The sequence below is a fragment of the Mobula birostris genome, chromosome 7 (genome assembly GCF_030028105.1).
Source record: "Mobula birostris isolate sMobBir1 chromosome 7, sMobBir1.hap1, whole genome shotgun sequence".
NCBI classification, from domain to species: domain Eukaryota; kingdom Metazoa; phylum Chordata; class Chondrichthyes; order Myliobatiformes; family Myliobatidae; genus Mobula; species Mobula birostris.
The window spans coordinates 147,389,938-147,534,116 of NC_092376.1; positions in this window are offsets into that span (position 1 = coordinate 147,389,938).

Below are 144,179 nucleotides of genomic sequence, written 5' to 3' on the forward strand. Positions count from 1 at the left end.
TTTCCAGCTATCACCCATTAGCCTCTGCCTACATTCCCATTTTCCCTACCTCATCCGGTTTCACCTATTACTTACCGATGTCTATCTCACGCTTTCTCTCACTGGCTATTTACCCCGTACTTTCTCTGTTCTGATGCAGGGTCGCAGACCAAAATATCAACCAACCCTTTGGCTCGAACCACTGAGTTTGTTCAGTAATACATATTTTGCTGACAATATGTGAACAAAAAATTTATTGGAGTTATTGATGGTCTCCAGACTGTATGTCAAAGCCAATTACTTGTTTTGTAGTGAATTTACTAATTTGTTAAGCTGTTGATGTAAGGAATGAATGTTCTTTCGAAAAGCTCCTGTTCTTTAGAATAAATAAACCAAGTGATATTTTGTATTACATTAACAAGCTTTGGTCAAATGAACAACTAAATGGCCTTTATTTTTATAATTTGAAGAGATAAATGGACTTTGATCTAATGTAAGCCTAATCAGGTAAGTAGCTCTGCTTTCAATGGATGACATGCTGTGAGACACAATCTATTAGAATGGACTGATTAATGATACATTAATTTAACAGACTTATCAAAACATGAATACTCTAGGATTCATAGAGTAGGGTTTCATATTCAGTAGGATTTCGTTACCTACCTACAGGAAAGATGTCAATAAGATTGAAAGAGTGCAGAAAACATTTGCAAGGATGTTGCCAGGACTTGAGGACCTGAGCTACAGGGAAAGGTTAAATATGTTAGGACTCTATTCTCGAGCACCTAGAAGAATGAGGGGAGATTTGATACAGGTATAGAAAATCACGAAGGCTATTGATAGAGTAAATGCAAGCAGGCTTTTTCCACTGAAGTTGGGTGAAACTAGAACTAGAGGTCATTGGTTAAGGGTGAAAGGTGAAATGGTTAAGGGGATTATTGGGGGAATTTCTTCACTCAGAGGGTGGTGAGTGTGCAAGTGGTAGATGCAAGTTCAATTTTAAAAGTTCAGAAGAGTTTGGATGGTTACATGGATTGGAGGGGTATGGAGGACAATGCGGTGGGTACAGGTCGATGGGATTAGGCAGATCAATAATTCGACATGGATACGATGGGCTGAATGGCCTGTTTCTGTGCTGTACTATTTTATGACTCTATGACTCTGTGTTCTTTGTTATGCAACCTCGCTGGTAGAGGAAATACACAGCAGTTGACCTGTAACATTAGCTTGGTTTCTTTTCCTGCAGCTGCAGTATGAGTATTTTCATAATTTTCTGTTTTTATCTTAGATTTCCAGCATCAGCTTTTTTTATTATTTCCAAATGCAAAAGGAGTTAAGCATACTTCTGAATGGGACAGACATGTGGAAGAGTCAACGATGTTAATGAATTCACATTAGGCTGAAAATCCATGGGAAACTAAAAGTAACTTTATGGAAAATGGAAGGGATCTGTGGGAGTGGTGCTCAGTAAACTGAAGCTTTCACTATAATACTTAGTGGCAATAAATAAACGATTTTGAGTTGTATGTAAAAGAAAATATTGTCAAAATATAAGATAATTCTGATTCTTTCTAAAACGTCAGTTTTTCCCAGTGGAATACTACAAACAATTCCAGTTGCTACAATACACAAAAGGTGATTAAGAATAGCCGGGATGATTGAGGAGTCATGCAAAAGGGCAGAACATTCTGAATATATAGAACTAGCGTGTACACCCTGGTGAAACAAAAGACAGGAGTGTGGCTGATGACATGACTAAAAGACTCTTGCTGGCAGGTGGCACAATGCCTCATGTGGTGTTCTGCTAATGTCTTTAATAGTTTCCTGGGAAACAGAAGAAGTCCACCCTCTTATTCTTCAGTTTTTCCGAGTACCTGGCTCTGTTGGTGCCCTCTGGAACTTCTGTGTAGAATTGCAATTAAATAGAACAGTAAGGAATAACAAACAAACACAGAAGGTCGGGAGGCATCCTTGGAAACGTTTCAGGCCAAGACTCAACATCAGGACTGGAAAAGAAGGGGGCAGATGCCAGAAGAAGAAGGTGAAGGGAGGGTAAGGAAGACAAGCTAGAAGATATTAGGTGAAGCCAGGTAGGTGGCGGAGGGTGAATGAAGCACAATGCCAGATGGTGACTGGTGGAAAAAGTAAAGGGCTGGAGAAGAAGGAATCTGATAGGAGAAGAGAGTGAACCAGGGGAGAAAGGGAAGGAGGAGGGACACTGGGGGAAGTGATAGACAGGTGAGGAGAAGGAGGTAATAGGCCTGTTAAACTGGTAATCTGTTAAACACAAAAGGTTCTGAAGATGCTGAAAATCCAGCACAACACACACAAAATGGTGGAGGAACACAGCAGGTCAGGCAGCATCAATGAAAATGAATTAAACAGTCGATGTTTTGGGCTGAGACCCTTCATCAGGACTGGAAAGGAAGGAGTTAGGAAGAAGATGCCAAAATAAGAAGCTGGGGGGGAGGGGAAGGAAGACAAGCTGTAAGGTGAAGCCAGGTAGATAGTGAAGGGAGGGCGTAGTAAGAAGCTGGGAGGTGAAAGGTGGAAAAGGAAAAGGGCTGGAGAAGAACAAATCTGATAGGAGAGGAGAGTGCACAATGGGAGAAAGGGAAGGAGGAGGGGTACCGGGGTAGGTGATAGGCAGATGAGGAGTAGAGGTAAGAGGCCAAAATGTTGAATTAAAGAAAGGGGAAGGGGGAAGGGGAAAAATTACTAGAAATTGGAGGCTACCTAGACAGAATAGGAGGTGTTGCTCCTCCAACCTGAGTGGTCTGATCATGGCAGAAGAGGAGGCCATGGACAAACATATTGTAACATGAATAAGCAGAGGAATTAAAATGGTGGGCCACAGGGAAATACTGCTTTTTGTGGAGGAGTGGAGGTGCCCAACAAAGTGGTTCTCCATTCTTATTTTTTGTAATTTATTTTTTATTGAAGTTCATCATCAAACAAACATTTCCATAAAATGTATTTCAGATACTGTACATTTATATCATATAGCCATATTTGTCACAAATTTCCACATAATATTTATCTTGTTCTATGTTCAAACAAGAAGGCGGTCTGTTCTCTGTTTAGCACCTGGGCTATTAAAATATTGTCGAAAATTGTATGCTTCATGCAGAGTACCCCAAAAAAACTGTGAAGTGTCCCGACTTAAGATTTGGGGGAGTAGATTTACGACGAGATGAGGAGGAACTGCTTTTTGTAGAGAGAGGTGAATCTGTGGAATTTCTGGCCAGTGAAGCAGTGGAGGCTACCTCAGTAAATATATTTAAGACAAGCTTGGATAGATTCTTGCATAGCAGGGGAATTAAGGGTTATGGGGAAAAGGCAGGTTGGTAAAGATGAGTCCATGGTCAGATCAGCCATAATCTTATTGAATGGTGGAGCAGGCTCGATGGGCCAGATGGCCGACTCCTGCTCCTATTTCTTATGTTCTTATATTCTTATGACTGAATGGGTCTGTTTGATTGGAAGTGGTCCATCTGTGAAATGTGTTCCATTCAATGCATTGAGCAACTTGGAAAGAGAGGAAATATTCATCTTGAGTTCCTAAACTAACAACAAAGACCCAAAATTATCTTACAGACATTCATGGGAAAACATGTATGTAGATATTAAAATTTATTCACCATCCACAATCACCTGACTTATATATGGTGGGCTAAGTTCACTGGGGTCTCAGAATGAAGGAAAATATGAACACTTTATAGATAGGAGGGTACAATTCTTTTCCTTCTACTTTTGTGGATAGCTTCTCAAAGGAATTCAGAACAGGATAAGTACCAGGGTGCCTCCAGGCAACTCCTGTGGCAGCAGAACTCTCAATGGATACGATTAAATATTCTCGTTTCACCCTGATACAGCTGAAATCCTTCTGACTGCATAGTGACCAGGGGAGAATCACATAGGCCAATACCTATTAGGAAAAGTTTTTAAGTCTTTTATTTTTATTTTTAAGGGATTCAAATGTAGAGTGTACATATTTGCTCTAGGATGACTAATCCTGTCACTTGTGGTTTTGTACCAATATAGCCAACCATAGTCAACAGGACAATGAACCTCATACTGAAACTGAAATCACAGAGATACAGAATAGTTAGAGCATGGAAGGAGGATTTCGGTCTATCAAATCCAATAACGCAAGAACAACCCAGCTCATCCACTGCATTGCCTTATCCCCTTAACCCTACAGATTCTTACCTTTCATATATGTACCAAAATTTAATTTGAATGACAAAATTTTGTTTGCCAACACTAGAATTGTGGCAATGCATTCCATCCTTTAACAAAGTATATCTTCCTGCTGTCACCTTTGGTTCTTTTGCCAATCACATTTCCCTGGTTCTTGATCATTCCACCAGTTTCCTTACTTTGAATCTCTCTCTGCCACTCATGAGATTAAAGTCTGTATCAGAACCTTTTGCTTCCTCCTGATTTCCAAGTTCCCAGCTCCCTTAGCCTCTCCAGCTAAGGCAAGTCTGTGATTCCTGAAGTCATTTTAGTATATCTCCTCAGAACTCTCTCCCAAGCTTTTAACTAATTTCTAAATGTGATTCCCAGAACTGCTGTGGCTGAACCAGTGATTTATAAGAGTTTGCCATAACTTCCTTGTTCTTGCACTCTGCTTCAATTATAAAGCTCAGGAGCCCCTGTGTTTTTTTTCCAGATTTTTTCTTAATCTGCTTTACCACCTTCAAAGAAATATGTGCATGTATCACAGCTCTCCCTGTTGTTGTCCCCATTTAAGGATTGTGGCTGCTATTTATATTGTCTCATTTCATCCTTCCCTCCAAAATATAACACAATGTAATTACACGTATTGACATTAGATCTCCATTAAATCTACCCTTCCATTATCTCTCCTATCTACATATATCTCCCAAAAGCAGACATTCAGAGGCAGAAAACCAGTTCATCATCACTTTGCTCAATAAAGCATACATGAGAGTAGTCATTTATTAATCTCTTCCCACTGAATACACTGTCCCCTGACAATAACAATTTATAACAGAAGTGTGAACTGTTTCCAATATCCCGGGAGCTACCTATCAATGAAGGCAAGAACTGATGAAAATAACTCACCATCACATGGCAGCATTGATTCCTGTCTTATTGAAATAAGGACTAGCTACATCAGCAACACCGGTCACTGGAGAGAGACCATCAATCGCATCACCATAAAATTCACTGATAGGATAACAAAACCAGTATTAGCATCTCCCACTAGCATTGAAGCCCAAATCACATTCATTCAGCTCTATGTTGTTCCAATCACTCAAAACATGGAATACAAATATGCTGTTGAAGTAAATAAGGAACAAAATCAAATGAGTTGCCAATTCATTGTTGGTCAATATCATCCTCCATTATGATTGAGTTTCCCAGATTTCACCTTACCAATCTACATTAAACTATAGTATTACTTAGGACAAGGGCAGACAACTATCTTCTTGTTAATTTTTATGTAAAACAATCTGCTTTGTTTAAATCTGAACAGTCTTATTTGTTTTTAGAGATGCAGCCTGATGACAGGTCCTCTCAGGCCAATGAGGCCACACTGTTCGATAACTCCCATGTGACCAATTAACCTACTAACCCATGAGAATGATTGTTTGGAGTACGGGAGGAAACTGGAGCACCTGGTGGACACCCATGCGATGATAGGGAAAACGTACAAATTCCTAGCGACAGTGGCAGAATTGAATCCGGTCACTGGGGCTGCAAATGCACTATGCTAACTGCTACGCTTCCACGCAGACCCTTATGAATGGTAAGATTTTTCGGAGTATAGAACAATTTGTATCCTTTAATCCAATATTGTGTTCTTGAAATTAAAATGGAAGGTGTTTTCTGTTTGGTTACCAATACTGTAATCATTCTACTGTAAGAATGAGTATGGATTTTCTGCAGGTTTTGGTCTGTTTTGTCAAATATAGCATTGTTTTTGATGAGCTGTTTTCCATAGTAAAAGATCAACTACAGCAGACAGGTTTTTTGATGTTCATTTGCGGTGTACTGTATTGAAAAACCATTTAATGCATTAGCATAGACCAGAAACCGAAATATTTTACACTCAGTAAATGTAGAAGAATTTAAGTTGTATATTTAATCAGACAAATGGGAACACGTAAAGCAATGATTTAAACAGCCTGAAATATTAATAACCTGCCTCTCTAATACACTATGAATGTACTGAATGACTAAACAAGTGCATTTCCCTACTGTTTGTATTCCGTAGCTATCCATCACTGTAGAGTATAAGTGTTACACAGCAGTGAATTAAACTGCATTCAATTACCTTTATTGCTGTTTCTGAGACTGAACTGAATGTTGCAAAACGACATGACACAAAAGGAGCTGCACTTCCGTAGGAAATGCCGAACAGAAGTGTAGGGGACTAATACAAGCATGCTAGGAGAGTAATCACAATCATCATGAGGATACTGAAGCCTTCCTGTGGATTATCGTGTAACCTGTTATCAACGGGCAGTAAGAAAATTTCCCCTGAAATATGCAGTCTTTTAAAAATGTAGATTTGGCACAGATTAAATAACTTCAAACAGAAGTGTAAAAGGGGACTATGACTTCCCCACTGGCTCACCATAATGGGAACTGGAACCTGGATGGCAGGACAAAGCAAAGCCTCTCACCAGGCTCCTACCTCAGATCGTGAAACTATCAAGACACAGTTTTCTCAAGTGGAGAATGCTGCTCCTTTGATCTCAGTGTGCAGTGTCTAACTCCCTGTTATTACATTCCAAGATTTCTCTTATCCATTCTTTATAATATGAACAGCTTGTATCAGAGATCAAGTGACTAATTCATTTAAGCCCTGAGATAATTGGTGCCTCTGATTAGTTTGTTCTGATCTAAACACTTTGATAATTTGAGGTTCATTTCATCCCCGATAAGATCACTTAAATGGTTAGCGGCATAAATTGAATGATCTTTTGTCCCACCTTAAGTTTCAATGGATGAATCAAAATAACGTCTACATTTTCTGTTAACCTTTACAACTTGTTACCTCTTAGAGCACTGCAGAACAGCATCTGGCCCTTTGGCCCATTTAGTCTGTGCTGAACTATTATTCTGCCCTGTCCAATCGACTCTCACATGGATTATAGCCCTCTATACATCTCCCATCCATGTACTGTACTTACCCAAACTTTTCTTAAATGTTGCACTCAAGCCCACATCCACTCTTCTAGCAGCAGCTTGTTTCACACTAACATCACCCACTGTGTGAAGAAGCTCTCCATCAGGTTCCCCTTAAATATTTCAGCTTTTACACTTAACCCATGACCTCTAGTTCTAGTCTCCCCCAACCTCAGTAGAAAATGCATGCCTGCATTTACCCTATCTATATCCCTCATAATTTTGTAAACTTCTGTCAAATCTCCCCTTGTTCTCCTACAATCCTGGGAATTAAAGTCCTAACCTATGCAACCTATAACTCAGATCCTTTCATCCTGATAGCATCCTTGTAAACTTTCTCGATACTCTTTCAATCTTATTGATTCTTTCCTGTCATAGGTGACCAGAACTGCACAAAATTCTCCAAATTTGGCCTCACCAATCTCTTATGGAACTTTAATATAACATCCCAATTCCTGTACTCAGTACTCTGATTTATGAAGGCCAATGTGCCAAAAGCTCTCTGTACGAAACTCTTTACAAAACCACTCTTTAAGCGGCATGGTAGCATTGTTATTAGTGTAACAATTTTACAGCACCTGCAACCCTGGTTCAATTCTGGCACTGTTTGCAAGGAGTTTTTACTGTATTTTCTCTTTGTGACTGTGTGTTTCCTCCAGCTGCTCCAGTTTTCAGCCACATTCCAAAGATGTACAGGTTAGTAGGTTAATTGGTCAAATGGGTGTAATTGGGTAGCACAGGTGGTCTGAGTCGGAAAGGCCAGTTACCATCCTGTATCACTGAATAAAATAAAAATAAAATACAACCCTATCCACTTGTAACACCACTTTCAAGTAATTATGGATCTGCATTCCCAAATTCCTTTGGTCTACCGTACTCCTCGGTGCCATTCACTGTCTAAGTCCTCCCTTGGTTTATCCTCCCAAAGTGCAACTCTCACACTTGTCAGCATGTATTTCCATCTGTTATTTTTCAGCTGGTCAAGATCCAGCCTAAAGCTTTGATAGTTTTCCTTGCTGTCCACAATGCCCACAATCTTGGTGTCATCCACAAATTTGCTCATCCAGTTTAGCACATGATCATCCAAATCATTCATATAGATGACCAACAACAATGAACCCAGCACCACGAATCACAGGCCTGCAGTGGGGCAACCATCTACTACCACTCGCTGGTTTCTCCTGCTATACCAATGTTGAATCCAATTTACTACTTCATCCTGAATGCCAAGCAAATGAACCTTCTGGACCAGCCTCCCACACAGGACCTTGTCAAGGGCTTTGCTAAAATCATTGTAGGCAATGTCCACTGGCTTTCCTTCATCAGTTTTCCTGGTAACATCCTCGATAAGCTCTACAAGATTAGTTAGATATGACCTACCTCACACAATGCTATGTTTACTATTCATCATCACCTCCTGTCCATCCAAATACTTAGATATCCTTTTCCTTAGAGTACCTTCCAATAATTTACCCACTAGTGACATCAGTCTTGCCGGCCTGTAATTTCCTGACTAATTCTTAGAAGCTTTCTCGAACAATGAAACAATATTAGATATGCTCAAGTTCTCTGGCACCTCACACTTAGTTAAGGACATTTTAAATACATCTACCAGGGCTTAAATCAATGTTTCAGATGAGTTATGTACAGAATAGTGAAGCACTGAAACAATGGGATTGGTTTTAAAACAACTACTAGTTAGGGGCATCCTGTAAATGTAGAACAGCTTCTCAGCTGGTTTGCACATGCACCATGAATCTGCGATCTTCCGATGTTTGACACTGGTCAGTCTTGTCAGACTCTTTAAAATGAAAATTAAGGCATTGTAATCAAGCATTTTTCTATAATCCACATGATACCAGTCCCTGTGGTTAATGAAATAGGTTAGTTCTACTGTTTGAGATACTAATATAAAGGTACTTGACAAACAAAACAACTATTTCACTCATTAATGCCATTTCAGTTTTGCTGGCACTTAAGAGGCCCAGCAGTCTTAGCAGTTTGTAGAGTTGAAGCCACTTGGTTTGAGAGTCTCAACGTTACAAATTTTGTTGCAGCCTCTGCAAACTGACCTTAACAGGCAAAAATTAATTTTCACTTCATTGTAGAGCAAACGTTATCTAACAACTGTAGCCGTGTGCATAGGGCAAACATTTGCTGTTCGTCTAAGTAGCATTCTCGGAGCTTATTTTAAACAATTATCTATTTAAATATTTAAAGATGTTATGCAGCTAAATACACTATATACATTTTTTCTGAGAGTCATTTATGCATTCCTTGAGTAATATTCTGAGTTGAAATGAAATCAGATGTTACTGTTCAGCATTTCGCCAAAAAGTAAAGTAGTACACTCAATAGCTTGAAATGCTCTTTTCTAACCAGCTGTATATAATTTGCCATCAACATTGTAAGAGCTCAGACTCCATAAGGAGTACCCATCGTCTCAAAGTAATAGGCCAAGCTTCACTAACCTGCTTGAACTGTTTACCGCTAGCTGAACAAGTGGACTGTTCATCCAGTAGATATAATTAATTTGGACTTTTCAGAAGACATTAGACGCTCATAAGAATGGTCAAATCCTGCTAGAATAATGGCATGTTAGCTCACTGTAATGATAGCTGGACTGGCAATGCAAAGTGATGATGAGAAGCTAGGGAACATTGACTGGCAGAGTTTGTCATGACTGTTCATACTTTGAATAAACAAATATGCAGAATACTCATATAGTGATGTAACAATTCCCAAGTCCAAGAAATGGTTTCTGGTTTGGTGCTTATGACAAATTCTGCTTTAAATGCTCCACTGGGAAGAGTTGTAGCCCAGATTAATGGTGCGAAGGCAATGGTGTATTTCATTTTAGTGCTGCAAAGAGTAGTGGCAGGATGCTAAGCTCTGGGACTTCCTAGTTTTGCTTTGTAGTAGTTTAACTGTTCAGCTGCGCCATTACCCCATGTCCTGTACTCACTGAGGTTTGCCGCCATATTACACTAATTCCAAATTGTGGAGTGCTCTGAAATGGAACTCAGAAAATTGAATAATTACCTTACCTGTACACACACAGCAATGATAGAATATCATTGTCTGACAGTAAAGTTTATTTGCCCTTAAGCCAAAATAAGTTACTAAAAACAATTGAGATAGCTCTTATGCTAACAGCCACAGATGGTGACCTACAGACAAGTGATTGGTGTCAATGGCCTTTACTTGCTCTCCTTTGACGTAAGGCTGAGAAACCAGATGCACTTCACATCTGGACCCTGTCCTCATGTAGGTTCTCCACTGCTGGACTCATTAATAAGTTCAGTGATGGAAGTGTGGTCAATGCACCAATATTTTCCTTCCAGCTTGCCTAGTTCAACATTTGGCTAAACACGGTTGTGAGTCCAAGAATGGTTCGGTTGAGCCTTGGTTCGGAATCAGTGGCTGGAAGTCAGCTCTATTTGATCAAATAACCAAGCATTCGATTAGTCCTCATGCAATGAACTCCACTGACTTCAATAGCATTAAATTTCAGGATCAGAGTTCAAATATTACTACATTTGTTGTCAAGCACATAGAACATGAAATACCAAAACAGAAACAAATATTTACTGAAATTCACTATCTCAGACCACGTTAAATAAAAATGGTATATCTTTGAGTTACACATTTGTCATAAATGGAACTTCAGGAAATGAAAGCAACTTGCATTGACACCAGCTGATCTAAGTTCCCATGCTTGCATCATGAGGATTCAATGTAGGTCAATATAGTTTAACTAAATACAAACGTAGAAGGTTCTGGAAATTCCTCCCAGTCGGTAGCACTAAAGGCATTATATAGTTTTGAAAGCATATTGCACTCTGTCCCCAAAATTAAGTTAATGCGATGAATCTGAGATGTAACTTGATGGCATGTTTAGCACTACTGACAGGATATACTTCAAGGTTCAAAGTTCAAAGTAAATTTTATTATGAAAGTGCCTATATGTCACCACATACACCTCATACAATGAATCGCTGAGAATCATTTACATGTGGGCATTCTCAGCAAATCTATAGAATGTTAACTATAGCAGGATCAATGAAAGATCAACTAGAGTGCAGAAGGCAAACAAACTGGGCAAATGCAAATATAAATAAATAGCAATAAATAACAAAAACATGAAATAACAAGATAAAGAGTTTTTAAGGTGAGATCACTGGTTGTGGGCAATGTTCCCTCTAATTTGTAATGACTAGTGTTACATGCTCAAGGAGATCTGTTTTTTTTTGTGAGAATGATGTAATGGTCTTTTGGAGGTCACCTGATGTGACTTTCCCACCAATGTGAGGTCACGTGATGACATGTGCCCCGTGACTATATAAGGGTCGACCCAGGTGATGCAGTTAGTTTTTGAGTTTGTAGATTTCCAGATAGAACGTGTTGTGCCTCTGTTTGTGTCGCGTGTTGGTTTTTGTGATGCAGTTTCATTTTTAAAACAGAGGGTGCGTTCTCTTACAAGATATTATTGGACTGGAAATTTGTGGCTAGATGTGCCAATTTATTCAATTCCGACAGTTAAAGGGGGTGTGAAGAATTCATCGCAGGATCAAGAGGAGACGGCATCATTTGGCAGTTTAATAAAGGATCGACCTTATTGAGAGTTCGTTGGAAAAGTACCTGCATCGAGATAACTCTTGCAAAAGGGCATTGAGTTCTTGCAAAAAGGTGCTCTCTTTCTAAAGGAATTTAAGGTCAGTTGATTTAAACTGTTTATTTTTGGCATCGGGAATCCTGCGGACAGAACCAGCAGTAAAGGTGCGTCTGTGAAGAAATCTTTCTCCAGAGAAGTTTCTCCCAATTGAATGTGTAAAACTGTTGAACATTCGAAGTTATCGCTTTAAGAACTGTATCTGACTGTATCGCTTTAAGAACTGTTTTCGCATTTAACACTTTAAGAACCAGAGCTGAGTGGAGTTGATGAACGGCTGCGTACCTGTTAACCTCCGGTTAAAGTTTTCCTTTGTTTTTTTTCCTTATCGTTTATACGTGTTTAATAAATGTTTGGTTGTTTTTATATAACCCGTCTCGACTAATATTTATTGTTGCCAGTAACGTAACACCAGTGTGTGCAAAAATCTTGTGCTGTGCAAGTTTTAGCCCAGTGATAACAACATGTGTGCACTGAATTTTATGCACAGAGGTATTCATTTTAACAGCTAGCAAATCACTGTCAATAAGAACCTTGATTTGGTTGATTTCTCTGGGTTTGGTTGATCTCGCTCTCGTTTATCTGCACGCTCACAAAATATACATAGCAGGCTTGTAGTGGGTAATGAATGACTTTCTCGCTGGAGCTTTTGCACACTGTCCATATGTGATTTGCTTTCTAAATGATGCCTAAAAAAGTTAAGTTTCCAAATATCTCTATACTTCTTCCCACTTGCAAATTCTCCAGCAACTTTTGCTTCACGATAATACACACAGGTAACACCAATTTCTGTATTGTACATAAATATTTCTCATTGATGCATGTTCCTGACCTCATGAGCTTTTGGCATAGGAGTTTCTACTATTTCATTAAACCATTCTGCTTTAAATGAACTCGTAGTTCTTTTAATGAACTAAAGTTCTCACGCCCTTTGCTTCCTTGGAATTTGACATAATGAATGAATAATTTCTTCGATTAAAACAGCATAAATAAATCAGTTCTAAATTTTGCAGACAAATCATCGCAAACTCCAAGTTGTTAGCACCGACTGTATCAGAAACTGGAAAAGGAAATATGATTGCGTATGATTGTGAAATATACTTAACATGCCAGCAAGGTAGAGGGTGATAACCTTTTGTGTGCAGTTGAAATCCCTTTGTGTGCTAGTTGCACATGCACACACCTTAGAGACAACACTCCAATGGATGGGCAAGTGAGGGTAGATATCCCCCTTTGTTCAGGAGCCTGATAGTTGTATGGTAGTAACTGTTCTTGAACGTGGTAGTGCGAGTCCTGAGGCTCTTGTATCTTAAGCTGATGGCAGCAGTGAGAAAAGAGCATGGCCTGGTTGGTGAGAATCTCTGATGATGGATGCTGCTTTCCTACGGCAGTGTTTCATGTAGATGCTTTATGGTTGGGAGGGCTTTACCCAGGATGTACTGGGCTGAATCAACTATCTTTTGTAAGTTTTCCATTCAAAGGCATTGGTATGTCTATACCAGGCCATGATGCAGCCATTCAATACACTCTTCACTACAGAACTGTAGGAGTTTGTCAAAGTTTTAGATGTCATGCCAAATCTCTGCAGACTCCTAAGGAAGTAGAGGTGCTGCCATGCTTTCTTTGCAATTGCACTTACATGCTGAGTCCAGGAAAGTATAGTAACACACAGGATTTACCCTTTCCACCTCTGGAGAGGTTAACCTGGTATGCTAACTGAAATTAATTTCACTAAGCTCAAATGACTTAACAGTGATTTTTATGATTGATGATGATCAAGTCATCCTTGCATTGATATGAACAAAAAATTAGAATTGAATTTCAGTCAAAGTGATGAAGGGGAAGGTTTGGAATAATTTAGAAACAATGAGATGAAATAATGTGTGCAAGCGTAGGGTTGATCAATTTTTTTTATTTCAAAATATACTTTATTCAAAAATAAATATATACATTAAACCATTCAATAACTTTTCATCCTTTACATACGTTTCCATTATACTCAGTAAATATCCGTATTTATATCCACCCACGTGGCACTCCAGTAGTTCAGCTGAGCATATCATTGTTGAGGGATATACTCCCCGCCCACCGACCCCTCCCACTCCCACGGATGGAGAAACCTATACTGTGGTCCTTCCCCACCGGGCCCTTGCGGTGGCTGCACTGAGTTTCAGTGTGTCCCTCAGCACGTACTCCTGCAGCCGAGAATGTGCCAGTCGGCAGCATTCTCCCACAGACATCTCCATGTGCTGGTAGATCATCAAGTTTCGGGCTGACCAAAGAGCGTCTTTCACCGAGTTGATGATCTGCCAGCAGCACCGGATGTTGGTCTCCGTGTGCGTCCCCGGGAACAGCCCGTAGATCAGAGAGTCCTCTGTTACGCAGCTGCTGGGGATGAAACGTGACACTAGCCCGTCCATCCTCCTCCACACCCTCTTTGCGAACTGGCAGTGTGCGAAGAGGTGGGTCACAGACTCCTCCTCACTGCAGTCCTCCCGTGGGCAGTGGGGTGCGGAAACAACATTCCGGGTGTACAGGAGGGCTCTGACTGGGAGGGCCCCTCTCACCGCCAGCCAGGCGATGTCTTGGTGCCTGTTGGTGAGATCTGGCGATGAGGCATCTTGCCAGATGAACTGGACAGTCTGCTCAGGGAACCACCCCACTGTGTCCATCACGTCCTTCTCCTGCAATGCCTGCAGGACACTTGGTGCCGACCACTGCCTGATGGCCCTGTGGTCAAAGGCGTTCTCCTGGAAGAACTTTGCTACGTAGGACAGGTATGCCGGCAACGACCAGCTGACTGGGGCGTTGCACGGGAGTGGGGGCAGGCCCATCCTTCGTAGCCAGGGCGACAAGTAGAACCTGGGCACATAGTGGTACTTGGTGCCCACATACCTGGGCCCTACACACAACCTGATGTAGCCACATACGAAGCTGGCCATCAGGGTGAGGGCGGCATTGGGGACGTTCTTGCCCCTGTTGTCCAGGGACTTGTGCACCCGCTCCATCTTGGATCCCAGACGAATCAGAAGACAGCCCATTTAAATTGAGGGGGATGATCGACAGATAAGTGTGCTGGAACCATGTACTGCACGTATACAGAGGTGAACACACACTGAAGTTGTGGTAATTGTATGACTTTTAGTCAAGGAAGCAAAAGAAGTTCCACCTTTGCAGAGTTGGGAGAAGCAATGAGATTTGGAGCAGGACCTTTGAAAAAGCAACAAATCTCTGTGGTAGTTTCACCTTCGCAGGACTTCAATGGAGGCACACAGCAAATTGCTAATTAACAGCAGCCAATAAAAAGAAGGTAGGGTCAAGCAGGGCAATGATTTTGCAGTGGACATTGTTGGATCAAACAGTGGAAGTTTGAGGCTTTGGCTTGAGATGCTGAGACTGACTGAGTGACCTATGTCAGTGTGAAACTCTAAGGTTTCAGATAGAAAGCACAACTAAGCCTTTTGTTGTCTGTATATCATTACTCTTTTAATTTAATGGAGGTAGAATGGTAGTTAAAGCAGTGGAGTACTCCTCCTGTAAGATATGGGATTTCAAAGCCCCTTGCAGTCTCCCTGATGTGGGCAGTGCATCCAACTTCAGCTCCTGACTGACCAAGTCAAAATTTTCATCAAGAAGAAAAATCTAGAATCAAATAGAGCCCTTGAGTATTATAAATAAGCAAGAAAGGACTAAAGAATGGAGTTGAAAAAGCTGGGGGACTTGGAACAAGAAAAGTCTTTTGCAAGTACAATTAAAAAGAATCTCAAGACACTCTATACGTACATCAAGAGTAAGAGGATAACTAGGAAGAGGGCAGAACCACGCAAGGATAATGGGTGGGGCATTTGATGGGATGTGGAGGATGTGGGTGAAGTCCTTAATGAGTACTTTACATCAGTTTTTACCAAGGAGAAAGATAGAGAGATCAATGTCTAGTGTATTAATATGCTAGGGCATTTTGAGTAAAGGAGGATATAGTGTTGGGTTTCTTAGAGTGTTAAGGTGGAGGAGCCTTATGAGCCTGATGGGGTATGTCCCAAGTTATTGAGAGGGACAAAGGAACAGACTTCTGGGGCCTTATCCAATGACTTCATGTAATCTCTAGGCAGAGGTGAGGTCCCAGAACACTGGCATGACCCTAATTTGCTTCCATTATTCAAGAAGAGAAACAGGGATAATCCTGAAAACCATAGACTGATGAGTCTCATATCAATGGTAGGAAAGTTACTGGAGAAAATTCTTAGGAATAGGTTATATGAGCATTGGGAAAGCCATCACCCAATGAAGGAGAGCAACATGGCTTTTTGCTGGGCAAGTCGCATCTTTCTAAATTGATTGAGATTTTTGATGAGGTTACAAGGATGATTTGATGAAGGTAGACCTGTGGATGTTGTCTACATGATTTTAGTAAGGCATTTTACAAGGTCCCTCATGGGAGGCTTAATCCAGAAGATTAAGCTACATGGAATCCATGATAAATTGGCTGTTTGGATTCAGAACTGGCTTGCCTGCAGAAGACAGGGTAGTGGTTGAAGGAACTCATTCTAGATGGAGGTCTGTCACTAGTGGTGTTCCACAGAGATCTGTACTGAATTGAATTGACTTTATTACTTACATCCTTCATATACATGAGGAGTAAAAATTTTTATGTTACATCTCTGTCTAAATGTGCAATGTCTAACTTATAGTAATTTATATTAAATAGCATGTACAACAGGACAGTTAGTATAACATAGAAATACAATTGTATCAGCATGAACTAATCAATCCAATGGGCTAGTGGAAGAAGCCTGTTGGTCCTGGCTTTTGTGCTGTGGTACTGTTTCCTGGATAGCAGCAGCTGGAACAGTTTGTGGTTGAGGCGACTCGAGTCCTCAATGATCCCTCGTGCCCTTTTTACACACCTGTAAATGTCCTGAATAGTGGGAAGTTCACATCTACAGATGCACTGGACTGTCCGCACCACTCTCTTGAGGGAAGTACAGTTCCCATACCAGGCAATGAGGCAGCCTGTCAGGATGCTCTCATTTGTGCCCCTGCAGAAAGTTCTTGGGATTTGGGGGCCAGTACTAAACTTCTTCAACCGTCTGATGTGAAAGAGGTGCTCTCGTGCCTTTTTCACCACACAGCCGGTATGTACAGACCACCTGAAATTCTCGGTGATGTGTATGCCGATGAACGTAAAGCTGTTCACCCACTCAACCCCAGATCCACTGATGTCAATAGGAGTTAGCCTGTCTCCATTCCTCCTGCAGTCCACAACCAGCTCCTTTGTTTTTGTGACATTGAGAGAGAGGTTGTTCTCTTGACACCACTGTGTCAGAGTGATGATTTCTCTGTAGGCTGCCTCATTATTATTTGAAATTAGTTCAATCAGTGTAGTGTCATCAGCAAATTTAATTAGCAGATTGGAGCTGTGGGTGGCAACATAGTCATGAGTATACAGAGAGTAAAGGAGGGGGCTTAGTACACAGCCCTGAGGGGCTATTGTGTTGAGGATCAGAGGGGTGGAGGTGAGGGAGCCCACTCTTACCACCTGCCGGCGATCTGACAGGAAGTCCAGGATCCAGTTGCACAAGGCAGGGTGAAGGCTGAGGTCTCTGAGCTTCTTGTCAAGCTTGGAGGGGGTTATGGCATTGAATGCTGAACTGTAGTCCAAGGACAGCATTCTCAAATAAGCGTCCTTCTTCTCATAAATAGGTGTGGAGAGCTGTGGCTATTACGTCATCTGTCAGTCTGTTGTATTGGTAGGTGAAATGTAGGGGGTCCAGTGTGATATCTTCTCTTTGTGATGTATATAAATGACTTGGATGAAAATGTAGATAGGTAGGTTGGTAAGTTTGCAGTTGCTGTGGAGATTGGTGAGATTGTGGACAGCATAGAAGACTTCATAAAATAGGCCATTGTCAATAGGTTTCAACATTTAATGTCAGAGAAATGTATATAATATATATCCTGAAATTTTATTTCTTTGGAAGCATCCATAAAAACAGAGGTGCCCAAAAAATGAATGACAGTTAAACACTAAAACCCCAAAGCTCCCCTCAGCTCCCCGCCCCACACACAAACAGCAAGCAGCAGCAAGACAACAACCCCCTCCCCCACCAGCAAAAAAGCATTGCCACCCCCCCACTGAGCACTCAATAAAAACACAGACTTCCAGTACCCCAAAGACTATTCGCTCACCTGGTAATTCGACATAGCACAGGCTTTCTCTCTCCCTAATAAAGGAAAAAGAAGTTTCCCCATTTCACAGCGAGAGGAGAGACATAACAAACAACTCACTGATTTATAATGTTAAAAGTTTGTTGAGTCACTTTTTCCAAGCTCTACACCTTGAGAGTCGGCCCCAGAAAGGCTCAGGTCTCTGGACACACTGCCCACGGCAGCAAACCTGCTGCTCCCGATGTTTCACGGTCTCCCACAATGCATCAGTCAGGGGCACCAGCCTTGAATTAGCCCAACTCCAGAGCCAAGGAAATCCGGCACCCTGAAGGTGAGCTAGTCTTCCAGGCTGCATCCTTGGGATATCAATGAGTGGCCAGTCATGAAGCTCTGACAGCGAGTCTCATTCCCGCAAAGAACCGAAGTCGGAGTGTAACTCCAGGTCAGGGTCTTCAAAAGAACCTTGAAAAGGAAAAGAAGAAATATCGTAGATAGAAATGGAGCTGTTTCTGAAGTTGCAAGCAAAGGAGTTGCTGTTTAGCGCCATCATCACTACAGCATGGTGTCCTCAAGGGAAAATCTTGCCTGACAAATCTGTTGGAATTCTTTGAAGAAGTAACAAACAGGATAGACAAAGGGGAATTGGAGCTTGTTGTGTTCTTGGATGTTCAGAAACCCATTGACAAGTTGCCACACATGAGGCTGCCTAACAAACTATAAGCCCATGGTATTACAGGAAAGATTTTAGCATCGATAAAGCAGTGGCTGATTAACAGGAGGCAAAGAGTGGTAATAAAGGGAGCCTTTGCGGATGACTAATGGTGTTCCATAGTGTTCTGTGTTGCGACCACTTTTTGCATCATGTCATTGACTTCGATGATGGAACTGATGGCTTTGAGGGGCAGGCAGAAGTGAAGAAGTAGAGGCCACAGAAGGTCAGACAGATTCTGAGAATGGGCAAAGAAATGGCTGATGGAATGCTATATTGGGAAGTGTGTGGTCTTGCACTTTGGTAGAAGAAATGAAAGGGTGCAATATTTTCTAAATGAAGAGAAAAAACAAAAAAAAATCTGAGGTGCAAAGGGTCTTGTGAGTCCTTGTGCGGGATTCCCTGAAGGTTAATTTGCCGGTTGAGTCAGTGGTGAGGAAGGCAAATGGGGTGTTGGCATTCATTTCCAGAGGACCAGAATATAAAAGCAAGGATGCAATGTTGAGACTTGATAAAGCACTGACGAGGCCTCACTTGGAATACTATGAGCAGGCTTGGGCCCTTATCTTGGAAAGGATGTGCTGAAACTGGAGAATGTTCAACGGAGATTCACGAAAATGATGCCTGGATTGAATAGCTTGTCACAAACAGCATTTGATGGCTCCTGGTCTGTATTCACTAGAATTCAGGAGAATGAAAGTGACCTCTTTGAATCCTATCGAATGGTGAAGGCCTTTGATAGAGTGGGTGTGGAGAGGAGGTTTCCTATGGTGAGAGAGTCTGAAATCAGAAGACACAGCCTCAGAATAGAGGGGAGTCCTTTTCGAATGGAGATGAGAAGGAAGTTTTTTAGCCTGAGAGTGGTGAACCTGTGGAATTCATTGCTACAGGCAGCTGTGGAGGCCAAGTCTTTATGTACATTTAAGGCAGAGGTTAATAGATTCTTGATTAGTCATGGCATGATATGGGGAGAAGGCCGGAGATTAGAGCTGAGAGGAAAATTGGATCAACTGTGATGAAATGGTGGAGCAAATTTGATGGGCCAAATGGCATAATTCTGCTCCTGTGTCCTGGATTGTGCTACTCAGGGTGGCTGTAGAGGCAGATAAGTTAGGAATGATTAAAAGACATTTAGATAGGCACATGAACGTGAGGTTATGGGCATTGTGAATGAAGAAGGAAAGAGTTTAGTTGGCCATTTGATTACTAATTTAATTGATTTGGCACAATATCATGCTCCAAAGGTCCTGTTCTTGTGCACGTTCTATGTTCTAATTAGTTTGTTTGATAATGTAGTTGATATTGCAAAAGAAGAATCACAAAGGGTGAAAAATCAATCAAGACCAGCATAGGTATTCAGCAGTTACCTTTCTATTGAAGGTAAAGACCACAGGAATGCAATAGATTAACATTGTCATATTAGTATAGAATGAGTATATCCCATATCCAATAGCCAGTTTCAATGACCTTAAAGTATCAATGCATTTTGCACTGTTTGATAAAGCATTTTATAAATGTCAATAAAAGTGATTGGCCTTGTCATTTTCCAAAGCAAATCTCTCAAATGGCCTTTCACTGTAAACCTGCAGTTGCCCTCTTGAAGACTACATATCTCTCGGACTATGTAACTATGGGAAGGTTACATATAAACAGTTATTTTTCAAGACTGTTGAATTAACCAGCAGCTACCCCTATTCCATAAATTCTGAAGATGGTTACATTTCAGTATTGAATTTCCCTGTCTTGAAAAAATGTTTTAAAATTTTATGGGAGAATTTACATAAAGTTGAATTTCTGTAAGTCAGGGTTTCTGTTACTTAGGGAGCACCTGTACCACATTTAGCATTAGTGATATTTGCACACCTATTTTTGAAGTATGTTCAGTATTTTAATGTAGAATAACTGCCAACTAATCTGTTCCAAAGCAGGTCTCAGAGACAGCAATGTGATAATGACTTCATCATTTGCTTCAGTGTTATTAGCTACAGGAAAAATTATTGGCCAGGGCATTAAGGAGAATACATTCAGTGTTCAAGGAAATATCATTTTTTATATCTAACCATGAAGGTATAGACTTTGGATTTAGCATCATATCTGAAAGGCAATTAGGTTGAATGTTTTTTATCCTAGGTTGTTATTTTGAAGAGTTAGGAAGAAACTTTCTAAAATTTCACCAAGAAGATTACCTTGGTGAAATAGACTGTATTGATATAAATCATGTGAAAGAAATGGAATTTATCCCTGGTGAGTCTTTTCTTATCCCATGTTGTGTGCTATTTGATTGAGTTAGCTAAAATTGCTATTCACCCATGAAAGTGTCATTTTTCATTTGAATCAAAGTGCAAGCAATATTCTCACCAATGCCACCCTAGCCACCCCCATCTTCTGCAGATTCTTCCCTTACACATCACTTCAGTTCTCTTTTCTGCAGCGAAAGCATATGAATGCATATCATGGCCAAATCTGAATAACATGATTTAATATTGCAAAGCAGCAAGATCCCAGATCACTGAAAATTGAATTACAGAGGGTAATGTGTTTATAATATGTGGGAAAAAGATGTTTGTACAAGTACTATGCTAGATAATACAGAAATATATTGAAACAAATTGCAGTAAATAACTTGGAGTTACAATAGTGAGTGCAGAACGTGAGAGACAAAATACAAAAATACATGCTCGTCCCTTTGTAATAATCACATCAGATTCCCTGCAGATCAGAAGCTAACAGTTGTTAATAGCATTTCTTTGGTAGGCATCAATCAAAATGAGTACCATTAGGTGAGCTGTCATCACCTAAATACATCCTCTTGGACAAGTCTGCGACTAGCGTCAAAACAAGTAGACATCATCCTGTCCTCATCTGTACAGCACCATGGCAACAGTATTAGTATGATTACATACTCCCACCATGGCACAGTGAAGTTCACATGACTATGCAAAAAATAGAAAATATTGAAAATATTGTAGAAAGAATAATAGATAACTGACTCAAGTCCCAATGTGGAATTCAAAATGACATAATAAATTACAGAAGTGAGAGGTTAGCAGATTTATATATCCTAACTAGAAATTCCTGCCCACATTACTAAAAAAGCTGGCGCTGTACAGCCAAACCTGGAGTTAATCCAATATATGCCCATTTCTGAGCCTCTTAGCTCCCTTTGAGCAATTTAACTCTTCACTTCTGGTTGCATTTCCATCAGCGGTGGAAACACGGTTCTGGCATGACATCTCCCTCCATGCAATACACATTGATTGTACAGTAACCACAAGTCAGCTCCAGCATGATTTCCAACTTCCGTGAGAAAAAACCGTAATTCTTTATTACTCATAAGACAACCTGCTTATTCCAGCACTTTTCCCCCTGAAATCAGGCTGCTGAAATTGCATTGTCTAACAGGTTGCTCCACAGTTCGCAGCAGCCTCACTGTTTACTCCACACAGCACAAACACTTAAGGTTAGCCCGTCCTTTCAGCTTCAGTTACTTTTAGAGTATGAGACCACAAGACATAGGAGAAGAATTAGATCGTTTAGCCCATCGTGTCTGCACTGCCATTAGATCATGGCTGACCTATTTTCACTTTCAGCCCCATTTCTTCTGCCCTCTCCCCATGACCTTTGACTCCCTTACTAATCAAGAACCTATCAACTTCTGCTTTAAATATGCCCGATAACTCGACCTCCACAGCCATCTGTGGTAATAAATTCTAGATTTACCACCCCCTGGCTTAAGAAATTCCTCCTCATCTGTTTACAAGGGATATACCTCTATTCTGATGCTGTACCCTCTGGTCCGAGACTCTCCCACTTTTGAAATATCCTCTCCGTTCCACTCTATCCAGGCCTTTAAATTTTCAGTAGGTTTCAATGAAATTCTCCCCTCCCCACCCTCATTTTTCTAAACTCTAACAAGTACAGGCGCAAAGCCATCAAATGCACCTCATAAATTAACCCTTTCATTCTCAGCAACACACATCAAGTTAACCCGCCAGAGTGAGTCAAGAGCCGCTGTCTGTAGGTCCGGGGCAGAGACAAGAGCTTGCCGCTACTTGGAGCCACTTCGTGCCAAGATAAAGAACTGTCTATCGTTGTGTGGTTTTGTCTCTTTGTGTCCTTGCCTCCACAGGTTAGGTCCGCCTGTTTGCCACTACCCTGAGTTGGGAACTGCCTCTTCGTGTCCTCACCTTCTCTGGGTAGGTCTGGCTGTTTGCTGCTACCCAGAGTTGGGAACTGTCTCTTTGTGTCCTCGTTTCCGCTGGGTAGATCCAGCCATTTGCCGCTACCCTGAGTGGGGAACTGACTCTTCGTGTTCTGTGTTCTGTGTCCTGGATCCAAGAAGAGTCCCGGCTCTGTGTACTGCATCCAAGAAGAGTCCCGGCTCTGTGTGCTGCATTCAAGAAGAGTCCCGGCTCTGTGCCCTGTGTCCAAGAAGAGTCCCGGCTCTGTGTTCCGATGTTCAGAGTTCGGGTCCCGAGTTCCCAGGCCAAGCCCAAGTCCAAGTCCAGATCTCAAGTTCCCAGGCTGAGCCCAAGTCCAATTCCAGGTCCCGAGTTCCCAGGCCGAGCCCAGGCCCTAAATCCCAGTCTAAGTCCAGGGTCCCAGCCCAACTCCAGCCACGCATATTCCTACTTCCATTTCATTCATTCTTTGATGTCTCTCTGTAGAATCCTTGCTTCCCTGCTTTCCTAGTATCTATTAATAAACCCTACTTTTGTTAACGGCAGAAAACTTGTTTGTGTCCTGCATTTGGGTCCGCCCGTGCTCTGCACTTGTGACAAGCTCTGCAGTTCACAGATCTTCCATGTTACTTGTTTTAATTTCCCTCTTTTTGACTCCTCTCCTTGTCCTATCAACAAGATTGCTTCATCAATCTGGACAACTCTGGCCTCATCCGATTAGAGATGTTCCTTTTGTCTAATCCATTAGCGTCTCTTCAAATCAACCTGCCTTCTCAATTTCCCTGTTCTGATGAAGGACTTTTCACTGAAATGTTAACTGTGTTTCCCTTTCCATCAGTGCTACTCGCCTGCTGCTGGTTTCCAGCATTTTCTGTTTTTAACTCAGGTTTCCAGCATCAGCAATTCTTTTACCTTTCAAAACAAGTTATGTCTCTATTCCTTCAGCTATATCTATGTGTCGATCTTTTTTTCTCTGGTTTGTCGTTTCTATTTATTACCCATTCGTTCTGTCCCTTTCTTTGTATCTCAAATTCCCGTCATGACTGTCTACACCTCTGTTTTTGTCTGCCTATTGTAATCAGCATTTCTATCTTTCTCGTTTGGCAAGTTTCTTGTTGATTTCTCTCTTGCTCTCACTCATTCCTGTTTTTTACACAGGATATGTAAAAAAAATTATTCAAATTTTATTTTTCACAAATTGCAAGTTTGAAAATACATTTTTAAAAAATAAGGCATTCTCCCTTTTGGAGGTAGGCGCAGGCCCTGTTTGATGGAAAACAAGGAGAAGCCAGATGAATTAAAAAGCTCTTTTACATTCGTATCCGGTTTAAAATGATACAAGTCACATTCCATAAACAACCATAAAGAGGTGGGGATTCAGGAAGATAGCAAGTGGTACTGAGCAGATTGTTGTGGCTGTTTGCTGACAAATGTTCAGGTCCAGATGAAATTCATCCTTGGTTCTTAAAACAAGGTGGCTAGCTGGAGAGTTAATCCATTACTTTTAATTTTAAAAATTTCCTAGCTTTACCAAATGTTACTTATTCATTTAAAAGGAGTCTATAAGAGCATAAGACCATAAGAGATAGGAGCAGAAATAGGCCATTCAGCTTATCGGGTCTTCTTCACCATTCCTTTATGGCTGATGGAGTCGAAAAGCAAGAAACTACAGGTCAGTTAATTGAACATCTGACATTTAATGGGAATTGGAGCTGATTTATTATTGTCACATGTACTGACTTTCACTGTATGGGGTGTCAGGAGAGGGGCAGCATCTCTGGTGGACGGGTTTGTCATGTTCACTCCAGGGCAGCTCACTCACCTTTGGTCCCCACCGGACGCTCGGCTCTCACCTGTAGCTCTGAGTAGCTGTTTGCATGCGACAGGAGCCACACTCCAGTGCACTGCATCAACAGGCGGGCTAAACCAGGTGAGGGTAGCCAGCAGGCCTCATACCCTGGTGAAATGGCATGTCTGTCCTAGCTTGTGAAGTCAGCGCTGGTGTACTGGGCAGATGAGATCGACAGTGAGATCCAATGGCCAGAAAGTCAGTTCAGTAACACTACATCGAATGAAAAAGAATGGAATGGCACAGAAGGAGTCATGGTCATATATTGCAACCGAGGAAATCCCTAGTTTGTGACTTTTGCTTATACCATTGGACCCGGATGTTTGAGGTTGAGCAAGTGCAACAGTCCGATTGCAATGGCTTTTCCACTTCAAAAGCTCTTTTGCACATATCTCCTATTATTGTTAGATATGATGGACAATCAACATACTGAGGTACAGCAAAAATTTTGTCTTGCATACTGTTCATACCGGCCACTGTTCACACAGTGCACTGAAGTACAGCAAGGTAAAACAATAACAACGCAGGAATGAAATGCAACAGCTACAAAGAATATGCAGTTCATACAGACAATAAGATGCAGGATCATAACATAGTAGATTGTGAGGTCAAAAGTCCATCTAAGGAACCATTTGATAGTTTTACAACAACAGGTTAGAACTGTCTTTGAGCCTGCTGATACATACTTTCAGACTTTTGTATCTTCTGCTTGATAGGAGAGGAGAGAAAAGATAATGTCCACGATAAATGAGGTCCTTAATTATGCTGGCTGCTTTATTAAGGGAGTGAGAATATTGATACTCTGTAGAATGATGGCTAATTTTTATAATGTAGTTCCTTGTGTCCATGTGCAGGGTAGTTGCCATACCAAGCTATTATATATCTAGATAGGATGACTTATATGGTAAATCAATAAGAATTGATTGGGGTTGATGGGCTATGCCAAAGTTCATTAGCCTCCTGAGGAAGTAGAGGTAAGCTTTCTTGCTTGTAGTGACTACATGGTTGAACCAGAACAGTCTTTACTGATGTTGACTCCTGGGAACTCGATGCTCACAACCCACTTAATCTCAGCTCCTTTGATCAAGACAGGCGCATGTGTACCAGCCCCCTTCCTGAAGTCAACGACCAGCATTTTAGTTTTGTTGACATTGAAGGAAAGGATGTTGTCATGACACCATAAGGCCATAAGACCACAAGACGTAGGCTCAGAATTAAGCCATTTGGCCCATCGAGTCTGCGCCACCATTCAATCATGGCTGATCCTTTTCCTTTCTCCTCCTCAATCCTATTTCCCAGCCTTCTCCCCATAATCTTTGATGCAATGTCCAATCAAGAACTCTTCTGGCTTCAGTCTCGTTGACGTCTGTTCTGAAATTGTTAGGTTCTGCGAAGCGCAGTATCAACTATCGCTGTGATGATTGTACACTCTAGTATCAATTGTTTGGTGACAATGAAGCAGTAATAATAATAAGAAGAAGAAGACGAAGAAAACAATGAAATGCCGCGCTGCTGCCATCTGTTCCGGCACATCATGACAGCTTTTTTAAAAAGCTCCGGTTACCCCGTACACACTGCAACGGATATTAGGCGTTTTCAGATTTATTCACTCTGGAGACCGTTTCTGAAAACCTCCATTTTCGGGGGATGAAAATGCTGTTTTAGTGTGGACAGAGGGTCAAAACAAAGAGAAAAAGCTTTGTTTTCAAAATTATCCAGCGTAGAGTGGACATAGCCTTAGAGTAGAATCTGGTCATGCCATAATGAGTGGACAGGGTGTAGAGTGTGGGGAAGAGCATGCAACCTTGTGCAGCACTAATATTGAGAATAATTGTGGCAGAGTTGCTGCTCCCTATCCAGAATTTGTTTCAAATTATGATATTGAAGGAGGAGCTGTAATCAATAAACAATAGTCTGATGGAGCACTTGGACAGTAAAGGCAGTTACAGGGTCATGGAGATTGTGACCTGTTTTAATGATAGGCAAATTGCATTGCATCAAATTTGTCTTGGAGACCGTAGTTAACGTGTGCCATGAGAAGCCTCTCAAAGCATTTCATGATGGTGGATGTCAGAGCCACTGGGAATTGGTCGTTAAAGGGTGCAATCTGGAACACACTCCCTGAGAAGGTAGCTGAGGCAGACACTCTCTAAACATCTGGATGACCACTTAAATCATCAAGGCTATGAATACAGCATAGAATCAAGATGGTATTTGCGCACAAAGCTTCCTCAGTCAAGATCTTCCAGATAGTCCACAAAATTGTTTTTTCACTTCTTTTACATCTTAAATGTGTTTCTAGAACAATTAGAGCCTATGATTTACAGCTTAGACAGCGATTAAGTGATTGAGCACTTTGCTGTGTCCTAGAAGGTTCTGGGAAGCAAGCATGAGCTCGAGTGCCCTTGAGGTGAAGAAGCTTAGAGATGGGGTGCGAGCCAACCATCAACTCCATTTCGCTGATTAAAGTCTGCATTAAGCACTGATTAAAGTGTCAAGAAAGATTGAACACATCGAGGCGAATGTGGAAGGCGAGCGAGGGTTCAGTGCTGACTGACTGCCTTTTAATCGCTGATGAGAATGATCGGTTGCCAGAGGGGGAGTCTGTGCAGTGGCCTAGCACTGTGTGGCGGCTCAGTGTGGCTGAAGGGTAGGCCTTTGCATCCGAGTGGTGTCTCCTATTCTCTCGATGTGGTTGCAGGATGTGACCAAGATTCTGCAATTATGGATTGGACTGTAAATTATGGACTTTTTCAGTCTTATGGTTTTTTATATTCTATGTTTTTGCCTGTTCTTTCTTGTTGTTCTTTTGTGCAAGGGGAAGGGTTTGGGGGGTTGATGTTCTTGATGCAGTTTGTTCATTTTTTTCGTGCAAGGGTAGGGGATTTGGGGTGGCTGATGATCGTGCTAACATTCTTTTTTGAGCGAGGGGGGAAGGTTTGATGTTCCTTTTTGAACAACTTCCATGGTTTTCTTTGTTTTGTGGCTATCTGGAGAAGATGAACCTCAGTTTTACACTGCATGCATACTTTGATAATAAATGAACTTTTGAACCTTTGAACTTTTGAATCTTCAAACCAAATTTTGGTAAAAGGTCTTCATATTGGCAGATGCTTGATAGCAGAGACATGATTGGTAGGAAAGCTTGTTTCTGTGCTGTATGATACTAACTTAGATTTCCAGAGTATTCATTAACGTGCATTAAAGGTTATTGCAGTTCTATGTCTTTAAATACTTTTTTTACATTGGCCTGCTGATGTGTTAGTTCACTAATCCACAGACAGTCGACTTTATTCTGAGTCTCATTGCCACATGGTTCTGGTGCTCTGTTGCTTCATCAAATGCAAGGAGATTCTAAGCAGTCCTTTGGGTTACTGAATGCAGCCGAAGAAACCTGCTCCCAGCTGGATAAAGAAGTGCAGCAGTTCTGCATGCATATTCATGGATGTCTCTTCACCATTTGCCAATCACAGACCCTTGCTTTTCCTGATCCATGTAAGGAAGCAAGTGCCTCAGATGTTTTCCCCTTGAGTTTACCATGTAAGTGCCATATGGTGGAGTCTGATATATGTAATAAAAGTCAAAGATGAGCTTATTGTCATCTGCAAAAGTACATGTATGCACAGGTACAATGAAAAATTACTTGTAGCAGAATGATGGGCACATACTTTATGTGAGCAGCATTCACAGAAAAGCATAAATTAAACAAATTCTATGCAATTTTACGAGAAGAAATACAATTAAATAAAAAAAAACAAAATCCACTTTAGTATAAAGTGATCATACAGCCACTTAACTGTAGTTATTAGGATTTTGCAAGTTGGTTCAAGAACAGATCAGTATAGCAACGTAGCTGTTCTTGAATCCCATGGTGTGGGATTTCACGCTTCTGTACATCCTGCCCAATGGTAGCTGCAAAAAGGTAGAATAGCTCAAATGGTGGAGATCTTTGATGAATGTTGGGCACTCAAGGCAGAACCTTCTGTAGATACTTTGATGGTGGGGAGGTTTGTGTCCATTGGCAGGGTCCACATCTCTGCACATTCAAATTCACCATGATGTAAACAATTCAATTATTTTCAATCTTGCACCTGTCGAAAATTGTTAGGGTGTTCGGTGACAGGCAAACCACCTTAACCTCTTTATAAAGTTGTCAGCATGCTTTCCTTATGATTGCATTTGTTTTGGGCCCAGGACAGGTGAACTGATATGTAAACTACCAGAAATTTGCTGACTCTTTCCATCACCATTGTAGACTTGCATATGTTCACCCACCTTCCTCTTCATGAAGTCAACAATCAACCCTTGAGTTTTGCTGACCTTGAGCAAGAGTTGTTGTTGCAGCACTACTCAACCAGGTATCCTATCTTGTTCCAGTAAGCTGACTCATTGCCACATGTGATTCGTCCAAAAACAGTTGTGTCTTCGGTAGCATTGGAACTGTTATTAAAATATTATGCAGATGTTATTCATGTGTGATACACTGATTTACTGGATCCACTGACCATCACTGGGTTCCGGCAAACTAGCAACAGAGGAGCTGAAGGCAGTGTGGACAGGGCCAACAAACTTAACCTGCTCTTTAACAGATTTGACATTGTGACCCCTGCCCATCCCTCACATGAGCTATCTATTGTCGGCCCCCAGCCAACACATATTCCACTCTCCCCTCCTACCCCTCCTCACAGTTCCCCACCCTGCTCTCATGACTATACCCCTCCCCCACACAAAACCACCACGGTGGGCTTCACGACTGAACAGGTGAGAAAACAGCTGAAACGTCTCAACCCAAGCAAGGCTGTAGGACCGGATGGTGTCAGTACCAGGGTGCTCAAAGCCTGTGCCCCTCAGCTATGTGGAGTACTTCGCCATGTATTCAACATGAGCCTGAGGCTCCAGAGGGTTCCTGTACTGTGGAAGACATCCTGCCCTGTCCCTGTGCCGAAGATGCCGCGCCCCAGCGGCCTCAATGACTGTAGACTGGTGGCATTGACCTCCCACATCATGAAGACCTTGGAGAGACTTGTTCTGGAGCTGCTCCAGCCTATGGTCAGGCCACACTTAGATCCCCTCCAGTTCGCCTACCAGCCCCGACTAGGAGTTGAGGATGCCATCGTCTACCTGCTGAACCGTGTCTACACCCACCTGGACAAGACAGCGAGCACTGCGAGGGTCATGTTTTTTGACTTCTCCAGTGTGTTCAACACCATCCGCCCTGCTCTGCTGGGGGAGAAGCTGACAGCGATGCAGGTGGATGCTTCCCTGGTATCATGAATTCTTGATTACCTGACTGGCAGACCACAGTACGTGTGCTTGCAATACTGTGTGTCCAACAGAGTGATCAGCAGCACTGGGGCTCCACAGGGGACTGTCTTGTCTCCCTTTCTCTTCACCATTTACACCTCGGACTTCAACTACTGCACAGAGTCTTGTCATCTTCAGAAGTTTTCGGATGACTCTGCCATAGTTGGATGCATCAGCAAGGGAGATGAGGCTGAGTACAGGGCTACGGTAGGAAACTGTGTCACATGGTGTGAGCAGAATTATCTGCAGCTTAATGTGAAAAAGACTAAGGAACTGGTGGTAGACCTGAGGAGAGCTAGGGTACTGGTGATCCCTGTTTCCATCCAGGGGGTCAGTGTGGACATGGTGGAGGATTACAAATACCTGGGGACACGAATTAACAATAAACTGGACTGGTCTAAGAACACTGAGGCTGTCTACAAGAAGGGTCAGAGCCGTCTCTATTTCCTGAGGAGACTGAGGTCCTTTAACATCTGCCGGACGATGCTGAGGATGTTCTACGAGTCTGTGGTGGCCAGTGCTATTATGTTTGCTGTTGTGTGCTGGGGCAGCAGGCTGAGGGTAGCAGACACCAACAGAATCAACAAACTCATTTGTAAGGCCAGTGATGTTGTGGGGATGGAACTGGACTCTCTGACGGTGGTGTCTGAAAAGAGGATGCTGTCTAAGTTGCATGCCATCTTGGTCAATGTCTCCCATCCACTACATAATATACTGGGTGGGCACAGGAGTACATTCAGCCAGAGACTCATTCCAGCGAGATGCAGCACAGAGCGTCATAGGATGTCATTCCTGCCTGTGGCCATCAAACTTTACAACTCCTCCCTTGGAGGGTCAGACAGCCCGAGCCGATAGGCTGGTGCTGGATTTATTTCATAATTTACTGGCATAATTTACATATTACTATTTAACTATTTATGGTTCTATTACTAGTTATTATTTATGGTGCAACTGTAACGGAAACCAATTTCCCCTGGAATCAATAAAGTATGACTATGACTATGACTATGACTATGACTATTTATGTCACAGTATGTATCCAATGCCCTGTGTGCTTGTGTGTCACGTGAAAAGCAGAATCAAACGGAATTTAAAAATGTAGAAAAAGACCCATTTTTACCAATTGTGTTTCAGATAACTTTCTATTGTCTGATGCATAATATGTTGCACGAGAATAGAACTTATAGACAATTGAAATTTGCTAAATTAATTATAATGCCTTCAGAATCTATTTTACCTGTGACATTTGAAGTTCATCAATCATTTAAGTAGTTGAAATATGCTTTAAACAAAGACTGACTTAATTAAATTCATTTCATCAAAGAACAGTTAAGAACTAATTACAGCATCAGAGATTTGTAACAAAAGCTTTCATGATGAAATGTTTCATTTACAAATTGCAATGACAAATCAAGTGCAGCATCTAATGAAACTCCAGGCAAGCACTAAACAAATATAACAAATTAAGACTTGGGGATATATATTTTATGCATAAAGAAATTTGAAATGATAGAATACCAACGATAATGTACGAGAGAAAAAAAGTATTGAAAAGAATAATAATGATAAAATGAAAGGGAATGTTATACAAACGTTTGTAGTTTAAAATATGTATGAATATATATATATTCAAATAAAATAATTTGGCTTGTATAATACTCTTCTAATACAGTCAGTAGCATCTATATGTATTAAAAAAATAAATAACTTTTATTGCACCAGGATTCAATCACGGATCTTGTGTTTTGATGCCATTATTCAGTCTTCCTGCTGCTCATATGCATGATTGCATTAAACACTCTGGAATCTACTACTCTCTCTGGAGATGAGAGATTGGAAGTGCTACGTAAGTTACTTGCTCTTCTTCTGGTGCACTCGAAAGAGAAGTCCTAACAGTACGAGCTCTGCTCAATCCAATAGAAAAACTGAGCTCAATTAGTTGGATGTACAGTGTCTCCTGATTTGTCAAAAGAAATAGTAAGTAATTTACAACACATTTGGAAATACATGAGCTATCAGAGCAGGAGTAGGCCATCTGGCCCGTCGAGATTACTCCACCATTCAGTAAGATCATGGTTGATCTGGCCATGGACTCATCTCCACCTACCTGCCTTTTCTTCATAACCCTTAATTCCCCTACTATGCAAAAATCTATCCAACCTTGTCTTAAATATATTTACTGAGGTAATCTCCACTGCTTCATTGGGCAGAGAATTCCACAGATTCACTACTCGCTGGGAAAAGCAGTTCCTTCTCATCTCTGTCCTAAATCTACTCCCCCAAATCTTGAGACTATGTCCCTTGGTTCTAGTCTCACCTACCAGTGGAAACAACTTTCTTGCCTCTATCTTATCTATCCCTTTCATAATATTATATGTTTCTATAAGATCTCCTCTCATTCTTCTGAATCCCAGTGAGTACAGCCCAGATGACTCAATCTCTCCTCATAGTATAACCCGCTCATCTCTGGAGTCAATCTGGTGAACCTCCTCTACAGCGTCTGTACGCCAGCATATCCTTCCTCAAGTATGGAGACCAGAACTGAGTACTGAGCAGTGTAACCATAATCAAGTTCCTACTTACCTTTATATTCATTCCTCCACATTGTACTGCTGCGTCCATTGTGTCTTATTCCGAAGCAGAAACTATTCATTTCCAAACCCAAAAAACTAAGTTTCAGAAGGTATAGAGAGATCCAATTCTGCCATGTATAAAATAAATGCAACCATCCTTATGGCTTTTAATAGAACATTTGAGATATCTCATAATTTTTTTCATGACAATCAGCCTTAGTAGGAATTATGTCAAAACATTACCTGTACATTAAATCTCAACTTTATAAATTCTAATGTAAATTATTGGAGATAGGAAATGGCAACTTACCCTGAAGGTGCATGGACCAAATTGTGGAATGCTTTTGTTCGCCTAGTTCATTATATATGGACAATAAGGCTCAAATATCACCTGCCCACTGGAGATTTTCAATGGAACTGGCCATCAGCTTTTGACTATATACAGTATTACACAGGGAACTCATTTGGGAAAGAAAAAGAAAAATAGCTAGCTGACACAGTTAGTTATCTGAGTATATCTAATTTCAGTCAGAAACTTCAGTCTCAGTTAACACGAGTTGAGAAATCTTGAGCATTCAAATGTCTGCTTGTTTCATTTCCTCAACAATAACATAATGGTAATACTAATCCTTCCATGGAAGGTAATAGGCTCCCTGCTAGGAAGAAATATTACCTGATTTTGCAAAAAAAAGAAATAATTACTTGAGAGATAAACTACTCATGGTGATATGTTTAGTGTAATCCACAGTTTTTTTTTACATTGTATACTATTCTAATTGCACTCTTAACTTGCCATTCCACAGATTTGTCAGATTAATAACACCGCATTTTCATTAGTTCAATTAGGAAAAACTCAGCAGTAATTTTTTGACATAACCGGTGGGAAAAAATCTCAATCATCTGAATCTGTATTTTTTTTTACCTAAGGAAAGAAATGTAAGCTGCTTCCGTGGTAGTTCCTATACATAAATTAACCGCAGCCTGATGGTCAATATTTCTGAGTGGAAAAGTTGACCATCACCTCAGCACAACCTATCTCACCTCTAACCACCATCATTCCCACCACTGACACCACCCCCTCCCCACCATGATCATAATATCTGAGCATATGAGCCTTCAGTGAAAGGAAATGTAATCAATCCAACATAATAAGAGCCACATTGATGCTTCTGAGCAACATCCACAGGATACTTCAGGAACTCGGGTGGCATCTACGGAGGGGAATAAACAGTCAATGTCTCAGGCTGAGACAGTTCAGCATTCTACTTCATTCCCCCCTCTCCCACCCACCTTCCCCTCCACCTGGTCTTGCATATCGTATGCCAGTTTGTACTCCTTCCGCTCCTCTCCACCACCTTATTTTGGCTTCAGCCTCCTTCCTTTCCAGTCCTGATGAAGGGTCTCAGCACATAAGCTATTTATTTTCCTCCATAGATGCTGCCTGACTTGTTGAATTCCTTCAGCATTTTGTGTGCATTGGCTCAGGATTTCCGGCATCGGCAGAATCTTTGTGTTTATGACATGGATAACTCCCCTCTTCCACAGACATTTTCTTTCACCATTTTATGGCTGATTCCAAGGCTCTTCTTCTGAAGTTATAGAAGTTGAATAGGACACCTTCTATGTCTTTTCATTCCCTTAAATAGGTTAGTTTGGAAGCTACCGACACAATGAAGGAAGCCCTGAGCACTGCCAGAGATGGAAGACCTGCATTGCTACCCTAAATGCCAGCGGCGTAATAGCATTAAGTAGAATAAGAGATAGGTTAATTTAATCAGCTGCTCTACCTAGCCATTTTGTACTACAATGTGCATATTAACTGTAGAGTTATGAATGATTATAGTATAAACATAAGAAATTCTGCAGATGCTGGAAATCCAAAGCAATACACACAAAATGCTGGAGAACTAAGCAGGTCAGGTAGCATCTATGGAAATTAATAAATGGTCGACAAGCCAAAACCTTTCTTCAGTACTGAAAAGGAAAGGAGAAGATGGCAGAATAAAAGGTTGGGGGTATGGGAGGGAAGATAGCTAGAAGGTGATAGGTGAAGCCAGGTTTGTGGGAAAGACAAAGGGCTGGAGAAGAAGGGACACAGAGTGAGGTAATAGGCAGGTGAGAAGAGGTGAGAGGCTAGAGTGTGGAATAGAAGAAGAGGTGAGAGGGAGAGAAGTTTTTTATACTGGAAGGAGAAATCGATATTCATCCCATCAGGATGGAGGATACCCAGACAGAATATAAGGTGTTGCTCCTCCACCCTGAGGGTGGCCTCATCTTGGCACATGAGAAGTTCCACATTTGGCAGATGGAGTGGAAGTACTTGACGAAGCACTCCTCCAATGACTATATGATGCTTACTTCAGTCTAATAGATGTAAAATTACATCTATCACTGTGTTTCTTGTATTTACTATGAATGCCCATAAGAAAATAAATCTCGGGGTTCATTTCTGGTGACGTATGTGTACTTTGACAATACACTTACTTTGAGCTTTAATTAACTGTGATAATAAATCAGCAAGAAAAGAGCTTTATTTTACTTTTCTTAACATCTACAACATGTGTAACGACAAGATAGGAGCTGAGATTAACTGAGATACACATTGCAGCTACCTCCACAGCAATGTGTATATATAATCCTTAATGTTGTTCATGATTAAACCTATTATTACCGTAATCTCATAGGAATATGAAAATAAAATGTCTGAAAACTATTTAGAGGATAGTGTGCCTTGCTTCTGCATAAATACAAAGTTCAGAATGATAAAGTAATTAAATATCAGCTTGTAGTAATTTTCCATGTACAATTTAATACCGTGTTAATGAGCCTGGGTTTCAGGCTGGATATTTTTGCAGGTTCTACGGATAAATTTAAAAGGAGATGGAAGAAGCCTTCTGCACCACCTACAGGCAGAAGAAGACAGACATGATGAGGATAATTTTGAGTTAATATTCTTGCATTTAAAATTCAGTGACATATCTCACAAGTCTTTAGTAGTTATGTATTTCTGTGATTCACGCTTTGTAGTGCAACTGAGGACCATGTAATGTCTCCTATTGAATTTATTTTGTATTTTATGAATTATAAATTGGGGGAAGGGGAAAGGAATGAAGTTATTTTACTATTAGACTTTCGTATACCATGTTCTAAAGGATCTCACATAGATCAGCTAGGAGACTGCGCTATTAGCTTCAGTGCACCATAGGGCCCAGAACCTGGGCAGAGTCTCTGTGTTTCTGTCGGCCAGTGGGTCTGCGACTACAGACTGAGACAATGCTGAGATATGGCAACACACCTGGTCTGCTGAAGGCCAGGAGCCATTTTATGTCTTCTGGTCAACAAACTCAAGGCTCAGACTTATAGTCCTGAGTGCCCTGCTATTGGCAGGAAACCTTTTTCTCTACAGCCCTAAGTTGTATTTTGGAACTTTACTGTCTATCTTAGGTTCAAATTGAAACTTGCTGCTGGTAAGGAGTATGCAGTGCTGTCTAGGCATATGCACTGCTGTCTAGTTGATGTACAACCAAGGAAGATGTTACTTATCCACTACTTGTTTTACAAGTAAAAAATAAATTGACCTAGAGATCAAGCAATAGAAATTAAGGCAGCATATTAGTACCATTAGTTGAGCTGCTGCCTCTCTGTTCCTGACCTCTAGTACTGTATGTGTGAAGGTTGCACAGTCTCCCTGTTACCACAATGATTACCTCAGGATCCTTCAGTTTTCTCCCACATTTCCAAGATGTTCAGGTTGTATCTTGCCCCTAATGTGTAAGTGAGTGTTCAATTCGGGGGATATTGATAGGAACATTATGACAATAATGACTCTGATTAGGGTAGCTAAAAGTCAGACAGTCAGCATTGGGTTCTGTGGGCCCTAGAGCCTCTTTGCATTCCATAAAATGTTAGGAGAAATGTGTAAAGGTTGTAGCAATTGGCAGGCCTGTTTATCCACCTGCTGGTGACCCTGGGACAGGACTCAATGACTGTCAGGGCCAATAACATCTGTCACTTATTAGAAGTAACAGAACATTTCCAATGGAACATAACTAGTGAGCTTGGGCCTTTCTCATTGTGGGATCTGCCCATGGGTAGGATTTAGATAGCAGCAACTTGTAACCTGTCAACAGAAAAATTTTCACTCTGTAACTTCCACGAACTGTGCATAAATGATAGTGGTTGCACCTTGTACTCCAGTTCAAAACTTAGGTCCTACTGACTCCAATTAAGCTGAATATCAGATGTGGGACACAATATGTACTTGGTGCAAGCTGTCTCCTACCCTCATTCAACAAACTGAGAGATGGATAGCCAAAGAACATAGATTTAAGAACATTTGCTGTAAACGTAGAAGTGTCCTAATGAAAGCTCTTGACTTTCAAGAAATATTAAAATAATGGAATATGATCTCTGACAAAATCAGATTGATAAACTTGGGTTTCTTTTATAGAGCGATGTGTCAAGAAATGTGACTAATTAGAAGGACTTTCAGAGAGCAAATAAAGATGTAACAGACTGAATTGCCTCCTTGCATTCTGCATTAATCTATAGTTCTTTCAGCTTATCTCCAATTGCTCATTCAGAAAATGGAGGTCCATGTGGGAGTGAAGGGTTAGATTGATCTTGGAGTAGGTTAAAATGTTGGCATAAAAACGTAGGCTGAAGGGCCTGGTCCGTGTGCTACACTATCCTAATTTCTACCAAGTACTGATTGGGCATTGTGAATTTTACTGCTTCAGAAACCTATTCATATTGATCTTAGCAAAATGAAAGGAGCTGTGAAACGTGGATTATAAACAACAGAGTATAACATGCTGACCGTCCTTAAGAGCTGTTGCAGTTAACTGGAAATAAAAGTGCCATTTTACTAGCTTTCTTTGACTCAGCAGGATCACTGCCGATGCATCATACAAATTGTGTTACTCATAATGATAAAAAGGTTGAGTGGACTGCTCAGTCCTTTCGGTTAAAATATAAGACCCCTTCTGTAAAAGATGATTAATAATCCTTGCCTTAAGTGTCCATGTGACCATGTCAATAATTGTGCATTGATAATAGACAGCAAATTAAATTATATGTGCCCCATTTCACAGGACAATCCTTCTTTTGGCTTGCTAGACAAGCTCACACTGATCATTTTACATTCTAGCTTGAATGAAAATAAAAGGCATCCAGGGCAATTTTTAAAAAATGATATTTGAATATACGAACATTATTAAAAATAGATGCTTTCTGAAAGTGGGTAACTGTTTCCTATTTAAGTTTTAAGGTGTGATTCAAACATAGATCTGTTATGAAATGTTCATTTTTGATTTACAGTTGAATATTGGGAGGTGGTAATGAGAATGTATGAGAGTAGCCCACTTAATGTAGTTTATCTGGATGTTAATAGACTCATGGAAAAGTGGTGAGAGCCAAAACTAATCCTGACGAAGGGTCTCAGCCCGAAACGTTGACTGTACCTCTTCCTAGAGATGCTGCCTGGCCTGCTGCGTTCACCAGCAACTTTGATGTGTGTTGCTTGAATTTCCAGCATCTGTAGAATTCCTCATGTTTGTTTGCATTTTGAGATCCAAAACTGGATTGTTGCCAGCAAATAAAACTAAAGCAGGGGTAGGACAAAGCAACATATAAAATGAAAATCAGTGACAAGGGCTGTTTGCAGTGAAGTTGTGGAGCACTCAGTGTTAAGTACCATGTTTTCAGTGACGTACAGCAAAACTCCAATAATCTTGCCATCCTATTGTTTGGAAATCCTGGATCATTTGTCATCTGACTCATCGGGTGCTGTTTCTTGTGTTCCCTTTCAAAAGAAAGTTCTGATTCTAGTGGTCCCTTTGAACTCAGTCCATGACATGAATAATGTAGGTAATTTCCAAAGAATTTATTGGCATGAATATTTTACCAGGCATCTAAATTTGCAGTGACTTCAGTCTTTCATATTCAGTTGCAGGAAATTAAATCGCTTGAAATTCTCATTTACAAGCTATGAAATAAACACCAAAGAAAATGAAAGAGTTTATCCATTTTAGTTTAATTAAATGATATGATAAGTCTTAATTACTGCCAAGCAACATCTTTGGCACTGAAAGTAACTTTCATAGATGAATCTCATTGCTAGAATTTTCAATTATTGTCATAGATTTAATCATTTGTTAACGTTTTTCTTAATTTACTTATAGTTCTCTCCCTCAGTCCAACATCTCTTATCATTACACTTTCTATAATAGATTTAGTAGCCTCGTGGTCACTATTTTAATTACAATTCCCATTCTCACAATGATGCCTGTCCATGGCCTCCTTGACTGCCAAGTTGAGACCAAATGCAGATTAAAGGAATGGCACCTTGTATTCTGCTTTTGGAAATTCTCAACCCGATGGCATGAGCATCAATTTCTGAAACTACCAATAACTATTCTCCTCTGTCCCTTCCTTCTCCATCATCCCACCTTTTCCTCCATACCCTCTTGATCTGTCGATTTCCCCTCCCCACCTCCTTTCCTATATTACATGGTCCACTGTCCTTTCCTATCAGATTCCATCTTCTTCAGCCCTTTTTCACTTCCATTTCTCAACCCACAGATGCTTTTATCATTCCCACTTTCCTCCCTCCCTCACCTGTCACCTCCTTTTCACCTGGATCCACGTCACCTACAATTTGTTGCTCCATCCATCCCTTCACCTTTTTTATACTGGCCGTTTCCCATCCTACTTTGCAGAGCTGATGACCAGTCTGAACCGAAGACATCAATAGTCCATTTCCCTCCATATACTGTGTCTTGATTAACACTTTGTTCACATAACTGAGTAGTATAACCAAGGACTTTGATCAATGTAACTGAGAATTTTTATTTGTGAATCACATGCTCATTGCTTTTTCACAGTAGAACCCAAAAATAACAGGGAAAATGTAAGGCATAAAAAAACTAAAAATTCAAAAATTGAAGTACTGTATGACAACACCTTTCAGAGGTATTACAGCCAGCAGCCATTTTAGATAAGTCTCTATCTGATTTGCACAACATGATGGAACAAGATTTGTCCATTCCTCCTTGCAAATTTGCTCAAGCTGTGTCAGGTTATCTGGGGAGTGGCAGTGAAAACCAATCTTGAGGTCTTGTCAGAGATGTTTGATCAGGTTAAGGTCAGGACTCTGACTGGAGCACTCAAGGATATCCATTTTCTTCACTTGTATCCACTTCGTAGTTTTCCTAACAGTGTGCTGTGGGACGTTGACCTGCTGAAAGAAGAACTTTGTCCCCAGTTTAAGCTTTCAGACAGAGACTAACAGGTTTTCATCCGGGATCTCTCTGCATTTAGCAGCACTCATCCTCCTGTCAATCCTGACCAGATTTCCAGTCCTTGAAATGAAAAGCATCCCCATAGCATGATGCTACCTCCACCATACATTACAGTAGGAATGGTACTACCTGAGTGATGTGCAATATGAGATTTAGGTTATACGTACCATTTAGCATTGAGGCCAAAATGTTCCACTTTAGTCTCAAGACTTTCTTCCACATCTTTACAGTAAGTGATAATTTCCAAAGTCTTTATGAGCTAGGATATGCTTTTCTTATGCCAGGGCTTATTCCTTGCCACTCTTCCATAAATACCCTTTTGATGCGAGAATTGGTGATTGTGGAGCCATGAACTTCATCCCTAGCTGCAGCCATTGACTTTGCCAGCTCACTCAGAGTGACTGTTGTCTTCATATTAGGCTCTCTTACAAGTGTCATTCTACTCCGGTGACTAAGTTTAGAGGGGCTGCCTGACTTAGGCAGTGTGGTTGTGATTTCATATTTTTTCATGACTTACTGCAGGTATGTTCTGAGGTATGTTCAGTACTTTGTGCTGATCTTGTACTCTTCCCCCAGATTTGTGCTTCTCTATGATCATTTCCTTGACTTAACTTAAATGCTCTTTGGTCTTCATTTTGATTTGTTCTGTTACTGTTGGATCTTACAGAGAGACGGGGTATTTATTCTTATGAATTCATTGAAAACAGGTGATCCTCAAATTTTCTGCATCAATAAATTGTGTGAGTTAGTAAGGTATTATTTTATTACTGACAAAATGTAACTAGTAATTACAAGGGGACTAATAAATTGTTGACAGGTTTTGGAAGTTTTATTTTAATTGGACATGGTGCACAATATTTAATAGATTAGCTCATAAATCCTACTTCAATATATTTTAAGTTTAGAAAACGAGACAGTAAAATGTGAAAATGATTGTGGGGGCACTGTATGGTGCCTCAACCACTGAGTTTTTTCAGCTTCATCGTGTTGCTCCAAATTTCCAGCAACTAGAGTCCTTTGTATTTCCATTGAATATACAGCTGATGCTTTCAGGTTCAAGCTGAGCATTGCTCGGTACGAATATTCTATTTTGGTAAAAAGATATAGTTTATTCCCTAAAATTCCAGATGCTCTGTAGAAATCACGGCACTTTTCAGGTGGTAGATTGATCAAAATGTATGATGTAAATGTCTGTGTAACAGACATGTTGGCTTTCTTCCTATTAAGATTTAAAAAGTGATTAAACTCTTAGGGGGTTATCTTCAGTGTGAATGTTACATGTGATGTGGCAGCTGCATGTTTAGCCCTTCGCTGAAATCCGGCTCTACTGAATTCTCTGGAAGTTTGGAAGTGGTGTGTAAGGTGCAGTCACTGCTTAATCATATAAATTTATAACAAAAAGACCTATTATATTTGTACATCCATGTGTATTTAGAGCCATAGAGTTCTAGAGCCCAACAGCACAGAAGCAGGCTCTTTGGTCTATCTAGTCCATGCAGACCCATTTTCCTGCCCCAGCCTACCTAACTGCACCCAGACGATGGCCGTTCATACCCCTTTCATCCATGTACCTCTCCAAACTTCTTTTAAGTGTTGCTATTGAACCCGCACCCACCACTTCCACTGGCAGCTCATTCCACAGTCTTGTCACACTGTCAATGAAAATGATAGTCTTCAGATTTGCATTAAATATTTCACCTTACAATCTAAACCCACAGTATGATCACTAGTTATGGCCTCTCCTAACCTTGCGGGGTTGGGGGGATGGAGTGGAGGTGGGGAGGGGGGAGCCGACATTGATTTGCCATGTCTATGCTCCTCATAATGTTGTATACCTCAATAAGATCTCCTCTCATTCTCCTGTGCTCCAAGGGATAAAGTCCTAACCTTGTCAGGCCTGCTCCTGCTGACATCTCCCAGCCTGTGCATGCGGTCTCCTCCCAGTCTCCACCCAGCTAATAGGATTCACCTGCCACTCATTCCAGACTCATTACCTGCAGCCTGTTTAACCTATGTTCTCATCCATTTGTCTGCTAACAGGAGCACTTGATCCAGAAGCAGCAGAACACCATTGACCATCTGGCGATCATGCTCATCCAACCCTCTGACTTGGTGCAGTAACTCCCCACCAGCCAAACTCTTTCCTCCAAGCTCTGGATTCCCATGTCTGAATACTTTGACAGATCTCCATACTGATGCTGCAACTTCCTGTCCTAGTGCATCTTGCACTTGGAGCTCCCCATCCCTGCATCCTGTGGACTGAGCCAAGATTGCCTTCTCATCTCTCTCTTGATTGGATCAGCTCTGACTTGGGCCACTGCTAACTGGGACAATAAAGCCACCTTTTACAAAAAATACAAGGATGATGAAATATAAAATGCACCAGGTTGTTGGTCATCTGGTACATGGAAGGGTGGCGACTGATCTGATGCTTTGCTTGTGACAAGGCTCACACTCTGTGCTGGATTACACCCTGAAATTCCGGACCTTCGCAGTGAAGAGTGGCTGTAATGGAGAAGCATCGCTGGCCTATTACCATCATGGCCTCTTGAAATGCCTGAAAGACAAGCTATCTCCCCAGGAGGTGCCCACTGACCTTGAAATCCTCATCACTCTGACCCTCCGTATTGATATATGTCTTGTGGGATGACCCTGCAGATCATCAGCCAGACCCCCCAGAACCTTTCTGGGACGCAGGACCCTCATCATCAATGCCTCTGGAACCCGTGCAGTTAGGGCGAACTCTTTTAAACCCACTGCGCCCCCCTCCCCCACAAGCATGAGCAGCGGTGGAGAAAAAAACTTGTGTGACTACGACAGAGCAGCTGTCACCAATAAATCAACTGTCCACTGCATTCGGGAGATGGTGCCTCCAGGTAAAGATAAGGGGCATCCTATCTGGCAAGCTCTTCCCAGTCCCTTGTTCCAGCACCATTGCCTGTCTCACTCTGTCTGTCCGCCTCCACATCAGTCAGCTCTACACGCACGGAGTTCCTGGTGGGACAAGTGCAGCAGACAGCACTCTGGATCAGATTCTGTGTCTCCATACCAAATCTGTCTCTCAGCCCTTCAACATCGTGGCCACTGATGATCACGGCTCTGTGTACGTGAGCATTGGAGAGCCTTCTGGGTCCATCGAATTCCTTCAGTTTGACTCAACCAACACTCCTCCCATCCTGGGTTACCCCAGCCCTCCACTCACGGCCATCACTTCCCCTGGTCATCCGGTTCACTGCAGAGTTGGGGACCCACCTACCTGCTCATCTGCCTGTGACCTCGGCTGTCTTCACTCTATAAATCTCTGGAGATGGAGGGAACCCTTGACCTCACCAAACTCAGAGGAATATCACTTCTTAGCCACTGCCTTCAGTAGAAGGGAAGCTAACACCCTGCCACCTCATGGATCATACGACCATGCCATTGACTTCTTTGTCAAAAAGAGAGATGGGTGGTTTCGACCCTGCATTGACTATCGTGGACTCAAAAGTGTCACCATTAAGAACCATGACCTTCTCCCCTTGATGGATAGTGCATTCAAAACACTCTGCAGAGCCCAGATCTTCACCAAACTGAATCTATGGAGTGAGTACATCTGCCAAGGCGATGAGTGAAAGACAGTGTTCATAACACCCACTGGCCAGTACAAATAGTTGTTGATGCTTTTCAGCCTTTCTAACGGTCCACTGTTTCCCAAGCCTTCATGAATGAGATCCTCTGAGACATGCTACACGCTATGTGTTGGCCCGCTCGACAACATCCTCATCTTCTCCTCAAACACCCAAGACCACACCTGTCACATCCGTTCAGTCCTTCAGCATATCTTTGAAAACCAACTGTACTGCAAGTTACAAAAACGCCGGTTCCACACCCCAGTTACTTCCTTCCTGGAAGTACATCTATTCATGCCAAGGCATACCCATGGTGCCAGAGAAAGTGTGCATTATCATTGAATGGCCCAGACCATCCATCCTCAGACAGTTAGGTCTCACTGGGGTGGGTGCATCTAGATGGGCGCTGAGGTCATCCTCCCTGAGCAAGGCCTCGATGGGAAAATCTGAGATGCAAAGGGACTTGGAGTCCTTGTGCAGAACACCCTAAAAGTTAACTTGCAGGTTGAGTCAGTGGTGAGGAAGGCAAATGAAATGTTAGCATTCATTTCAAGACAACTAGAATACAAGAGCAGGGATGTGATGCTAAGGCTTTATAAGGCCTGGTGAGGCTGCAGCTTGAGTATTGTGAACAGTTTTGGACTTCTCTTCCAAAAAAAAGATGTGCTGGCATTGGAGAGGGGTTCAGAGGAGGTTCACAAGGTTGATTCCGGGAATGAAAGGGTTATCATACTGGGTCTGTACTTGCTAGAATTCAGAAGGATGATCTGGCTGGGTGTGGGGGGCAATCTCATCGTATGTTGGAAGGCCTAGACAGAGTAGACATGGAAAGGATGTTTCCCATGGTGGGGGAATGTAGGACAAGAGGGCACAGCCTCGGGATAGAGGGACACCCATTTAAAACAGAGATGCAGAGAAATTCTTTTAGCCAGAGGGTAGAGAATTTGTGGTATTTGTTACCACAGGAAGCTGTCGAAGCCAAGTCACTGGGTGTACTTAAGGCAGAGCCTGATAGGTTCTTGATTGGACACGACATCAAACAAAGGTTACAGGGAAAAGGGCAGGGAGTGGGGCGGAGGAGGGAAAAAAGTATCAGCCATGATAGAATGGTGGAGCAGACGATGGGCCAAATGGCCTAATTCTTCTCTGATGTCTTATAGTCCAAAGGATTCATGTGTAGCTTACTCCAGACTGATCACCTGTAGCCCATTTATCACCAGTTCTCATCCTGACAGACCTTTTCAACCTTTCCCTATAATTCAGGTCCTCAAGCCACAGCAACATTCTTGTAAGTTTTCTTTGTACTGTTTCAAAATCATTAATATCTTTCTTGTAGGTAATGACCAGAACCTCATATAATACTCTAAATTTGGTCTCACTAATGTCTCATAAAACTTTAACATAACATCCAATTTCTGTACTCAACATATTGATTTATGAAGGCCAATGTGCCAAAGGCTCCCTTTACAACCATATCTACCTGCGATGCCACTCTCAAGGAATTATGGACCTGCATTACCAGATCCCTTTGTTCTACTGCACATCTCAGTGCCTACTACTCACTGTATAAGACTTTGCCCTGGTTTGTTCTTCCAAAGTGCAGCACCTCACACTTGTCTGCATTAAATCCATCTGCCATTTTTCAAGCCATTTCTCCAGTTGGTCCAGATCTCACCAGAAGCTTTGATAGCCTTTTTCACTGTCCACTACACCCCCAGTTTTGGTGCAATCTGCGAATTTGCTGATCTAGTTTACCACATTATCACGTAATCATTAATCTAGGTGATAAACAACAGCAGACTCAGCTGATTGCTACGGTACACCACAATTCACCGGCTTCAAGTCATTGAGGCAACCATCTATTACTACTCTCTGGCTTCTCTTGCTAAACAAATGTTGAAAGCAATTTGCTACTTCATCCTGAATGTCAAGCGACTGATGCAGAACTTTGTCAAAGGCCTTGCTAAAGTCCATTTAGACAATGACTACTGCCTTTCCTTCATCAACTTTCCTTATAACCTCTTCAAAAATCTCCAAAGGATTGATTTGACATGACCTATCACGCACAAAGCCATTCTGAGCATGATTCTTATATTGTAGGAAATGAAATCACTCCATCAAATTGGAGTGTATGTGTACTATTGTAGCAGTGTTAGTAACTTTAATAGAACTTTTAACTGGTGAATATCTGGAGGGAGTTCCAGCAAAATCACATCAATTTAATGACAGACATAGATTGTGCCTGGTGCTTTGTAATATAGGATTTTGAAATAAATACTTCTCTAATTTTAAAATGTGATTCTACCTGTGTTAAATAACAAGAAAATTGTTGCAAGTTAGCCTCCTCATGAATGTTTGGTGGAGTTACACGTGTTGCTTAAGGCCTATAGGTGATTCCTTTATTCTCCAACGTGTGTGAATCTTTTTTCAATGCCTTGGTACAATTTGCTGTTGACTGCTAGTATTCAGCTGTGCCTGAGACACAAGTTCCCTTTGGTCATGTCACTCAGTGCACAGCTGCTCTTTGACCTATTTTATTTTAACTATATTTATCTCACATTCATCACACGCATCAACTTATCTGACATCTGATCTACTTCAATTGCAATACCAAGTTGCTTAGTGCCTCTGTTCTGACTTTCACTGAAGCAAATCCATCCCTACTTTAACAATATTTCAGAAAATTTGGAACTCTCCCTGATTTCCACAGTTCCTATAAGCTTGAGGAATATCATCTTATCTGTCAACCAGGAATGCAACAACATCTAGGCCTTTAGAATGAGTTCAATAATTTCAGTCAATGTTTTGACTATTCATATTGACACATTTCCCAAGGTTCATCTTTTGTTATTCCAGAGAGAAAGATCTAAGTATCAAGTGAAAATGAGACAGATTTGAATAAAAGCTTGCTTAGATTACAGTGAAAAAAATGGGTAAATAAATAAAATACATAGAATCCAGAAGGAGTTCAGAAGATCCTAACAGGTACAAATTCACCCAGGGAGTGAAAGCAATATAGATGGCGCTAAACGGCGACTCCTTTGTTTGCATCTTTGGAAACAGCTCAATTTCCATCTTTCATATCTCTATTTTTCCCTTCCAGGGTTCGTTTGAAGATCTTGACCTGGAGTTACAGGCTGACTTCGGTTCTTTGCGGGAATGGGACCCGCTCTTAGGGTTTCACGACTGGCTGTTATCTGACATGCCAAGGGCGCAGCCTAAGAGCTTGACTTGCCTTTGCAGGCCTAGGATCTCCGGGCTCTGGAGATGGGCGGATCAAAGGTTGGTGTTCTGACAGACTGGGGTGTGGTGGGAGCTGGAAGATCTTTGGCTGTGTGCCTAGAGACCTGAGATCTTTGGACATAGAGCTCAGAAAAAGCGATGCAATGGACTTTTAACATTGTAAACCAGCAAGTTGTTTGTTATACCTCCCCTCTCGCTGTGAAACGGAGACATCTCTTTCTCCCTTATTCAGGAGAGAGAGAATCTGTGGTGTATCAAATACTTTACTTTGTTTTACTTTACTTTACTGTCGCCAAACAATTGATACTAGAGTGTACAATCATCACAGTGATATTTGATTCTGTGCTTTGCACTCCCTGGAGTACAAATCGATAGTAAATATTAAAAATTTAAATTATAAATCATAATACAAAATAGAAAAGGGAAAGTAAGGTAGTGCAAAAAAGCAAGAAGCAGGTCCAGATATTTGGAGGGTACAGCCCAGATCCGGGTCAGGATCCATTCAGCAGTCTTATCACAGTTAGAAAGAAGCTGTTCCCAAATCCGGCCGTACGAGTCTTCAAGCTCCTGAGCCTTCCCCCAGAGGGAAGAGGGACAAAAAGTGTATTGGCTGGGTGGATCGTGTCCTTGATTATCCTGGCAGCACAGCTCCGACAGCATGCGGTGTAAAGTGAGTCCAAGGACAGAAGGTTGGTTTGTGTTATGTGCTGCACTGTGTTCACGATCTTCTGCAGCTTCTTTTGGTCTTGGGCAGGACAACTTCCATACCAGGTTGTGATGCGCCCTAGAAGAATGCTTTCTACGGTGCATCTATAAAAATACCGGGTGAATGCGTAATCTTTAGAGTTCTGCAAGTCTGTGTCTTTGTTGTTGCCTTTGCAAAATGCTTGAGTGCTCGATGGCAAGGTGCCGATGCTTTTTTTTTGCCGGTGGGGGCAGGAGGGATCGTTGCTTGCTGCCGCTTGTACGAGGGAGGAAAGGGAGCTGGGGGACTCTGGGGTTCTTACGTTTAGCTGTCTTCATTCATTCTTTGGGGCACTCCTCTGTTTTTGTGGATGGTTGCAAAGAAAAAAGCATTTTGGGATGTATATTGTATACATTTCTTTGACATTAAATGTACCTTTGAAACCTTAAGTGGGAAGACTGAATAATGGCAGAAGCTAAAAGTATTAAATCGAGGCTGAATGATAGAGTAGAAGACAGGAGTAGAAATAAATATAAACTCATTAAATGTAATAGGTTATAATGGATATAATGTCGTGAACTGAGATCAAAATTTAATTGTATAAGCTTTTTGGAGCTTCTCTTGGGAACAGAAGCAGATTTTCTGTTTGAGCTTTTAGACGTTACATAAAAGAAATCTAACATACCCATAACATCTTGTATTAGGAGTAGTCACAGCATGGCCTGTGTGCCTTCACTAAAGGTCATCATTCACTGGATAAACAGATAGTACCAGGTTTGTTGAAGATCACCAGTGGATGGACATGAGAAGAAGTTCATTACTTTTTCTTCTCTGCAACAACACATGGAATCATTGACAAACTGAAGCATGAGGATCTTTAAAAGAGGGTTTCTCAAAATAATAATTGAAGTAGGAAGCATCACCTTTTGGTGTATGTAACATGCCACAATTAAAACACTTGATAGGAATTAGTCAAATAACATATTAGTCAAGACATACTTTGCTAAAAATTCATTTAGAGCCCTTAACACCAAGTACTAAAACGTCTAAAACCCTACTTTTGTGGTAGTTTTGTTTCCATTTTCCTTTATTCCATCCCAAATCCCTCACTACCTTCATGCCATACCTCCAGTGGGCTGAGACATCACCAAAATAATTGTTAGTCATGTTTAAAGCCTTGACAAAGAAATTAGGGTTTGGAAGAGGATAGAATTGACATCGTAACCGAGCTGAACACAATTGAATTTCTAACAGAGATTGTTGGATAGTGATTAGGTCTGGGAGAATTATTCATTTTTCCTCTTGTTGGCCCTGCAGCACAGAGACTAATCACAGCCTCCCTGCTGTCACCAATATGAGACAAATTAACTCAGTACAGTTTGGGAATTGAACCCAAGGTCTACCTAATATATGTGGTAAAGCTACTTACTGCATAAACTCATTGAGCCATCATTGCAGCTCTGTCAGTTACATCTAATTACATTAGCTATGTAGCACTGGCATTAATCAATGTAGCAGACTATTATACCAATTCTCTAAGTACTTGCAACAAGAACATCTTATGGACTTTTATAATAACACTGGTGCCCTCAGGAACCTGAGAGTGAGTGACAACATAAATCAAGCTATCTCTGCCTGAGCAACTTCTCGGAATCAGATGTTTCACTTCAAATTTAGAATTAATTTGTGACATAACATCAGAGAAAGAAGAGTCCATCAGAGGTGGTGTGTGGTAAACTGCTCCCATTCTCTCCTGTCAAGGCAAAGTAAAAGAAGTTAGCCGCAGAACCATTTTTTTCAGATCATAGAAATTAAACACTGAACAAATCTCTAAATTTAAATTTAAAGCTTCAGCAAGAGAAATCCAACCAAAAAAGTTATCACAAAGATCCATTGGCATGCTGAAATAGGTTAAATGCCTACATTACTCCTGAGAAAGTTGTAATTTCTGAAAGGGATACAAATAAATTGACTGGCCTTACTGAGCAAAGAGCTCATCAATCGTAGCCATGGTCGCAGCTTTCAGTATACACTCTATGGTTACTTTATTAGCTACCTCCTGTACATAATAAAGTGGCTACTGAAGGAATGTCTGCAGTCTTCTGCTGCTGTAGCACATTCACTTCAAGTGGTGCCCCGCTGCACATCATTATTGTAATGTATGGTTACTTGAATTACTGTAGCCTACCTGTCAGCTTGAACCAGTCTGGCTATTCCCCACAGACCTGTTATTACCAAGGCATTTTTACCCACAGAACTGCGCTCACTGGAAGTTTCTTTTTGTTTTTCACGCCATTCTCTGCAAGTTCTAGAGACTGTTGTGCATGAAGATTACTTAAGATTAGCAGTTTCTGAGATACTCAAACCATCCCTGTCTGGCACCAACAATCATTGCATGGTCAAAGTCAGTCACATTGATCACATTTCTTCCCAATCTTATACTTGGGTCTGAACAAAACCGAACTCCTTGGCCATGTCTGCATGCTTTGAATTGTTGCCACGTGATTGGCTGATTCAATACTTGCATTAATGAGCATGCATGCAGGTATTCCTAATAGTGTAGCCACTGAGTGTACTTCCAAAGCAAGATTCAAGTTTACTTTGGTTATTTATCATATGTAGATGAAGAATTTTCTAGGAATGTTTGCTCAAACATTGCCAAGAATAGATCATGAAAGATGTGATTACCGGAAAGTTATCAGGTATCAATTTGACTGTGCAATGGGGTAAAACTAGTGACATAACATCGGAGAAACAAGAGTCCATCAGAGGTGGTGTGTGGTAAACTGCTCCCATTGCTTTTTTAAATAAATAAATTTCCAGCAACATACATATTGCTGGAGGAACTCACTGGGTCAGATAGTATCTGTGTTGGTAGGTGGATAGTCAATGTTTCAGGTCAAGATCCTGGATCGTGACTGAGTGTGTAGATGAGCGGTACCAGTATAAAGACCTGATGGGTGGGGTGGTAAGAGCTGGCTGGCGATGGGTCAGAATAAGTGGGGAGATGCTGATGTGGAGATGGAGCCAGGTGGAGGGAGGAGAGTAGGAGGGAGAAACAGAGGCTGGAAAGTGATAAATGGAGATAGCAGAAGTTGCAGATTCTGGAATCTAGTAAGTTTGGAACTTGATAAGTAGAACCACATAAGGGAGGGGATGGTGGGTAGATGGAACTAGTTGGAGGAGGGGTTAGGGGATCCTGTGAGTTAAGACTGTGGGTGATCAGCAGATGGAACCAGGGAAAGAAACTGGATAAAAGTGAGTATGAATGGGGGGAGAGGGGGTAGGAAGTGGTTGAGAGAACTTGGGTGGATCAGAAGTAGAGCTAAGGGGACACAGAGTGTGGGTTAACTGAAATTGGAAAATTCGTATTTGTAGGCAATAGAGGCAAAACATGAGGTACTGTTGTCTGAGTTTGTATTTGGCTTCATCATGGCAGTAGAGACAGTTGAGGACAGACAGTTGATGTAGAGGAGGCTGCATTCTGAGCACCAAATGTAATAGACAAGATGACAGAGTGCATACCTGACTCTCTTCCTCGTCGAGAGGACTGTCTAAGGTCTCTGTGACATGGTGAGGCAGGAGGTGAAAGTTGATTAGTACTGGCTGGAGATAAAATATGAGCAGCAGTACTTGGAAATTTACAGAGTGTATGTGATCAGCCAACAGAGTATTGGAATGTAATGGTTGAATTTAGAGAATAAAAATGCATAGATGTACCAGCAACAGATGGGCTGAATTGGGGTCAGAAGTAAGTATGTAGGTGGAAGTAGAGGGTCTTAGTTATTAAATGATTGATAGTCAGCTCCAGTCTGGGTAAGACTTAAATGATATAAGTGTTTTGACTTAAGTTGAACCAGTGACAGTGGAATTGGCAGGTTTGTGCCATGATCTACAGCCAACGATCTTGACTTTTTTATTTTGACTGCAGGAAGTTCCAGCTCATTCAAGGCTGGATGCAGGAGAAGCCAGCTACTAATGCAATGGCAGGAGAGGCATGGCAAAGCAAGTTGGTCCATGGATGATGTCAGTTGTCTATCCAGGCCACAGGATAGATTTTTCATTTCTCAGCTTCTATTTTTACCTAAGTATTGCTGCATCAAAAAGGTAAAGGTGGCAACCCCCATACAGCATTTTAGTTGCTCAATATCAAAGGGACTAATATTCATTTATGGTTCTAGTATCAACATAGCCTTAAAATGGGGTTGTTGCTGGTACCATATTGAAAAGGGGCTGCAGTGGGTAGCTTTCACCACATTTCAGTGCTGCACAGATTCGTCGCTTTGTTCCTGTCTCTACATTAGTGGGCTGGATCATGTAGACAGCCAGTAGGTTCATGGCAAAGTGAGGACTGCACCTCTGAACCAGGTGATGGTTCTGTGAGGCACTGGTTGGAGGGGCCCAGCTTTACACCAGCATACAGAATGGTTCCACATTGCCCAACTTTCATTAAAAAAGGTAAGTGAAATGAGTTGAATTTTTTAAAAGTTTAATCAATATTAAACTGACTGTCATTTTCATCTATTTATTAGGTCTTGTCTTTATAATATTTTTAATTTAACAAAAAAAAGATAGTTTTCAACTGTCTCTATATGTCTGATCATCAGAGATATGTAGAACATAAACTATCAGACACCATCAGAACTGTCTGTGGGAGAAGCCTGGGTTTCCATTGTTTGCAACCTAGTTGACACTCACAGCACATTTCTCAGAGGTAGGGTAGGGAGAATGGGCTGATGTGATTGCCTAGTTTAAGAACCAGCAGAAGGCAACTATAAAAGCTATAAGGAGAACAAAGTTAAAATATGAAGGTAAGCTAGGCAATAATATAAAAGAGAATATGAAATGTTTTTTGAGATATATAAAGAGTAAAAGAGGGGCAAGAATGGATATTGAACCACAGGAAAATGAAGCTGGAGAGGTAGTAATGAGTCAAACAAATGGTGGACAAGATTAAGAAGTATGTTGTGCCAGTCTTCACTGTGGAAGACACTAGCAAGATGCCAGAAATATGAGAGTGTCAGGGGGCAGAAGTGAGTGTCTTTGCTATTACTAAGGAGAAGGTGCTTGGGAAGTTGAAAGGTCTGAAGGTAGATAAGTAACCTGGATCAAATGGACTACACCACAGGGTTCTGAAAGAGGTTGCTGAAGAGATTGTGGAAGCATTAATAATGATTTTTCAAGAATCACTAGGTTCCATAATGGTTTTTGGTGGATTGGAAAATTACAAATATCACTCCACTCTTTAAGAATAGATGAAGGCAGAAGTAAGGAAATTATAGGCCAGTTAGCTTGTCTTTAATGATTGTGAAGGTGTTGGAGTCCATTATTAAAAATGAGGTTCTGGGCTACCTGGAGGCACATGATTGAGCAAACCATAGTCAGGATGGTTTCCTTAAGGTGAAATCCTGCTTGACAAACCTGTTGGAATTCTTTGAGGAACTAAGGGGCAGGACAGACAAAAGAGAATCAATGGATGCTATTTACTTGGATTTTCAGAAGGCCTTTGACAGGGGGCCACACATGAGGCCACCTAACAAGATAAGAGCCCATGGAATTATAAGAATGGATAGAAGATCAACTGACAGGCAGGAGGCAAAGAGTCAGAATAAAGGGGGCCTATTCTGGTTGGCTGCTGGTGACTAGTGATGTTCCACAGGGGTTGCTGTTGGGAACGTTTCTTCACTTTATATGTTAATGATTTGAATGACAGAACTGATGGTTTTGTGCCCAGGTTTGCAGACGACATGAAGATCAGTGGGGGAGCAGATAATGTTGAGGAAGCAGGGAGTCTCAAGAGACTTGGCAGATTGGGAGAATGGACAAAGAAGTGGCAGACGGAATATAGTTGAGGGATGTATATAGTCATACACTTTGGTAAAAGGAGTAAAGGGCATAGATTATTTTCTAAAAGGGGAAAAAATTTAAAAATCAGAGGTGCAAAGGGACTTTGCAGTCCTCATGCAGGATTCCCTAAAGGATAAATTGTGGTAAAGAACGCACATGCGATGTTAGCATTCCTTTCGAGAGAACGAGAATATAAAAGCAAGGATATAATATGGAGGCTTTATAAGGCATTGTTCAGACTGCACTTGGAATATTGTAAACAGTTTTGGGTCCCTTATCTAAGAAAGATGTGCTGGCATTGGAGAGGATCCAGAGGAAGTTTCCAAGAATGATTAAAGTTTAAAGTAAATTTTATTATCGGAGTACATAATATGTCACCACATACAACCCTGAGATTTATTTTCCTGCAGGCATACTTAGCAAATCTATAGAATAGTAACTACAACAGGAATGAAAGGGTTAACATATGAGGAGCATTTGATGGTTCAGGTCTGTACTCACTGGAGTTTAGAAGAATGATGCAGAATCTCACTGTAACCTAACAAATATTGAAAGGCATAGATTGTGTGAATATGGAGAGGATGTTTCCAATAGTGGGGGGAAGTCTAGGATCAGAGGGCACAGCTTCAGAAGAGGGATATCCATGTAAACATAGATGAGAAGGAATTTCTTACCAGGATAGTGAATATGTGGAATTCATATCCATAGACACTGGGAGGCCAAATCATTGGGTGTACTTAAAGTGGAGGTTGACAGGTTCCTGATTAGTAAAGGTGTCAAAGATTATAGGGAGAAGACAGGAGAATGGAGTTGAGAAGGACGATAAATCAGCCATGATAGAATGGTAAAGCAGACTCGATGGGCTGAATGACTTAATTCTGCTCCTATGTGTTATATTCTTGTGCGTTCAGTGTTTAGATCCCTACACTCTCTAATTCTGAGGTACACATGACTCACTGGTATAACATCCACATATAAAGATCTGCATGATACGGAAACCATGCTATTGTAGAGAAACATCAATGTCCATAAATGGAAAAGTCTACAAAAGGTGGTGGATACAGCCTAGTCCATCACAGGCAAAGCCCTCCCCTTCATTGAGAACATCTACAAGGAGACTTAACAGAAGAAAGTAGCATCCGTCATCAAGGACCCCCATCATCGAGGCCATGCTCTTTTCTTGCTACTACCATCAGGTTCAGCAACAATTATTACCCTACAACCATCAGGTTTAGGAACAATTATTACCCCACAACCATCAGGTTTCTGAACCAGTGTGGATAACTTCAATCACCTCATAAATTCTATATTATTTCTTTATTTTCCAAACCTTCCTTCCTAGTGTGTTGCATCAGACAGTCAGCCATTCTTGTCTGGCGCGTAGTGTCAGGATTGGTCTCTATTTGGATTAACCAGGTCACGATAAGAACGTTCCTGACTCAACCCTTGTTTTTTATGAGGCCGAGTGGCTAGCTCGATGCTCAACCAGGCACGGATGGAAAGCATACTTGGGGCTAACCCGACTTGGATTCGAACTCGGGAGCTTTCACTCCAAAATCCAGCGCTGATGCCACTGTGCCACCAGCCGGCACCTATTTTCCAATAAATGCCCTACCAGAAAATCAATCTCAGGTTTTTTTTAGATTAGATTAGATTATGAGGACACACAGTCCTCTTTTATTGTCATTTAGTAATGCATGCATTAAGAAATGATACAATATTCCTCCAGTGTGATATCACAGAAACACAGGACAGACCAAGACTGAAAAACTAACAAAAACAACATAATTTTAACATATCGTTACAACAGTGCAACAATACCATAACTTGATGAAGAACAGGCCATGGGCACAGTAAAAAAGTTCAAAGTCTCTCGAAAGTCCCACATCTCACGCAGACGGGAGAAGGTAGAAAACTCTCCCTGTCATGCCCGACCACAGTCCGACTCTGAGTCGTCCGAAAACTTTGAGCTCCGATCAGCCCTCTGACACCGGGTACCGAGCACCATCTCTGCCAAACGCTTCAACCCCAGCCTCGGTTGCCAGCAGCAGGCAAAGCCGGGGATTTTGGGGCCTTCCCTCTGGAGATTCTCGATCACACAGTAGCAGTGGCAGCAGACCGGGCATTTCAGAAGTTTCTCCAGATGTTCCTCTGTACTTCTCACGTCTGTCTCCATCAATTCAGAATTGCGTACAGCATCCTACTTACAAATACGATATCATTTCACCAGAGAGCTGCGTGCACTGCGTCGCGCCGCCATCTTCTCCTCCCGCCGAAGGAAGTTAGTATTTAGTAACATATATGTACTTTGATAATACATTTGACAATAAATATACAACATACAATAATATATTTACTTTGACTTACTTTGACTTTAACTGCAAACAATAATTAATTTTTAAAAAGTGATCTGTATACAGTATTTATTTAATCACCTCACCTAGTCGGTTTTAATTCTGATTTCTTCATATTGTGATTTTTTTTTAACTGCATGGCTTTTAAGCCATTCTTATTTACTTAAGATTTCAATTGAATAACCTCAAAATTATGAGTCTCTCTGGGAGACACTCATAAGATTAAGGTTATCTAACAAAAAAAATTGTAAGTAATGATTGCTTAAAAACCATGCACAGCAGAGTAGTGATTTGGCACAGTTAAAAATACTGCATACATATGCCTGGAAAAGGAAGTTTAATTGTATTTCATCCCTCCTCCAATACATTCTCTCGGTTCCAACCAGAACCTACTGCAGACATCACAGCTGGGATTTGGAGCCTGGTATACAGCAGTCGTGAGTTTGTGGACTTTGCTCAAATGCTTAACCAAAAGAGAAATGTCGCAATAGTCATGGGAGATTTCAATATGCAGTGAGATTGGGAAAAGTATGTTGGTGCTGGATCCCAAGAGGGAGAATTTCTGCCATCAAGATAACTTTTTAGAGCAGCTTGTGATTGAATTCAGTAACATATCAGCTATTTTGGATTGGGTGTTGTGCAGTGGACCAGAACTGATTAGAGAGCTTAAGGTAAAGGACCCTTAGCATAATATGAGCAGTTATCTAATATGACAGAATTCACCCTGCAATTTGAGATGGAGAAGCTAAAGTCAGACGTATAAGGGAATTACAGAGGCATGGGAGAGGAGCTGGCCAAAATTGATTGGAAAAGAACACTGGCAGAGATGATGGCAGAGTAGCAAGGGCTGGAATTTCTGGAGGCAATTTAAAAGGTGTAGAATATATACATCCCGAAGAGGAAGAAGTATTCTAAAGGCAAGATGACATAACCGTGGCTGACAAGTCAAAGCAAACATAAAAGCCGAAGAGAGGGCAGACCATAGAGCAAAAATTAGTGGGAAATTAATGGGATGTTAGAGGATTGGGAAGCTTTGAAAAACCAACAGAAGACAGCTAAAAAAGTAATTAAGAAGGAAAAGATGGATTACGAAGGTAAGCAAGCAATAATATTAAAGAGGACACCGAGATTTTCAGATACATAAAGTGTAAAAGAGCGGCGAGAGTAGATATTGGAACACTGGACCACTAGAAAATGATGCTGGAGAGGTAGTAATGAGGACAAGGAAATAGCGGACGAGCTAAGTAAGTATTCATATCAGTCTTCACTGTGGAAGACAGCAGCGGTATGCTGAAAGTTGGAGACTGTCAGGGGGCAGAAGTGTGTGAATTTGCCATTATTAGGGAGAAGGTGTTTGGGAAACTGAAAGGTCTGAAGGTAGTTAAGTCATTTGGTCCAGATGGTATACACCCTAAGGTTCTTAAACAGGTGGCTGAAGAGACTGTGGAGGCATTAGTAATGATCTTTCAAAAACAATTGATTCTGACATGATTCCATAGGAATGGAAAATTGCAAATGTCACTTCACTCTTCAAGAAGGGTGAGAGGCAAAAGAAAGGAAATTATAGGCTAGTTAGTCTGACCTCAGTGGTTGGGAAGATGTTGGAGTCGAATGTTAATAATGTGGTTTTGGGGTACTTAGAGGCACATGACAAAATAGACCATAATCTGCATAGTTTACTTAAGGGAAAATCTTGCCTGACAACCTGTTAGAATGCTTTGAAGAAATAACAAGCAGGATAGACAAAGGAGAATCTATGGATGTTGGATTTTGAGGCCTTTGACAAAGTGCCACACATGAGGCTGCTTAACAAGCTAAGAGCCCATTGTGATACAGGAAAGATACTGGCATGGATAAAGCATTGGCTGACTGGCAGGGAGCCTTTTCTGGTTGGCTGCCAGTGACTTGTGGTTTTCGACGGGGTCTGTGTTGGGACCACTTCTTTTTACGCTATACGTCAATGATTTGGATGATGGAATTTATGGCTTTGTGGTCAAGTATGCGACAATACAAAGACAGGCGGACGGGCAGGTTGCTTTGAGGAAGTAGAGAGGCTACAGAAGGACAGATTTGGAGAATGGACAAAGAAGTGGCAAATGGAATACAATGTTAGGAAGTGTATGGTCACACAATTTGATAGAAGGGATAAAAGCACAGACTATTTCTAAAAGAGGAGAACATTCAAAAATCCATGGTGCATAAGGACTTGCGAGTTCTCATGCAGGATCCCCTTAAGGTTAACTTGCAGGTTCATTTGGTAGTGAGGAAGGTAAATGCATTGTTAGCATGCATTTTGAGAGGACTAGAATATAAAAGCAAGGATGTAATGTTGAATCTTTAGAAAGCATTGTTAAGGCCTCACTTGGAGTATTGTGAGCAGTTTTGAGCCCTTTATCTAAGAAAGGATGTGCTGACATTGGAGAGGGTTCAAAGGAGGTTCATGAAAAGGATTGAAAGGCTTGTCATATGAAGAGTGTTTGATAGCTCTGGGCCCCTGCTCACTGGAATTCAGAAGAATGAGAGGTGACAACATTAAAACCTATTGAATGTTGAAAGGTCTTGATAGATGTTGTTTCCTATGGTGAAGGAGTCTAAGACCAGAGGATGCAACCTCAGAATAAGTGGGGTGTCCATTTAGAATGGAGTTGAGAGTAATTTCTTTAGCTAGAGAACAGTGAATCTGTACAATTCATTGTCACAGGTGGCTGTGAAGATCAAGACATTTGGGTATATTTAAGGCAGAGGTTGATAGATTCTTGGTTAGTCAGGGCAAGAGGGATTCCAGGAGAAGGCAGGAGATTGGGGCCAAGAGGGAAAATGAATCAATCAGGATGAAATGACGGAGTAGATGTGATGGGCCAAATGGCCTAATTCTGCTCCTATATCTTATGGTCTTTTGCTTTTAAATAATGCATTCTAGACTGTCCTGCATAATTGTATGGTGTAAATCTGAACATTTGATTGAATAATCATTTCAAATTGTGGAAGTATTTTTCAGTGTTAACTTGAGGATTCCAGGGATAACATTTTTAATTTTAAACACACACTTTCTTTCAAAGTTAAATTATACTGAGAAAGATCAATATGGGAGTTATTGAATTTCAGTCACATGTTATTGAAAGACAAGGTTCCTGCTAATGGCATTGCCGAATCTTATTAAATGCCTGGCATGTCATTTATGCGAACTTGAAATTGTTTACATCAAGCAGTTATTTGTTTCAAATATTGATGCAGTGGTTCAACAGGCGTCAGGACTCAGGTCAACAGCCACGATAAATGAAATCTATATATATGTTTCAATACTTTGATTTGTGTTTCAAGAGTTTTTGCAGAATATGTTTATTTTCAAGAGCAAGACCATCATGCATAAAGTAAGTGCAAAGGTTCAAGTGTTCATTTATTATCAAAGTGTGTATCCATATACAGCTCTGAGATGTGTCTTCTACAGATAGCCGCGAAACAAAGAAAGAACAAGAAAGTCGTTCAGAGAGAAACATCAAACCAACCCCCTGAAAATCAACCCACAAACTACCCTCCACCACACAAAATGGAACAATAACATCGACTCCAAAACCCCTCTACCCCACACAAAAAAAGCTAACGGAACACAACAAGAATATAAACCCCTAAACCCCTCCCTGTGCATAATAAAATGAAGGAACACACAAAAAACACAGAATATAAAAGCCATTGGTCTGAAGAAGTCCACACTCCATAAATGCAACAGTTCAATCCATAACCTAGAACCATGGTAACATCTTCCTTCATCATCAGAAGAGAGAGACTCCACACAAGCACAGAGGCCTAGCTGCCTGCCACAGTGAGCCACACAGTGATAGGCCTCTCTCAGAATCCTTATATGGCAGTGATCAAAAGGAAGGCAATCAACGCTAAACTTTTGCTTGTTATCCACTTTCACCTCAACGTCTCAATCTTCCTCGATGCTTCAATTGGCGAAATGGAGTTGAACATTGGCTTGTGCCCCATCTCCAAGTTTCTTTGCATCAAGGCTGTCCAACCGAGTATGCACTTGCTTCTTGGAATTCTCTCAGAGACAATGAAGCACTGGATCACTCCTTTGATCTCCAGACTGTAAATTATAGGCACTAATAGTTCCAGAAACACATTTAAGATGAAAAACAGACATGAAAGAGGCAAAATAGACACTTTCATGGGCTACCTGGAAGATGTCGATTGGGGACCGTTCTACACTGGTGCACCTTGAGCGGAAATTTGACCTACACTTTCTGCTTTAACATACTTAGACTAACAATATATTCCTATAAGGCATAACCTGTGTTCATTTATAACTCAATGGCGAAATGCAGCCAAAATTAGGAAAAATTGGAAATATTCTGTTGTTTAGATGCAAACACTTACAAACATATCTGAAAGAAACTAACCTAATAACCTAACCACTCTAAATGATTGATAAGGCCTGTAAAAATATAGCCAATTGTCTCTAAATCCCTTTCATCCCAGCAGCTGAAGCATGAGCTCCTGTTGAGAACTGCTACTTTAAGATCCTTGCCATGTATTTTCAGTGGAATCAAGACATGTTGTCCCAAATTTCCCAATCACCCAACAACTTCCTTTAACAAAAGCTAGATGCCTGCACTTCATGGTTGAGGTTCCTATGTAGAATGTTTAACTTTACAGACTGCCACAGTGGCAAACAGCCAACAGATTAAATTTTGTAAGGCTTATGGAAAGTTTGTTTTAAAAATGATTAATAGTGCATTGCTTATCCAGTCTAATAATTTAACACTTTGAATTATGTAAAGTAAACAGTACCTGAAACATAATTAGTTCCTTGTGGTGGATGTTAAATGTCTGAGCCTTAATGAGTTCAAATCTTTCTCCAAATAAATACTGCAATAAATTATGTATATTTTGTAAAACTTCAGGCAATCTATTTGGAATATAATGGATTACTAAAGGTGTCTGATACTGTTTCATTCTTTCATGCACACACAAGTTGTTTTTAATAAGGTTTTGGATAAATATATAGGACCTTTTAATTAATTACTGGCAATTTTGGCACTATTAGTTACAGATCCCTAGAAATTGGATGCAATTATCCATGTTTATTATGCTCCATTTGCACATTAATGCTGTTTTGAGCATGTTAGATAACATTAGGGATCAGGTCCAGGCTGATTAGCAACTAATGGAAACTGGCCAAGACCCTTCCAGGTACGACTCATGTGAGTGTGTCTGAGATTTTTCCAGTGTCAGATAAACATCTAGTGACATCATCCAGTGGACAATATCCATTTTTGTGTTCACCAACAGAAATTAACTGTTAAACAGTGACTTAAACCTGACATTTTCTCTTTCAAATAATTATGCAAGCACTTCTGCAAATCAGCAAAGAATGTCAAATTTAGCATTTTACAGTGCTTTGAAAAAGTATCCAGCCTCCACAGCTATTTTCACATTGTACTGTCTCATTTTCTGAATTTAAAATACAAACTTTGGATATTGAAGCAGGATTTTTTCAGCTAATCTACAAAACATTGTGCACCATATCAAATTAAAAGAAGAATCCAAAACTTGTCAACAATTTACTAAAAATTAAAAACCAAAATTATGAGGCTGAAAAAATATTCGTCCACTTTGAAATTACTATGCTGTTTTTTCTCAGGTGTAATACTGTATATTATTTTACCAATGCATCCAATTCATTGTGTAGAAAATTGGAGGATTACCTGAATAAATACCCCCTCTCTGTGTAAGGTCCAACTGTATTGTAATTTTTCAACAGAACAAAGTAATATGAAGACAAAAGAGCATTCAAGGGAAGTCAGGGGAATGATAATAGAGAAGCCCAAATTTGGGGAAGTCAGTAGTCTTTTTGGATAAGATTATTAGCTTTGCGCAACATGATGGAGCAAGATTTGCCCATTTCTCCTTGTGCCAGGTTTGTTGGGGTGCATTGGTGGACAGCAGACTTGAGGTCTTCCCAGAGATGTTTGATCAGGTTAAGATCAGGTCTCTGACTGGGCCACTTAAGGATATCAATTTTCTTCACTACATGGTTACTCTGGCAGTGTGGGGTGGGTCATTGCCCTAATGAATGATGAACTTCCTCTCCAGATAAAGTTTTCTGGAATAGGTTAGCTGGTTTTTACCCAGGATTGCTCTGTATTTAGTAGCATTTATCTTTCCATCAATCCTGACCAGATTTCCAGCCCATGCTGCTGAAAAGCATCCTCATATGGTGGTGCTACCTCCACCACATATTACAGTAGGGATGGTATTACCTGGCAAATACACACAGCATTAGATTTACATCATATGTACCACTTAGTGTTGAGGCCAAAAATTTCCACTTCACTCTCATCTGATCACAGGACTTTGTTCTACATCTTTACAGTATCTTCAAAGTGATGGTTTGCAAAGTTTTTATGGGCAAGGATATGGGTTTTTCTTGCCAGGGCTTCTTCCTTACCACTCTTCCATAAATACACTTTTTATGCAAGGCCTAAGTGTTAGTACCTCCTCTGTCTTTTTGTGTGTTTTCCCCCTAGCTGTCAGTCTGTTGTTTTGTATTGCCATGTGCTCCTGTCCCTGCTCCTGCTCTACTCTGGCCCTAGTATTACTGTGTACTCTGTCTCTCATCTGTTTCTCATTATTACTTGTATTGCTGCCACCTGTGTCTCATCGTGCTCCACCTATCATCTGCCTCTCTGTTTATTGCTCAGTGTATTTCAGTCCTCTGTTTTTACCTGTTTGTGCTAGTGAGTTTTCCTAAGCCTTTCTAGCATTTGTATCTGTACTCTGTCTGAATATTGACTCTGCCTGTTTCCTGATTCTGGTTTTTGGATTTCTATGGATGTTTTGATCTCTGCCTGAACTTTGATGCTGACTTTGTTTGCACCTTGGGATTTGATACTTGGTTAATATCACTGTGTGCTCACTATTGGGTCTGCAATTGGATCTCTGCTCCAGGGTTCTAGCACTTAGAGACTGAGCAGCCATACACTTCAGCTCTGGTTACAGCTGCTGACTTTCTGCAGCTCACTCTCTGTGACTGCTGATGTCACAGCAGCCTCTTACAAGTGCCATTCTTCTCCAGTAACTAAGTTCAGAGGGCTGCCTGAACTAGCAGTATGTCATATATTTTCCACCTTTTCACAATGCACCATGCTGAGCTCCAAGGCATGTTTATTATCTTTGAGATGGTCTTGTATCCTTCCAGATTTGTGTTTCTCTATTATCATTTCCTTGACTTGGCTTAAAGGCTATTTTGACTTCATTTTATTTGGTCTGCTGATAATCTACCATGGAGTTGGACCTTATAGAGAAAGGGCTATTTATTCTTATGAATTCATTGGAAACAGCTTATCTTCCAAATTTCTACATCAACAAATTAGGTGAGCTGGTAAAGTAATATACAGTATTACATCTGAGGAAATTTAGTATAGTAATTACAAAGGGGGTATAGACTTTTTCAACCACTAATTGGTTTTTAAGATTTAGTAAATTGTTGGCAGGTTTTGGAATTTTTCTTTTGATTTGACCTGATGTACAATGATTTGTACATTAGCTCAAATCCTATTGCAATATATTTTAAATTTAGAAAATGTGACAGTGTAACATGAAAATGGTTGTGGAGACTGTGCTTTTTCAAGGCAATTCAATTAATGTGGCACCAGAATGAATTAGAGTGAAAGTTTGCGGAGTCATGCTCCAATGTTGTGAAGTTCTGCCAGATGTCTGCTTGACTATTATCAGGGGAGATACAGGTTATTTAGTCCTGGAAGCCTGCCATTCATGACCCATTGTATATTTGCTCATCTTCCATATCTTTCAATTTAGCTGTTTGGAATTCAGAGACCTAGTATCATTTGCCATTTGCAGAAGACTGCTCCAATCTTGCATATTTTTCTATATGTGGAAAAGTTTCCTAACTTTATTTCAAGGATGTCTAGTTCTGATTTTTAAATGATGCTCCCACATATTAGAGTCCTTGGATACCGGGGGGGGGGGGGGGGATAAGTTTTTGCCTATATAGCCAACCAATTTCCTTAATACCTTGAAGCTTTAGTCAAATTACAAACCTCTAAATTCTGGATAATTTAACTCTGATTTCTGTAAACTTGCCTCACAGCTTGATCCTTGGAGTTCAGATATAATTTTGTCAAATTAGTTGATCCCTTTCTCTGAAGTCACACTTTCCTAAAGCAGGCAGCGCAGGGTAGGTCAGATATGTATCTAGCTTTTATGAATTGTTGCACAATATTTATCCTGTTGCATGTCAGCCCTTAACTGTAAGAGGCTGAGAAATTGTGTTAGACTTTATAATTAATGTCTGTACTTATCCATGACATCTGTATGATTCAAATCCATAAACCCCAGATCTTTATCAGCATGCTGATTCTATTCTATCCTTTTTAGACTAAAAATGGATTTCCACAGAAGTTGAGCTCATCTGTTTATTAGCATCTTTGTAATCTAATGTCTCCATCTCCACAGCGCACATTACTGCCTTTTTTGCCATTATTAAGCTTGGATATTTGCTTTTCCACGTGATCATCTGAGTCATTTATGAACATTTATGTGAATCTTTGTTCACCAGTACAGCTCCCCACCTGTTATATCTTACCAGTCTGGTCATCTGTCCATTGTCCCTGGCTGCGCTCTCCTGATGCTCATTTGCTTTTCTAGTCTGGCCAATGAGATTTAATTTTATATAATATTTCCTTTATGGGAGACTTCATTAAAAGTCTTTTGGAAATCTGTGTAGTTAACATTATCAGATGTTTTTCTGTTGCTGAGTTAGGTTGTCAGAACACAAGTATTTAATGATGGGAAGCAATAGAAAGGAAATGTATGAAGCCAGGCTTTAGTTAGGAGAGAACAATATAATGATACAAGATGAAAGAAAACGGTTCTCCTCTGACAAATAGAATAGTGAATAGTGGTACAATACGTGGGGAACATGCTGTTATTTATCCAACCCTCCACAAATGTTGATGATATCACCCTTGAAATGTAGACCATTTTACCCAAGTTGGTTGCATTCTCTCCTCAAAAGCAGACATCAGCTCAGAGGTCAACCGCTGCCGCTGTAGTGCTGGTGGAGTTGATGAAATATTAAGGAAAAATAGTCTTTGGTGCCTTCAGTCTACAGGTCCAAATGAAACTTCTGGTCCAGAGAGCAGTTGTCCTTCCTACATTACTGTACAGAGATGAATCATGGACCACCTACACTGGGCAACTGAAAGCCCTAGAACAATACCACCAAAGATTGTTACTAAAACTGTTGAGGATCATCTGGAAGGACAGATGCACTAACACCAGCATATGGGAGGAGGCCAACATGAGCAGCAATTCCACCATGATAAAGAAATACCAACTTGCATGAATAGGCATATCATTTTTTTTTTTTTGGCCTAACTCATATTTCCCCAAACAGATCATTTACTCACAGTAGAAGGAAGGCCAACAACTCCCTGGGGGTGCAAAGGAACCCCCTGGTGCTTCAAAGATAACATCAAAATAAGCCTGACAAAATTCACCATTATATCTGAAAACTGGGAAAATATTGTACTCAATAGACACACCTGGAGGAAAATTGTTCAAGGTGGTGCTGTGCTCCATGAGTAACCTTTGAAGTGTTGCAGAACAAGTGACAGCTATGAGAGGTGACACTGAACGACCAAAAGACCCAACCACTAACCATAGCCACCATGTACTCTTGACCACACTGCACCAAAATGTGGATCACAGACTGGCCTGCACAGCCACTTGTAGACCCACTGATAGATCTCCCCAAGGAAAGCATCACACTCCACTTGAATGATTTCTGCTCTGTAAACTTATTCTCACAGGCAGGTTTGTTAGAGCTGTTGGAGAGGGTTTAAACTAATTTGGTGGGGGGTGGGAACCGGAGTGAAGGGACTCAAGGATAGGACGATGGTTTTAAAAAAAAAAACAAAGATAGCATGCAGTCAGACAATCAGGAAGGGCAGGCAGGTGATGGGACATAGTTGCAGCCAACAGGCTGAGTATCAAAACATTAGGGATGCAGAATCAGAAAGGATAGCAAATACAGAACTCAAGGTGTTGTATCTAAATGTGTGTAGTATAAGAAATAAGGTGGATAATCTTGTTGCAAATATTACAGATTGTCAGGTATGATGTAGCCATCACTGAATCATGGCTGAAGGATGGTTGTAGTTGGGAGCTGAATGTCCAAGGTTACATGTTATATTGGAGGGATAGCATCAAATCAGTGGAAAGATCTGACATAGGATTGGAAGATGTTGAATCCTTGTGGGTTGAGTTAAGAAACTACAAGGGTAAAAGGACATTGATGGCAGTTATATACAAGCCTCCCAACAATGGCTAGGAGGTGGACCACAGATTACAACAGGAAATAGAAAAGATGTGTCAAAAGAGCAATGTTATGGTAGTCATGGGACATTTTAACATGCACGATGATTGGGGAAAATCGGTTTGGTAATGGATCTCGCGACTGAGTTTGTTGAATGCCTAAGAGATAGCTTTTTAGAGCAGTTTATCATTGAGCCTACTAGGGGATCAGCTATACTTGATCGGGTGTTAAGTAATGAACCAGAGATGATTAGGGAGCTTAAGGTGAAAGAACCCTTAGGAGCTAGTGATCACAATATGATTGAGTTCAACTTGAAATTTGATGGGGAGAAAGTAAAATCTGATATAGCAGTACTTTAGTGGAGTAAGGGAAATTACAGTGGTGTGAGAGAGGAGTTGGCCAAAGTAAATTGGAAGGAACTGCTGGCAGGGATGTCAGCAGAGAGCAATGGTGTGTGTTTCTGGGAAAAATGAGAAAGATGCCGAACATATGTCTTCCAAAAATGAAGAAATACTCAAAGTAGTACAACCGTGGCTGACAAAGCAACTCAAAGCTATTATAAAAGCAAAAACAGGCATACAACAAAGCAAAAATTAATGGGAAGACAGAGGATTGGGAAGTTTTTAAAAACCTACAGGGAGCAACTAAAAACATCATTAGAAGGGAAAAGATGAAATATGAAAGCAAGCTTCCAAATAATATCAGTGGATAGTGAAAGCTTTTTCAAGTATGTTAAAAATAAGAGAAATAAGTGGATATAGGACTGCTAGAAAATGAGGCAGGGGAAATAATAGCAGGGGACAAGGAGATGGTTGATGAACTATGAGTATTTTGCATCAGTCTTCACTGTGGAAGACACTAGCAGTGTGCCTGATGTTGTAATGTGTGAAAGAGGAGAAGTGGGTGCAGTTACTATTACAAGAGAGAAGGAGCTCAAAAAGCTGAAAGTACACAAGTCACCCGGACCAGATGAACTGCACTCTAGGGTTCTGAAAGAGGTAGCATTAGAGATTATGGTGGCATTAGAAATGATCTTTCAAAAATCATTGGACTTTGGCATGGTGCCAGAGGACTGGACAATTGCAAATATCACTCCACTCTTTAAGAAAGGAGGAAGGCAACAGAAAGGAAATTATAGACCAGTTAGCCTGACCTCAGTCGATGGGAAGATGTTAGAATCAAATGTTAAGGATGAGGTGAAGGAGTACTTGGTGATATAGGACAAGATAGGACAAAGTCAGTATGGTTTCCTTCAGGGAAAATCCTGCCTGACGAACCTGTTGGAATTCTTTGAGGCAATTACAAGTAGGATAGATAAAGTGGATGCAGTGGATGTTGTATATTTGGGCTTTCAGAAGGTCTTTGACAAGGTGCCACACATGAGGCTGCTTACCAAGTTAAGAGCCTATGGTATTACAGGAAAGTTACTAACATGGTTAGTGTATTATCTGATTGGTAGGAGGCAGCAAGTGGGAAGAAGAGGATCTTTGTCTGGTTGGCTGCCAGTGACTAGTGGTGTTCGACAGGGGTCGGTGTTGGGACCACTTCTTTTTATGTTGTATATTAATGATTTAGATAATGGAACAGATGGCTTTGTTGCCGAGTTTGCAGATGATACAAAGATTGGTGGAGAGGCAGGTAGTGTTCAGGAAACAGGTAGGATGCAGAAGGACTTGGGAAGATTAGGAGAATGGGTAGGAAAGTGGCAAATGAAATACAATGTTGGAAAATGCATGGTCATGTACCTTGGTTGTAGAAATAAGTGTGCAGACTATTTTCTAAATGGGGAGAAAATTCAAAAATCTGAGATGCAAAGGGACTTGGGAGTCCTTGTGCAGAACACCCTAAAGGTTATCTTGCAGGTCAAGTCGGTGGTGAGGAAGGGAAATGCCATGTTAACATTCATTTCAAGAGGTCTAGAACATAAGAGAAAGGATATGATGCTGAGGCTTTATAAAGCATTGGTGAGACCTTATCTTGAGTACTGTGAACAGATTGGGGCCCCTCATCTTAGAAAAGATGTGCTAGGATTAGAGAAGGTCCAGAAAAGGTTCACAGGGATAATTCTAGGAATGAAAGGGTTATCATATGAAGAATGTTTGATGGCTCTGCATTTGTACTCACTGGAAAACAGAAGGATGAGAGGGAGCTCATCGGAACCTTTTCAATGTTGAAAGGCATAGACAAAGTAGATGTGGAAAGGATGTTTCCCATGGGGGGAAGAGTCTAGGACAGGAGGGCACAACCTCAGGATCAAGGGGTCCTCTTTGAAAATAGAGATGCAGAGAAATTTCTTGCCAAAGGGTGGTGAATTTATGGAATTTGTTGCCACATGCAGCTATGGAGGCCAAACTGTTGAATTATTTAAGGCAGCGATTCATAGGTTCTTGATTGGACATGGCATCAAAGGTTACAGGGAGAAAGCCGGGAACTGGGGTTGAGGAGGAGATTTTAAAAAAAAGGATCAGCCATTATTGAATGGTGGAGCAGACTCGATGGGCCGGTTGGCCTAATTCTGCTCCTATGTCTTATGGTCTTATTTCTAAATATCTATTGCATATCCCAAGCTCCCAGACTAATTGATTTAGGATAACTAAGAAGAAAAATATATATTTGATCAATGGAAGAGGTAAGTTTATTTTATCCTCTCAATCTATATACTTGTTTACATGATCTTTCAATCTGTAGTTAATTATTGCTGATTAAGTTATATTTTTGAAGCACAGGATTCTGAAACATTGCTGTTAAGTTCTATATTCTCTTGAATACTTCTGCTAGCAAATATCATGATATGTATTGTACACTTATTTACCTTTAAATGTTTGAAAATATGTGTAAGATGTACCATATGATATCACCAAAAGAAATTATTTTTAACATGCAAAAGTCTGGGACATATGCCAGTGTGAAGCTAGAGAATGTGAAAACGTTGAATGGTTGAACTTGCTGATTAAATCTGACCAACTTATAAATGGCTCTCCCCAGCTCTTCCTCTGCTACATTAACGACTGCATTGGTGCTGCTTCATGCACCCACGCTGAGTTTATCAATTTCATCAACTTCCTCTCCAACTTCCACCCTGTCATTAAATTTACTTGCTCCATTTCCGACAACACCCTCCCCTTCTGTTAATCACGCTGTCGCCATCTCTGGATCAAACCGTTGACTGACATTTTTGATAAATCTACTGATTCCCATGATTATCTTGACTGTGCCTCTTCCCACACTGTCTCATTTGAAAATGTCATTCCCTTTTCTCAGGTCCTTCATCTCTGCCACACCTGTACCCAGCATTAGGCTTTCCTTTCCAGGAAATCAGATGTCCTCCTTCATGGAACGAGGGTACCCTTCCTCCACCATTGATGTTACCCTCACCTGCATCTCCATTTCCCAGACATCCACGCTCACACCATCTTCCCACTGCCTTAACAGTGATAAAGTTCCTCGTCTTTACCTGCCACCCTATTAGCCTTCGTATCTGACATATTATTCTGCAGCTTCAGCCATTTCCAAAGGGATCCTACCACCAAACATATATTTACCTTCCCTCCCCCCCACACCTCTCTGCTTCCCACAAGGATTGCTCCCTCCATGATTCCTTTGTCCATTTGTCCCTCCCCACTAATCTACAATGTGAGATTTATCTCTACAAGCAGCCAAAGTTCTTCACCTGCCTGTTCATCCCCTTCCTCACCTCCATGCAGGGTCCAAAGCAGTCTTTCCAGGTGAGGCAACACTTCACCTGCGAAACTGCTGTGGTTGTCTGTTGTATCTGGTGCTCCTGATGAAGCCTCCTTTATATTGGTGTGGCTCGTCGTAAATTGGAGGACCTCTTCATCGAGTTCTTCCACTCCATCTGCCTAAAGCAGAAATTCCTGGTGGCCAAACATTTTGGATCTAATTTCCGTTCCCATTCTAACATGTCAGTCCATGACTACCTCCTGTGCCATGATGACGCCCCTCTCAGGGTGGAGGAGCAGCCCTTGTATTCCAGCTGGGAGTTTCCAGCCCAATGGCATGAATATTGATTTTTCCTTCTGATATAATATTCTCTCCCCTCCCCTCTTCTTTGATTTCCCCACTCTGGCCTCATACCCTTTCTTACCTGCCTATCTCTTCCCCCCTCATGCCCCTCCTCCTTTCCTTTCTATTATGGTGCATTCTCCTATCAACGTTCCTTCCTCTCTTGCCCTTTACCTTTCCCACCTGCCTAGCTTCACCTATCACCATCTAGCTTACCCTCCTTATCATCCTCTCAACTTTTTATTCTGGCATATTTCCCCTTCCTCTCCAGTCCTGAAGAAGAGCCTTGGCCTGAAACGTTGACTGTTTATTCATTTCCTGACCTGCTGTGCACTTTCAGCATTTAGTAGGTAGATAAATAGATACTTTATGGATCTCAAAGGCGATTACAGTGTCATAGTAACAATACAAGTGCACAAATATACAAATATTAGAGGAGAAGGAAGGAAGAATAAAAACTCAGTTACCTCAAGCAGTCAAACAACAGGGAGTCATCATTTCCCCAGCTATAGGTTGACTCGTTATAGAGCCTAATGGCCGAGGGTAAGAATGACCTCATACAGCGCTCTTTGGAGCAGCACAATTGTCTCAGTCTATTACTGAAAGTGCTCCTCTGTTCAACCAAGATGGCGTGCAGAAGGTGAGAAACATTGTCCACAATTGCCAGGATTTTCTGTAGGGTCCTTTATTCTACTACAACCTCCAGTGTGTCCAGTTTGACTCCTATAACAGGGTCAGCCATTCTAATCAATTTATTGAGCCTGTTGGCATCATTCATGTTGATGCCACTGCTCCAGCACACCACCACATAGAAGATTGTACTGGCAACAACAGACAGGAGAACATGTGAAGGAGAGGCCTGCATACTCCTTAGGAAGGAGCCTCTGTGTTGATGCTCCACTCAAATCTGTCATACAGGTGCACCCCCCAGCTACTTGACTGGAACTGAATTCTCTATTACTTACATCCTTTGTATAGTATACAGTATAGAAATACAATTGTATCAGTGTGAATTAATCAGTCTGATGACCTGGTGGAAGAAGATGTCACGCAGACTGTTGGTCCTGCCTATGATGCTGCAATACCGTTTCACAGATTGTAGCAGCTGCAGAGTTTATGGTTGGGGTGACTCAGGTCCCCAATGATCCTTCGGATCCTTTTTACACACCTGTCTTTGTAAATGTCCTGAATAGTGGGAAATTCACATTATTGATGTGCTGGGCTGTCCACACCACTCTCTGCAGAGACCTGCAAATGAGGGAAGTACAGTTCCTATACCAGGCAGTGATGCAGCCAATCAAGATGCTCTCAATTGTACCTCTGTAGAAAGTTCTTTGGATATGGGGGCTCATACCAAACTTATTCAACTGTCTGAGGTGAAAGAGGCGCTGTTGTTTTTTTTTCACCACACAGCCGGTATGTACAGACCACCTGAAATCCTCGGTGATGTGTATGCCGATGAACATAAAGCTGTTCACCCTCTCAACCCCAGATCCACTGATGTCAATAGGAGTTAGCCTGTCTCCATTCCTCCTGCAGTCCACAACCAGCTCCATTGTTTTTGTGACATTGAGGGAGAGGTTGTTTTCTTGACACCACTGTGTCAGGGTGATGACTTCTCTGTAGGCTGCCTCATTATTATTTGAGATTTGGCCAATCAATGTAGTATTGTCTGCAAATTTAATTAGCAGATTGTGGCTGTGGGTGGTGACACAGTCATGAGTGTACAGAGAGTAAAGGAGGGGGCATTGGACACAGCCCTGAGGGGCACCTGGGTTGAGGGCCAGAAGAGCAGAGGTGAGGGAGCTCGCTCTTCCTACCTACCAGCGATCTGACCAGAAGTCCAGATCCAGCTACACAGGGCAGGGTGAAGGCTGAGGTCTCTGAGATTCTTGTCGAATCTGGAGGGAGTTATGGTGTTGAATACCGAACTGTAGTCCAAGAACAACATTCTCACATAAGCATCCTTCTCCAGATGTGTAAGGACGGTGTGTAGAGCTGTGGCTATTGCGTCATCTGTCAATCAGTTGTGTTGGTAGGCGAAACGTAGGGGTCCAGTGAGGGTGGCAGCATGCTGCAGATATAGTCCTTGACCAGCCTCTCAAAGCATTTGCTTATTATTGAGGTGAGTGCGACAGGATGCACTCACCTCAATCACGTAGGTCCTCACCTCATTCACGTCCTCGCGATCAATAGCAAAAGGGAGCTGTCTAGACTTAGTCTTCCTAAAGGCCATCACCATCTCTTTTGTCTTACTAATGTTGAGCTGCAGATGATTCAGCTTGCACCATTTGAGAAAGTCCTTCACCCAGGCCCTGAATTCATCCTCTCATCTTCTCTTCATACGCCCAACTATTGCTGAGCCCTCAAAGAATTTCTGCAGATGACATGACTCAATGTTGTATCTTATGTTGGTGGTATACAGGGTAAACAGGAAAGGAGCAAATACAGTCCCTTGTGAGGCCCCAGTGCTTCTTATAGCCATGAGTGATACACGGCTCTGAAGCCGCACAAATTGTGGGCCGCCAGTCAGGTAGTCCATTATCCAGGATCCAATGGAAGTGACAACCTGCACTGAATGGAGCTTTCCCCCCAGCAATAAGGGCTGTGTGGTATTGAAGACACTTGAGAAATCAAAAAACATGATCCTCGGAGTGCTGCCCTGCTTATCCAAATGGGAGTAAGCTCTGGTCAGTAGGTAAATGATGACATCATTGACTCCAATGTGCTCCTGGTAGGCAAAGTGCAAAGGATCAAGTGCTGATCTGAACAGGGGCTGATGGTGATCCAGAACCAGCTTCCTGAGGGTCTTCATGATGTGTGAGGTCAGGGCCACTGGACAGTAGTCATTCCAGACTTACAGTCGGCCCAGTTTGGCTACTGGGACCACTCATGGTGTTTTCTACACAGTTGTATGCATTTGTTTTTGGATTTCCAGCAACTGCAGAATTTCTTGAGTTTATAGATGGCTAATATTATGTTTTGTATCTCCAAAAAATAAAAAAAACATATCAAATTTAAAATGAAGTCTGGAATGATGTACCTAACTTCATGTTTACATTAAGCAAAGCGTGCACAACGTTGCGTGATGATGTATGGCATTCATGTAATTTGTACATATAGTCATAGAAAAGTACAGCACAGAAACAGGCCCTACAGTCCATCTAGTCTGTGCCAAGCCATTCAAGAAGCCTATTCCAAATGATCTGCACCTGGACCACAGCCCACTATAAGGTGGGAACTGTACAGATTGGATGGGTTGCACCTGAACTCGATGGGGAGCAATATCCTTGCAGGTAGGTTTGCTAGCATGGTTCGGGAGGATTTAAACTAATTTGCAAGGGAGATGGGACCCACAGCGATAGAGCAGTGAAAGAAGTGCATGGAGTAAAGCCAGATCTAACATATAGAGAGGCTTTGAGGAAAGAGAAGCAGAATAAATGGTGTAAAGACAGTAAGGTAGAAGGGCTGAAATGTGTGTACTTCAATGCAAGAAGCATCAGGAACAAAGGTGATGAAGTGACAGCTTGGATACATACATGGAATTATGATGTGGTGGCCATTACAGAGACTTGGCTGGCACCAGGGCAGGAATAGATTCTCAATATTCCTGGATTTCAGTGCTTTAAAAGGGATAGAAAGAGCGGAAAAAGGGGAGGAGGGGTGGCATTACTGGTCAGGGATATCATTACAGCTACAGAAAGGGTGGGTAATGTAGCAGGATCATCTTTTGAGTCAGTATGGGTGGAAGTCAGGAACAGAAAGGGAGCAGTTACTCTACTGGGAGTATTCTATAGGCCCCCTGGTAGCAGCAGAGATACAGGGGAGCAGATTGGGAGGCAGATTTTGGAAAAGTACAAAAATAACAGGGTTGTTATCACGGGTGACTTTAACTTCCCTAATATTGATTGGCACCTGATTAGTTCCAAGGGTTTAGATGGGGCAGAGTTTGTTAAGTGTGTCCAGGACGGATTCCTGTCACAGTATGTGGACAGGCCGACTAGGGGGAATGCCATACCTAGATCTAGTACAAGGTAATGAACTGGGTCAGGTCACAGATCTCTCAGTGGGTGAGCATCTGGGGGACAGTGACCACCGCTCCCTGGCCTTTAGCATTATCATGGAAAAGGATTGAATCAGAGAGGACAGGAAAATGTTTAATTAGGCAAGGGCAAATTATGAGGCTATAAGGCTAGAACTTGTGGGTGTGAATTGGGATGATGTTTTTGCAGGGGAATGTACTATGGACATGTGGTCGATGTTTAGAGATCTCTTGCAGGATGTTAAGGATAAATTTGTCCCGGTGAGGAAGATAAAGAATGATAGGGTGAAGGAACCATGGGTGACAAGTGAGGTGGAAAATCTAGTCATGTTGAAGAAGGCAGCATACATGAGGTTTAGGAAGCAAGGATCACATGGGTCTATTGAGGAATATAGAGAAGCAAGAAAGGAGCTTAAGAAGGGGCTGAGAAGAGCAAGAAGGGGGCATAAGAAGGCCTTGGTGAGTAGGGTAAAGGAAAACCCCAAGGCATTTTTCAATTATGTGAAGAACAAAAGGATGACAGGAGTGAAGTTAAGACCGATTAGAGATAAAGGTGGGAAGATGTGCCTGGAGGCTGTGGAAGTGATCGAGATCCTCAATGAATACTTCTCTTCAGTATTCACCAATGAGAGGGAACTTGATGATGGTGAAGACAATATGAGTGAGGTTGATGTTCTGGAGCATGTTGATATTAAGGGACAGGAGGTGTTGGAGTTGTTAAAATACATTAGGACGGATAAGTCCCGGGGGCCTGATGGAGTATTCCCCAGGCTACTCCACAAGATGAGGGAAGAGATTGCTGAGCCTCTGGCTAGGATCTTTATGTCCTCGTTGTCAATGGGAATGGTACCGGAGGTTTGGAGGGAGGCGAATGTTGTCCCCTTGTTCAAAAAATGTAGTAGGGATAGTCCAGGTAATTATAGACCAGTGAGCCTTATGTCTGTGGTGGAAAAGCTGTTGGAAAAGATTCTTAGAGATAGGATCTATGGGCATTTAGAGAATCATGGTCTGATCAGGGACAGTCAGCATGCCTTTGTGAAGGGCAGATCGTGTCTAACAAGCCTGATAGAGTTCTTTGAGGAGGTGACCAGGCATATAGATGAAGGTAGTGCAGTGGATGTGATCTATATGGATTTTAGTAAGGCATTTGACAAGGTTCCACACAGTAAGCTTATTCAGAAAGTCAGAAGGCATGGGATCCAGGGAAGTTTGGCCAAGTGGATTCAGATTTGGCTTACCTGCAGAAGGCAGAGGGTCGTGGTGGAGGGAGTACATTCAGATTGGAGGATTGTGACTAGTGGTGTCCCACAAGGATCTGTTCTGGGACCTCTATTTTTCGTGATTTTTATTAACAACCTAGATGTGGGGATAGAAGTGTAGGTTGGCAAGTTTGCAGATGACACAAAAGTTGGTGGTGTTGTAGATAGTGTAGAGGATTGTCAAAGATTGCAGAGAGACATTGATAGGATGCAGAAGTGGGCTGAGAAGTGGCAGATGGAGTTCAACCCGGAGAAGTGTGAGGTGGTACACTTTGGAAGGACAAACTCCAAGGCAGAGTACAAAGTAAATGGCAGGATACTTGGTAGTGTGGAGGAACAGAGGGATCTGGGGGTACACGTCCACAGATCCCTAAAAGTTGCCTCACAGGTGGATAGGGTAGTTAAGAAAGCTTATGGGGTATTAACTTTCATAAGTCGAGGGATAGAGTTTAAGAGTCGCGAGGTAGTGATGCAGCTCTATAAAACTGGTTAGGCCACATTTGGAGTATTGTGTCCAGTTCTGGTCGCCTCTCTATAGGAAGGATGTGGAAGTATTGGAAAGGGTACAGAAGAGATTCACCAGGATGCTGCCTGGTTTAGAGAGTATGGATTATGATCAGAGATTAAGGGAGCTAGGGCTTTACTCTTTGGAGAGAAGGAGGATGAGAGGAGACATGATAGAGGTGTTTTTAAACGCAAACAACAGGAATTCTGCAGATGCTGGAAATTCAAGCAACACACATCAAAGTTGCTGGTGAACGCAGCAGGCCAGGCAGCATCTGTAGGAAGAGGTGCAGTCGACGTTTCAGGCCGAGACCCTTCGTCACGATAGAGGTGTACAAGATAATAACAGGAATAGATAGAGTGGATAGCCAGTGCCCCTTCCCCAGGGCACCACTGCTGAATACAAGAGGACATGGCTTTAAGGTAAGGGGTCGGAAGTTCAAGGGGAATATTAGAGGAAGGTTTTTTACTCAGAGAGTGGTTGGTGCGTGGAATGCACTGCCTGAGTCAGTGGTGGAGGCAGATACACTAGTGAAGTTTAAGAGACTACTGGACAGGTATATGGAGAAATTTAAATTGGGGGCTTATATGGGAGGCAGGGTTTGAGGGTTGGCACAACATTGTGGGCTGAAGGGCCTGTACTGTGCTGTACTATTCTATGTTCTATAACCCTACCATCTATCTACCTATCCAAACTTCTCTTAAATGTTGAAATCAAGCTCATGCACCACCTGCACTGGCAGCTCGTTCAACACTCTCATGGCCCTCTAAGCGAAGAGGGTTCCCCTCATGTTCCCCTTAAGTTTTTTCACCTATCACCCTTAACCCATGACCTCCAGTTGTAGTCCCAGCCAACCTGAGTGGAATACGTCTGCTTGAAGTCACCCTATCTATACTCCTCATAATTTTGTGTTCCTCTAGCAAGTCCTAACCTATATTCTTTAACTTCCTTTATAACTCAGGTCCTCTAGTCCTGGCAACATCCATGTAAATTTACTTTGTACTCTTTCAACCTTATTTATATCTTTCCTGTAGATAGGTGATCAAAACTGTATACAATACTCCAAATTAGGCCTCACCAACATCTTATAGAACTTCAACATAACATCCCATTTCCTGTACTCATTACTTTGATTTATGAAGGCCAATGTGCCAAAAGCTTTCTTTACAATCCTATCTGTCACTTTCAATGAATTATGGACCTGTATTTCCAAATCCTTTTGTTCAACCAAAATGAATATTTAAGCAAAAAATACTTAGTCAAATGATACATTTACAATATTAACCAAATATTACTGAAATATGAAATATGAAATACCCTGCTTAGCTATAAACTATAACTCAATATAGAATGTATCTCAACTTGTATACATATATATACTGTGTAAACCATGCAATATAATAAAACTACTATATAGACATCCACAGTAGAGAAAATTTTATATTGTCCCTTTCAGGCCTAAAGTTTTAAACACTGGAGGCTTTCTTACTCTTGTGGGATCACATCTTTCCTGATAAGGGAGGTCATCCTGCTTAGTTGGTGAGACTTGTGACTATGGAACAATCTCAGCTTCTGGGGCGCCTTCCATTGTACCTATAGGAATTGACTCTAATATTGCAGAAAGTGGTTCTGAAAGCTCTGGAAGCTTTTCTTCTCCTTTCTCGGGTATTCTCTCTGGGTGTACTTTGATCCTTGATTCTCTCCCTGTTATGCCTTTTTCTCTCCTTATCCCACTCTTGACTCCTTTCTTGATTGTGCTCCCTTTCTTTAACTTTGGTTCTTACATAATCCCTTTCATGGTCTTGTTCACAGTCTCGATCCTGATGATAGTCTCATTCCCACTCTCTTTTAAGCCATTCTATTTCTTGCCTACCTTTTTCTTCTAGTTTCCTGTGATTATCTCTGAATTTGCTAATTTATTGAGAAATTAGGTCTTGTTTATCCTCTTCCATATCCATTGCACTTCTGTCATCCTCCTCCTTCTCTTCCTTTTTTATTCCTTGTAGGATGTGCATCTTGATCTTGAGAAGATCCATTGAGTTTGCTGGAGTGACTGAATACTCACTTTCAGTTGAGTGTATTACAGGGGATGTGGCATGGATGGATCTCTAATCAAGTTGTAGTTTTCTCTCCAATTATGCCCTCACAATGCTGGTCCTTCTGTTTTTACCAAATGCAAATTCAATGTCACTTGTTGGTTCTGTGTTTCATTGTTACTAAAGTCACTCGCACAGAAATAATCTTTTCTCCTGTATAAGTTCTTAGGTGGATACCTGCGGGCTTCAGTTTAGTTCCTTTGAAATGCCGTTTAAACTCATTTTGTGGAATGACTGTAACAGCCAAACCAGTATCCAATTCCATTTTAATTTACCATTCACTTCTGGAGTAAGCCATTTTGCTTGTCTATTGTTAGTATCCATGTCGTAAATCTCAAGGCTACTCAGTACTGAGTCATTCTCATCACCATCAGATTTTTCATCAACAATATGCAGACTAGTGCTGTTTATAAAACTGCAACTTGAATTTCTTTTACCTTTTTCACTTCCCTGTGCTGTCCATTTATTTTTGTCTGCCCAACATGCTCTTTGTAAGTGTGCTATTTGTTGCATTTTCTGCAAGTTTTGCCTTCAAATCTGCATTGTTCTGGTGTATGTGAACAATGGTAACACAATTTGGTCATCCAGGCCAGGTTCTGTTTAGGTGCTGCAATCTTGTTTACACTCACGTGCATTCCTGACTATAACTCAGTTGTGTCTCTGCCTGCTGTTTCCATAGATAGTGATTTCAACTGCTCTTTTAAATGCAAGTTATGTTTCAATTAGTTGCCATTTTTGAATGCCTTCTTGTAAGATCCCACAGACTAAGTGATCTCTCATTGCATCATTAAACCCATTACTAAACTAACAATGCCCAGACAATCTCTTTAATTCAGCAACCTACTGTATGCTGCAGTGGACTCCCCTCCCCTTTGATTCCAGTTATGAAACCTAAAGTATTCTGCAATCAACAATGGTTTCAATTCTAAATGTTCCTGTATTACTTTTATCGTATCAGCAAAGTTCATTTTGCCTGGTTTGTTTGAAGCAGTTACATTTCTAAGCAAACTGTATGCCTTTAAATTCAATACACTTGTCAAAACTGACATTTGTTTCTCACTGGATATTTGCTTTTTTTAAAAATCATATGTCTTGCTGCGTTATAACAGGTAGGTAGTTGTCTCAAGTTCATTGTAAAAATATCCCATCACCATTCTAACTCCAAAACATAAAAAACTTATTGAAGTAAAAATTAGGGAGTCCAGAATAATCTATCTCACTTCATATTTACTTTAAGCGAGGTACACAGTATCATGTCATGGTGTTTTGATGTATGCCCTTCATGTACTTTGTATATATAACCACAAGGAATTATTTAAACAATAGATTGCTTAATCAAATGATATGTTTTCAATATTACTGAAATATTAAATACACAACAGCTACACCTTGCAAATGATCTATGAGTCCTAAGTTTATTCCAGCTATATAAGGAAGCACTCAGCCTGATATGAAAACACCAAATGCCCAATAACACGAAAGTTGTAGATACAGCCCAGTCCATCTCAGGAAAGAGTCCTCCCCACCATTGAGCACAACTACAAGGAGTGCTGCCGCAAGAAATCAGCAGCCATCATCACAGGACCCTGCCACTCGGGCCATGCTCCCTTTTTGCTGCTGCCATCAGGAAGGAGGTCCAGGAGCCTTAGGTCCCATATCACCAGGTTCAGAAACAGTTATTACCCTTCAACCATCAGCCTCTGAACCAGTGTGGATAACTTCACTCAGCTCAACACTGAACACAACCTACAGACTCATTTTCACAATCTCTACATCTTATGTTCTCAGCATTATTTATTTACTTATTTGTATTATTATTTGTTTTATTTTGCACTTGCAGTTTGTCTTTGTATGTAGCTTTTCACTGTATTGTACTTCTTTGTTCAACTGTGAATACCTGCAAGAAAATGTATCTCAGGGTAGCATATGGTGACATTATCTGAATTTTGATAATAAATTTACTTTGAACTATACATCAGGACTCAGATATTTCAATCTTCTCATTCCAGATTGATTTCAAATAATTTACAAGATATTCTTTGTGAAAAACAAATCAAAAGTGTGCTGTAGGTAATTTTTATTTTTATTACCATGACTGAAGGAGCTGGGTAGAGGTTCTCCTCTCAGCTGAAGTTCTTCACTGCTCCCAGCAAAATTAATTTTTACTGAATTCTGAATTCAGTTACCACTGGAAACAAGATTATACCACAAAGTTAACTTCCCATTTCATTTTCTCTCTTGTATAAAAGTGAGAAGCATATGGATAGAAATGAAAATTCTACAGAACTGCAGCAGAAGATGTCATTTGAAGATTGGGAGTTGATATGAATTGACTGATGTTCATGGAGATTTGAAAAAGGGCAGACAACAATTGTTCAAACTAAGCCTGCAGAGAACTCATTGAGTTGGATTGTGCCAACAGCTATCTGACTGTTTTGAAGAGAACTGCGGGCCAGACACATTACGCTTGGAATTCTAGTCATCTGCACCACAGCTCGCAGCTACGGAAGATGCTGGAGCATCCATGATGCCATATCATATATTCTGCACTGAGTTCAGGGAAAGGCACAGATAATGTTTCCAGCTGTGTCCTTGGATCCTGTGCAGATCATCTGGTGAAGTATTTGTAGACATTTTTAATCCCTTCCTACTTCGATCCAAGGTTCCATCTGCTTTAAGAAGGGCACTTTTAGCCTGGTACCTAACAAAAATGAGGTAAGGTACTTTAATGACTACTGCCCAGTGGCTCTCGGCTCCACCATCATGAAGTGCTTTGGAAGACTGACTATGTGCATTAATTCCAACCTTCCAGAAACCTTGACCCACTGCAATTCTACTGCTGAAATAAGTCTATAGCAGATGCCACCTTCCTGGCCCTACACACATCTCTGGAGCATCTAACCAATAAAGCCACCTAGGTCAGACCATCGTTTATTAACTACAGCTTCACCTTCAGTTTTATAATTTTAAGAAAACTCATCATTCTGGGTGTCAAAGCCTCTCTTTACATCTGGATCCCTGACTTCCTGTCCAACAGACTGCAGTCAGCAAGGATAGGCAGCAACACCTCTGCCATGACTATTCAAAACACTGGTGCTCCAGAAGGTTGTGCTTTAAGCCTCCTACTTTTCTCCCTGTACACTCATGACTGCGTGAACAGATTCTGCTCATTTGCAGATGATACCACCACAGTGAGCTGTATCAATGAGTCAAAGTATAGGAAGGAGACAAAGAGAATAGGAAACGTGTCATGACAATGATTTTTCCTTCAATGTACATGATTTTGTTTACGTCATTTGTGCTGAGGTCAAGTGGGTTGAGAATTTTAAGTTCCTAGGAGTGAACATTGCCAATAGTCTGTACAGATGCAAGCATGTTGATGCCACGGCCAAAAAAACTCACCAGCACCTCTACTGCTTCAGGAGACTAAACTATTTTGGCATGTCTCCTTTGACTCTCACCTATTTTTATCATTGCACCATTAAAAACATCCTGTATGGATTCATCGCGGCTCAGCATGGCAACTGCCCTGTTCATGACACAAGAAACTGCAAAGAGTTGTGGACACAGCTCAGCACAACACAGAGTCCAGCCTCTCTTCTATGGACTCTGTCTATAAACCTCATTACCTCAGTAAAGCAGCCAGCATAATCAAAGACCCCAACTCCCTGGATATTCTCTCTTATTCCCTCTTTCACTGAGCAAAAGATACAAAAGCTGAAAAAACTTTTTACGAGGATCAAGGACAGTGAATACCACACTAGGTTCCTTAGTATGATAAAATGAACTCCTGACCTCACAATCTACCTCGTTATGAAATTGTATCTTATTGTTTACCTGCACTTCACTGTCTCTGTAATTGTCACACATTTTATAGTCTTCATTGTTGTTGTTTTACCTTGTTCTGCGAACAGTATGCAAAACATGATTTTCACAGTATCTCAGCACATGTGACAATAATAAACCAATTCCAATTCCTAAAGGAAGGAGAAGATGGCAGTGTGACGCAGCTCGCAGCGGCCACTCCAGTGGTGTTGTCTGTTATTTGTCAAGCAGGGCGCCGTGCACAATCCTAATTTGATGGAGACAGACATGAGAGCATGGAGGAACACGTGGTGAAACTTCTGAAATGCCTGCTTCGCTGCTGCTGCTATTGTGTGTGTAGAATCTCTGGAGGGGAAGGCCCTGAGTCCTCGACTTTGTTTGTTGCTCGGTGGCCGGGGCGGGGTCGAAGTGCTTGGCAGCGGATGGTGCTCAGAGAGGCTATGTCGGAGGGGCTGGTCGGAGACTCGCAGTTTTCGGACGGACTCAGAGTCCGCTGCGGTCGGGTGCTTCCAATGGTGCTGCATCGGTCAGTTGGCGGCGCTTGGAGGTTCACGGCAGGGAGAGTTTCTCCCTTCTGCCGCCTTCATGAGATGATGAGTCTATCGGGATTTTGAGACTTTTTTTTACCATGCCCATGGTCTGCTCTTTATCAAATTATGGTATTGCTTTGCACTGTTGTAACTATATGTTATAATTATGTGGTTTTGTCAGTTTTAATCTTGGTTTGTCCTGTGTTTTCTTGTGATATCATTCTGGAGGAACGTTCTATCATTTTTTAATGCATGCATTTCTAAATGACAACAAACGAGGACTGAGTGTCCTCATAATCTAATCTAATCTAATGTATTGTGGGCCTCAAGTATATATCGTACCACCTCAGCTTTATATCAGCCAAAAATAGGACATCCATTGGGGCTTATTTATTTGCATTAGGTTGCTATGCTTCAGAAAAGGTTATCTCCTCCACCTTCCTAAGGTGCACCAAGATGGAGTTTTGTATCTACCAGTAAGGATATTTTGATTGACTGGTGAGACAGACAATTCAAAGGTTTCAGAGGTACATTTAATGTCAGAGAAATGTATACAATATTGTGGTAAACCATGTATATATGTTGTAACTCGGTTACCTGTCTGGACACATCCCTCTGCTGACTGCCCCTGTGGCTCCTCCCACAGAGTCCTGTATAAAGGTGTTCGCCTTGCCCCTCCCCCTCAGTCCGGGGGCAGACACTCACTGTGGAGGTCGTATTGTACAGCGAATAAAAGCCTTTCAGTATTTTACCAAACCTCAGTCTTTTGGAGTAATTGAAGGTGCTTCAAATATATATCCTGAAATGAAGTTGTATCATATAGTGAATACTAGAAAGTTTACAAAATCTGTCTTTAAAGGATGTCATAGCAACGATTAGCTGAACAGACAGTTTCAGTCAGGTAAATGCATTCATCAATGTAAGATAGTAGAACAAAAAGGCAATCCTGTAGAATGAGCAGTTCAGATGAAAACCCTACAGAAGGAATTGCTTAGAAAGAAGTTTCAGGCTATCATACTAATCAATGCCCAGTTGGTGAAAATATACAGCTGCAAAGACAACATGTGACTGGTCATAAAACAATGTTTGTTAAGAATCTATAACACAAAAGGATTTTTGCTGATGTCAGGAAAAGTATTCCATGGCCTAGAATCTATTGCTCTTCCGTTTATTAAAATGCTGCAACATCAGCTGTAGAACAGAGCCAAGGTATGAAGAGTAGGGTTGGTTTATGGTTAACTATGAGATGGACAGTATGTTCAAAATGATAAACAGTAAATACTGCAAGATTAGTATGCATTTGTTGTAGTTTAAAATGTTAAGTTCTCTCATAGTTATAACCTTTAGTAGAGACACAATGAATAATGATGAAGTACAGGAAAAAAATATTGGAAGCATGCTGACGCAAGGGTGTCAAAAAGGAACATGGCTGCCCAGTCCAAACTGTGTGCTAAGATATAACATCACACCAAGAGTGTTGAGGGGGAGCATGAAGTTCGAGGCCCTATCAGGAGTGTTCTAACTAGCTGCATCACCATCTGGTATGGGAATTGCAATGTATCAGATCACAAGACCCTGTAACAGATAGTGAGGACTGCTCAAAAACATTATCGAGGTCTCTCTCCACCACCCTCCCATTCAGGACAAATATGAACTGCATCGCAGAGCCTCCAGCATAGTCTAAGACCCCTCCCATTCTTCCCACAATCGCTTTGGCCTCCTCCTGTCAGGAGAAGAACCAGAACTGTTAGACTGGGTAACAGATTCTTCTCCCTTACTGTTAGAATTCTTAATACCCTGCTGCCACCCAGCATTCACGTGCACCCTGTCAGCATAGCTTGCCAATCTGCCCCCCACCCAGTACTCTCCAAATCACAGACACACTCTCATCCGACATTTGACACTTTTCACCTTCCATTGCTCCTGTTTCACATACTTGTGCTACTGCTCGTTTTATTACAAGAGTACCAATGACATTACACTGTCTTACATCAACATGCACCTTGTACTTTTATGTCAGCCTGGCAACCTTCAGGCTCTGCCACTCAGAGACCAGGCTAACATTATTTTGTGACTGTATGTGCTGGATCGTACTGTATGTAAAGTGTTTTGCAGCTTACAATCCGTAATGAATTATTTAAACAAAGAATGCTTATTCAAACAATATTGCTCAAATATTACTGAAATATTAAACACACAACACTCCTCCCTACTTAAATACAGTATACTATATAATAGAACTACTATATAGACATACACAGTATAGTAGATTTTAAATTGTCCCATTCAGGCCTGAAGATTTAATCACTGTGAAGGCTTTTTTCATTCTTATGGGATAACATCTTTCCTGACTAGGGGGATCACTCTGCTTGGCAGGTGAGGCTTGTGGGTTGTAAAACAATCCCAGGTTCTGGTGCCTTCTCCATGTTGCTTATAGGAGTTCACTCTGGGACTGCAGGAAGTGGTTCTGACAGCTCAGTACATCTTTCTTTTCTAACAATTGATTCTGCACCCCTCAGCTGATCAATGCTTCATCTCCAGATGACGAATTGAAAGAAAAACATATGGGGCCAGGAGATGCATGTATTTAGTTTTATTTTACTTATGACGTGATAGTGTAATGATGTATGTTATTCATGTGCTTTTATATATACCCCGTAATGAATTATTTAAATAAAAAAGAATGCTTAATCAAAAAATATATTTACAATATTTCTCAAATATTAGTGAAATATTAAATACACAAATTCAAGCGTGCTATAGATTCCTAATATGGATAGAGTTATTGTTGTTGTTGTTCCTTTCTGCGCCTTGTGGCACATCAATTGGTAACCTTGCCATTTCTTAAGTACTTCTGTCTGTTTTTTACGAGACCAAATTACTAGCTCATACCGGCGTGAATGGAAGGTGTGCGAGGAGCCAGCTGGATTCAAACCCAGGACCAGTACCTCAAAGTCCAATGCGGATGCCACTACACCGCTGGCTGGCTAATATGGATAAACTAGTGAAAGCAAGATGAGAATCAGAATCAGGTTTATTATCACCGACATGTGACGTGAAATTTGTTAGCTTAGCAGCAGCAGTTCAATGCAGTACATAATGCAGAATAATAATAATAATAATTAATAAGTCAATTACAGCATACATACACCAAGCAGATCAAAAAACATGCTAAAAAACAGAAATACTATACATTAAAAAAGGGAAGTAGTGTCCAAGGGCTCAATGCCCATCCAGGAATCGGATGGCAGAAAGGAAGAAGCAGCCCCCAAATCGCCGAGTGTGTGCCCCCAGGCCCTTGCACCTCCCACCCGATGGCAACAGTAATGGAGCACAAAAACTGAAGGAAACTTGGACAAGAACAAGAACCTAATATTTTAGGTCAAAAGTCAAGAAGTTGATGGGAGCCACAAAACAGGGACAAAGCTAGTCCAAGATGAAAACAGATTCTAGGGAAGGAAGAGGTGCTGAAGAACTTTGGGAAGATGCCTGCATCCTGAAGCAAGATGTGAAAGAACTGTATAACTAATGTATTGTACACTGTTGCCTTGTTTGCTAACAGCTGTCTTCCTACATTCTGGTATTAGCCCTGTGTGGTCTGAGTGATAATAATTGCAGCAACATTAAAGCAACTCTTACCATAGCTCATATGTAGGGTATGCACTATGTCATCATTATCTAATTTCTGCATTTAGAAACCTATCCGAAACAACTCATGTTGAATATAATACTGCCTCAAGCGATGTGATATGATAAAACAAGCATGAAGTAGGAATGCTAATTTCAGAAATGTTTTGACACTATCCAAACTAATTTCATTTTCCTTGGCTCCTCAATCTGCCCTCTAATCATGCACATTTCAGAACAGCTTATCAGAGCTGCTCATTGGTTAACTTTCAAGGGCGAATTGATGATGCCCAGTCAGCTCCCTAATTACGCAAAGAATTCACACTTATCATATTCTGAAACTATTAGATAGTTTTTGCTCAGAATTTAGATTAGTAAAATGAATTTGATTCCACCTATATTCACAACTCATGCAAAATGTACCTTGAACATGAAATGGATTGCTGCACCACCATCTACTGGGAACTTTGACCAGGCACTTCCCGTGACAATTCACCTTAATGCATGTAGTTATCTTGCTGTCTGATTTCAAGAACATGATTATATGTGTATGGCACCTAACAGTTGTCTTATAGTCAGAAATGAATCAAAAGTGCACAACCCATGACCTTTGATTATAATTTTTAATTAAAGGAGGCACAGAGGTACAGTAAGTTCCTTCAAACCACGTTTGACCCCAACAACCGCTGCAATTTGCATGCTCTGCTTTCATGCTTTTTGCTGGATGCTTCAGTTGCCTCTCGCATCTCAAAGCCATTTTGTTCAGTGTAAACCACTGTAAACGACCTCAGTACAGGGTAGGAGAAACAGTTAGGGAATTGATTGACATATGAAAGAGAATAGGTTACAAGTAAGTAAATGGGAGAATGCAGTTGACGAGATTGCCCTGACATTATGATTTATGATTTATAATTGTGATTTATAATTTAAATTTTTAATATTTACTAATTTTAACTATTTTTATCATTTATAATATTTAATATTTGTAATCCAGGGAGTGTGAAGCGCAGAATCAAATATCACTGTGATGATTGTATGTTCTAGTACCAATTGTTTGGCGACAATAAAGTATAAAGTATAAGTATAAGAGTCATCTTAGACTTTTGGGTCAAATAGCCTCCTTCCCTGGAGTGAGAAAATATGAGAATATGGAAGAAAAATAAGCACATCATGCTGAAGGTAGTGGAGAGAGAGAGACATGGTTTTAAATCCACTGCCAGTTCATCATTTTTATACCTTACTTGTCTCACAGCCGTTTTAGTTTTTAAGAATATCTCACTTACCACATCTCTAAGCAGAGATGAAGGAATCCATGTAATGATAGCTTCAGTTTTCAGGTGCCTCAATCCAGTTTTTAATACTGTCACTGTTTCTGGGGCCGACTACAATAGGGCGACTACAATGGTCAACCTGCACCTTGTGTCAATTTGGTGTGGAGACCCATGCCTTCTTCCAACCCACCAGTTGATGTGATTTCCCTCTTCTCCCTATATTCTGCAGATTTCCTAAAGGAGGAAACTGCCTCAATGATTTCTTAAAGAAAACATTCTCAGCTTCAGGATCCCTCTTGGTGATTCCCCTTATGTTCTTAGACTGAAACAGTGCCTTTCTAATGCTATTGAAAGTAAGTGAAACCCAAATACTAGACATCTGTTCTTTCAGTGTTTCCTGCTCCCTCCCAAAATCACTGAGAAAAATATTGTGCAAATTGTGGAAAAAAAGAAAAAAAGTAGTAAAGCTGGATATTAAATAATAGTACTATCCAATAATCCAGTATTATCAATTCCCAAAGGAGCTCATTTATCAGTATTTTATTATACCTGTATTGTTTCAACAAGTTCATATATTGTACACATTTTACATTAATTTTAAGATCTGTACAGAAATTATCTGTACATAGCAGTTTTCCCATGTGTTTCTAGAAGCCATATTGAATAAATTTACTCTCTTCAACTGTGATGGATATTCACTCTCCAGGGCCTGAGAGGCTTATTGCCAACCTCAGCTTTCTAGAAGCAGCACAGTCTTTCCAAATGGTCAGAGATGTTTTTGACAAGATTAACCTTCTGACTAATATTCATTGCTCAGCTTCTTGTTGTAAAAAAGTAAACAGTGATGTCTTGAGGACCCATGTTTAATCAATGTAAAATAATGGAGTTATGTTAATTGGTCTGCATCATTCCAGACAGCACCAGCTAAATTATTGCATCATCGTGACTGAGTTCAAGGAAGCTTGTCGACCAGACTGATTCTGTCACTTGGCACTTCAGACATAGTCACCTGTATAGTTGATCAATCAATAGTTAGAATTAGTGTATACTCAGAGAGTCATCCCTTACAACATTAATTTTGGGTGTCTAGCATCAAACAAATGCATTACAATTGACATTATAGAACTATGGAAGGCTCCTCCAGACGATAGATACCACCTTCAGTTTTACAGTTATCTTCTTCCCAATTGCTCATTCTGAATTACTTGTTTATAAGGTGGCGGTGAGCCAATTTCTTAAACTGCTGCAGTCCTTTGTTGAAGGTGTTCCTACAGTGTTGCAGCTAAGAGGTTTCAGGATTTCAAGGCACTTGTATATTTTCCAAATAGAATGGTGCAGAATCAGGAGAGGAGCCTGCAGATGGTGGAACACTCTTTCATCTGCTGTCCTTCTTCTGTTTGTTGTTGGGGGAGGGGGTGGGCACAGCATTGGGAAGCACTGCTGGTGCTAGCCAGTACAAACACTCATGTCAGGATGCTGTTCGTCGACTATCTCAGCATTTAATACCAGTATTTCCACAATCCTGATTTGGAAGTTACAGAACCTGGGCTTCTGTAGCTCCCTCTGCAATTGGATCCTTGACTTCCTAACCAGAAGACCACTGTCTGTGTGGATTGGTGATAATATCTCCTCCTCACTGATGAAGCTTAGCCCACTGCTGTTCTTCCTCTATACCCATGATTGTGTGTCGAGGTATAGCTCAAATATCATCTATAAATTTGCCAATGATACATCAACCGCTGGTAGAATCTCAGATGGAGATGAGGTTCTACAGGTGTGAGATATACGTACCAGCTAGTTGAGTGGTGTTGCAGCAGCAATCTTGCACTCAATGTCAATAAAATGAAAGAGCTGATTGTGGACTTCCGGAGGGGTAAAATGAGGGAACATGAACCCATCCTCATAGAGGGATCAGAAGTGGAGAGAGTGAGCAGTTTCAAGTTCCTGGGTGCCAAAATCTCTGAAGATCTAACCTCGTCCCAACATATTGGTGCAGCTATAAAGAAGGCAAGATAGCAGCTACATTTCATTTGGGGTGGAAGAGATTTGGTTTGTCAACTAAAAAACTTGAAAACTTCTATCAATGTACCATGGAGATCATTCTGACAGGTTGTGTCACTGTCTGGTATGGAGGGGCTACTGCACAGCACAGAAAGAAGCTACAGAAAGTTGTAAAATTAGTCAGCTCCATCTTGGGTACTAGCCTCCATAGTACCCAAGGCATCTTCAAGGAGCAGTGCCTCAGGAAGGTGATGTCCATTATTAAGGACCTCCATCACCCAGGGCATGCCCTCTTCTCATTGTTACCGTCAGAAAGGAGGTACAAAAGCCTGATAGCACACATTCTCTAATTCAGGAACAGCTTCTTCCCCTCTGCCATCTGATTCCTAAATGGACATTGAACCCATGAACACTACCTCACTTTTTTTTAATAAATTAAAGTTAGCAAATTTCATGACTCATACCAATGTTAATAAACATGATTCTGATTCTGGTGTTTAATGAGAATAATAGGTAGTGACCAGTACTGTATCAGATAATAACACTGATAAAAAATAAGAGATCTATGGATTTTCAAAGTTCAAAGTAGATTTATTATCAAACTATATATATGTCAGCACTTACAACCCTGAGTTCCATTTTCTTGTGGACATACTCAATAAATCAATTGAACAACAAACATAACAGGAAATTAAGGAAATTTGTCCCTTTTGGTTCAAGAGCCTAATGGCTGAATGGTAGTAACTGTTCCTGAACCTGGTGGAGTGTGTTCTGAGGCCCCTGTACCTTCTTCCTGATGACAGCAGCAACAAGAGGGCATACCCTGGGTAGTGGAGGTCTCTGATGATGGATGCTGTTTTCCTGTGATACATTTCATATAGATGTGCTCAGTGGTTGAGAGGGCTTTACCTGTGTTGGATTGGGCTGTACCCATTACTCTTTGTAGGAATTTCCATTCTATAGAAAGGAGTATAATTGATGTTTCAGGCCGAGGCCCTTCATCTAGACTGATTACAGTCTCTTCCCCAATGTTGGGAAGTCTGAAAGTCAAGCACATAGATTTAAGGGGAAAGAAAAATATTTAAATGGGAATACATACAAAATGCTGGATGAATTCAGCAGGTCAGGCAGCATCTATGAAGAGGAATAAACAGTTGACCCTCCTGAGGAAGGACCTTGGCCCAAATCATCAACTGTTTATTTCTCTCCAAAGATGCTGCCTGATATGTTGAGTTCCTCCAGGATTTCCAGCATCTGCAGAATCTCTTGTGTTTTAGGATGAAAGGGGACTCAAGGGACAATTTTTCACAGAGAGTAGCGGGTATGTGGAACGATCTGCTAGAGAAATGGTAGATGCAGATAAAATTATAATGTTTAGATGGATAGGTACATGGATAGAGTAAAGTAGACAGTCAGAATCTTCTCCTCAAGGTTGAAATATCAAACACCATAGAACATGTTTTCAAGATTAGAGAGGGAAGTTTAAAGGCAATGTGAGGTTTATGTTTTTAGGCAGAGCGGTAAGTGCCTGGATCAAGTTACTGGGGTAGTAGTGGTATCAGGCATTTCGATGGGGCTTAAGAGACCTTTAAATGAATATAAAAGGAATGGAGGGATTTGGATGATGCACAGGAGAAAGACATTTTGTATAAATTTGCATCAAGATCTGCACAACATCATGGGCCAAATGGTCTGTCCAGTGCTTACAGTTCCACGTTCTCTATTCTACATAAAAGCGCAAAAGAAATATGGGTCAAACAGGACTAGCTCAGGTAGGCAATTTGGTCAGAGTGGGCTAAACAGCTTATCACCATGCAGTATAATTCAATGTGTTTATGCATGAAAAATATTCTTTGTTAACAGGAAACTAATAAATATCTTGCTGCCTATTTAGTTATAAGAACCAATATCCATTAGGTATTTAATTAGATATTCTGCAATGCCATCGTACCAATCAATGCCAAGTTTAACAACTTCTGTTCACACTAAAAATGAAAACACTGTAAATACCCTACATAGATTTTAAAAACAATATTTGGTTTTGGTAAGAGCTAAGAAATTATCTGCCACAGCATCAACAGCTAACAGAAGGTACAATGAAGAGTAGAATAATTCCTACAAAGTGTGGAGGTATCAGGAAGAATTCATGGAACAGAGGTTAATATGTTTTGCACAAGAAAATGGGAAATACACAGTTTTTCAAAACATTTATAATTCAATTCTTCTGAAGTGATTTTAGCAGTAAGTGGGCCTCTGGAATTCTGGTGGAGACCACAATATTGGGCATATTTAAAGTGATGATAGATAGGAATTTGAAGGTCAAGGCTTTGATGGTTATGGGGAACTAGCACAGAAGAGAAATCGTTGGCCTACATAGATCAGTCGTGTTTATATTGAATGGTGGGGCTGGCTCAATGGGTCTGAGAGCCCACTTTTGTTCTTACTTTCTTGTGTTCTCACATTGTGCATGGCCAAAGCAGCAGATTATCTCTTCTTGGGAATTATTTAACTCATTTCTATCAGGTGTGGAAGGTTGTTTTTTTTTTAATAATCACTTTAATAATGTTTGTGTACTATAAAATGGAATTAAAGATAATCTGATAAACTGAAGAGCACACTGAAATGCACTTTAACACAATTTCATGGTTCAATATACACAAGTTTATCACTGGCATGCAATCATATGTGGTTCTATATCTGAAGGAAAATGATTTTGTGAAATAAATTCTAAAAATATTCTATATCACATTGGCTGAATCAATTTACTCTAATCTTTGTGAAGTGAAGCAAAACAAAAATCTGACTTTGGACTGTGCCAGCTTGGGACATGCTTCACTTGATCGAGTTCTCGCTGAAAAAGAAATCATTGGTAGAATGAGACACAACATCATTGCTTTCATTATATTTGTGTGCTGGAAACAAATAAAAATGATAAGAATAAACCTACACAGTTTTGTACAAGTTATGTGTTGATAACCAATTTACAATCACAATTTATGTAGAGGCTTTGTTCAATTTATTTCTTGTGCCTCTTTTGTGAGGAACATTTAGTCTGGGCAAAACCAAATTACCAACAAATCCAGTGAAATATCTCTCTACCTAGCAGCTTTGAGAGAACAGAAAATACATCAGTAGAAAATGAGCAGTTACCTCAATGTAATCTGTTGATCAAAATTTGCCTTGAATGGATGTCTGGAAGATATGTATGCCTCAGATACCCTGATAGTTGTCCTCCTTTTACAGCATTGAAACTGGCCTGGTGTCATGAGCATCATCTCTGCCATTCCACTTCACCATGCAAGCCCAGTGACCTCCACACATGCTATGGGCAGGAAGACTTCCAAGTAATTGATAAGGTACATTGTATACCCAATAACAATAAAAATGTTGATAATTCCTAGTACATCACTTTCAAGAATATATTAAGATGAGACAGAACCGATCACTATTTAGGAAGAGGGGGCAAGTGAATGAGACATGTCTAATTGCTATTGACCACATTGAATTAATCAATAAGGATTAGATTTGGTTTATGTTTATAGATTTGTAATTACTGTTTGTAATTTGTAACTACTGTTTTGTAATATTATTAATTATATTCACTCTCATCTCAAGTTTACACTATTAACTAGGAACGGAATGAACTCTATATAAGGGTAATTTATTAGTGAGTATTGTTAAATAACTGAGTTATAATAATAAGATAATACTTTTATTCATGCAAGTTTCATTTTATAGATGGGAATTGCAAAAGAGAATGATTTTTATTACAACCAAACATGGGACATCCATTCAAAGAAAACATTGACACAATCTTTCATACATGTGAGTGGGCAATCTATTTCATGTTCATGTATTCCTTTAAATGTTGGAGTCGAGTTATAAGTAGAGTTCCTTAAAGTGAAAGCTATCAGTTTCTGGGAAAGTGTTTTCTTTAACAAAAGTTTGAGTAACTGAATCAAATGAAAATGGTCGGTGAAGATGCAAAGCACTCTGGGTAGTTTTCAGTAGAATCAATGATGAATCAATACCCTGTGTTCAGTCTGGGTTCTGTGGATAAAATTACAGGCTCTTCGAATGAAACTAAAAGGATTTAATTTACACAGCCTGCAAGATGACATTTTTGAGAAAATGAACGAAGATTCTGTCACCACCCTTTCAATGCTAGTCCTTCATTATTTTGTGTTTCTAAAGTGCTTAAGTAGTGTCACTACTTAGGAAATAATTGCTGCTATTTAACAAGAAAAAATCACTGTGACTAGTCTATCACCAAGAGTGAACAATACAACAATGTGAAGTTGTGAATAACTACTTCTTTCTAAATAGCTCCTGAACTATATCAATAAATTCTTCAATTTCTGCTTTTCAGCAGCTTCATTGAGGAGCAGAAACGTGAACAAAAATTGTCAGAAAAATGAATTAAGATGTCAAAATGAGATGTATTTCCTAGACCTGATTTGAGTCTACATTTCCACACAAAGTACTACACACCTATTAAATATAATCCACTTTGAATTTTCAATAGTATTTAAACTATTGGCACAATGGACACTTTCATGAATCGATTAAATTAACAAAGCAATAAGGGGCTGAATGTTATGTGGACCCCTCCTACATGATTAAACAAGGAATAGCAAATAAATAATCTGGAAGAGAAATTTTTTAGCTAGAGAGTAGTGAATCTGTGGAATGCTCTGCAGTGGAGGCCAAGCCCGTGGGTATATTTAAGGCAGAAGTTGATCATTTCCTGATCAGTCAGGGTATCAAAGGATATGGTGAGAAGGCAGGTGTATGGGGTTGAGTGGGATCCGGGACCAGCCATGATGGAATGGCGGAGCAGACTCGATGGGCTGAATGGCCTAATTCTGCTCCTATGTCTTACAGTCTTATGATCTTACGGACTTAGGAGTCCTCGTGCAAGACTCTCAGCAGGTTAATTTACAGGTTAAGTCTATAGTAAAGAAGACAAATGCAATGTTGGCATTTATTTCAAGTGGACTAGGATATAAAAGCAAGGAGATAATGCTGAGACTTTATAAGACACCGGGCAGGCCGCACTTGGAGTATTGCCAACAGTTTTGGGCCCCTTATCTCGGAAAGGATGTGTTGTCATTGGAGAGAATCGAGAGGAGGTTCATGAAGATGATTCTGGGAATGAAGGAGTTAACATATGAGGAGCATTTGGCAGCTCTGGGCCTGTACTTACTAGAACTTAGAAGAATGCGGAGTGGAGGGTGGTGGTTGGGATCTCATTGAAACCTACTGAATGTTGAAAGGACTAGATAGGGTGGATGTGGAGAGAATGTTTCCTCTGGTGGAGTATCCAGAACTTAAGGGCACAGCCTCAAAACTGAAGAGCGGCCTTTTAGAACAGAAGTAAAGAGGATTTTTTTTTTAGCCAGGGTGTAGTGAATCTGTGGAATGTTCTGCCAAAGACTGTGCTGGAGGGTAAGTCCATGAGTATATTAAAGGCTGAAGTTGTTAGTTTCCTGATCGGTCAGGACACCAAAGGATATGTCGAGAATGTAGATGTATGGGGTTGAGTGGGATCCGGGATCAGCCATGATGGAATGGTGGAGCAGACTCAATGAGCTGAATGGCCTAACTCAGCTCCCATATCTTATGGTCTTATGGACTAATGGTCTCCACGTAATCCTCCATAACATTGTTGAGGACATACCATTTCATATTACAGTTAGGAAAATGTTTGATAGTTTTTTTTATATCTCCTAAGCACATTACTGGGAGACCACAGACAGTATAGATCATTGATAATACCTTCTTACTAACTATCAACGCTGGTGCACCTCAAGGATGTGTACTTAGTCCACTGCTCTGTTATCTTTACATTCATGAGTGTGTGGCTAAAGACAGCACAAAAACCATCGCTAACTTTGCCAATGATAATGTTGCTGTTGGCAAAAACTCAGAATGGAACGAGGAGGTGTACGTACTAGAGTGAGAAAGAGCTGTCGGTTAAGTGATGTCACAACAGCAATCTCACAATCAACGTCAGCAGGACCAAGGAATATATTACGGACTTCAGGAGGGGGAAGTTGAGAGAACACGCATCAATCCTCATTCAGGGGTCAGCAGTGGAAAGGATGAGCAGCTTGAAGTTCCTGAGTGTCAATATCGTGGAGGTTTTTTCAAGACCCAGCACATTGATACAATCACAAAGAAGGCAGGCTGGACTTCTATTTTGTTTGGATCTTGAGCAGATTTGATATGTCACCAAATATTATTGCAAACTTTTTCGTATTCTGCAGAGCAATCCGACTGATTACATCACATGTTGGTGTGGAAGCTCCAAAGCACAGGATCGCAAGAGACTGTAGAATGTTGTAGACTCGGCCAGTTCCATCACAGGCACAACCCTTCCACCATCGAGGATATCTTCAAGAGGCAGTCCCTTAAGAAGGTGACATGATGTCTCCATGAGTGTATGAAGACACTCACTCTCCAGAACATGCCGTTCTTATACTGTTGCCTTTGGGGAGAAGATACAGGAGCCTGAAGATGCACGATGTTTTAAAAACAACTGCTTCTCAGCCTCCATCAGATCTCTGAATGGTCTAGGAACCCATGAATATGGCCTTACTATTCCTATTTCTCGCACGATTTACTTATTTTATAATTTATAGTAATTTTATGTCTTTGCACTGTGCTGCTGTCATAAAACAACAAATTTCATGTTATATAAGACAGTAATAATAAACCTAATTCTGATTCTTGTTCTGAAATTGTTCAAAGATTTATTTGACTCATGCTTTCATCCTGATGCTGTGATAAAAGGAACGACAGTGTCATGACCCTGTGCTTTTACTTTGTCAGAAGCTAACACATTCTGACAGAATCAAATAGAGGCTTGTCATGTCTCTGTTGCCTCTTTAGTTAGGAGAGGAATGTCACGGTGTTGGGGATTTTAAAGCCTACTTCAAATACTTAGTCAAAAATGGTCATTGGATTATTTTGTAAATTTTTTATTGAACACGTTGCTAGAATCTGAAAGTTAAGAAATGTTTGCTTTCTGGTAAAATGCTATACAGGAATTGAAATCAATTTGAAAGCTTAGAAGCACAATAGGTATATAACATCAATGAGACTATCAGACCATTGAGTTAGAACATGCTCAGTTTGGCCTGTGTCTCGACATCACTTTCCACTTTATCACTGTTATTTTACAGCTCCTTGGGACAAATCAACTTCCAGGCCTCACTGACTTTTCCATCCTCTAAAGTGGATCAGTCTGCCACTGGCGAATACTGAGGCCTTGACCCAAGCTGAAAAATGGCTTTCAGAGAACTTGTGATATAAAAGGACTTCCCGATTGTTTCCAAACATTTTTATTTGTGAGAAATGAAACAGACATGCCATAAATACTTATAAAGATTTTAAATTGAATCAGAATCAGAATTAGGTTTATTATCAGCGGCATATGTCGTGAAATTTGTTAACAGCAGCAGCAGTTCAATACAATACATAACATAGAAGAATAAATAAATAAATAAATAAATAAATAACTGTGTGTGTGTGTGTGTCTGTGTGTGTGTATATATATATATATAGAATAGATTTAAAATGGTGCAAAAAACCCAGAAATAATATATATTAAAAAAGTGAGGTAGTGTTCAAAGGTTCAATGTCCAATTAGGAATTGGATGGCAGAGGGGAAGAAGCTGTTCCTGAATCGCTGAGTGTGTGCCTTCAGGCTTCCGTACCTCCTGCCTGATGGTGACAGTGAGAAAAGGGCATGCCCTGGGTGCTGGAGGTCCTTAATAACGGACACTGCCTTTCTGAGACACTGCTCATTGAAGATGTCCTGGGTACTTTGTCGGCTAGGACCCAAGATGGATCTGACTAGATTTACAACCTTCTGCATCTTCTTTCGGTCCTGTGCGTTAGCTCCCCCATACCAGACAGTGATGCAGCCTGTCAGAATGCTCACCATGCTACATCTATAGAAGTTTTTGAGTGTATTTGTTGACATGCCAAATCTCTTCAAACTCCTAATAAAGTATAGCTGCTGTTTTACCTTCCTTGTAGCTTCATCCATATGTTGGGACAAGGTCAGGTCCTCAGAGATCTTGAAATTGCTCACTGTCTCTACTTCTGATCCCTCTACGAGGATTGGTATGTGTTCCTTCGTCTTACCCTTCCTGAAGTTCGCAATCAGTTCTTTCATCTTACTGACGTTGAGTGCCAAGTTGTTGCTGCGACACCACTCCACTAGTTGGCATTTCTCGCTCCTGTACACCCTCTTGTCACCATCTGAGGTTGTATCATCAGCAAAATTATAGATGGTATTTGAGCCACGTCTAGCCACACAGTCAGGGGTATAGAGAGAGTAGAGCAGTGAGCTAAACACACACCCCTGAGATGCACCAGTGTCGATCGGCAGCTAATAGGAGATATTATCACCAATCTGCACAGATTGTGGTCTTAAAAATCTTATTTGAAAATAAACTTGACTAATTTAATATAAATTGAATTAAAATATGAATATTAATTAAAATAAAAACAAGAACAACTCACTTATATGCACAGAATACTTCCGTCATAGTTAGTATCCTCAGTTAAGTGAATCAGGTCACAGTACAACTGTAGACACCTCTGGCAAAATACTGAGGCTCAAATAAGCACATTCCTGGCTTCTGCGTTCAATTGCACAGCCACTGGTCAGGAAAATGCTGAGTCACCTTCTGCTGTCAGTGGGTGCTTCCCTCCAGAACCACTGGTGAACTGAATCAAGCTGGAGGCCATATTGTTGACGATGTCTCTACGCATACAAACTAAAAATATCTGGAACAGACAGATTCTAATATTGATCAGTATGCATTGTTATTTTAAGGCAGTGCCTCTGTTTTGGAGCTGAACAGCAGAAAGGACCTCACCTAAAGATACTATTTAACATTACCTTTATTTACAGGCTTTCTACAGTTGTATCAAGTTGAAAATATCTTTGGGATGTTGTAGAAGCAGAAGGTAACTTTGCAGACTTCAAGGCTCTGCAGAAACCAGACGATCCCAGGTGCATACTTTAGAGAACAGTACAGCTCATAAGTAGACGAAGAAGAGGCTTTCAGTTAAAGTTTATATCTACCCAGGGTGGACCTGTGCTCCTCCTGTTCCCTTCTGTTGTATTTGCTTGTACACGAAATTCTTTTGCAAGGGAGAGTAAAATGATTGAGTAAGCATTCCACAATATGTTTGCCTAATGTTGTTGATATGGTTGAACAGCTGATAATATATGCAGACTGTAAGATGTTGGTGAGAAGGCTGCATCTGTGTCTGTAGATTAATTGGAACAAATGAATGTTAGGTGTGTTTAGTAAGTGAAGAAAATATAGTTTCTGGGGATAGTGATGCAGTTTAAGGAAATTTGATCGGAAGGTATATTCATTGATCTTGTCCAATTGTGTAGGATTATTGAATACTTACTTTTTATTTAGAGACACAACTCAGTAACAGACACTTCCAGCTCCAGGAGCACGGCCACCTAATTACACCCATGTAACCAATTAACCTACTAATCTGTATGTCTTTACAATGCAGGAGGAAACTGGAGCACCTGGTGGAAACTCACTCGGTCACAGGGAATAAATACAAAGAGAGACAGAATTGAACCTGGAATACTGGCACTGTAATAGTGTAATGCTAATGTCTGTACTACTGTTATGGTTCTGTAATCATGACATTAGGTCTTGGCATCAGCATCTAGGGCCATCTGCAACTCCTGCCATTGAAGCTGAGTAGAGAACCTGCTGAAATTCCCAAATAGAGGACATCACTCGTACATTCCAATTCTTCCAGGCATCCAGTGCAGGTTCTGTAAACTGTGAAGCCGTCTTCTCCCTTCTCAGAAGCTTCATCCCAAGGTTCACTTGCCAGCACTTGCAGCTCCAAGCTCAGGCAGGGCTTAACCGGAGCAATCCACTCATCATATTGGCTCACAAAAGGACAACAAGGCTGCACAGCAAGATTTCACAATGTAGCACTCCAGGGCTGATCCCACTTCCAGTGCTGTCTATGTGGAGTTTGCACACTCACCCTGAGGCCAATTGGATTTCTCCAACAGCCTAAAGAAGAGTTTCTAGGTTAATTAGCTATAGAAATTACATTTTAGTGTGACCAGTGGACAAAAATATATGACCCTGTGATCTCTGTCTCAGAGGCCGATGTCAGAATATTTTTCCAGAAGGTTCGTCCTTAAAAGGTGCCAGGCCTTGATGGTGCACCTGGCAGAATACTAAAAACCTGTGCCAACTAACTAGAAATATTGCTATTGATCAGTGTGGATTGGTCATAACATCTCCTCTTCACTGATAATCTGCACTTGTGCATCTCAAGGCTGTGTGGTTCAAGGACATCTTCAACCTCACACACTGCAGACAAAAGTTTCCAGCTGCTTCAAAAGGACATCAATCATGTCAAAATCCAAGAACAGGGTAAGCTGCCTCAATGATTATCTCAAAGTAGCACTCACAGCTACTGTGATGAAGTGCTCTGAGAGACCGGTCATGGCCAGAATTAACTTCTGCCTGAGCAAGGACCTGGACCCGCAACAATTTGCCTACCACTACAACAGATCTACAGTGGACATATTTGTACTGGTTGGCACCACGGCTTGGAGCACAAGGACAACATCAAAACAAACGTCAGGCTGTTGTTTGTCGATTACAGCTCAGCGTTGAACACCATTATCCCTCACAACTAACTCACAAAACCTGGGCCTCTATACCTCCCTCTACAACTCAGCCCTTGACTTCCTCATTAGGAAACCACAATCAGTGTGGATGGGTTATAACATCTCCTCCTCAATGATAATCAACACCTCAAGGATGCATGCTTAGCCCACTGCTCGATTCTCTACACTTATGACTGTGTGGCTGAGCACGACTCAAACACCATCTATAAATTTGCCAATGACACCAGCCACGGATTAATCTTTCACCATTTTTTACTGCTATTGGAATTTAGCCTTATTACATGTCCACATTGTCACATTCAGAGGATTTTCTTTGTCAATCTCTTCTGATTACAATTTGTAAGAGCTGACATTCAAAAAGCAGTTTATTTGGAGTGAATGCTGAGATCAAGGGGCAACAAATGCTTTAATGATGTGAAAACTTATTTATCATCCCTCTAAGTGCGTTTGAAGCTTTGTGGTGTAATTGATATCAGTTAAGTTAGGCAGCTGTCTTTTCCTTTCAGCATACCTGCTTTCTCTTCAGTGATATACTTCTCTAGCAACGTAAAATAAAATGTGCAGTAGATGAAAAAGACTACTTTCAAAGCATCTGTAAAGAGCAGTACTTTTCCATAATACTGATCATAATTAGGAGAAACTGGCAGCAAGGCAGTTCTTTTTATAAAAATAATCTGTTCTTCCGATTATGTGCTGCTCCTGGAATGTCCATGAATAAGAGATGGCTTTATAAGCCCCTTTGCAATTCAGCTGCAATTCTAAAGGGCATTATTATCTTCTTGAACTTTGAGGAATTCAGTAAGGCAAGCAATTTATTAACTCTGGAGAGCTTATGGGTTTGGAAGTGTCCAAGTAATTAAATTTATCAAAAGGAGCAGTGCACTGGGTAATCAGGTCCAGTGTGCTATCTTGCAGGTTTAACTTCAACATATTTATTGCATATGCATAACCCTTTTGAGAGGTGAGTTCGCAATTTGAATATTGCAATAAGTAAATTGGTACAATACTTTGAGGTTTTTACATTTAACACAATTTTTCTGTGTTTCTCTGAAATGTACTATTGAAAATAAGGCAAGGAATGACTGGTGTTTTACACTGTCCATTAAGCATTAGGCATGCTCAATAATACAACATAGATGTTTTCTCACCTGCCAGGATAGGCACTCTTGAGCATGTTTATGTAGATTAAAGGATGCACTTTACAGATACATAGGCTTTGGAGCAGTATGACATTTAACCTCAGTGTAGGTGCGAAATGGACATCAGTAAACATTCTGCTCTAGGGATATGCAGGGTTGATCAGCAGAAATGGAAGGACCAGCTCAGATTTTTGCTCCGAGTTTTAGGCTGTCTTTAGCTAAGAGCTTCATAATGTTGGAGCCTCTGATTGTCTTAGGTCTACTTGCTCATGCAGGAGGAGATTTGACCATTGAGAAGAGCTGGAAGAAATTGGCTAAAAGCAGGTCAAAACCTGATAAGTTTTGAGCAGAACCTTCAATTTATTGTTGTTGGTGCCAATGATGCAGATGAGCAATGAGATATAAGGCCATGCTTCAAGTCTCTAACAACCTATTTTAACAGTAAGGCATGCTGGCAAGCACTTTGCATGTCTTCAGCTGTGGCTAATATTTGTATCTCTTCAAGGTGTGCCTACCCTGAAGAAGTTCTCCTCATCTCATTGATGAAAATTCAGGGAGACCATCTGTCATGGCTCCCTTCTGTGATCTTTCCTACATCAACTATTTATTTCTCTCCATAGATGCTACCTGACCTGCTGAGTTTTGTGTGTGTTGTCCATGGAAGAAGATCCCCTCAAAATACACCAGCACCAAACATCTTTATTTGAGCTGGTTCTTTTCATTTTCTCTGACTATCATGGACATAATGTGTGGAAGGCTCATGTTGAATATTTTGCTACTTCCCAATAATTAGGATTCACATCAATATACCCAAGGACTCATCAAAGTGAATCCAACTGACTGTAGCTTTAAGAGGTCTGTGTCTTTCAAGGTGTATTTACCACAATTATTTACAACAGCTGGTTAATGATGGATTACTCAGTGAAATCCCAACTAATTTTTTAGTTCGCTTAATGAAATTGTGAGAATCTAGGTCAGTGTACTAGTAAACATGAATCCTATTAGGGTGCCCCCTGAGTGGTGCTAGTTCATGTATTGATTTACTGTACTGAATAGCGATAAACTGGAAAATCCTAAAATGATATAATTCTGGCTTTGTGGGAGTAATCATATTGTAATCACTGTTGGAATTAAGCTGATGTGACCAAGTGTTGTTTGCTGCCAGACAGTTCATTTTTTTTTTAGTAGCTCATTTTTAATGAGTAACGAGTCAAAAGATAGATGGAAGGTCCTGATCTTACCATCCACAAAGATCAGGGATACTCAAACAATATCAGCACTTCCCACAGCTGTCCTTTCAAAAATCTGTCGAGGACCATCTCCGGAGGTTTTTCCTCTAAGGTTCTTTGCTCTGCTCTGTTGCATAGTGGGATGTGGATGGCCGCACTGGCACGGATCTTCCCAGTGCTTGGACTGCCTTTGGTGCGCGTGACCATCAGAGAAGAGAAAAAGTTTGAGGCCAACGTCTCAGGTGGAAATGTGAGGAAGTACATTGAAAGAAAATAAACAATGTGAAGGTGAGAAGTTACATGAAGGCATAGGCTTGCTGAGAGGTAACCAACGCAGAACTTTGTTAAGTTTTCCTGATCATGCATTAACACTGGATTACTTCCTGCACTGAATGGGAATGGCATAGAGTACAGTGGTGCAGCTAATAGAGCTGCTGCCTCACTGCTCCTGACCTCTGGAGCTGTGTGTGAGGTGTTTGCTCATTCTAATACCCAAGGCAGTTCCTCTTGGCTACTCTGGTTTCCCCCCACATCCTCAAAACCTACTGGTTGGTCAGTATACTTGGAACAGAAAATTTCCTCTACTGTGCAGGTGAGGCACTCCCATGCACGTGCACCAAAACTGAGAGTAAAATTATATTTAGGTATCTGCATTAAAAAATCATAATCATACTGAAAGATGAGAAGACAGCATCAGTACTATTCCAGAAAAAAGGTCTTTTGTTTTCATCCTCTAAGAAAATTGACAGATTCTTAAAATTAATCATGTATCATTTTTATAAATTGTTAATCTCTGGGATTCAATGATATCAGTAAATTTTATCAACAGTCTAAGCCACAACACCTCTTATATATTTAGCAATAGTAGGAACATCTCTATTTAATAACTTAACTAGATTGCATTCATGTTGTCATGTATTCATTTTGACAATCTTTCCAAAGGTGCATGAATTCAATGTTCTTGTGATTATCTTTAGTTGAAACAAGAAACATCAGTATTCCACAATAAGAAGGAAGTGTAAAATAATGGTTCTGCTGGAGTTGCCTAATTCAAGTGATATCCCTTGTGTGAAATTTTCTAGCATGGTCATTTTACCGAAGTTATTCCTATGTTTGGGAGGACTTTAATTTTGTTCCCAGGAAGTTCACATCTTTTAAGTCTAAGAATATTCATAGTTTTGTTTGCAAAAGTCAACTTTTTCGAAGTTTCATTGTCTGATTCCAGTGAGAGCCACAGATCAAAGCAGCCAAACTGAAGTGCAGCATCCCCTGACTTCACCTGGTAGTGGCTCTCAGTGAGTTCACGTGAAGAGCAGCAATGAGGGTGAATGGCCAGTAAAGTGATAGGTTATCCTTCCTTATTCTCAACATGCCTGTTTAGATGCACTGTTCTCTGTGGAAGCTGTGAACGTAACATCTAAGAGGCAAAGATCAAACTAAAAACATTGTATCTGCAGAGTGAAGGAGACAGAGATGGTTTTATTGTTGGAGAAATGATAATCAGAGCTGCAGAGCCATTCTCTCTGAACCTTAAACATATTACACTATCTAGACTTAACCTGTGGAACCTACCATTCTTTCACTACATCTACCCCTCTTATCCTAATGTTACCCCTTCATTGTTCTGTTGTCACTTGCCTTCATTTCAGCTACACTGCTTTATTTCCATGCACTATTTCCTCTGGATGCTTCACTGGTCTGTTCTGTTCTTCATCCCTGTATTGACACACTGTCCCTCAGCAGCATTGCCCAAAGGCCGAGTTCACGCTCCATGAGTATTCTGAAAATTTCCAGTTTACCTGTCTGCTCCCCCTCTTGATTGCTCAGCTGGCTCTGTGTTATCATCTTGTTAATCTGACATCCAGCTCTGGATAAGTCACAATTTCCTCTACTTGAGTATTGAGAACAACAAACTATTGATTTCATACCACAGGCCCACAGTGTTATTCGTTGTTAATTGGACTTCAGACTGACACTTTTTCCAACACACAGACATTTGTAACATATATTTTAAAAAATGAAGGTGCTGGAAATCTATAATAAAAACAGAAAAAGCCAGAAATACTCAGCAGTTCGGTGCACCTGTGGGAGCATGTGGCTCATAGACACAATCAGCACTGCTGAATATTTACAGAATTCTCTGTTTTCATTTTAGATTGCCGTAACAATATTAGGCACCATCCCCACATCAACTCATCTGCTGCTAAAACTCTCAGTGGTTCGTCAGATTTAACTGTTCTAATACTATCCCAGTTATTCTTCCACAGCCTATTTCTAGGCCAACTGGCTTAAATTGGTTCTTATATTTACTTACAATGGCTTTCCTCTGCTCAGCTCTGAAATATCCTCCATCTTTTAGATTTCCATGAATCTTCCTTCCAGCCTCTTTGCTCTACTAGTGACATAAGAGTGGAAGCAGGAGTGGCAAATGGTTCCTGCTGGCTATACTGATCTTGGTCTCAGGTCTACTTTGCTGCCTACTTTCCAGCATCCTTCATTACTGATACAGCATTGAGTATATTCAATGACTAATCCACAGCTTTCTGGAGTAGAGAATTTCACAGCCCCAAAAAGAAAAAAAAAACTCATCTATCTTTCCAATCTTTCAAAGCCCTTTCCAATTGAAACTATATCCAGCAGTCCTAAAAACCCCTACAAATCTAGGATCACAATAGCTCCTGAAATGAAGCTGCTCTCAAGGATGGGATGTAAAGGATCGATTTAGTTCAGTTATTTGTCAAGATTATTGTCAGTCCGGTTCAGATTGTCGATGAATTCCAGTCACTGAAGCAGACATGCAGCTGATGAGGATCAATGCAGTTATTCCACGAGCAAGCTATCCTGCACAAGGAGGGCAAACTGGAGGAGGAGCACTGTATTTTTGTGGTGTGCGTGAGATAATCTGTTGTTATAATACAGGCTATTCTGACTTCATGAAAACTTTTGACTCTTTCATTTGGAAAGAACTGTGAAACATCCTTCCCAAGTTAAATTGCCTCCTGAAATTTGCTCCCATCTTATATTTGGAGTGCAAACAATGGTCTTAATCAGGTATTCATACAACAAATCGAAATTCAGTACAAAATGATTTTAAGCAAGATTTTGCCATAATCCCAACTCTTTACTCAATCTTTCTTACTGTAATACTTTACCTCAATTCCAATTTTTTTCCCACTGATGTGAAACTATTCCATGAAATAATTGGAAAGTTGCTCAACTTTATTCACCTTCACTCAGATGAAAACTACTCTTGCCTCAGTCACTGAGCTGCTTGATACTAATGATACTTTTGTGCATGTGCAAATTCAGAGGCCAAGTTCCAAATCATTGTTGACTTGTTCACTGAATCGTGCAGTTTAATGGAACTTACAATTCATATCAGCAACACCTACTCTATCCAACATAGACACAAGAGATTTTGCAAATGCTCGAAATCTTGAGTAACACACACAATGGATGAGCTCAGAAGGTCAGGCAGCATCCAGATGAAGTGTCTCATTCTGAAACGTCAACTGTTTACTTCTCTTCATACATGCTGCTTGATCTGCTGAGCTCCTCCAGTATTTTGCATGTTTCCTCTACCAAATGACTCCTGGGGTAGACTTCATTTGACAATAGAGATCCATGATACTATCTTGAAAAATATAGGCCACATTTTCACATCGCAGGAGTCACATCTCAGTAAAGGCAGAATACTAGATTAGATTATGAGGACACTTAGTCCTCGTTTATTGTCATTTAGAAATGCATACATTAAAAACTGATACAACATTCCTCCAGAATGATATCACAAGAAAATATCAATGAGGAAACTCACCTTGCCTTTGATGTGTCAGCACAGCTTTTGGCAGTCTTCGAAAAGAATGCATCAAGATTAATAGCTCAAACTAGGCATAAGGATCACAGTCGACTGATCAGCCAATATTCCTGTCCTTCTGAATGCGTTTGAGATCTGAACAATCATAAATTCCAAGGGAGTACCAAAGAAAAAGACTCAGATTCCACAAAACTGAAGGGTAGAAATTCGCTATGTGCACCTAATGTAGCAAATGTTCAATGTTGACACACAGCCCAGAAAGGAAATCATCCTCCATTAGGACTTTTCACAAAGCTACACAAGATGAATGTTGTTCCTATTTGCATCTAAAGCAAAGATGGGCTTCAGGTGCATACCTGGCAGAAGAGCAAATAATGTCCTAGAAAGTTAACCACATTGTGCCCCAGCCTCTGAGGAGTCTGCTTTCATGGTGCAATATGGCAAGCTCACAATGTAATGGATGAAGCTGAGCCATTGAAGGGCAGGTGTGATTCTGTACGTTTATGCCAACCTGTAGATTCATTAACCTATGGGCCCCTTTAATTTTGTTACAAGTATCCATATATTTGTGAACAGATCTTTACAAAATTGATTGGCTTTGCTTTGTTATCAAGTCCTAACCCGATACCCACTTGCCCCATGTAGTTTTATTTTTGAAATTCACTGATTAATAGATTAATTTAAGTGTTTAAGTAATTTAACAGATTTATGGTAATATTTATTTCTTCCCTCAGGATATTTCATAGTTGATGTGGAAGTTACATTAGTAATACTGCATTAATTTTTCAAAGGTCTGCATAGTGAGGTCTTTGTCTACATGTTGTTTCTGAGATAGTTAGGATCTTTTCCATTCTTAAGCCTTCCACCAAAAATTTGCCATATTGGAATATCAGGGAATTTCACATAGATGTTATGTTTGTTACACCCCAAAGTTTAGTTGTTTATAAAAAAAATTGCAAATATAAATAAATATTTGCAAATTATGAAAATAAATTTTGCTGGTGACTGTATCATTATTGCAATCTCACAATTTTTAAGCTGAGACCATCCAATTCATGGATCCTGCAATGGATAAATAGCAGCTCATAAGCTGGACATGCTTATCAATGCATGGAGAAGATTCTTCACAGGATTTGTCCAGCAGTTTTAATGTTACTTATTCAGGAATGGGCTATCATTTTGTCAGACATAAATATCAGCAAAAATTCAGAAGGGAGAGTAAAACTAGTTTCCAATAACAAATGTTTCAACATTACTGCATAGGAAAACACTGAATGTGAAACCAACTAAGCAGAGGAAAGACTGGAGCAAAGACTCCGGCAAGTTCTGTAAGTGGCAGTATAATAGATGATAATGTGTCAGTATGTGGTGTGAATTATATTAGGGTGTCTGTACTGGAGAGGGGTTTCATGTCTTTGGACTGAATGGAGGGTATGGATGGATGGAAGGCAATGGGAAACGCTGTATGTTAGAGTTCCATCATTATGGTCTTTGAAGCCTAATACAAACTCCCTTAATTCCTAATATACATTAAATAACAGGATCATATGAGGCATTATACCTTTAAATTCTAGGGGCAGCATTTGATATTTGAGAACTTTAAAGAAACATATGTTAACAAAGTACCAATTAAATATGAAAAGTAAATCAATTTATCTGAAAGGTTCTGCATAAATTACATTTCATCTGGTTTAATGGAACAATAAGTGGGCAACGTTAGCTGAATACTTCACAGGTGGGAAGTTAGGGTTTGTGGCTTGACATTGGCTTAGCTTGTGTTTAGCACAAGTTGTGATCTTGTTAAAGGAATACAAGCCAGTAGATGTCATGGGCGCCTGGAGGATTGGTAGGAGACTATTTTAAACTGTCATTTGTTAATGTGGTTGCACACCATTTTGGTTGATTACATTTCATTTAAAATATATAAGTAAGAGGGGTAGGCGTAATAGGCTGTAGCTTCAGCCTACACCCTTTTGGTCTGTTTTAAAGAATATCCATGTTTTTTTTGTTGTAATTTTGTCCTATGAAATCATCGTTGAAAATGATGCTTTTTGTTATGTTTGTACAGACCGGAATAATTTTCATTCATTCATTGCTAAAAACAGCCAGCTAATGATGATAACATGTTTCTGCTAGGAATTACAAATGCCATCTTGAATTCTGTCACCTTGCATTTTAGTTCTTGCTCAAGGTATGAAGAGAGTTTTAAACTAAATTAGGAAATTACCTGATTACTTTGTCAAATTTTCAATAGTCTACTGACAATTATTCTAAAAATTGATTGAATGGAGGTTTTGTATGCAGTTTATGAAAGGATTCCAGAATGTACCTTCTGCAGATATGGTAGAGGGAAGTTCCGTTTGCCCTTCACGAGGGAATTGGATAATTACATAGTGAGGAAAAAAATTAAATAGTTATAGAGAAAGGTCTGATGATGGGATGAGGAAAGGTTGTTGGGAATGAAGCCAAGTGAGTTGCTCTGATAGGGAGCCAACATGGACAGAATGGGCCAAATAGCCTTGCTTTGTGCTGTAATCATACTGTGATGTTACTGAAACCACTGCAGGAAAAGCTGAGGGTCCTATCCCAGCTTAGTTAGTCACTAGAAGCTTCCTACACAGTTTAACTGGGTTAAATGTGGAATGAGAGAAGGTAAGGCAAGAAAGACAAGACTAACTACCCTAGGATATAGGGATTGGGGGGAAGAGGAGATGGGATATCACAAAAACATAATATTCTTCCTCCTACTGACATCCTACATCAAGAACCTCTATGCCAAGCCCAAAAATCTGCACCAGCTGTCAACCAGTCCCTAGTACCATCTTCAAACCTGTTGCTATGTGTAAGCCAATGTGTTCAAGCAGCTCAGATATGCTGTTCCATCACATTTGGCACAAGTCTCTAGTTTGACACCTCCAGCTAAACTCAAACTACAGTCATCAGCACTATGAAGAAAATTCTGAGACAGAACTAGACTCCCAAACAGCCACATCTTGTAAACAAAGCAGCCAGTTAGCACATTTCACTCCTTCAGCTAAATAATCACATGAATTATCAGAGGATATGGACAAATTGTACACAGTCAGATTGTACTTTGAGTACAACTAACTTTTAACAAATCAGGTATTAAAGATGAATATTCACACTCTGTATAAAAATACATAAAGATAGTGGTGGCATTGTTTCTCGGCAAGACAACTGCCCTAATAATTTCAGATCAGTTCTCTCCAGTGTCATTATAATGTTGAAAATCAGTGGTCATCCAGAATTAAATGGCTTCATTGACATAAAGGAATGGTCACTTTATTTATAACTACAAACGGTAAGCACTACTCAAACATGGTCATTATACACCAGTCATTGAAAGTGGGCATGCAGGTACAGCAGGCGGTGAAGAAGGCGAATGGTATGCTGGCATTTATAGCAAGAGGATTTGAGTACAGGAGCAGGGAGGTACTACTGCAGTTGTACAAGGCCTTGGTGAGGCCACACCTGGAGTATTGTGTGCAGTTTTGGTCCCCTAATCTGAGGAAAGACATCCTTGCCATAGAGGGAGTACAGAGAAGGTTCACCAGATTGATTCCTGGGATGGCAGGACTTTCATATGAAGAAAGACTGGATGAACTGGGCTTGTACTCATTGGAATTTAGAAGATTGAGGGGGGATCTAATTGAAACGTATAAGATCCTAAAGGGATTGGACAGGCTAGATGCAGGAAGATTGTTCCCGATATTGGGGAAGTCCAGAACGAGGGGTCACAGTTTGAGGATAGAGGGGAAGCCTTTTAGGACCGAGACTAGGAAAAACTTCTTCACACAGAGAGTGGTGAATCTGTGGAATTCTCTGCCACAGGAAACAGTTGAGGCCAGTTCATTGGCTATATTTAAGAGGGAGTTAGATATGGCCCTTGTGGCTACGGGGGTTGGGGGGTATGGAGGGAAGGCTGGGGCGGGGTTCTGAGTTGGATGATCAGCCATGATCATAATACATGGCGGTGCAGGCTCGAAGGGCCGAATGGCCTACTCCTGCACCTATTTTCTATGTTTCTATGTTTCTATACTTGGGGTGATTTTCATAACTTGGGTGTGGGAATCACAATACATTATTAACCTGTGCCTGCCTGACCTGGTGCAGCATGGATATTAAATTCAGGCTTCACATTCAGAGTCTAGGCTAGCATCTTGAAGTACCTTATCACACCAACTACACCACCAGCCTCCTACGATATTCAAAGAGCCACTATCTCTCCAGTTACTTCTATCGGTCAGTCCTGGGATCTAACTTCAATATCACCCACTTTGCTCACACTGTTCACTAATCAAAGTCTCACATACTTCTTTCAGCTGCTCTTTTGCTTGCAGAATGAGTGGGTGCATAACTGGTGATGGTAGCACCAAGGGAGGCTGGAGGAGGAATTGCAGGAAATACTGAGAGCAGCAATTACAGAGGGGCTAAGACTATTGAAGGTATCAGATCCTCGAATCTAATCCTCAGCACATTTGATTTTTTTCCTTAGCATACAATTTCTTCTGAATTACAATCTATAAATAGCATAAAAAGTTAATGAACCTCTTAGCTCGTTGTAAAGCAGCCCTTTTGCCTTTCTCCTTTCAAGTATTGTGGTGAGTTTGACTATAATTTTGCACAAGCATTTTGGGTGCAGCCCAACATTTCCAGCACTACTTCAACCCTAAGGGAGCTAACCTTCAGGAATAGTTTTATGGCTAAATGTAGGCTTGCATTACAGCACTAACAGAAACTATCCAGTGCTGGCATGCAGCAATGAAACCCAGACTCTTAATATGCAAGTTATGACTTCTGCCTTCATGGCTGTGGATATCAATGTTCAAAGAGGTCTTGATGATGTCATATCAAATTTCTACCAGATTTTGGACAGTGACCATCATAATCACCTGGACATAATCACAGGTGTACTTTCAGGATGTGGCCTCCGGCACAGTACAAGTACATAGATGGAGATTTAGAGGGCTATGGGTGAAACACGAGCAATGGGATCACCTCACAGGGCAACAACGATGAGCTGGAACATAGGACCTGATTCCACGCTATAAGGCTGCATGACTCTTGAAGCCTGGAATAGGTCTCCTACCATGACCTCTCTCACACCTATTTTAATTCCTTCCAATCTCTCTTGCTTCCCAGCTGCTGTCATCTGAGGATCTGAGTTGAGGCTGCATGTTTCTCAGTCATGCAACATATGGAAGCCACCACAAGATTGTAGTCCTGATTCACTGTGAACTACAGGGTTTGGCATGGGGTAGTCCAGCAGCAGAACTACTACTTGAGTTAAAGCAGTTTTCTACTGGTTACTTGTTGTTTGCCAGTGTGGCACTTATCCACTTCCAGCCCTATATTTATGTTCTTATGCTTCAGCATTGGAAGTCAATGAAGATAAGCCGCTGAACTGACAAATAGGATGAAAAACTGGTATCCATTTAAAAATGCATTGTTCTTTTCCTCTGGCTAATAAAGATTTAAGGTTTATTGCAATTAGTAACAATTTAATGTTTTATAAATTTATGCCTAATTTATTAGTCTAAGAGTAAAAGGAGACCTGTTTCTTTTTGACGCAATTCCCTGCAACTCACCAGTCACACATTAAGTACATGTGGAAAACATCACTCTTTAAAACAGAATAAACTTTCAGAGGATGGATATTGTTCCAAGAAGGCATTGTTTATACAATCCTTTATAGAATACAGCAGCTGAAAACTGCAAAGTCTTATCTATAGTAAGAGCTACCAGGAACTCTGTTGATAAAATGGCTTGTATAATAATTTTCTTTAAAAAAGACACAATCAGGAACTTCATCTCTGGTGTTGGAGAATGGATAAAAGTTTCAGTCTTCTATTCTCTGATATTTGGTAAGATTATTTCTTGAAATGAATGGATCTGTACTTCCTCTTTTTAGGTATTTAATCGTTAGTTCTCTCCATAATGCACTGTCTAGAATACCTTTCAGTTACTGTATGCTCTAATAACTCTATCCATCCCCACTGAAGTAATTTTGAGACCTGATTGGAGAAAGCCCTGTCGTTAAAAAGATTTGGGCTCCCTCTAGCAGTTCTTCTATGGAGTGATGCTGTACTATTTTTATAAACAGCATAAGAATGCAGTACTAACACGAATTTTCCACTTGCATAACTCCTTAAGTTCAACACAGGCAGTTAATGAACAGGTTTATTTACATTATTAATTTAAGGGGTGTGAATTTTGTTGCTAGGGCAGCTTTTAATTTCTATCCCTAAATGCTGTGCATAAATGTTCTAGGTTAATGGCCCACTGGTGATGAATGGACAGCAAAACACTCTGAAATCAGGACAATTCGTTACTATTAATAATGGTGTACCATGTCTTTGTCCTTCTTGCTGGTAGAAGTCGGTTTTCAGTTTGAGAGATGCTGTCAGAATGACTTAGATGAGTAACTGTGCTGCTATTTGCTGTTCTTACTCAGCGCAGTCACTTTGTACCAGGATTGGAGGGATTAAATACTTAAGCTTATTGAATGAAACCATAGAAACCATAGAAACCATAGAAATTACAGCACAGAACAGGCCTTTTGGCCCTTCTTGGCTATGCCGAACCATTTTCTGCCTAGTCCCACTGACCTGCACACGGACCATATCCCTCCATACACCTCCCATCCATGTATCCGTCCAATTTATTCTTAAATGTTAAAAAGGAACCCGCATTTACCACCTCTTCTGGCAGCTCATTCCATACTCCCACCACTCTCTGTGTGAAGAAGCTCCCCCTAATGTTCCCTTTAAACTTTTCCCCCCTCACCCTAAACCCATGTCCTCTGTTTTTTTTCCCGCTTGCCTCAGTGGAAAAAGCCTGCTTGCATTCACTCTATCTATATCCATCATAATTTTATATACCTCTATCAAATCTCCCCTCATTCTTCTACGCTCCAGGGAATAAAGTCCCAACCTATTCAACCTTTCTCTGTAACTGAGTTTCTCAAGTCCCGGCAACATCCTTGTAAACCTTCTCTGCACTCTTTCAACCTTATTTATATCCCTCCTGTAATTTGGTAACCAAAACTGAACACAATACTCCAGATTCGGCCTCACCAATGCCTTATACAACCTCATCATAACATTCCAGCTCTTATACTCAATACTTTGATTACTAAAGGCCAATGTACCAAAAACTCTCTTTACGACCCTATCTACCTGTGACGCCACTTTTAGGGAATTTTGTATCTGTATTCCCAGATCCCTCTGTTCCACTGCACTCCTCAGTGCCTTACCATTAACCCTGTACGTTCTACCTTGGTTTGTCCTTCCAACATGCAAGAGCAACATGAGTTCCAATCATGTTGACTGTGTAAAGCAGGAAATGTCAGATTACTATTCTGTGGTACAAACTTCCAACTTTTTCCCTTAGATTCACATTCAACAAGATCAACAACTTGTTACAGTTTATGCCACACGTTAATCAGAAAAAAAAGTTCCTCAGATACTTCGCAGTGAATTCATGGAGCACAATTTAACATGGAGTCACATTGTATAACCACAAATTGGTGCAAGGTGGTAAGGTTTAACAATAGTTTTAAGAAAATAGAGAACAGCAGAAAATTTTGGTGGCTAATTTAGGATCAAGGGAACTGAAAGCAAGACCATCCGTGTTGAAGTGATAACATTCAGAAATGCACAAGAGGTCAAAATTAGAAAAATGCATGCATTTCAGAATGTTGGAGTCTGGAAAGGTTATAGAATGAAAGAGAGAGAGAGTGAGAGAGAAAGAAAATAAAGCCAAAGAGATATTTCAAAACAAAATGAAAATTTTCATATCAAGCCATTAGCAGATTTGAAGTCAATTTTGGGAACAACCTGGTAGGATTTAAGGAATGTCCCACTGGGTTTTGAACGATAGAATATAAAAGATGGAAGATAACTCCAGAAAATCTAAGTAGAATAAAAATATCAGCAACAGATAAGCCCAGGCAGGAAACTCAGTGTGATACCTCTGATTAGATAGAAGAATATTTTGTCCATTTTTTTCTTTTCATTGTTTAATTAAATTGAATAATAATTATTTCAGTCTAAATCAGTTTATGCAAGCGGTACATCTCCTTGATTTTGGTCAATGATATGAGGTTAGATTATTCAGTCAACAATTGAAAATAAGACCATAAGATATATGGCAGAATTAGGCCAATTGGCCCATTGAGTCTTCTTCACCATTCGATCATAGCTGATTTAATTTTCCTCTCAACCCCATCTCCTGCCTTCTCCCCATAACTTTTGATGCCCTTACTAATCAAGAACCTCCACTTTAAATATACATGATGACTTGTCCTCCACAACCAGTTGTGGAAATGAATTCCACAGATTCACCTACAGGTTCCTTCTCATCTCTGTTCTAAAGGGATGTCTCTTGTATTCTGAGGCTGTACCATCTGGTCCCAGACCACCCCCACTATTGTAAACATCCTGTCCAAGTCCACTGTATCTAGTTGTTTCAATTTTTATTATGCTTCAATGAGATCCTATCTCAATCTATCAGAATCAGGTTTAATATCACCAACATACATCATGAAATTTGTTGTTTTGTGGCAGCAATACCTTGCAATAAGGAAAAGTGGTTTGCAGACGATTTCCCTCCACGCCTCTCTGACGTAGTGGGGAACCGCGTACGAGGCAAGTTACAGCAGTGGTTTGCCATTGCCTTCTGCTGGGTGAGTTTCCAAAGAGATCACCAGCTCGTAACCCAGCACGGATGGAAAGTGTGCAGGGGAGCCGGCTGGATTCGAACTCGGGACCTTTCATCCCGAAGTGCGGCACTGATGCCACTACACCACCAGCCGGGTCAATAAAAACTATAAATTACAGCAAGAAGTATATATACAATAATAAGTTTAATAAGTAGTGCAAAAAGAGCAAAAATACTGAGGAGGTTTTAAGGGGTTCATTGTCAATTCAGAAATCTGATGGCAGAGGAGAAGAAGCTATTCCTGAAGCATTGAGTGTGTGTCTTCAGATTTCTGTACTTCCTTTTTGATAGTAGCAATGAGAAGAGGAAATGTCCTGGGTGACGGGGATCATTAATGATGATTGCCGCCTTTTTGAGGCCTCACCCATTGAAGGTGTCCTGTACGCTGAAGAGATTAGTTCCCATAATGGAGCTGGCTGAGTTTACAACTTTCTGAAACTTTTTTATGATCTTGTGCAGTGGTCCCTCCTGATGCAACCAGTTAAAGTGCTCTCCACAGTACATCTGTAGAAATTTACAAGTGACTTTGGTGACATACCAATTCTCCTCAAACTCCGAATAATAAACAGCTGCTGTTGTGCCTTCTTTGTACTTGCACCAATATGTTGGGCCCAGGATTGGTCCTCCAAAATGTTGACACCCATAAACTTGAAACTGCTCACTCTTTCCACTTTTGATCTCCTGATGAGGACTGGTGTGTGTTCCCACAACTTTTGCTGAAGTCCACAGTCAGTTCCCCGGCCTTTCTGATGTTGAATGCATGATTGTTGTGCAACACCACTCAACCCGCTGATCCACCTCACTCCTGTCCACCACTTCGTCACCATCTGAAGTTCTGCCAACAATAGATGTGTCCGGCAAATTTGCAGATGCCATTTGAGCTGTGCCTAGCCACACAGTAGTGAGTGTAGAAAGGGCAGAACAGTGATCGAGGCACACATCCTTGAAGTATGCCAATTTTAAATGTCTGCGAGGAAGAGATGTTATTTCTGATTCACACATACTGTGGTCTCCCTGAGAAAGTCAAGGATCCAGTCGCAAAGGGAGGTAGAGGCCCAAGTTTTGGAGCTTGTTGGTTAGAACTAAGGGTATGGTCATGTTGAATGCTGAGCTGTAGTCAACAAACAGCACACTGATGTAGGTATTTCTATTGTACAAGTGATCCAAGGCGATATAGAGAGCCAGTGAGATTGCATCAGCTGCAAACCTACTGTGGCAATAGGCAAATTGCAGTGGGTCCAGGTCCTATGGCAGGAACTGATTCTAGCGATGACCTACCTATGACAAGATGCCACACATGAAACTGCTTAACAACATAAGAGCCCATGGGAGTACAGGAAAGATACTAGCATGGATAAAAGATTGGCTGGCTGGCAGGAGGTAAAGAGAGGGATGAAAGGGGACCTATTCTGGTTGGCTGCTGGGGACTAGTGATATTTCACGTTATATGTCAATGATTTGAATGATGGAATTGATGGGTTTGTGGCCAGGTTTGGAGATGATACAAAGCTGGATGGAGGGGCAGGTAGTGTTGATGAAGCAAGGACTTTGCAGAAGAACTTGGACAGATTGGGAGAATGGGCAAAAAGTGGTGCGTGGAATGTAATGTAAGAAGGTGTATGCTCATGTACTTTGGTAGAAGGAATAAAGGCATAGACTATTTTCTAAATGGAGAGAAAATTCAAAAATCAGAGGTGCAAAGGGTTTTGCGAGCCCTTGTGCAGGATTCCCTCAAGGTTAACTTGCAGGTTGAGTCAGTGTAAGGCAAATACAAAGAATTAATTTCGAGAGAATTGGAATATAAAACCAAGGGTATGATGCTGAGACTTTATAAGGCATTGATCAGTCCACATTTGAAGAATTGTGAGCAGTTTTAGGCCCCTTATCTAAAAAAAGATGTTCTGGCATTGGAAAAGTTCCAGAGGAAGTTCGTAAGAGCGATTCCAGGAATGAAAAAGTTAACATATCAGGAGTGTTTGATGGCTCTGAGCCTAGATAGAGTGGATGTGGACAGGATTTTTCTTGTAATGGGTGAGTCTATGACCAGAATGTTCATTTAGAACAGAGAGAAGGAGGAATTTCTTTAGCCAAAGGGTGTTGAATCTATGGAATTCATTGCCACAGATGGCTGTAGAGGCCACATCACTGGGTACATCTAAAACAGATATTGATTGGTTCTTTATTTGTGAAGGCATCAAAGAGTTTAGGAGAAGGCATAAGAAAGGGGTTGAGAGGGGTACTAAATTAGTTACGATGGAATGGCAGAGCAGACGTTTTTGGCCACGTAACTTAATTCTGCTTATGGAGCAATCAAATGGTACTTGTACATGAACATTTTCATTCCTATAATCATTTTTGTGAACCTCCTCTGGACCCTCTGCAATGCCAGCACATCCTTTCCTAGATAAGGGGCTCAAAACTGCTCTCAGTACTCCAAGTGCAGTCTGACCAATGCTTATAAAAGCCTTAGTATTACATCTTTGGTTTTGTATTCTAGTCCTCTTGAAATGAATGCTAAGTTGCATTTACTTACCACCGACTCAATCTGCAAGTTAAACTTTAGAGAATCCTGCACGAGCACACACAAGTCCCTTTGCAACTCTGATTTCTGAATTCACTCCGAATTTAGAAAATAATCTGCAGCTTTATATAGAAACATAGAAACACAGAAAGTAGGTGCAGGAGTAGGCCATTCGGCCCTTCGAGCCTGAACCACCATTCAGTATGATCATGGCTGATCATCCAGCTCAGAACCCTGTACCTGCCTTCTCTCCATACCCCCGATCCCTTTAGCCACAAGGGCCATATATAACTCCCTCTTAAATATAGCCAATGAACTGGCCTCAACTGTTTCCTGTGACAGAGAATTCCACAGATTCACCACTCTCTGTGTGAAGTTTTTGCTCATCTCGGTCCTAAAAGGCTTCCCCTTTATCCTTAAATTGTGACCCCTCGTTCTGGACTTCCCCAACATCGGGAACAATCTTCCTGCATCTAGCCTGTCCAATCCCTTTAGAATTTTATACGTTTCAATCAGATCCCCCCTCAATCTTCTAAATTCTAGCGAGTATAAGCCTAGTTGATCCAGTCTTTCATCATATGAAAGTCCTGCCATCCCAGGAATCAATCTGGTGAAACTTATTTGTACTCCCTCTATGGCAAGAATGTCTTTCCTCAGATTAGGGGACCAAAACTGCACACAATACTCCAGGTGTGGTCTCACCAAGGACTTGTACAACTGCAGTAGTACCTCCCTGCTCCTGTACTCGAATCCCCTAACTATGAATGCCAGCATACCATTTGCCTTTTCACTGCCTGCTGTACCTGCATGCCCACTTTCAATGACTGGTGTACAATGACACCCAGGTCTCGTTGCACCTTCCCTTTTCCTAATCGGCCACCATTCAGATAATAATCTGTTTTCCTGTTCTTGCCACCAAAGTGGATAACCTCACATTTATCCACATTAAATTGCATCTGCCATGAATTTGCCCACTCACCTAACCTATCCAAGTCACCCTGCATCCTCTTAGCATCCTCCTCACAGCTAACACTGCTGCCCAGCTTTGTGTCATCCGTGTCATTATTGTTTCTACCATACACTATCCTACACTGTATTCCACCTGTGTATTCTTCTATTCTGTCCAAATCCTTCTGCAAACTTCCTGCTGCCTTGACACTACCTGCCCCTCTACCTAATTTTGTATCATCCACAAACTTGGCCACAAAGCCATCAGCTCCATCATCCAGAACATTAACATACAACACGAAAAGTAACAGACCAAACACCTATCCCTGCAGAACACCATTAGTCACTGGCAGCCAACCAGCAAGGGCACCCTTTACTCCCGCTGTTTGACTTTTGCCAGTCAGCCAATCTTCTGCCCATGCTAGTGTGGACTTCTATCCTGCAGTACCATGGCTCTTAGCTTGTTCAGCAGCCTCATGTGCGGCACTTCTGAAAATCCAAGTAAACAACATCCACTGATTCTCCTTCATCTATCCTGCCTGTTATTTCCTCAAAGAATTCCAGCTGATCTCACAATTTCCCCTTAAGGAAACCATGGAGAAACAGCATTCACTGCTGAACTTGAGAAAACTGTTTGGAGGTCTTGGTTCTACTTTGAGGAATGAACATTTATTATCTGATGGTAGCTATTGCAAGATACGAGTATCAGGAATACTGATATTCAGCAATGATTACATCATCAAGCAGACCTAGTAGTCATTTTCACATATTCCTCCTATCTTTGCAATGTCCATTCATTCACTGGAAACACACTTTTGTAGTTACTGGAGTTCTGCTTGCGTACTGGTACAGCCCTTTAATGCTCATTTGGAAAGATTGATGGCTGTGTTGTATTGCAGCATCTGGAGGAACCACAAGTCAAAAGTGAATCCTGCAGAATCACAGAGGAAAGAGGGTAATACTTTTGAAATACTTAGTCTTCATACAGCTTTCACGAATAGAATCAGGGTGTCCTACAAATGTTTTTAATACCAAAAAATGACAGGTAGCAATTTATCCTAAAGCCTTTGCTTCCTGGCTTATTTGTAAAAGAAACCGAATCAAGGACCACACATGCGCCGCCAAACATCAAACTCCTTAACTTCCTGACAGACTTAAAACACGAAGTACATGTGCTAGAAGAATTGCCTCTACTATCCTGCATTGGCATCAAAGAACCCATCGATTCAATACAACTCCAGAAATGTGGATAAGACACAGAGATAAAAGTAAGTTCCCTTATCACAATTGTTTTTGTATAGCTTAACATTTTTAGTATCTATGTTATCTTCAGTAATTTTAGTTAACTTAATCCTTCTAAAAATTGTTAAATATATAATATTTTAGTATTAATCACTCCAATACCAAGAGATTTCCTTAAGTGACACAGCTTCTCCAGCTGTTACCAGCTGTTACCGCCTTCTCGAGTGTTTCAGGGACAGGGCTCACTCATTTGGTTGGACCAGACTTTGCCACTGGCATTTGGGATGCTTTGACCCTTTTGTGCTAGACTTGCTTAACTGTTAGGGCATTGATTTCGGACAGTATGCCTTATCCAGTAAAATTATCATATCTTACAATATTTGGAGAAATTAATAAAATAAGTTTAGGTCTAGGAACATGACAATCAATAATTTATAGCTCAATACCCTTTTATAACTTTTTCACTCTTCTTGCAATGACGCACAATGTTAGCCAAGTACGTCACACTCAGACAAGCTTGGGAAAACGATATCTTTAGATCAAATACCCTGGAGTAGGCTGCAAGAATAACACTGTCTGTAGAGAATCATGGAATCTCTGATAGGCACTTCATGATTCCTGCACTTCAAAGTGCATGGCCATGCTCCAGATAACACTGCCTCTTTCACCATATATTGACAGTTAATGTTGGTGAATTCCTGTCACAACAAGCAGATACATTTAATTTCACTATTTTATTAGGTCTGAAAATGTAGTTTTTCTCATCTATACTTTGTTAGATGCCCAGTTTCTTATGTCTTATATAAATCCAGTAATAGATATTAAATGATGGAGTTATGAACACAGACAGAAACCTGGTAGATCTCTGGCAGAGGATTTAGGGAAGCCATTAAGCCTGCCTGAGAGGAACTTTAATGTTCACATTCTTAGTTTACATAGGTTATACGAATGACAGGTTTATTTATTTAAGTCAGATGGTAACAATTAATTTGCTTCAATTTTAATCTAATATCTTGAAGAAATCATTAAAGTTGTAATCTGTGCCACAGATTATTATGACAGAAACCACACCATGGGCTTGTGCATTTATTATCTCATTTGCTTTGTTTGGTCCTGACTTGTTTCTGTTGACAAAGTTTATTCCTGTGGTTCTACAGGTTATGCTATTTCTATTGTTATTTAATTTAGAACATAGAAATGTACTACAGAGCATGATGTGAAGAATGGCCCATGATGTTGTTCAACCTACATAAACCTACTCCATAAGAAATCTTAGCTCTCCATCCTGGAGTGCCCGTAACCCTTCATTTTACTGACATTGATCTGTCTATCGAAGAGACTTTTAAATGCCCATTTTGTATTGGTCTCTACCACCAACCCAGACCGTGTGTTCCAGGCACCCACCAGCCTCTGTGTAAATAACCTACCTCTGACATCTCCCGTATGCTTTCCTCCCTTCACCTTACACATGGATATCCTCTGTTATTGACCAATGCCACCCCGGTTTAAAAAAATAGGTGCTGGCTGTCCACTCTATCTATGCCTTCCATAATCTTATGAAACCCTATCAGGTCACCTCTCAACCTCCATTCCTCCAAAGAGAAAAATCCTAGCTCACGCAACCTTTCCTCATCAGACATGCTCTCTAATCCAGGTAGCATCCTGTTAAGTCACCTCTGCACCCTCTCTAAAGCTTCCACATCCTTCCTATGATGTGGCAACCTGAAATGAACATAATACACCAAGTGCAGTCCAACCGAAGTTTTATAGAGCTGCAGCTTTACCTCAGTCCCCTGAATGATGAAGGCCAGTACACTACATATCTTTTTAATCCCCTCTAAAAGTACTCCAGTCCTATTTATTTAAAGTGGGAATGAATGTAGATGGGTGCAGTAGGCAGCAGGGACACAATCAGCTAAAAGCTCTGATTTTGTGGTACAGCATATGAGTCCATGACTTTATGACTTTCCATTACTAATGACTTTTAAAATAAAGTATCAATTTTATAAATTGTTAACTTCTGTAAATGTCTATTCCTATAATCTATACACTGCTCTACAGAACAGGACTAAGTACTGAAAGCAAAAGTCGGATATAATATGCCGCTTTATTTTAAAGCTACCTATTTCCTATAATGATAAATTTAATTTAATTCTTCCAAGCTATTGCCTAATTCCTTCAATGAACCAAGTCTCGGATGATTTGTTTTATACTGAAGTTTTCTCTGCACGTTATTCCAATGAAAGGCAATGGACTGAATTTCCTTTCATTGCCTAATTTCTGGCAATTTAAGGGCAGCAAGAGTAAGAAATCCTCCACAGTGATTAAATTTTTAGGCCTGAACAGGTGTAAGCCTGTATCTGTATATACGATTCTCTAGTCATATAACAGCTAGAGATCAATGCATTACATATTTGAGTTGAGGTACATTCTCTATTGAGTTAGAGCTAATAGTTAAGCAGGGAGGAGTGTTGTGTATTTAATATTTCAGGAATATGGGAAATAAATTGTTTAATTAGGGTGGCAGGGTGAAGATATGTCTCTACTAAAGGTGTAAGGCACTCCATCCCTCCAGGATACCTGCAGGACACCCTTGGACAAAGTATAGCACCTGCTTAGCCCCCGATCAGGGTCACATTGAGCCGTGGGTGCAAGTGGTGGATGGTTGTATGAGAAACTGTGGCACATCACAACTTCTGGTTATGCGACCACCAATGCCAGGCAGAAAATCTCTGTAAAATATTGATAATGGCTGCGGTGACCTGTCTTGTAAAGGGCACTGTCCAGAAAAAGATGACCACAAATGATTTTTGGAAAGACCATGATTGCCCTTGTCATGCAATATGACACGTAATGAATGAAAGATTGTTTAGTTAAGCATTTGTTGTTGTTTACACAATTCATTATGGATTATAGTGTAACACCCTGGGAAAGGTTTCACTGCTAATGTAATGGTCTTTCTGTAGAGGCAGTGTTAGGGTTATGGTAAGAGATGACAGATGCTTTGGAATGTGAGCTGGGTTTCTTGTTCGGCATGAAATAAAGAGAGAAGACGCTGGAGAGAACCGTTCAATGGACCCAGGCAGCGGAGATTGACTGCCGATTGGTGATTTGATTTCCAACTGGTTCACCTTTGACTTTTAATTATAATAGGCCCTTTTTGTTTTTTTTCTTTCTTTTTTTTGCTAATTCTTTAGTTAAGATTCATAAATATAATTCCTTTAATCGTATGCAGTGTGCTGTCTGTTGTTTCTTGGCACTGAGTTGTAACAGGGTTGCTAATAACAGAGCGTTCACACAATCCAGGGTTTGGGGTGGGAGAGCCAGCTCAACCTCACGGGTTTAGCAGGACCGGAGTGTGTCATCCGCAGACTTATGCAGCCAAGGAAGCCAGCGGGGTTTCTTACGTAAAAGTAAGAGAATGACATATGTCATCACACTAACACATCACAAGTGCTCACCTTACTAAAATTAAAACACTTATATTCTCAGCTCTGTGTTTTTCTTTCATTTAGTTCCTGAAGTTACAAAACACAACATCCATGATGAAGCTGGTTGAGCTTACAACTTTCTGCAGGTTTTTGCTGACCCTGTGCAGTGGGCCCTCCATACATGATACAATGAATTAGAACTCTTGAGATGGTACATCTAGAGAAAGTTAATTGATATTCAACCTTACATGAATACCATGAACACAGTCAAATGAAACAGCATTGTTCTGAGGGTTAAGGTGCACAACACAGTAGCAACAGTTATACACAGTACAAGGCACATATAGCACACATTGGTTAAAGTTACAGGGAGGTAGTCACCCCGAAGTTGCAGGAGGTGAGTAGCTGGGTGACTGTCAGGAGAAATGGAAATAGGCAGTTAGAGCAGAGCACCCCTGTGGCCATTCCCCTCAAAAACAAGTATACCGCTTTCGATACTTTTGTAGTCTATTACCTTCTGGGAGAATGCCATGACGACCGGGTTACAGGCACTGACCTGGGTCCGTGGTGCAGAAGGGAAAGAGAGAGAAGAAGGGAGCGGTAGTGATAGAGGAGTTGTTATAGGGTTATATGGTTATATAGGACTTGATAGTGAGAGGAACAGACAGGAGATTCTGTGGACATGAATGGGACACCCGAATGGTATGCAGCCTCCCTGGTGCCAGGGTAAGGGATGTCTCAGGTTGTGTCCACAATATTTTGGAGAGGGAGGGGGAGCAGCCAGATGTCTTGGTACATATTGGTACCAATGACTTAGGAAAGAAAAGCAATGAGATCTTGAGAAGATAATTTAGAGAGCTAGGTAGGAAGCTGAGAAGCAGGACCTCCCAGGTAGTTATTTTTGGATTGCTACCCATGCCATGTGCCAGTGAGGGTAGAAACAGGATGACTTGGCAGATAAATGCGTGGCTGAAAGGCTGGGACAGGGCTTCAGGTTCTTGGATCAATGGGATCTCTTCTGGGGGAGGTATGACCTGTTCAAAAGTGATGGGTTGCACCTGAACCTGAGGGAGACCAATATTCTTGTGGGCAGGTTTGTTAGAGCTGTTGGGGAGGGTTTAAACTAACTTGGCAGGGGGGTGGGAACCGGAGTGATGGGACTCAGGATAGGATGGATGGTAAAAACGTAAAGACAGCATGCAGTCAGATTGTTAGGAAGGGCAGGCAGGTGATGGGACTTAGTTGTAGCCAACAGGCTCAGTATCAAATCATTAGGTATGCAAAATCAGAGAGGAAAGCGAATACGGTACTCAAAGTGTTGTATCTCAATGCATGGAGTATAAGAAATAAGGTGGATGATCTTGCTACAATATTACAGATTGTCAGGTATAATGTTGTGGTCATCACTGAATCGTGGCTGAAGGATGGTTGTAGTTGGGAACTGAATGTCTAAGGTTACACGTTATATCAGAGGGATAGGAAGGTAGGCAGAGGGGGTGGTGTGACTTTACTGGTAAAGAATGGCATCAAATCAGTAAAAAGATGTGACATAGGATCAGAAGATGTTGAATCCTTGTGGATTGAGTTAAGAAACTGCAAGCTTAGAAGGACATTGATGGCAGTTATATACAGACCTCCCAACAGTGGCTGGGAGGTGGACCACAGGTTATATCTGGAAATAGAAAAGACAAGTCAAAGTGGCAATGTTATGGTAGTCATGGGAATTTTAACATGCAGATCGATTGGGAAAATCAGGTTGGTAATGGATCTCAAGAGAGTGAGTTTGTTGAATGCCTAAGAGATAGCTTTTTAGAGCAGTTTGTAATTGAGCCTTCTAGGGGATCCAGCGATATTGTATCGGGTGTTATGTAATGAACTGAAGGCGATTAGGGAGCTTAAGGTAAAAGAACCCTTAGGAACCAGTGATCATGATATGATTGTGTTCAACTTGAAATTTGATAGGGAGAAAGTAAAGACTGATGTAGCAGTATTTCAGTGGAGTAAGGGAAATTACAGTGGTATGAGAGAGGAGTTGGCCAAAGTAAATTGGAATGAGCTGCTGGCAGGGATGTCAGTAGAGCAGCAATGGTGTGCATTTCTGGGAAATAAGAGGAAGGTGCAGGACATGTGTATTCCAAAAATGAAGAAATCCGAAAATGGTAAAATAGTACAACCATGGCTAACAAGAGAAATCAAAGTTGTTGTAAAAGCAAAAGAAAGGGCATACAATAAAGCAAAAATATTGGGAAGGTAGAGGATTGGGAAGTTTTTAAAAGTCTACAGCGAGCAACGAAAAAAAATCATTAGAAGGGAAAAGATGAAATATAACAGCAAGCTTGCAAATCATATCAAACTGTTGAGTAAAAGTTTTTTCAAGTACGCTAAAAATAAGAGAGAAATGAGAATAGATATAGGAACACTAGAAAATGAGGCAGGAGAAATAATAATGGGGGACAAGGAAATGGTTGATGAAATAAATGAGTATTCTGCGTCAGTCTTCTCTGTGGAAGACACCAGCAGTATGCCTGATGATGTAGTGTGTGAAGGAAGAGAAGTGGGTGCAGTTACTGTTACAAGAGAGAAGGTGCTCAAAAAGCTGAAAGACCAAAAGGTACATCAGTCACCTGGACCAGATGAACTGAAAGAAGGGTCCTGAAAGAGGTAGCATTAGAGATTGAACTGGTATTAGAAATGATCTTTCAAAATTCATTGGACTCTGGCATGGTGCCAAAGGACTGGAAAATTGTAAATGTTACTCCACTCCTTAAGAAAGAAGGAATGCAGCAGAAAGGAAATTATAGAGCAGCTAGCCTGACCTCAGTGGTTAGAGATCTTAGAGTCAGTAGTTAAGGATGAGGCGATGGAGTAATTTGTGACACAGGATAAGATAGTACAAAGTCAGCATGGTTTCTGCACCGTATAGCTACAGTATAATAAGGGGCTACTTTATGCTTTAGTAACACGTCATTGAATGTGCCATATTGAGCATGCGCTATTAGGCACATATTGATCTGTACGTGTGTGCCAAGTTCAGTTTCTGCCGGTAAAGAATCACGAACCTTAGCTCCCATCTCCAGGCGTTTTTATTAATGGCATTGTCATGTAACCAGGCCACGTACACAACAAATTGGTGACGAGGTTAATGAACCTACATCTTATCGGAACGCTGAGTTTTAATTGATAACGACACTCAGAAGAAGAGCGCAAGGAATGAGCCAAGGAGCGGGAGAAAGAGGCAGAGTGAGGCCGTGAGTCTGAAGGGAAGTGAGAGCACAGCTGGGGTCAGGAACATCGGGAGACCAAGAGACACAGTTGGAGCCACAGCATGTCCAGGCGAGACCACGGCCGGCACAGACCCCTGGGGACTGAGGGTCTGCCTGCCCCACAAGGAGATAAAAAGGAGAGACACACACACACATCTAGATAGAATGTGCTCATGGTGCTAGCAAAAAGGGCACGAGAGTCAAAAATGAAAACAAGGGGAAAACGGGGCTTAATTAATATAGCAAAGATGGCGATGATTGGAACCATTACAGCACTTGATAGTGGCATTGAAGCCTGGGCAACTTACATTGAAAGAGTGGAGTTACATTGTGATGCTAACGATGTTAATGATGAAAAGAAAGCCAGCATCTTACTCAGTGTTATGGAAGCAAAAACACGCAGCCTGCTACGGAGCATGTTAACCCCTGAAAAGCCAGCTGAAAAAACATTCAAACAAATAATAGACACTCTCCAACAGCATTTGAACCCCAAACCATTGGTCATTGCTGAAAGATTTAAATTTTACAAATGGAATCGAAGCAAAAATGAAAGCATTTCTGAATATTGTGCTGAATTGTGCAAATTATCAGAAAATTGTCAATTTGGAGCTGGTCTACTGGACGCATTGAAGGACAGGTTAGTGTGTGGTATGCTCTGTGAAACCACACAGAAAAATCTTCTGTGTGAAAGGGACCTTACATTAGAGAAGGAGCTGAACATTGCAATATCAATGGAAACAGCAGCACGGGGCGCTTCAGAGATACAACAGAAATCTCCAGAATATGCTACGAATAAAATGTCACAGAGCAGAAATGAAGGAAAGAATTGTTACTGTTGTGGGAACGGGTCACATGACCCAAATGACTGTTGGTTTAAAGGCAAAGAATGCAGAAACTGTGGCAAACAGGGCCACATTGGCAGAGTACGCAAAGCTAGACAACAGCAAAAAAAGGGCAAAATGCAGAAAAACAAGAAGCCCCAGAAAGGAAAACACAACAATGAACACAAAATGGAAGAAATCAATTCTGATGAAAACAACTCAGATGAAAGTGAGTTGTCTTGGCTGCAACTTCACCAGATGATCGAAGAGTAATAAGGATCATTCCACAAGTGGCAGGCGTGAGACTGAAAATGGAGTTGGACACAGGCTCAGCTTTAACAGTGATCACTGTACACAACTACAAACTCTGAAATGAACTAAACTACTGCTAAAGACTTACACAGGACAGAAAGTGTGTCCCAAAGGTAAAATTAAAGTGACAGTGACCTACAGAGACAAAACACAGCAGCTGAACCTCTATGTACTGAAAAATGGAGGACCACCGTTGCTGGGACGTGAATGGCTCAGGAAAATCCAGTTGGATTGGCACATCATCAAGGGACTAGTTGTGTCAACAAAGGAGGGCAGCTCGGCAGGGAAGATGTCCACAGCTGTCCTCTCACCCATTGTCAGCTATTACAATGACGAGGAGGAGCTAGACAGCATCGATGATGAGAACGAATGAAGTATCCATGGCCGCGACTCAGATGAAGATGCAGAGAATGCAAGTGAGACAGATATTGCCAATAAGCAGGATGATGAAGACTACCTGGAAGTAAAAGAGCAGATGTACCAGAAGAAATTGACATCTCTCAAAAGACAGCTACAGCAGTTACAGGAAGGCAGTTTCCAAGAGTATCAGAAAAGGATGAAGAAACTAAATCAACAATATAAGGAAAGAATAAGAAATGCAGAGTTTTTTCTGCAATTGGAGACAGAACAAGTGGGAAGGAATTATATTAAAGAGAAGACAGCAGCAGTGAAGGAATTTGAAGATAAAAAAGATTAAGTTAGAACAAAAGAAAAAGATGATTGAGAACGAGAGACTAACAATGGAACTCATAGCAGATTCTGTGGAGGTAAAGTCAATAACAACTAGAAAACTAAGGAGGAGACCTAATGACCCTGTTCCAATTACCGACAAAAGATAAAAACCTGCACCTGCGCAGTTAAATCAACAGATAATGGAAGATCTGCGAACTCTCAATGCTTAAATCTCCGAAAAGACCAGCATCTCCATTCAAACAGAACAGCTTTCGCACAAGGTAAATCTCGCACCTATCATTTCCTCTATTGAGCATCATACACTTAATCCTTTGCAGGAAAGTTTCTTTTGCACATACATATTTTGAATCCTCAGCCAATGTGTCTTGTTTTTCACAAAGAAGTTGGGAAACAGCATCAAAATAGAGGTGAATTCTGGCAACAAACTGTAAGGTTTCTATTGTTGTATTTTCACACTTGTGCTGAATGTTCACCTGAAGGAATTCTCCCTCTTGAGCCAGTCAGATGGCACTGCCGGTAATCCTTAATATCAGCAAAACTGTACTTTTACCAGCAGTTTAAGAACAATGGAACGAACTACAGGATTTTGATCAACTGCTTCATCAAATGGTGAACGCTTACTGGTAAAGTACTGATCTTTCTGTGAGTCATTGGATTGCCCCGACTTTTGAATAACTAGTGGAGACAACAGATCACCAACCACTTCTTTTGTTGGTGGCAAGTCATCTTTGAAGCAGACCATAGAAACCGAAGCTACAAAAAATGCATCATATCTCTTGTGAAATATGACTAATTTTGCTACAGCTTCACTTATTTCTTCTGTGTCCACTGGTACATAATCATCATCTAGGGAAATACAGCACAGTGGGCAGAGTTGTTGTCCTGATTCAAGCCACCACTTTATACACTTTAAACAGTAAAAATGATCACATGGAAATAGAATGGGATTGTTGTGTTCTCCTTAACAAATTGTACATTCTTTCAGATCATACCTGAAGACCAGACATCCTGCACTATTTTTACAGTCCCTGAGGACCTGAATCACAGCTCGAAACAGCCCTCAGGATCTCACATCAGAGTTACTGTTCAAACTCTTTGCAAATTGACCAGCGTAGAACGCAAACTTGTTCTCCAATTTATCATGTATTTCTTTAACTCCCAAAATGATGTGTTCCACAAAAGGTGACAGCATCTCCATCTTCTCCTGAGCATCTTCTCAGCACTCCTGCTGAATCAGCAGTACAAAGATATGAAGCACGAATAGATGATGGAAAGTTACATCACAATAATAGATGGTATCATAAAGGTCAGACTATCTATTTAGAATCGAAGGAGAATACAAAGATTGGCTGTGTAATTAGCTCAGTTGGAACAAATGACATATGGGTAAGGAAGACAAGTGATAGCACAAAGATGCGTATACGTATATCTAGGACAGCTGCACAAAGGAGTCTTCATCATACGGAGGCGACCTGCTGCCTAGAACTCTTAGTAAGTTGGAGGTACACATCTTTTTAACTCCCTATACTTAGAGGTCAACTTTTCATGACTTTTATATGGAAATCTGTATTAAAACAAACAAGTTTATTAACAGACTGAAGAACACATTATTTGAAGACACTTTCCAATGCCATCTCAGTTTTGATGATTGTACATATTGTTAACAATAACATTCACCTTTTCATGGATTTCACTTTGCTTTTGTCATTTTTGCAAGATGGAGGTGATTACTCTTTATGGCTGGAACCTGCCAATTTGTGGATTGTTTAATTTATTCCAGACAACAGAGTGAAGACCTATTTGCTTCAGTGCAGGACAATCTAGAGAAGATCCCCCGAAGAGACTTGAGTTATAAGTGGGTCTGAGACCAAAAGTAAAAAAAAATGCTTGTTTTAATTTGATATTATTACGTTACTTTGTTATAATTTGATATTATTATATATGTTCGTCCATTGTCGTCGTCACTGAAGACCTCGACACCATTAGTCACTTTGACACTGGAAGCAGTGTGTCCGAAAATGGCTGGTCAGGCCAATTCGGGTACGGAATGCCCTGGCACACGTTGGGCAGACATGTGTAGCGCTGGTGGCTCTGGACTTGCGCAGCTCGCGCTTATGTTGTGCTTCTGCAGTGCACCTTGCTTCATAAGCTTGACAGCCCTTGTGGATGAGGCCGCACCAGGTAGGGCAGTTTTGTGCCAGCATTTCCCAAGAGGTTGTGTCTATGTCAAATGACTTCAAGGAGGCCCTTAGTGTGTCTTTGTAATGTTTCTTCTGCCCTCCATGCGAGCATCTCCCAGCAGAGAGTTCCCCAAAAAGGAGCTGCTTGGGTATGCGCTCGTCTGGCATGTGGATGACATGACCTGCCCACCAGGTCTGTGCTCTCATCAGCAGTGTGTGGACTGATGGTAGACTTGGTCTAGAGAGAACTTCCTTGTCTGGTACTTTGTCTTGCCTTCTAATGCCTAATATTCTGCGAAGACAAGTCATGTGGAAATGGTTGAGCTGCCTTGTATGCCTTCGACACACAGTTCATGTTTCACAGGCATACAGGAGGGTCGTGAACCATGGCTCTGTAGACCTTCAGTTTTGTTGCTGGACTGATTCCTCGACGTTCCCATACAATTAAACGCAGTCTACCGAAAGCAGAACTTGCCTTCGCAATTCTGCAGTTACCTTCTGTATTAATAGTCACTGCTCGGGAGAGGGTGCTGCCAAGGTAAGTAAACTGGTCCACTGCCTGTAGTTTCTGTCCTTTGACTGTGATTTTCGGTTTTGTGTACGGTGCATGAGGGGCAGGCTGGTGCATGACTTCGGTCCTTTTGATGTTGATGGTGAGTCCAAAGTTGTCACAAGCCGTGGAGAATTTGTCCATATTGACTTGCATCTCTGGCTCTGAGCCAGCATGCAGGGCACAATCATCGGCAAAGAGGGAGTCTCTCAGAACAGCCTCCTTCTCTTTGGTCATAGCTTGAAGTCTCCTCAGGTTGAAGAGCTTCCTATCCACTCTGTACTTGAGGCTGATTCCAGCATCACTGTCCTGGAAGGCATCATTCAGCATGGCAGTAAACATCATGCTGAACAGTGTGGGTGCGAGCACACAGCCCTGTTTGACGCCATTGGTGACTGGGAACGCCTCAGAGGATTCTCTGCCGTCCAGCACTCTGGCCATCATGCTATCGTGGAACCGGCGTACAATCTGAATGAATTTGGCGGGGCAGCCAAACTTTGACATGATCATCCACAGGCCTTATTGGCAGACAGTGTCAAAGGCTTTCGTGAGGTCAACAAAAGTTGTGTAGAGTTCACGATTCTGCTCCTAACATTTCTCCTGAAGTTGGCACGCAGCAAAAATCATGTCAATAGTAGGCGTTTGTATGTTAAGGGTAAACATATTTGTTTAGCATAGTGCTCCAGTTAAAAAAAAAGTTGATACACTATTAAAATAAAAAGGGAGGAATGTATCGTATAGCCTACAGTATAATGAGGGACTACCTTATGTTTTAGTAACATGTCGTTGAATGCGCTCTTAAGCGCATATTGAGCATGCGCTATTAGGCGCGTATTGATCTGTATATGTGTGCCGAGTTCAGTTTCTGCCAGTAATGAATCATGAACCTTAGCTCCCGTCTCCAGTGTTTTTATTAATAGCATTGTTGTGTAACCAGGCCACATACACAACAGTTTCCTTTAGGGAAAATCCTGCCTGACAAACCTTTTGGAATTCTTTGAGGAAATTACAAGTAGGATAGATAAAGAGGATGCAGTGGATATTGTATATCTGGACTTTCAGAAGGACTTTGACAAGGTCCCACACATGAGGCTGCTTACCAAGTTGAGAGCCCATGGTATTACAGGAAAGTCACTAACATGGTTAGAGCATTGGCTGATTGGTAGGAGGCAGTGAGTGGGAATAAAAGGATCCTTTTCTTGTTTATTGCCAGTGACTAGTGGTGTTCTGCAGGGGTCGGTGTTGGGACTGCTTCTTTTTATGCTGTATATCAATGATTTAGATGATGGAATAGATGGCTTTGTTGCCAAATTTGCAGATGATATGAAGATTGGAAGAGAGGCAGGTAGTGTTGAGGAAACAGGTAGGATGCAGAAGGATTTGGACAGATTAGGAGAATGGGCAAGAAAGTAGAAAATGAAATATAAGTTGGAAAATGCATGATCATGCACTTTGGTAGTAGAAGCAAATGTGCGGACTATTTTCTAAACGGGGAGAAAATCCAGGTATCTGAGATGCAAAGGGACTTGGGAGTCCGTGTGCAGAACACCCTGAAGGTTAACTTGCAGGTTGAGTTGGTGCTGAGGAAGGCAAATGCCATGTTAGCATTCATTTCAAGAGGTTTAGAGTACAAGAGCAAGGATGTGATGCAGAGGCTTTATAAGGCACTGATGAGGCCTCACCTTGAGTATTGTGAACAGTTTTGGGCCTCTCATCTTAGAAAAGATGTGCTGGCACTGGAGATGGTCCAGAGGAAGATCACAGGGATGATTTCAGGAATGAAAGGGTTATCATACAAGGAACATTTGATGGCTCTGGGTCTGTACTCACTGGAATTCAGAAGGATGAAGGGGGGATCTCATTGAAACCTTTTAAATGTTTAAAGGCCTAGCTAGAGTAGATGGGAGAGTGTAGGACAAGAGAGTACAGCCTCAGGATAGAGGGACCGCCTTTCAAAACAGTGATGAGGAGAAATTTCTTGAGCCAAAGGGTGGTGAACTTGTGGAATTTGTTGCCTCATGCAGCTGTGGAGGCCCAGTCGTTGGGTGTATTCAGTGCAGCAATTGATAGGTTCTTGATTGGGCATGGCATCAAAATTTACGGGGAGAAGGCCGGGAACTGGGGTTGAGGAGGAGATTTAAAAAAAGGATCAGCATGATTGAATGGTGGAGGAGACTCAAAGGGCCAGATGGCCGAATTCTGCTCCTATGTCTTATGGTCTTATATGAGATAGCAGTAAAGTACAGTCACACAAAAAAATATACAGTCCAAGTCCCTGAGTCCATGAAGGTTGCAGTAATCTGCAGTCGAATACTGTACAGCCTGTCTTCTGCCAAGCAAACCCATTTCCGCATGAGTGCCACGTCACACTGTCTCCGGCACCTCAGTGCACCCAACTCCATTGCCTCCCCCTGTGCAGCTGCAAACAGGTGACACTGCAGCTTGAGGCCTAGTCCTCACTACAACGCAGGCCACTCAGCTCCCTTGCTGTTTGCCAGTAAAGCAATGAATTGGAATTGCAGCATTGTCCAACAGGGTCTTGCAATCACAAGAGAAGCAATTAAGATGATCACTCGCTGTTAGACTGCATACTGCCTTCACGCATTGACCTCTCTGGTGCAGGCAACATCATGGTCCGCACCAAGTTCAGCTTCTTCTACCAACAAGTAACTTCCTGATGGGATAGACCTGCAGAATTTAAGTTCTTAATGTCCAGCAGTATCTTGTGATCATAAGAAAATATTTAAAAAGGATAACAACACCTTTGCTTGAGCCCATTGAATCTGTTGTAACTGCTGTCAGGCCTTCTTTGTAACTGCATCAATATGCTGTGCTCAGGATACTGTAGATCCTCAGAGATGCTGACACCCAGGAACTTGAGACTGCTCACCCTTTCCACTTCTGATCCCTCGAAGACGACTGTTGTGTGGTCCCTCAACTTCTCCTTCCTGAGGTCCACAATCAATTCTTTGGTCTTACTGACATTGTGTGCAAGGTTGTTGCTGCGACATCACTCAGCCAGCTGAGGTATATTTCCTTGTCACCATCTGTAATGCTGCCAACGATAGTTGTGTTGTCAGCAGATTTAGAAATGGTGCATGAGCTGTGCCTAGCCACGCATTCGGGCGTCTAGAGAAAGCAGAGCAGTGGCCTAAGAATGCATCCTTGAGGTGTGCCAGTGTTGCTTGTCAGCGAGGAGGGAATTATTATTTCCCATCCACAACATGCTATGGTCTCCTGGTGAGGAAGTCAAGAATCCCAATGCAGATGGCGGTACAGTGGCCCAGGTTGTGGAGTTTGTTGTTTAGAACTGAGGGTATGGTTGTGTTGAGCACTGAGCTGCGGTGAATAGACAGCAGCCTGATATAAGTACTTCTATAGTTCAGGTGATCCAAGACCGAGTGGAGAGCCAGTGAGGTTGCATCTGCTGTAGACCTATTGTGGCGATAGGCAAATTGCAGTCTGTCCAGGGCCTTCCTGAAGCAGGAGCTGATTCTAGCCATGACCAGCCTCTCAAACACTTTGGTGGCAAAAAAAAAGAAAAACAGATTATTATCTGAATGGTGGCCGATTAGGAAAAGGGGAGATGCAACAAGACCTGGGTGTCATTATACACCAGCCATTGAAAGCGGGCATGCAGGTACAGCAGGCGGTGAAAAAAGCGAATGGTATGCTGGCATTCATAGCAAGAGGATTCGAGTACAGGAGCAGGTAGGTACTACTGCAGTTGTACAAGGCCTTGGTGAGACCACACCTGGAGTATTGTGTGCAGTTTTGGTCCCCTAATCTGAGGAAAGACATTCTTGCCATAGAGGGAGTACAAATAAGTTTCACCAGATTGATTCCTGGGATGGCAGGACTTTCATATGATGAAAGACTGGATCGACTAAGCTTATACTCGTTGGAATTTAGAAGATTGAGGGGGGGATCTTATTGAAACATATAAGATCCTAAAGGGATTGGACAGGCTAGATGCAGGAAGATTTTTCCCGATGTTGGGGAAGTCCAGAACAAGGGGTCACAGTTTGAGGATAAAGGGGAAGCCTTTTAGGACCAAGATTAGGAAAAACTTCTTCACACAGAGAGTGGTGAATCTGTGGAATTCTCTGCCACAGGAAGCAGTTGAGGCTAGTTCATTGGCTATGTTTAAGAGGGAGTTAGATATGGCCCTTGTGGCTAAAGGGATCGGGGGTATGAGGGGAAGGCTGGTACAGGGTTCTGAGTTGGATGATCAGCCATGATCATACTGAATAGCGGTGCAGGCTTGAAGGGCCGAATGGCCTACTTCTGCACCTATTTTCTATGTTTCTATGTTTCATCAGAGTAGACAAGAGTGGAACTGGGCGAAAGTCATTGAGGCAGCTTACCCTGCTCTTTTCGGGCACTGGTATTATTGTCGTACTTTTGAAGCAGATGGTTACCTCCAACTGCAGCAGTGAGATGTTGAGGATGACCTTGAATACTTCCAGCAGGCTGGCACAGGTTTTCAGAGCCATACCAGGAACACCATCAGGGCCTGACCCTTGCGAGGGGTCACCCTCTTGAAAGACGTTCTGCCGCTGGCCTCCAAAATCACAGGGTCACCAAATGCTGCAGAGCACCATCAGACCCAATGGCAGACCATCACTGTCTTTCCTGTGTTTGCAAGCCTACCTTGCTCTCAGCTCTACACCTGAGCCTCTCTCTCTCCTGCAAACCTCTATTGCACTAATCTGGACCAGAATTTATCTTCTTCCCTTTGCACACTGTGCAGAGGTGCTGTGTTAGCAGTAAAGCTCAGATGTGTTTAAGACTGATTCAGCAGTGCACACGGCCTCTGGTACCATTGAATTTCTTAGTGGGAGACATGAAGCAAAATGTTTACTCCCATAGTGACAGTTTTTGTACACTTGCAGGCACTAATAGACCACAAGGCCCTTTTATCTTTATTTTAAGTATCTAGCAACATTGTGTTTTGTCTCTGGTTAAACAAGACAAGTAACTGCTTACATTATTTATTAGACTAGATTTCTTTCTTATAGTCAAATACAGTAGATTTGGTTAATTTCGATCATGATTTAAATTATTGTTTAGAAATGATTTTATATCAGAACTTATATCCATAAGAAAATCCTCATAAACCTCTGGTGTGCTGATTTTATCTGTTAATCACAAGTTGTTTTGACCTTATAGTCTACTGTCATTTTCAGAATCAGAATCAAGTTTATTATCACTGTTCTATATGATGTGGGTGAAATTTGTTTTCCTGCAGCAGTACACTGCGAAGAAATAAAATTACTATAAATTACAAAATATATCATCATTATGTGCTGTGTTGTTTGAATTTGTTGTCATGAACCCACGGCCATGATCGTTCTTGGGAAATCTTTCTACAGAAGTAGTTAGCCACTGCCTTCTTCTCGACAGAGCCTTTACAAGATGGGTGATCCCATCCACAGCCACTATCAGTACTCTTCAGAGATTGTCTGCCTGGCATCAGTGGTCAGTTAACCATTAGTTGTGATGTACAACATTCTCTCATACGACCATCCACCACCTGCTCCCATTGTTTGTCATGACCCTGACTGGGGTGGGGAACTTTGACCAAGACTGACCTGCAGGTCTGCGGAGGGAAACAGTACCTATACAGGATTCATGGACTGTTCAGAAATGGTAACATTAGTGGAATATTTCAGATACTTTCAGCCATTTGAAATATTTATTTTGTTCCATTGAAAAACATGCAATTTATACTTGCATAGGGCAGTGTGACCAAAGCATAGCATGTTCTAACTTGCTGAGTCTGGCTGCCCATTACTTCAAGCATATCATGATACATATTAGGACAATTCAGTCAGCAGGGGGAGGAATACTATTGCTCAGCCAAAGTTACCAGTAAAAGACCTGGGCCATTTTAGAAACATAGAAACATAGAAAACCTACAGCACAATACAGGCCTTTTGGCCTACAAAGCTGTGACAAACATGTCCTTACCTTAGAGATTACCTAGGGTTACCCATAGCCCTCTGTTCTTCTGAGCTCCATGTACCTGTCCAGGAGTCTCTTAAAAGACCCTATCGTATCCACCTCCACCATCGTTGCTGGCAGCCCGGTCCAGGCACTCAGCACTTTCTGCATAAAAAAACTTACCCCGACATCTCCTCTGGACCTACTTCCAAGCACCTTAAAACTGTGCCCTCTCGTGCTAGCCATTTCAGCCTTGGGAAAGAGCCTCTGACTCTCCACATGATCAATGCCTCTCATCATCTTATACACCTCTATCAGGTCACCTCTCATCCTCCATTGCTCCAAGGAGAAAAAGCTGAGTTCACTCAATCTTTTCTCATTTTATTGACAGTTTTCCAATTATTGAACAAGGACTAACAAGCAGCATCCTAATCAGAGGTGGTGGGAAAAAAACACTAATTGCTTCATGGAATTGAGCTGAAATTTGACCATTAAGGGGCAAAAAGGACTGGGCAAAAGAATCACAAAGAGGATAGTCGGAGTTTATAAAAGCTGTATTGTATATCTCCCCTTGCCCCACAAAAATAATGTTTCTGGATCAGCCTATGAAATTTGTAATGTCAGTTAGTTAGAAATTAACTACATTCTAATTTTTGAGTCTGAGCTAGTCATGGGTACTGATGAAAAATATGCTCAGCAGTAGGCCCAGATAAAAACAAAACCAGAAATGCCAGAAGAACTCAATCAGACAAGCAACATTTGTAGAATGAGAAACCAGTCAGTTACTTCAGGTTGAACAATATCTGGATCTCTCAAAACATTAAATTGAATTAGAGCTTTATACCAGAAGGGGGTGCAAGTAGCCTTATTTACCTATTCCCTTATTATTCTATTATGTCGTTAGCTGATAAATCCCTCTCCGATTCTTCAATATTCCTTTACATTATAATTCCTTTAGTGGTTGACATCAGGTGAAACTGCTTGTGTGTATTGTGGTGTAAGACTTAATTATAAACTTGTATTGGGACGCTCGGCTTGATGTTCATTAATTGCCTAGACTTTGTTTAGAGAATGGATAATGGAAAACCACAACTAAAACAACACCAGTGTTGGTATACTTGTGCTCTATGCAGAACCAATAATTCATTAGATGTGAAGGAAGAGAGTCACTGCTCCAAATCGTCAACATAGAACAAGAGACAAAAACAAAAATATGCCATGTGGTAGGACGAACTCAGCCAGTGAACCAGCATCTCTGGAAGGAGAAACCCTACCTCAAGACTATTTTGCCACTCAGAAAAGATCAAAGCTACATTTCTCTCCCCATGTCCTTCTGAGGCATGGGAATTCCAATATTCACAACTCTCTGAGGCAGGAAAAATGTCTTAATTTCTGAGACTCAGTTCCAGTTAGATTTTCCAGATGGGAGAAACCACCTCTCCACATCTACCTGATACTGTCAGGATCGTGGATGTGTGAATATAATTGCCTGCCATTCTTCTAAACTCCTACTTCCTTCAATATATTTTCTTGGACAATTCAATTCAAGGAAGGTGATTGCTTCACTTGCCAAGTAGATCACTTGCTTAATGCAGCACTCTCTATAGATACTTGTTACAGAAGACTGGAACAGCCGCTACAAGGAAAATAGGAGCTGTAATGGCAAAGATAGCATAGCAACATAGAAAACCTACAACACAATACAGGCCCTTCGGCCCACAAAGCTGTGCCGAACATGTCCTTACCTGAGAAATTACCTAGGGTTACCCATAGCCCTCTTATTTTCTGAGCTCCATGTACCTGCCCAGGAGTCTCTTAAAAGACCCTATCATATCCGCCTCCACCACTGTCGCTGGCAGCCTATTCCACGCACTCACCACTCTCTGCGTACAAAACTTACCCCTGACACCTCCTCTGTACCTACTTCCAAGCACCTTAAAACTGTGCCATCTCGTGCTAGCCATTTCAGCCCTGGGAAAAAGCCTCTGACTATCCACATAAACAATGCCTGTCATCATCTTATACACCTCTATCAGGTCACCTCTCATCCTCTGTCACTTCAAGGAAAAAAGGCCGAGTTCACTCAACCTATTGTCATAAGGCATGCTCCCCAATCCAGGCAACATCCTTGTAATTCTCCTCTGCACCCTTTCTATGCTTTCCACATCCTTCCTACAGTGAGGTGACCAGAACTGAGCACAGTACTCCAAGTGGGGTCTGACCAAGGTCCTACATAGCTGCAACATTACTTCTTGGCTCCTAAACTCAATCCCATGATTGATGAAGGCCAATGCACCGTATGCTTTCTTAGCTACAGAGTCAACTTGCGCAGCAGCTTTAAGTGTCCTATGGACTCGGACCCAAAGATCCCTCTGATCCTCCGCACTGCCAAGAGCCTTACCATTAATACTATATTCTGCCATCATGAGGCTGAGTACAGGGTACGGTAGGAAACTTCGTCACATGGTGTGAGCAGAATTATCTGCAGCTTAATGTGAAAAAGACTAAGGAGCTGGTGGTAGATCTGAGGAGGGCTAAGGTACTGGTGACCCCTGGGGGTCAGTGTGGACATGGTGGAGGATTACAAATACCCAGGGATATGAATTGACAATAAACTGGACTGGTCAAAGAACACTGAGGCTGTCTACAAGAAGGGTCAGAGCCGTCTCTATTTCCTGAGGAGACCGAGGTCCTTTAACATCTGCCGGACGATGCTGAGGATGTTCTACGAGCCTGTGGTGGCCAGTGCTATCATGTTTGCTGTTATGCACTGGGTCAGCAGGCTGAGGGTAGCAGACACCAACAGAATCAACAAACTCATTCGTAAGGCCAGTGATGTTGTGGGGATGGAACTGGACTCTCTGACGGTGGTGTCTGAAAAGAGGATGCTGTCCAAGTTGCATGCCATCTTGGACAATGTCTCCCATTCACTACATAATGGACTGGTTGGGTACAGGAGTACATTCAGCCAGAGACTCATTCCATGGAGATGCAACACAGAGCGTCATAGGAAGTCATTCCTGCCTGTGGCCATCAAACTTTACAACTCCTCCCTTGGAGGGTCAGACACCCTGAGCCAATAGGCTGGTCCTAGACTTATTTCCTGGCATAATTTACATATTACTATTCAATTATTTATGGTTTTATCACTATTTAATTATTTAAGGTGCAACTGTAACGAAAACCAATTTCCCTCGGGATCAGTAAGGTATGACTATGACTATGACTATGACTATATGTGACCTACCAAAATGAACCACCTCACACTTATCAGGGTTCAACTCCATCTGCCACTTCTCAGCTCAGTTTTGCATTCTATCAATGTCCCACTGTAACCTCTGACAGCCCTCTACACTATCCACAACACCTCCAATTTGTGTCATCAGCAAATTTACTAAACCTCCACTTCCTCATCCAGGTCATTTATAAAAATCACGAAGAGTAGGGGTCCCAGAACAGATCCCTGAGGCGCACCACTGGTGACCGATCTCCATGCAGAATATGACCGGTCTCCAACCACTCTTTGCCTTCTGTGGGCAAGCCAGCTCTGGATCCACAAAGCAATGTCCCCTTGGATCCCATGCCTTCTTACTCTTGTAAAGTGTAGATTCCTGGTCTGATCATAAAGCTTCTTGTAGGAAGCTGTAGAAATCTGTAGCAGCTTATGTAGCAGTTCAGATAAACCCAAGCATGAGGCCATTGGCTTGGATCCCCCTGTGAGCAAGATACAAGCTTCCCTAGAATGTCCACCCATTTCTGTCACCTGTGCTTTATTCAAAAGCTTAGTAGCTGCTGGGCTCCTGTTTTCCCTTTCAAATAAAACTGGAATGCGTTGAGCATATGCTGCATATCTAAGTTTCATTGAGGATTAGAGAAACAATTAGAAACTGGAAGAAGTGATCAGAACCATAGAGAATACCAACTGGATAATTGTTATTCGAATACAGCACTGATTCTACGATACCAATCCGATTAGATTTTGACAACATAGAGTGTTGAAAATTATTTGAAATAAAAGCAGGAGAAACTCAATGGGTCAGGCAGCATCTATGGAAAGGAATAAAGAGTCAACGTTTCCCACTTTCATCAGGATTTCCAGCATCTGCAGAATCTCTTGCGTTCAAGTTTAAGATGGTGTTGGAATTCTAATAGTGTCAGAGAATGCCATGAAGGCAACACAATGGCTCTGAAAATTGCACAGTTATGATGTAAATAAAGATTCCATATCAGAGATGTACTTTGCAAGAATGTTAACTTTCATGTTCATGATAGAGGAAAAAATTATTTTCTCTTTACCCTCAATAGTACCTGGGGTTATCGTAACTATTTTAACAATGTGCACGTGTAATCAGTATTTTCTCTCCATAAATATGATACATATACATATGTTTGAAGTTAGCTTGTTTACTGCTGAAGCATTTTATGATGCTGTTACTTTCAGTATTTATGGTCAGATGAGAACATAGCATAAACAAATCCCAAGTGACCTAAGATACTGAGCTATTTTGGTGTATCTGCTGACTGAAAAGAAGGGAAATTTCTCTAAAAATTGTGTGAAATTTTGAAAGATCATGATGTCAATTTTATTCTGGAGGAAATTACATTTTTGCTTGTTTTTACACCATGCCAGTGTCTGATTCATTGATTTTGTTTGTCTCTGGAGAAAGCTACTGATGAAGAGGCAGGTGAGGATCAGCCAAGATTACATGGAGCAGATGTTGATACAGAAGCTGATTTTTCCTTTTATGATATAGCGGCAAGAGGAAAGCAGCTGGAGGTTGCCCTTTGTGATGTATCTTTAAGGATGAAATGATGTTCCCCTGGTATTCACGCGTGTGTTTATACTGTAATCCTGGTTATGCAAGGAATCATGTATACTGTGTTTTGTAACAATGTCACAGTCAGCTTCTACCAGCAGTTAAAAGATTTATATAAAAAGTTGAAATGTCTTGCCTTGCAATTAAATTAATACTTATTTAATAGACCTATCTATCTCTATTGGGTACAGTAAATGTGCTAAATGCATTTGTGAAGACATTGAAACACGACTAGAATTCAGATAGAGCCACATCTTACTGTCAAGGTAATGGGTTTCTGCTACAATCACAGTATGCATTTGCCACGCATTTAGATCAGAGAAACTAAAAAAAACTGATTGTCTGTCTCTATTTTCCAATCCTGTAAACTGTTGCTCTTAGCTAGAATAGCCTCAAGTATGATTATCACATTGGACTTCAGAATCCAATTATATACAAATTCTCCATTTTGTAGGTAACTACAGTACTGAAAATTCATTGCAACATTTGAAACCGATTACCAACTATGCAATGCCGAATCCAGATCATATTTTTAAAGAATATGTTATTTTACTTGTATTGTCCTTTCTGTTTTATTTTAGCCACTGTGGACCAAGATCAGAAACAAAGTACTTCTAACTTTGTCTGTCTTTATTGAGTCTGCACCTGGTTGCAGAACAGGAAATCTGATGAGTTCTTTTAACATGGGAGCACTGTGACCTGAAATAATCTATTCTCAATGTGTCTGTACAAAGGAAAATTGCTCTATTATTTTTATGGAGTTCATTGAATTAAAAAACAATTGAAGGAAGTATGCTACACTTACAGGACATCAGAATGATCAGCTGATAATAAATATTGCACTTCTTAATAAGAAAATCTTTACTTGTCCCTAACAGAAAGTTGTCAACATCACAGCCATTTGCAGTTCATGTTTTCCACATTCTCATCTGATGGAATACTGAAACTGACTGAATACTAAAAGCACCTGCAATCTCAAAGCTCCTCTTATCTGGTCCCCTTTAGCAAAATCTCACTCAGTGGGAACACCAATTAGCAAAATCAACATGTTTGATTCACTTGTTCCAATGATAGTCAACACACCAAAAGTCTCAAACATTTTTTTCTGTAGTGTAGCATTAGAATTGGCCATCTATTAAGGAAACAATCCTCTCCCATTTACAAACCTCTACCTAACATGACCAACACGAGGCTGAAGATGCTGGCATCCCAGTGCAGAGTGGCTGTTCCCCTCAATAATGTATACCACTTTGGATAATGTTGAGGAGGTGTGACCTGGAGGGGGGCAGGGGAGGAGGGAGCCGCAGCAACCAGGTTTCTGGCACTGAGTATGGTTCTATGGCTCAGAAGAGAAGAGAGCTGACCCGCAGTGGGGATAGGAGATTCCATAGTCAGAGGAAAAGAGATGAGATTGCCTCCCGGGTGCCAGGGTCAGGGATATCTCTGAGCAGATCCACAGCATTCTAAAGGGGGAGGGGGAGGAGCCAGAAGTCTTGGTACATATTGGCACCAATGACACAGGTAGGAAAGGTGAGGAGATCCTGAAGAGAGATTTTAGGGAGCTAGGAAGAAAGCTGAAAAGCAGGACCTCCAGGGTAGTAATATCTGAATTGCTTGCCGTGCACGTACCACATACCAGTGAGGGTAAGAATAGAATGATTTTGCAGATCAGGCAGCGGGAAGTTGGGTTAAGCAAGGATGCCTTAACTGTGATAGAGTTCCTCTTGTCGTTACCTACCACCCCATCAGCCTCTGTTTCCAACACATTATCCTCCGCAACTTCCGCCATTCCCGAAGGGGTCACACCGTTAAACATATCTTTACCTCCCTCCCCCCACCCTCCGCCTTCAGCAGGGACCACTCCCTCCATGATTCCCTTGTCCATTCATCCCTTCCCACTCATCTCCCTCCCAGCACTTATTTCTGTGAGGGGCCTAAGTGCTACACCTGACCATACACCACCTCACTCGCCTCCACTCAGGCCCCTAAGCAGCCCTTCCAGCTGGTGAAACAATCCAGCTGTGAGTTTGCTGGGGCTGTCTGTTGTGTCCAGGGCTCCTGATGGTGAGACTCATTGTGAATTGGGGGACCACTTCGCTGAGCACTTCTGCTGCATCCGCCATATATGGGACCTTCCGGTGGCAAAACGCTTTAATTCCAATTCCCATTCCTGTTCCGACTACCAACTGCTCCCCCGATTTACAACAGGTCTCACCAATGTAGAGGAGGGCACTTCGGGAGCACTGAACACAATAGACAACCCCAGCAGATTCACAGCTAAAGTGTTGCATCGCCTGGAAAGACTACCCAGGAGATTAGCTATTCCAGAATGGACGTTGAACTAGAATTGATAGAAACATTGAAACATAGAAAACCTACTGCACAATACAGGCCCTTCAGTCCACAATGCTGTGCTGAACATGTACTTACTTTAGAAATTATCCAGTGTTACCCATAGACCTTTATTTTTCTAAGCTCAATGTACCTATCCAGGGGTCTCTTAAAAGACCGTATTGTATCTGCCTCCACCACCATTGCCAGCAGCCCATACCACACACTCACCACTCTCTGCATAAAAAACTTACCTCTGGAATCTCCTCTGTACCTACTTCCAAGCACCTTAAAACTGTGCCCTCTCACGTTAGTCATTTCAGCCCTG